The sequence below is a fragment of the Schistocerca gregaria genome, chromosome 2 (assembly GCF_023897955.1).
Source record: "Schistocerca gregaria isolate iqSchGreg1 chromosome 2, iqSchGreg1.2, whole genome shotgun sequence".
Classification (NCBI taxonomy): Eukaryota; Metazoa; Arthropoda; class Insecta; order Orthoptera; family Acrididae; genus Schistocerca; species Schistocerca gregaria.
In genome coordinates this window covers 169,344,973-169,489,151 of record NC_064921.1, presented here as the reverse complement: position 1 = coordinate 169,489,151, position 144,179 = coordinate 169,344,973, and the positions used below count along the sequence as shown (strand labels likewise).

Genomic DNA, 144,179 nt, shown 5'->3' with positions numbered 1-144,179 from the left:
AATCTGGGGAAAATGCAAATTTGGGTAAAATACAAATGTTGGTAAAACGCAAATGTGGGGAAAACGCAAATTTGGGGAAAACGCAAATGTGGGGAAAACGCAAATGTGGGGAGAACGCAAAAGTGGGGAAAACGCAAATGTGGGAAAACGCAAATGTGGGGAAAACGCAAATGTGGGGAAAACACAAATGTGGGGAAAACGCAAATGAGAGCAAAACACACATGTGGGAAAAACACACATATGGGGAAACACACAAGTGAGAAAAGTGCACCTTGGGGAAAAATGCAATTATGGGAGTACTACAAATATGGGAAAAAAACGCAAATATGGGAACAAGATGAAAATATGGGAAATCGACACAAATATGGGAAAAACGCAATTATGGGAAAAACGCAAATATGTGAATAACGTGAATATGGGGTTAACGCAAATATAGGAGGAGCGCAAATATAGGTGAAGCGAAAATATGGGAGAAGTGCAAATATGGGAGAAGTGCAAATATGGGAGAAGTGAGAACATGGGAGAAGCACAAACATGGGAAAAGTGCAAACATGGGAGAAGTGCAAACATGGGAGAAGTGCAAACATGGGAGAAGCACAAACATAGGAGAGAAGTGCAAACATGGCAGAAGTGCAAACATGGGAGAAGTGCTAATATGGGAGAAGCGTAAATATGGGAGAAGTGCAAATGTGGGAGAAGCGCATATTTGGGAGAAACGCAAGTGTGGGAAAAGCTCATGTGTGGGAGAAGTGCAAGTGTGGGAGAAGCGCAAGTGTAGGAACAACCCAAGTGTGGGAAAAAGGCAAGTGTAGGAACAACACAAGTGTGGGAAAAATGGAAGTGTGGGAAAAACGCAAGTGTGGGAAAAAAGCAAGTGTGGGAAAAACGCAAGTGTGGGAAGAACGCAAGTGTGGGAAGAAAGCAAATGTGGGAGGAACGCATGTGTGGGGAAAACGCAAGTGTGGGGAAAACGCAAGTGTGGAGAAAACGCAAATGTGGGGAAAACACAAATGTGGGGAAAACGCAAATGAGAGCAAAACACACATGCGGGAAGAACACACATATGGGGAAACACACAAGTGAGAAAAGTGCACCTAGGGGAAAAATGCAAATATGGGAAAAAACGCAAATATGGGAACAAGACGCAAATATGGGAAATCGACACAAATATGGGAAAACGCAATTATGGGAAAAACGCAAATATGGGAAAAACGCAAATATGGGGAAAACGCAAATATAGGAGGAACGCAAATATGTGGGAGAAGTGCAAATATGGGAGAAGTGCAAATATGGGAGAAGTGCAAATATGGGAGAAGTGCAAACATAGGAGAAGCACAAACATGGGAGAAGTGCAAACATGGGAGAAGTGCAAACATGGGAGAAGTGCAAATATGGGAGAAGCGCAAACATGGGAGTAGCGCAAATATGGGAGAAGTGCAAATATGAGAGAAGCACAAACATGGGAGAAGCGCAAACATAGGAGAAGCGCAAACATGGGAGAAGCACAAATATGGGAGAAGTGCAAATATGGGAGAAGTGCAAATATGGGAGAAGCACAAATATGGGAGAAGCGCAATTGTGGGAGAAGCGCAAATGTGGGAGAAGCGCAAATGTGGGAGTAGTGCATGTGTGGGAGAAGTGCAAGTGTGGGAGAAGCGCAAGTGTGGGAGAAGCGCAAGTTTGGGAGAAGCGCAAGTGTAGGAACAACACAAGTGTGGGAAAAACGCGAGTGTGGGAAAAACGCAAATGTGGGAAAAAAGCAAGTGTGGGAAGAACGCAAGTGTGGAAAGAACGCAAGTGTGGGAAGAACGCAAGTGTGGGGAAAACGCAAGTGTGGGGAACACGCAAATGTGGGGAAGACGCAAGTGTGGGGAAATCGTAATTGTGGGAAAAAAGCAAGTGTGGGAAAAACGCAAGTGTGGGAAGAACGCAAGTGTGGAAAGAACGCAAGTGTGGGAAGAACGCAAGTGTGGGAAGAACGCAAGTGTGGGAGGAACGTTTGTGTGGGGAAAACACAAGTGTGGGGAAAACGCAAGTGTGGGGAAAACGCAAATGTGGGGAAAACGCAAATGAGAGCAAAACACACATGCGGGAAGAACACACATATGGGGAAACACACAAGTGAGAAAAGTGCACCTAGGGGAAAAATGCAATTATGGGAGAACTACAAATATGGGAAAAAAACGCAAATATGGGAACAAGACGCAAATATGGGAAATCGACACAAATATGGGAAAACGCAATTATGGGAAAAACGCAAATATGGGAAAAACGCAAATATGGGGAAAACGCAAATATAGGAGGAACTCAAATATAGGAGAAGTGCAAATATGGGAGAAGTGCAAATATGGGAGAAGTGCAAATATGGGAGAAGTGCAAATATGGGAGAAGTGCGAACATAGGAGAAGCACAAACATGGGAGAAGTGTAAACATGGGAGAAGCACAAACATGGGAGAAGTGCAAATATGGGAGAAGCGCAAACATGGGAGAAGCGCAAATATGGGAGAAGTGCAATTGTGGGAGAAGTGCAAATATGGGAGAAGTGCAAATATGGGAGAAGCGCAAATATGGGAGAAGCACAATTGTGGGAGAAGCGCAAATGTGGGAGAAGCGCAAATGTGGGAGAAGTGCATGTGTGGGAGAAGTGCAAGTGTGGGAGAAGCGCAAGTGTGGGAGAAGCGCAAATGTGGGAGAAGTGCATGTGTGGGAGAAGTGCAAGTGTGGGAAGAACGCAAGTGTGGGGAAAACGCAAGTGTGGGGAAAACGCAAATGTGGGGAAGACGCAAGTGTGGGGAAATCGTAATTGTGGGAAAAAAGCAAGTGTGGGAAAAACGCAAGTGTGGGAAGAACGCAAGTGTGGAAAGAACGCAAGTGTGGGAAGAACGCAAGTGTGGGAAGAACGCAAGTGTGGGAGGAACGTTTGTGTGGGGAAAACACAAGTGTGGGGAAAACGCAAGTGTGGGGAAAACGCAAATGTGGGGAAAACGCAAGTGTGGGGAAATCGTAAATGTGGGAAAAACGGAAATGTTTGAAAAACGCAAATGAGGGAAAAACGCAAATGTGGGAAATACACAAATGTGGGGACAATGCAAATGTGGGAAAAACGCAAATGTGGGAAATACGCAAATGTGGGAAAAACGCTAATGTGGGAAAGGAAAAACGCAATTGTGGAAAAGGAAAAACGCAAATGTGGAAAAGGAAAAACGCAAATGTGGGAAAGAAATAACGCAAATGTGGGAAAGGCAAAACGCAAATTTGGAAAAATGCAAATGTGGGGAAAACTCAAATATGGGAAAAATGCAATTATGGGTAATACGCAAATATGAGTAAAATTCAAATATGGGAAAAACGCATATGTGGGAAAAATGAAAATATGGGCAAAAACGCAAATAAGGGGAAATACTCATAAATGGGAAAAAACGGAAATATGGGGAAAAACGCAAATGTGGGGAAAAACGCAAATATGGGGGAAAATGCAAGTGCGGGAGAAATGCAAATGCGAGAAAAACGCAAATATGGGAAAAATGCAAATATGGGTAAAATGCAAATATGGGTTAAAGGCAATATGGGAAGAGCGCATATATGGCAAAAACGCAAATATTGGGAAAAACGCAAATATTGGGAAAAACGCAAATATGGGATAATACACAAAAATGGGAAAAACGCAAATGTGGGGAACTTGCAAATCTGGGGAAAATGCAAATTTGGGTAAAATTCAGATGTGGGTAAAACGCAAATCTGGGTAAAATGCCAAAGTGGGTAAACCGTAAATGTGGGGAAACGCAGATGTGGGGAAAACGCAAATGTGGGGAAAACGCAAATGTGGGGAAAACGCAAATGAGAGCAAAACACACATGTGGGAAAAACACACATAAGGGGAAACACACATGTGAGAAAAGTGCACCTAGGGGGAAAACGCAATTATGGGAGAACTACAAATATGGGAAAAAAACGCAAATACGGGAACAAGACGCAAATATGGGAAATCGACACAAATACGGGAAAAACGCAATTATGCGAAAAACGCAAATATGAGAAAAACGCAAATATGGGGAAAACGCTAATATGGGATGAACGCAAACATAGGAGAAGCGCAAATATGGGAGAAGCGCAAGTATGGGAGAAGTGCAAATATGGGAGAAGTGCAAATATGGGAGAAGTGCAAACATGGGAGAAGTGCAAACATGGGAGAAGCACAAATATGGGGGAAGTGCATACCTGGGAGAAGCTCAAACATGGGAGAAGCGCAAATATGGGAAAAGTGCAAATATGGGAGAAGCGCAAACATGGGACAAGCGCAAACATAGGAGAAGTGCAAATATGGGAGAAGTGCAAATATGAGAGAAGTGCCAATATGGGAGAACCGCAAATATGAGAGAAGAGCAAATGTGGGAGAAGCGCAAATGTGGGAGAAGTGCAAGTGTGGGAGAAGCGCATGTGTGGGAGAAGTGCAAGTTGGGAGAAGCGCAAGTGTGGGAGAAGTGCAAGTGTGGGAGAAGTGCAAGTGTAGGAACAACCCAAGTGTGGGAAAAACGCAAATGTGGGAAAAACGCAAGTGTGGGAAAGAAACAAGTGTGGGAAAAACGCAAGTGTGGGAAGAACGCAAGTGTGGGAAGAACGCAAGTGTGGGAGGAACGCATGTGTGGGGAAAACGCCTATGTGGGGAAAACGCAAGTGTGGGGAAATCATAATTGTGGGAAAAACGCAAATGTTGGAAAAACACAAATGAGGGAAAAACGCAAATGTGGGAAAGAAACAAATGTGGAAAAAACGCAAATGTGGGAAATACGCTAATGTGTGAAAGGAAAAACGCAATTGTGGAAAAGAAAAAACGCAAATGTGGGAAAGGAAAAACACAAATGTGGGAAATGAAAAATGCAAATGTGGGAAAGGAAAAACGTAAATGTGGGAAAGGAAAAACACAAATGTGGGATAGGGAGAACGCAAATGTGGGAAAAACGCAAGTGTGGGAGTGGGAAAAACGCAAATATGAGAAAAACGAAATAAAGGGAAAAACTTAAACATGGAAAAACGCAAATATGGGGAAAAACGCAATAATGGGGAAAACCGCAAATATGGGGAAAAACGCAAATATTGGGGAAAACGCAAATATGGCGGAAAACGCAAATATGGGGAAAAACGTAAGTATGGGGAAAAACCCAAGTATGGGGAAAAAGCAAATATGGGGAAAAACGCAAATACGGGAAAAATGCAAATATGGGATAATGCAAATATGGGTAAAACGCAAATATGGGTAAAACGCAAATATAGGAAAAATGCATATATAAGAAAAACGCTAATATGGGGAAAACGCAAATATGGGAAAGACGCAAATACGGGAGAGACGCAAATACGGCAAAAACGAAGATATGGGAAAATCGCAAATAAGGGACAAACGCAAATATGGGATAAGAGAAATTCATGGCACAACTTGACAAGTGGAAAGAATCGCTTAGTAGGACATAGACTGAAGCATCAAGGGTACACGAAATATGGGAAAAACGCAAATATGGAAAAAAGGCAAATATGGGAAAAACGCATATATGAAAAAAGCCATATATGGGAAAAACTCAATTATGGGAAGAACGCAATATGGGAAGGACACAAATGTAGGAAAAACGCAACTATGGGAAAAACGCAAATATGGGAAAAACGAAAATATGGGGGAAAACGTAAATGTGGGGGAAAACGCAAATGCAGGAGAAATGCAAATGCAGGAAAAACGGAAATAAGGGAAAAACACAAATATGAGAAAAACGCAAATACGGAAAAATGCAAATATGGGTAAAACGCAAATACGGGTAAAACGCAAATATGGGGAAAAACGAAAATATGGGGAAAAACGCTAATATGGGATAAGAGAAATTCGAGGCACAACTTGACAAGTGGAAAGAATCGCATAGTAGGACATAGTCTGAAGCATCAAGGGTTTACGAAATATGGGAAAACGCAAATATGGGAAAAACACAAATATAGGTAGGCGCAAATATGGGAAAAACGCAAATATGGGAAAAACCAAATATTGGAAAAACGCAAATATGGGGGGAAAACGCAAATATGGGGCAAAACGCAAGTGCGGGAGAAATGCAAATGCGAGAAAAACACAAATATGCGAAAAACGCAAATACGGGAAAATGCAAATATGGGTAAAACGCAAATATGGGTAAAACACAAATATGGGAAAAACGCATATAATGGAGAAACGCAAATATGGGGAAAAACGCAAATATGGGAAAAACACAAATAAGGGGAAAAACGCAAATATGGGGAAAAACGCAAATATGGGGAAAAAACCAAATATGGGAAAAAATGTAAATATGGGTAAAACACAAATATGGGAGAAGCGCAGATATGGGAGAAGAGCAAGTATGGGAGAAGCGGAAATATGGAAGAAGCACAAATGTGGGAATAGCGCAAATATGGGAGAAGTGCAAATATAGGAGATGCGCAAACATGGGAGAAGCGTAAACATGGGAGAAGTGCAAACATGGGAGAAGCGCAAACATGGGAGAAGTGCAAACATGGGAGAAGCGCAAATGTGGGAGAAGCTCAAGTGTGGGTGAAGTGGAAGTGTGGGAGAAACACAAGTACAGGAACAATGCATGTGTGGGAAAAACGCAAGTGTGGGGAAAACGCAAGTGTGGGGAAAACGCAAGTGTGGGAAAAACGCAAGTGTGGGAAGAACGCAAGTGTGGGAAGAACTCAAGTGTGGGAAGAACGCAAGTGTGGGAGGAACGCAAATGTTGGAAAAACGCAGATGAGGGAAAAACGCAAATGTGGGAAATAAACAAATGTGGAAAAACGCAAATGTGGGAAAAACGCTAATGCGGGAAAGGAAAAACGCAATTGTGGAAAAGAAAAAACAGAAATGTGGGAAAGGAAAAACGTAAATGTGGGAAAGGAAAAACACAAATGTGGGATAGGGAAAACGCAAATGTGGGAAAGGGAGAACGCAAATGTGGCGAAATCGCAAATGTGGGAGGGGGGAAAAACGCAAATATGAGAAAAACGAATAAAGGGAAAAACTTAAATATGGAAAAACGCGAATATGGGGGAAAAACGCAATAATGGGGAAAAACGCAAATATGGGGAAAAACGCAAATATTGGGGAAAACGTAAATATGGGGGAAAACTCAAATATGGGGAAAAACGTAAGTATGGGGAAAAACCCAAGTATGGGGGAAAAAGCAAATATGGGGGAAAACGCAAATACAGGAAAAACGCAAATGTGGGAGAATGCAAATATCGGTAAAACGCAAATATGGGTAAAACGCAAATATGGGTAAAACGCAAATATGGGTAAAAAACTTAAATATGGAAAATCGCAAATATGGGGAAAAACGCAATAATGGGGAAAAACGCAAATATGGGGAAAAACGCAAATATTGGGGAAAACGCAAATATGGGGGAAAACTCAAATATGGGGAAAAACGTAAGTATGGGGAAAAACCCAAGTATGGGGGAAAAAGCAAATATGGGGAAAAACGCAAATACAGGAAAAACGCAAATATGGGAGAATGCAAATATGTGTAAAACGCAAATATGGGTAAAACGCAAATATGGGTAAAACGCAAATATTGGAAAAACGCATCTATAAGAAAAACGCTAATATGGCGAAAACGCAAATACGGGAAAGACGCAAATACGGGAGAGACGCAAATACGGCAAAAACGCAGATACGGGAAAATCGCAAATATGGGACAAACGCAAATATGGGATAAGAGAAATTCGTGGCACAACTTTGCAAGTGGAAAGAATCGCTTAGTAGGACATAGACTGAAGCATCAAGGGTTCACGAAATATGGGAAAAACGCAAATATGGAAAAAAGGCAAATATGGGAAAAACGCATATATGAAAAAAGCCATATATGGGAAAAACTCAAATATGGGGAAAACGCAAATATAGGTAGGCGCAAATATGGGATAAACGCAAATATGGGAAAAACCAAATATCGGAAAAACGCAAATATGGGGGAAAACGCAAATATGGGGCAAACACAAGTGCGGGAGAAATGCAAATGCGAGAAAAACACAAATATGCGAATAACGCAAATACGGGAAAATGCAAATATGGGTAAAACGCAAATATGGGTAAAACACAAATATGGGAAAAACGCATATATGGGAGAAACGCAAATATGGGGAAAAACGCAAATATGGGAAAAACACAAATAAGGGGAAAAACGCAAATATGGGGAAAAACGCCAATATGGGGAAAAAACCAAATATGGGGAAAAATGTAAATATGGGTAAAACGCAAATATGGGAGAAGCGCAGATATGGGAGAAGTGCAAGTATGGGAGAAGCGGAAATATGGGAGAAGCGCAAATATGGGAGAAGCGAAAACATAGGAGAAGCGCATACATGGGAGAAGCACAAATATGGAAGAAGTGAAAATATGGGAGAAGTGCAAATATGGGAGAAGAGCAAATATGGGAGAAGCGCAAACATAGGAGAAGCGCAAATGTGGGAGAAGCGCATGTGTGGGAGAAGCGCATATGTGGGAGAAGTGCAAGTGTGGGAGAAGCGCAAGTGTGGGAGAAGCGCAAGTGTGGGAGAAGAGCAAGTGTGGGAGAAGTGCAAGTGTGGGAAATACGCAAGTGTAGGAACAACCCAAGTGTGGGAAAAACGCAAGTGTGGGCAAAACGCAAGTGTGGGAAAAAGCAAGTGTGGGAAAAACGCAAGTGTGGGAAGAATGCAAGTGTGGAAAGAACGCAGGACTGGGAACAACGCAAGTGTGGGAAGAATGCAAGTGTGGGAGGAACGCATGTGTGGGGAAAACGTAAGTGTGGGGAAAACGCAAGTGTGGGGAAAACGCAAATGTGGGGAAAACGCAAGTATGGGGAAATCGTAATTGTGGGAAAAACGCAAATGTTGGAAAAACGCAAATGAGGGAAAAACAACGCAAATGTGGGAAAAACGCAAATGTGGGAAAGACGCAAATGTGGGAAAAACGCTAACGTGGAAAAGGAGAAACGCAAATGTGGGAAAGGAAAAACGCAAATGTGGGAAAGACGCTAATGTGGGAAAGGAAAAACGCAATTGTGGAAAAGGAGAAACGAAAATGTGGGAAAGGAAAAACGCAAATGTGGGAATGGAAATACACAAATGTGGGAAAGGAAAAACGCAAACATGGGAAAAACGCAAATGTGGTAAAAACGCAAATGTGGGAGTGGGAAAAACGCAAATGTGAGAAAAACGCAAATATTGGAAAAACGCAAATATATGGAAAAATGCAAATTTGGGGAAAACGCAAATTTGGGGAAAATGCAAATTTGGGGAAAACGCAAATATGGGAAAAATGCAAATATGGGAAAAACGAAAATATGGGAAAAATGCAAATATGAGAATAAACGCAAATATGGAAAAAACGCAAATATGGGAAAAACTCAATAATGGGGAAAAACGCAAATATGAGGAGAAACACAAATATTGGGGAAAACTCAAGTATGGGGAAAACGCAAATATGGGAAATATGCAAATATGGGGAAAAACTCAAATATGGGGAAAAACGCAAATACAGGGAAAAACGCGAATATGGGGAAAAACGCAAATACGGGAAAAACGCAAATGTGGGAAAAACACAAATATGGGGGAAATGCAAATGTGGGAAAATCGCAAATGTGGGAAAATCGCAAATGTGGGAAAATCGCAAATGAGGGAAATACGCAAATGTCTGTCTACCTGGATGTGGCTTTCTTTCCACCGGCGCCAACTAATGTGTCTCCACAATGACACAGTGGAACTCGGCCATCCAGAATTGCTTTAACCTAGATTCTGTAGAAAAAAACGCGCTTCCCTTGGCCCACCGGGGGCGCCGTGCTTTTACTGCAGTCGTTTAAACTGGCGCCCTTTATCTTTGAATGCATGTAAGGCTTACCATTATTACTTCCTTAGAGCACACAATCGAAATCATTTAGCTACTGCTCACCATTTCATCATGATGTATGAATTCCAACTGCAAGAAAGATCATATTCCCTAAGAACATGAAGTAGCATAAAACCAAATCAGAAGTGAGAGTGCCCTGCGAACTCACACATTTTACTTGGATACTTGTTCCTCAGGGTCACAACATCTTTGATGGAACATTTGTCTGCTGAATAGGGTGTATTACGTTCTAGAAGTGCAGCATCTACTTCCCCAGGAATGCTATCAGGGACTTCGTGTAGGTCCGAAAGTACGGCTTTAACGGCTTCAGCCTTTTTTATGACTTTTAACAATGGCTGCAACAGGCGTCGTGCCTCATCAACCTGCTGCCATTTTTCGTTTCTCTTTTTTTATTGTTATTTCATCTACCAGCGTCCAAGAAGAGCTTGGGGGGGGGGGGGAGGATGAGCTGTCAGCGGTACAGGCAACCCACCCTTTAGCCAATGGACAGTTAAAATAGTAAAGTAGGTGATAAGAAAAAGATAAAGGAGATATATACACAGAATTTAAAACTTTTTTAAAATGGAAGTTTTTGAGATATTCGATGGATGACTTTTTGCAGTGATGCTTAAAAACAATAATAATAGAAGGTAAAATACGATAAAACATTTTGTAAGTAGGCTGTTTAGGTTTTTATATTTGTAACGCCACGTAACGCTCTGTATGAAAATCAATGGCTGTGCTGTGTGCAGTCTGGGGCTAGTTTGCATTGTTGTCTGCCATTGTAGTGTTGGGCAGCTGGATGTTAACAGCGCGTAGCGTTGCGCAGTTGGAGGTGAGCCGCCAGCAGTGGTGGATGTGGGAAGAGAGATGGCGGAGTTATGAAATTTGTAAGAAAGGATGTCATGAACTGCTATATATATTATGACTTTTGATGATATTAACGTAAATACATTGTTTGTTCTCTATTAAAATCTTTCATTTGCTAACTATGCCTATCAGTAGCTAGTGCCTTCCGTAGTTTGAATCTTTTATTTAGCTGGCAGTAGTGGCGCTCGCTGTATTGCAGTAGTTCGAGTAACGAAGATTTTTGTGAGGTAAGTGGTTTGTGAAACGTATAGGTTATTGTTATTCAGGGCCATTTTTGTAGGGATTTTTGAAAGCCAGATTGCGTTGCGCTAAAAATATTGTGTGTCAGTTTAAACACAGTCTTGTATAATTTTTGTAAGGGGATGTTTCAATTTAAAACATGTTCTTGAAACACTCTTATATAAAAGAAGCACTTTCCTGTCAGTAGAAACTGAAAAGATCTGCCACTCAACAGGTCAGTTATTGGAGGGGAAAAGGTTGGCTGGCGAAGAGGGTAGAAATGTGGTGATATAAGGATGGAGGACTGGTGCATTGCAGCGATGGAGCAGGTGTGGCTGTTGGAATAGAAGAGGGGTGGCGTAGAGGGGGAACACTAATAGTTGTTGGGGAGAAGGGTTGGGGTTGAGGAAAGAAAGGCAGAAGGGAAATATAGGGGGTTAAGAAATGTGGGAAGGGGAAGGAGAAGAAGCCCTGATGAAGTGAATTGCATGGGATGGGCGTATAGCTGGTACGATGGGTAAAAGTCAGGACAGAGTTCATGACCTGGAATGGGGAGATGGTTTAATTTTCTCTGGGAGAATATGTGAAAGCTATCTGAGTGGAGGGCTGGTGAAATATGTTGGTAAAGCGCGGCATCGTATGGGGACTGGAAAGTATAGGGGGAAACGACAGGATTATTGGTGTCGAGTTTCTGAATGGTGTGGTTTGTTTGGAGGTGTTCAGTCTGAGTGAGGAGATGCGGGAAAGTAATGAGTTGGTAAAGCATCCTTGCGGTGGAAGGTAAGCGGATATGGAAATCGAGGCAGAGTGCACGGCACTCGATGATCTGAGGGGACTTGTAGGACTTAGGAGGATTCATTTTTCGTCTAATAACACAGAACGTTTAGGAGTTTTGTCGTAACTGCACGGCTAAGCATACAATAGTTTGTGTACAACATCTGTATTAATAAAGTGAACCATCCAAACAAATCACAGTACCTGCCTAACGTGTTGGTGATGGAAGCCGTAGTGTAACGAGCGCGTGGGGCACACAATACTCATTAAAGCCTGTACTATGCTAAGTGAGCGGGGTACACCTCATGAGACAGTATGTTCATATAGATATCGACCGCGTGTACCTGAATGGTGGCAAATCAGACTTACACCCACTCTGTAACAACAATGATCCGTCAAGTAAGTTCGAAATGCAATTACACGTCAGGATGCGCCAAAAATAACACTGAAGATGCTACCAATTTGATAATAATACGGTCGCCAGCCTAATTAGGCATTAACTGAGTTTCTTCCCTGTACAAGTTGGTGTATATTCATGCAAAACAACACGCAGTAACACTGCATAATATAGTAAAATTTTAGAACCAGAAAATCTATTGAACTGATAGTTTCACGTTCTGTAGTGATATGGAAAAACCATGCATACATAACACTACACTACAATATATACTACAAGACTTTATACTCTCTATTAATCTGATTAAAATCGAGCATAGGTTACCCTAGAAATATCACTTTCGTGCGGCATTTTGGATAAAGAGAAAACACTGATAAATTTTGACTTTTATATTGACTTTAACTTTTGCTGGTGAAACCAATGTGGAACACTTCAGAATGCAAATGAATAAAAGGCGGGGGGGGGGGGGGGGGGGAGGACCCAGAAACTGTTCATTTAAATACCTTTAGATCTGTCTCGAAATATTTAAACTTCATTACTATATCAATATTAAAGTTATCCTTCAACTTCGTTGGACCTTCGTTATTCATTTACTGGTTTATTAACAGAACAGTTCTTCAAACACCATTCTAACATAGCTAGGTCTGCAAGTAATTATTATTAACACAAAATTTAATTTTTCATTTCGGGACACTCGGACTGCACAACATTTGGAAAGGACCCTATCTACGTTAGTTGTGAGGATAATTAAATGATAGGAACGTTCTGGTAAAATTTAGGTTATTATTGAACAGTTCACTCTATGGTCCATACGAATACAGTACTAAAAGTTTCAACATGCTTGTAACGATGCTGCGGTTGGCGGGCGGGGAGATGGTGAGGCACAGAGCACACATACAACCACAGCTATGGCTCTTGACGTATCGACACTTTATTCTTCTTTGCGTCGTATTACTTTTCCATTTAGTGCCTATGGACTTTTGCTATGGTGTGTGGGCGTTGAACGGCATACCCGAGGCTCAGTGAAGCTACGTCTTCCAGGAGAGCCTCCTCGCACCAGAAGGTGTTGCTCACACCAATGCCAAACTCCAACTACTGCTTCTGAGCCCGTTGTGCCGTGCAGCGCCCGTGCGCCTTTTCCCGCGCTCGCCTGCCATCCACCTTTTACCGCTCCCTTACAGACAGAGTATTCACCCGAGGTTTTGCATTCTACATATCCTAACACATTGCCCACGTATGGACCAGAAGCACAGTTACAATTTTAAACATCTTACAACAGTCTCAACATTTGTTACATTTCAATTCTATTACAATATTGCTTGACATTTGACATAAACATTAATATTCACATTGAAACTTGTTTACAGTTTTCCTAACACAATGACAGAAACAAAAAAGAAATGAAGTCAGAACATCAATTCCACAAGTTTAACGAAAAATCAGGTGGAAAAAATACACTCCTGGAAATAGAAATAAGAACACCGTGAATTCATTGTCCCAGGAAGGGGAAACTTTATTGACACATTCCTGGGGTCAGATACATCACATGATCACACTGACAGAACCACAGGCACATAGACACAGGCAACAGAGCATGCACAATGTCGGCACTAGTACAGTGTATATCCACCTTTCGCAGCAATGCAGGCTACTATTCTCCCATGGAGACGATCGTAGAGATGCTGGATGTAGTCCTGAGGAACGGCTTGCCATGCCATTTCCACCTGGCGCCTCAGTTGGACCAGCGTTCGTGCTGGACGTGCAGACCGCATAAGACGACGCTTCATCCAGTCCCAAACATGCTCAATGGGGGACAGATCCGGAGATCTTGCTAGCCAGGGTAGTTGACTTACACCTTCTAGAGCACATTGGGTGGCACGGGATACATGAGGACGTGCATTGTCCTGTTGGAACAGCAAGTTCCCTTGCCGGTCTAGGAATGGTAGAACGATGGGTTCGATGACGGTCTGGATGTACCGTGCACTATTCAGTGTCCCCTCGACGATCACCAGAGGTGTACGGCCAGTGTAGGAGATCGCTTCCCACACCATGATGCCGGGTGTTGGCCCTGTGTGCCTCGGTCGTATGCTGTCCTGACTGTGGCGCTCACCTGCACGGCGCCAAACACGCATACGACCATCATTGACACCGAGGCAAAAGCGACTCTCATCGCTGAAGACGACACGTCTCCATTCGTCCCTCCATTCACGCCTGTCGCGACACCACTGGAGGCGGGCTGCACGATGTTGGGGCGTGAGCGGAAGACGGCCTAACGGTGTGCGGGACCGTAGCCCAGCTTCATGGAGACGGTTGCGAATGGTCCTCGCCGATACCCCAGGAGCAACAGTGTCCCTAATTTGCTGGGAAGTGGCGGTGCGGTCCCCTACGGCACTGCGTAGGATCCTACGGTCTTGGCGTGCATCCGTGCGTCGCTGTGGTCCGGACACAGGTCGACGGGCACGTGCACCTTCCGCCGACCACTGGCGACAACATCGATGTACTGTGGAGACCTCACGCCCCACGTGTTGAGCAATTCGGCGGTACGTCCACCCGGCCTCCCGCATGCGCACTATACGCCCTCGCTCAAAGTCCGTCAACTGCACATACGGTTCACGTCCACGCTGTCGCGGCATGCTACCAGTGTTAAAGACTGCGATGGAGCTCCGTATGCCACGGCAAACTGGCTGACACTGACGGCGGCGGTGCACAAGTGCTGCGCAGCTAGCGCCATTCGACGGCCAACACCGCGGTTCCTGGTGTGTCTGCTGTGCCGTGCGTGTGATCATTGCTTGTACAGCCCTCTCGCAGTGTCCGGAGCAAGTATGGTGGGTCTGACACACCGGTGTCAATGTGTTCTTTTTTCCATTTCCAGTAGTGTATTATTTATATGTACAATAGTACAACGTCGTTATTGTTACAGTAGTATCACGAATGTATGACCATACTCCTCTTTCCTTTTTGCCGTAAGGCATGAGGGACATGAAACTCTTTAAAGAATATCACTTTTTTTCACTAAATGGAAACACTCCTCCAGCTTTCTCAGTGACATTGCGTTCTTTATTGCTAGATTAAATATGGGTGCTGCACAACCTATACAGGATATGTATATACAGGGTGATTGCTTCTACCGTGTACAAACTGTACAGACTGATCGACGAGAAGATAGGGATTAAAAAAACGTCTTATGAATTTATGTCCGGTAATGCAAGGTTTCCAAGACAGAGACCATTTATTCAATCATACTTTGTTACAGAGACTGCAGTCTAATAAGCGCTGTACTGTGCAGCTACAGTTACAGTATGTGTTGAAAACTGTTTCTATGTGCCTCAAGGCATGCATGTACGCGCCGTAGCATGTTCTGTCTCACACGTTTACATCGGCCACGTTGCGTCCGAACAGTGTCAAAGACATCATGCATATTTTGCACGTTGTCAGTGGTCAGTGGCCAGTACTACGAATCTCTCCGCATCTATTTCACTAATAACTTAATTAGTTACGAAGAAAAATATTGTATCGCTTTCCTTACCTCACGAGATCACGTACTTTTATAGACTATTGTATTGGTGTTGTCACGATAAAGTTCATGACATTAATTCGTGATACATCAGTCCACCCATCAAAATCAATGCAAGACCACTGAACAACCAAACTTTTTCTTGTGACAAATGTCTTCACACGATGACATTCGGCAGGAAGTAAAGCCGTGCTAAGCAGGTGATGACTAGGAGGCGTATAGCCACTTCGTATTTTCTGAAATGCTTCCCGTCAATATTTTGAATTCAGCAGAGGTAGTGGAGCAGCTGAAGCATATATAGCCCTTTCAATGACTTCCCCAATGTCACCATCAGTTGCTTGATGGGTATCCTTTTGCACGGATGAAAAGGGTTCTGGTGAATATGTCATATGCTGTTCACTGAGAGAAGATCAGAAGGCACTGATGCTAGCGTAGATGAATACGCCGTCCTTGTTATTTCAATATTCTGCAGCCCATTATTTATTGACATATTTGTGTTTTTCTTTCTTTTTACTTGCTATGCATCATTCTAAGGTACTAAGGGCGAAGATCGCTTCTGATAAGATGTTCTTTTATTGATGACATCAGGGCATTATGATTTTTAGTTTTGCAGTATTTAAATGCTGCCGGTATCTTACATCAAAGTGGTTCCACACCTTTAATCGAGGACGCATTCCACTAACTAAACTGTCCTGTTTGATTGCACTAGATAGACCAGCGTAATGCCAAATGATGCGTGTCAGCATTATCTGGCTTTATACAGATCTGTAGGCTGTAACCCTGGTTCTAGGCGTTTGCGGATACAAGCAGTTAGTTACACTATGATAGCCCCTGATTCATATGCAGTACATGCTGCTGTATGGCATAGCAGGTTGCGTGGCAACTGGGATGAAAATACTGTTCCTGTCATTCATACAGGGTTTAAGCGGTTGAAAATAATACGTTCATCAATTCAACGATATTAAACTGTATTATTTAAATATCTGCCCTGGATGCAGATGATGTAAGTTAGTTGTGTTGCTTAGCTTAAGGCACAGGAAACTTTTTCGGGGCCAGTTTTACCCGTACGTGGCCCACCCTATGTACATATGATTGTTTCTTCCTGTTGCACTCACAGATGGGACATGGGTAGAGCAACCGCTCATAGGGCTATACACAAGCTGTTCTTTGCTTATCTTTATGTGTGCAGTCTTTACTCGATACATATGTAGCAGACTGAAAAATTTTCACGGTTTTTGCCCTGCAACAAGTTTCTTGAAGTTTTCAGTCTACTTTCTCGCGAGGTGAACGTTATCTTCCTTGGACTGCCTGCCACTTAAGATTCTTCACATTTCTGTTAGATTTTCCCACCAGCCAAATAAGCGTGTGACCATTCACACCGCTCTTTTGTTCATACCGTCGATATCCCGTGCTTTTAATCATACTTGATATTGGTCCTACACACTTGAGAATTAGAAAAGCATCGGACGTACAAGTGTTTTGTGGTCTTCTTTCAGTTAGTCACAGGCTTCCATTTGGCTCTCATTTCACAACGCTTTGCATTGTTTCTCCCACATACGTTTATGACATGACTGAATCTATTTGTGACTTATTAATTCTATAGTAAGAAGATTTGTAACACTAACATTCTGTGACGTGCATAGATTGGCAAGTTACCAGTCCTTGGCCCTGGATGATATTTTTCTGAGGTCTCACGGGATGTTACTGCAGTTTTTATCGGGGAGAATTTCCGCAGAGATAATTGAATCATATGCGAAAAGTCTGAGATCGCAGCTAATACTGTCTGCTCAGGCATTAATGTATGACGATAACAGGAACAGTTCTTCACGCTCCCCTAGCGCACGCCAGATAATATTTCTGTGTCCGTAGCTGACACTGAATCTAACCTTCTGCATTCAGCTTGCCAGGAAATTTTTATTTCAGTTGTAAAGTTGAATAGATATTTCATTTAGATGGTGTCAATGTGGTATTTAGTCGAAAATATTCCGAAGCACCAAAATAATCTGGGCTTCTTTTTTAGGCGTACGTAATGGTAAAGATTAAATACGAAAATAAATAGATGTTGAATAATTTCAGCGTCACATCGTTGGAAATTCTAAAATAACTGCATACCGATTATCAACGAAAGTCGACTGCGGCACCTACCTAAAAACTCTTTGACTTCAACAAAAAAGTATTTCAAGTGAATTTCAATTTTTTCTTATACATAAGACAGATGTGTGATAACGGCACAACATTACTGTTTGTTTGCTGATTTCATTCATAGTGTACAATCATTTTGAAATTGTATTTTAGGTCCCTGCAAGAAATCCGTATTTGAGGGACTGAAACCAGTTTAATACGTTACACTGTATTTTGCTACCATGATCTGAGGACCGATATGAACTGAAGAACATAATACGATAATAAGTTTCAAGGCGAACTAACACTGTTGACCAATTTCAAAATTGTACCATATATTAACAAAGAAAACTGTTGTGTAATATTAAAATTCGAATGAAACAATATTTTGCAAAGTAACATTCATCAGAAGATGCTGGAGGACAAAAAGCTGTGTTTTACACACGCAACTGTAACCCGAACGCATCAGCTAAATTAGAATTATTAAAATGCAAATCATAATATTAAATTCTCCACAACGGAAGAAATATTACAGTCTCACAAAATTTAAGACCAATGTGGGAATCAACACGAAAATTCCTCTAATATGAAACAATTTACATGCAAACTCTCAGTTGCCTCAAATTTCATAAAAATTTCAAGTATTTTATTTGCTATAGTGACGGATATGTGAAAAATAATGACGGACTCCTGTATAGTTGCAACCACATTCACATACTTTGAAACAAATATTCGATCAGATTTGATACGTAGCATAAAAACTCCTTAGTTAATATTAATATAAATTAAATAGCAGCAGAATTCAGACAGCTTAGTTCTATTAATAAATACATATTTATACTACATTTCTGAGATCACATCTCTTAAACTGATGGGGAGAGGGATGTCTTTAAATATGTATTTGCTGGACGCCAAACAACACTTCAGAATGAACTGATGTAATGGTAAGTCGCGTAGAACTGCAACAATCAATTTTTGTGTGTATATGTTGGCAACAATATATTGACATGCCCGATGTCAGTCGTGAACATCTTCTGTGAGTTCTTTAGGAAGTAGATTCCGAGCTAAGAAGGCAGTTTTGATTTATCGATATTTACGCTGCACATAGTTACGAAAACGAAACAGTGCAAGTGAATTTGAGGACCAGAGACCTGGAATAGACTGGAGAAATTAAATTCGTCACATGATGTTGATGAAATACACAAGATGGAATTGTGGCATGACTGGAAGAGGGATCAGACTTTTTTTTATCGACCGCAAAGTATAGGTAGAGTGCCGAGAGTGTGTTGGTTTCACACTCTCAGTGGCAGTCGCGGCCGGAATAGACGGTCTCCTGGTGAGCGAGGCAAATAACGCTACGGACTTCCCTGAAGAATAACTGACAAGGAAACCTCCCCATCGCACCCACCTCAGATTTAGTTATAAGTTCATGCTAACCACGGGACCACGACGCTCCTGAGTTCACACTATCCTTGATGTTGCCTATCTTGCGCATGGACTACTCAGTTTGTATATTTTGCTTTTTTTTTCATAGTTCCACACAACTTCGTCCTGTTTTCTCGATTGATCTGTGTTCCGTTTTTCAAGGCCTATCCACTGTTCCAACTTATAACTAAATCTGAAGGGGATGCGATGAGGAGGTTCCCTTCTGAGAAACGTTTATTGATGTATCTTTAGCAGTTTTCTGTAGTTCTTAATTTGGAGAGTGTGATATAACTTCATAATCGACTGTTGATTATCTAAGCAAGATCGATCATGGCACCTAACAACAAACTCTTCGACCTTACCAAAATTTACACACGGCCTCCCGCTAATTCCCTTCAGCTCCCGCAGTTAACCTACACAAAGATGAAAACAGCTTAGTGGTTCAAAGTTACGCAACTCAAGAGACAGACGGAAACAAATCACTACACGATCTCATATAGGCCTTTTCCTACCAGCCACGTGAGAGCACTGTAAGCTGCGCACGTGCCCGCGAATACTGGAAAACCTGCTCAGCACTCCGTGCCTGCTCGTGGGAAACGTACTTCCCCGCTCCTCCCTTACGGAAGTGATAATTTGTGGATCATGGTACATCACTAATGTCATTGGAACAGCGCAGTAGCTCAAGGGAGCTGCAAATTTCTACTCACTGCAGGGCTTTAACAGAGTTCTCGATTTTTAGAGTTAGCAACAACCCTGGAAATGTGCAAAGTGCTGTTCCCTGGCAGGAATTCATCCAAGTTGATTTCCAAAAAGTACCAGAAAACACCTATCCTCTAAGACGTAGACACTCGGCTTTAAAGCACCGTTGTAGAATATGAGCACTTTAGAGGGATCCGGGGAAGACCAAATCACTGGCACTAGCCTGGGAAAAGAACCCTTCCAACGGATGCTGGTTGCCGGATCTGGCGTCCTCAGCAGCCAATAGCGCCTGCAAAAGCTCATTCGACAAACTGTTAGTCAGCCTCTTAAAATACACTACTGGCCATTACAACTGCAACACCATGAAGATTGCGTGCTACAGACGTGAAATTTAACTGACAGGAAGAAGATACTGTGATATGCAAATGATTAGCCTTTCAGAGCATTCACACAAGGTGTTTTCAACCGATTTCTCATACACAAACAGCAGTTGACCGGCGTTGCCTGCTGAAACGCTTCTTGTAAGGAGGAAAAATGCGTACCAGCACATTTCCGACTTTGATGAAGGTCGGATTGTAGCCTATCGCGATTGCGGTTTATCGTATCGCGACATTGCTGCTCGCGTTGGTCGAGATCCAATGACTATTAGCAGAATATGGAATCGGTGGGTTCAGGAGAGTAATACGGAAACCCGTGCTGGATCTCAACGGCCTCGTATCACTAGCAGTCAAGATGACAGGCATCTTATCCGCATTGCTGTAACGGATCGTGCAGCCACGTCTCGATCCCTGAGTCAACAGATCGGGACGTTTGCAAGACAACCACCATCTGAACGAACAGTTTGACGACTTTTGCAGCAACATGGACTATCAGCTCGGAGACCATGGTCGCAGTTAACCTTGACGCTGCATCACAGATAGGAGCGCCTGCGATGGTGTACTCAACGACGGACCTGGGTGCACGAATGGCAAAACGCTTTTCCTTTTCGGATGAATCCAGGTTCTGTTTACAGCATCATGACGGTCACATCCGTGTTTGGCGACATCGCGGTGAACGCACATTTTAAGTATGTATTCGTCATCGCCTTACTGGCGTATCATCCGGAGTGATGGTATGGGGTGTCATTGGTTACACGTCTCGGTCACCTATTGTTCGCAATGACGGTACTTTGAACAGTGGACGTTACATTTCAGATGTGTTTTGATCCATGGCTCTAGCCTTCATTCGATTCCTGCGAATCCCTACATTTCAGCAGGATAATGCACGACCGCTTGTTGCAAGTCCTATTCAGGCCTTTCTGGATAGAGAAAATGTTCGACTGGTGCCATGGGCAGCACATTCTCCAGCTCTCTCATCAATTGAAAACGTCTGGTCAATGGTGGCCGAGCAACTAGTTCGTCACAATACGCCAATCACTACTCTTGATGAAATGTGGTATCGTGTTGAAGCTGCATGGGGAGCTGTACCTGTACACGTCATCCAAGCTCTGTTTGACTCAATGCCCAGGTGTATCAAGGCCGTTATACGGCCAGAGGTTATTGTTCTGGGTACTGATTTCTCAGGATCTATGCACCCAAATTGTGTGAAAATGTAATCACATGTCAGTTCTAATTTAATATATATGTCCAATGAGTACCCGTTTATCATCTGCATTTCTTATTTGTTTAGAAATTTTAATGGCCAGTAGTGTAGCTCACTGATCGTTTATGAGAGCTGTAGCCGGCATAGAATTGGTACCAGCCGCTCACGTAACCGCTCACTACTGACGTAAATCTTGATAGTGAAATGGTTTGTGTGTACCAGTTGGTTGTATGTAATCAGCGGCGTACGTAAGGTGAGTTGACATCGAGACTTTAAAGAATGCAGGAAAGAGCTATAGGTTTTGAACGTGACCGTGAACACACCGTGAACGACGTTGCCTGGCGTGGTAGCCAATCAGTGCGAATTGTTCAACGTGTCTACAAGGAATGGTGCAGCCATGTAATATGATGTAAGAGCAAGGTCTTAGGAACTTTGTCAGGGACCCATAGAAGATGTCAGGGAGTCTTTCTTACAGCAGATGAAACGCAGCATTCAGGACCTCCACAATTTAGTGGCTCTACCACATGTAATCCCCAATGACAGGATGGCACGCCTGAAGAAACTTGTGGTCTCTCTTCTTTGCTCAAATGAAGCCATTATGAAAGCGAGACACGATGTTATTCGGTACGAACGTGATATCTCTTGAGCATTACTTCCTTTTGTCCAGTGCACTTAGTAGGACAACTGCAAGCACAAAAAAACGGCGGAAATCGTCTATACTAACAATGATGATTGTTTGTCTTTGAGCACGTTAATTTCCAATACAACTTGACGGATTTCTATGGGTTTTTCACTGATAACTGCAGCTTAGCTTGGTTCAACGTACAGGCTATATTTCATAATATAGTATCACGGAAAACCTTATCGTGAATGTTATACTAATATTTTCTTGCCTGTCTTTTTGTCTGTCTGTTTGAAAAAGATAATCCCCAAGGCCATAAGATGAATTTTCGCGAGGTGTTCGGAGGTAACTAGAATACAGCTTTGCGCGCCGTATTGTCTATATTTCGTCAGTATCGGGTAAGGAAAAAGAACGTTATTCATACATAATATGAAAATGTGTATATGTATGTATATATGTACTACATCCCCTCCTAAACCACTGGACCAGTTTCAAACAAATTTGGTACACATATCAACTGCTGTATGGAAAGAATCGCTGGAGGGGGGGGGGAGGGGGGGCGGTAAGATCAGCCTATCAATCAAAAGGGGTGGAGATGAAGAATCAGTGTAGGCCACGATGCGCGAATATCAAGGATTTATTTATCTAGTACTTGAGAACGAGAGCAGGTGGTGACTTGCATCAAACTTTGCATATAATTTCAAAGCTTTACGAAACGTTTTCTCGCTGACATTCCACAAAATGATGAAAGGAGAAATCTTTATCATTTACTACGTTTCAGCCGTTCATTTTCGCATCAGACATGACGTTTTAGTTTGCTACTTCTTTGCTACTAACTGTATTTGCGGCACATTTTGCAGACAATTTTCACATACACCACTGAATGTATCTGCAAAATTATATGATTGTACGACACGTAGCACAGAATGTATGAGGTCATGAACACTGAGTTGCGTGAAAAGATGCCACATCACGCATGACGTTTAAATTTAATATTACTAACCCGCTGAAGAGCTTCCGATGAAATTTTGGTAACGATATAGCTTGAACCCTTAGGAAGAACAAGTCTACTTTAGAAAGTGTATAGTTCAAGTTATTTATTGATTTGAATAATATTACGGGAATTAAGGAAAAATATTCACTCTTTGATAAACCTATTTACTTTTTGACTTTTGAACTTTATCACCTTTGAGAAAATGAGTTCATTGGATGATACGTGCTACGAGATACGATTCAAAGTAATGAGTGTAATCCTTATCAATCTTCGGTCTGTTTAGTCCATACTTCGAAGGTATTTGTTGCGTAATGTACACGTTTCATAATGTATAGGTAATATAAGTGCTATCCAGCATTTCAGAACCAGAGCCCTTAGTCACTTGCAACAAACTGTACACATGATTTCAAATCTTTACGAAACTTTTTCAGACAAACTCCACAAATTAATGATAGGATCAAAGTTTATCGCTTACTACATTTCTATTGTTCTTGCAATAAAACTGTCGCATCAGGCATGACGTTTGAATTTATAACTTCATTGGTGTCAACTATATTCGCAACACATTTAGCAGACAGTATTCACATATGCCCCGAAATGTATCTACAAAAGTATATCAGTGTACGACACAGAGAAAGGGGGAAGAGGAGATGAACAGAGAAACGAAAAAAGATGTGGTGGACAGGAAGAGTGGTGAAGTGGAGATGGAGATAGAAAGAGCAGACGGACAGAAAGAGGGGGAGGAGGAGATGGATAAAGAGAGGAGGTAGCAGCACATAGACACAGAGAGAGACGGGAGAAGATGGACAGAGAGAAGGGGACGGAAGTGATGGACAGAGAGAAGGAGAAGAAGATGAACAAAGAGGGGGCAGAGGGGATCGACAGAAAGAGAGGGAAGGAAGAGATGGACAACTAGAATTGAAATAAACACATAGCCAGGTAATTCCCGGAATTCAGTTAGTTTTGAATAAGTTTAGCTCTCTCAACTGCCTTGCTGTCTATACAAAATCAGTCTTTCATGCAATATGCGTATCTTAGAACAGACATATTTTGTTCTGCGTTGCCAGAACGTATAGTTCTCTTCCTGAGGTGAGTACCTAATAATTAAGATCATCCAGACTGTTGGAGGCAGTGTACTTGATTGCTATATATAGAGCTGATAAATAGGATGTCAAATGACGAAAAGCAATGGGGACAGGCAAGCAGTATGTGCCCTGAGGGTGAATACAGAAATGCGTCTCAGTACTGGCAAGAACACATAGAACATATAGAAAATGTTGTGGGGAAGGCTAACCAAAGACTGCGTTTTATTGACAGGACACTTAGAAAATGTAACAGACGTACTAAGGAAACTGCCTACAGTACGCTTGTCCGTCCTCTTTTAGAATACTGCTGGGCGGTGTGGGATCCTTACCAGATAGGACTGACGGAGTGCATCGAAAAAGTTCAAAGAAAAGCAGCACGTTTTGTACTATATCGAAATATGGAAGGGAGTGTCACAGAAATGATACCGGATTTGGAAATCAGTAAAAGAAAGGCGACAGAATCTTCTCACGAAATTCCAATCACCAACTTTCTCCTCCGAAAGTGAAAATATTTTGTTGACATCAACCTACATAGGGAGGCTCACTCACCACGATAAAATAAGGGAAATAAGAGCTCGTACGGAAAGATATAGGTGTTCATTCTTTCCGCGCGCTGTACGAGATTGGAATAATAGAGTTGTGAAGGTGGTTCGATGAACCCTCTGCCAGGCACTTAAATTTGATTTTCAGAGTATCCATGTAGATGTAGATAGCCTTTTTTCATCTGGGAATAGCTTCCGATAGTGAAGATTGACAGCAGCTTCTCAAGAAACTGGAAGAAACAGATGATTAGTGTACTGATAGAAGGGGTGTTTGAAAGTTACATGCAGAAGTAAGCGCAGTCGTAAAATGTGAATAATACGCTTAATAGGTCAACAACAGAAGAGGAGAGGGGCAAGGATAGGGTTGCGAAACATCACTCGCAATATGTAACACTCTCATGCATAAAGCGTTAGTTGAAGAAAGGATAAGTTTGTAGCAACAATAGTTAAGATACAAGGTCAAGCAATAAATACGTCACCCACAGTTTCTCGGATAATATGAGAGCGGAAAATGAGAACCAATTTGGATTCAACATTATCATGATGCATTGTAAGGTTAAAATCGAAATTAAGCCACTCGTAAGCAAAGAAAATAGTCAAGTCGCACGTCGCTCATTACACAGGATGTTCAAAAGAGACGCAGCCTTATGGAAGAAAGTTTCGTTTCTCTTGCAGGCACGATCACTGTTTAATTTAGGTAGAGAAGACTACATATTACAAAAGAAAGTATTAATTGTCGTCTAATACATGAGATGTACTGGCTGTGCCGGGACTTTTGAGGCTGCCAACACAGGAAAGTGTTGTAAGGGTGCAGCGAAGAAGTCCACAATGAGACAGCTTTAAGACAAGTTCGGAGGACAGGAAAGTCAGCAACCAAACCAAAGCTCCGCTACTCTGGTCACAGGAAAGACAGTCGGGACCGACCGACTGCCATGTCATCCTCAGAAATGGCCTCATTTGGATGTGGTATGGAGGGGAATTGCCGGCTTTCTTGAAACCGGAGCCACTACTTCCCAACCAAGCAGCTCCTCGACCCTCTACACGCGGCCGAGTGCACCACGTTCCAGTCCTCCGACCGGGGAGAAATCCCTGGCAGAACCTGGAAGTGCACCACGCAGGTCTACCGCACGGCAGTCACTGAGCGACAGTGGCGGACAGGAAATGTAGCGCATGCAACGAAAATTGCTGACAACGGAGAAATTTGCAGGCGTGTAGTCTGCATGTTCTGTGTGTCTCATTAAGGCGTAACGCTCGTATCACAACAATTCTCGCAACTTCGGCTTCATTTTGACGTCATACACAATATCGACGACCACATGCTCGGCTATAGACTTTCGTTAGCATTCGAAACGGCCCTCTCACAAAATTTCAGGCGCCCGTACCGAGGATTTACAAAAACACGTTATTCTTGGAATGATTTATTATAATTATTGCTATAACAAAACGTCACGTAGTGATTTATCGACTGTTAATGGCGTCATATAAGACCCGCCAGGTTAGCCGAGAGCACTTCTGCCCTGCTTCCTGGACTCGGGTAGGCGCGCCGGCCCCGGATCTAATTTAAAAAAAAATGTTCAAATGTGTGTGAAATTTTGTGGGACTTAACTGCTAAGGTCATCAGTCCCTAAGCTTACACACTACTTAACCTAAATTATCCTAAGGACAAACACACACACCCATGCCCGAAGGAGGACTCAAACCTCCGCCGGGACCAGCCGCACAGTCCATGACAGCGGATCGAATCCGCCCAGCGGATGTGGTTTTTAGGCGGTTTTCCACATACTGCTAGGTGAATACCGGGCTGGGCCCCACATCACGCCTCAGTTACACAACACGCAGACATTTGTAACACTTCCGCACTATTTCATGGTTTACACTAGACGCAGACAGCTGGGGTGTACTGATTCCGTTCTGGGGGGTATGGGTTGGCGGGAGGAAGGGCATCCGGCCGCCCCCTTCAATTAACCTTGCCAAATCCGTTGTAACCACGGCGACCCTGCGAACATTGCGGACAACGGCGCAAGTGAAAGAACGAATGCCTTAATATAAGAATGCTCTCTTAGGAGTGAGTTATTATCGTAAACAATTCCCAAATTGTTTTATGATCTGCGATATGTCGTTTCAATATAATGCAGCACTGAAAATTTATAAGAAACATATCACCTTTACCATTAAATGGCACTTAAGAACGCATCGACTATTCAAGCCTTCAAGATAGAATATGATAACCAAGACCCAAGTTAAACATCTCATGATTAACGTCGTCTTCCTGGAATCGAAAGTTGTTGGTTAGCATCCCCTTACATGCAATTTTTTCCATGTTAACGTTGTTAAGAAGTTATGGTACTTTCTTATGAACGAAATACAAGTATGTTCTGCAATACTGGGTGTTATTTACATTCAGTCTAGTCTGAGAACGAAGTATGAAATAAATATTTAGCTATTTCCTAGGATGTGGTTAGGCAGGAACCTAACAGTTCACCTTAATTTTCTGCTAACCAAACGAGCAAGAATAGAATTCATATTCTTCCTTCACACAAATATTTGGCTTTTTATTTCCGAATATGTGCCGCCTTTCGTGTGTATGGTTAGGCAGAAACGTAAGAGAACAGTTGAAACTCTCATTCTTGCTTGCCACTAATATTTCGCTGTTTATTTAAGAATGTGTGGCGGTTTCCGAGGGTGTCGTTAGGCAAGAAGCTAAGAGTACAGCTTTAATTACCGCGACTGAAACGAGCAGGAATGAAATTCACATTTGGCTGTTTATTTCCGAATACACTACGGTCGCAGGTTCGAATCCTGCCTCGGGCATGAATGTGTGTGATGTCCTTAGGTTAGTTAGGTTTAAGCAACTCTAAGTTCTAGGGGACTGATGACCTCAGATGTTAAGTCCCATAGTGCTCAGAACATTTGAACGATGTAGCAAGTTCCGAGTGTGTGGTTAGGCACGAACCTAAGTAAACAGCTGAAACTGCTACGAGTGAATTGAGGAGCAATACTATTCATATTCTTCCTTGTCATAAAGTCGATAGCCGATGAGGCAATCGTCGATATGGCGAGTGACGTCTAAATGACGCCATGTTTGTGGGAATTGTGCCCCTCGTTAACTGAGTGCTACGCCTTATGTGGTCAGTCTGGCCTCTCTGTTGCTGGTGCCGACACGAAATTGCACAGATGTTAAAAGGTGCACCCACAGAGAATTCGTGATATTTAGCTGCTTGCTGGGGACAAGGGAAAAAATGTAGTTTTCTGTTGTGGTTCACATCAACTGTAATGCCTGACTGGAAAGAACCCGATGATTCCTTCTTGTCTGATGAATCACTGTTCCACCTTGATGATTATGACTGACACATTTGGACTGCAGAAAACCCGCATAAGCTGGACGGAGCCCTTGTGCATCCACAAAAAGTGGGTGTTTGTTGTGGACTATATCGTAGGCGAATATTCATCACTTATTTTCATGGCGCAGTGAACTGTGAGTGTTACGTACAAATGGTGAAAGAATTTGTAAACATATCCCAAGATCAGTTAGAGAACACGTGATTTCAGATCAGTGCTATGACTCATATAACCAACGACTCTGTGACTTCCTTGGATCAGTGTTTTCATGCACAAGTGACTGCAAAGGACCTATGGAAGGTCGTAGTGAGTTCCATGAATTGAGGCCACTTTCAACAACGTTAGTAACTTGCAACGAAGCGGGTCTCCATCTTTGTCAATCTTTCGAACTATTATTGTACATAATTGGAAGGAATGAATTCTTCTCTAGTACTAAGAACTTGTCAGGCGATTTCGAGGCGAGGTATAATTGAGGTGTACTGAGGAATCGTGATGAAATAAACAATTGTTTATCTTCCATTCATGCGCGTATTACAAATACAGCATACTCTATTCAAAGGAGGTATAGCACGGTATGTTCACTGCAGTTCTCACATGAATCTCTCAATAATCAATGTTTATTTTATCACATTTCCTTGTTATACCTCACCCCGAATGTACCACAATGAGTATCATTATTATTCCTCTCCGAGGAAGCATGATTCGTTGTAGCGATGCAGATGTTTGGTACAGGGCCGCTTCGAGAACGTTTCTCTACACAAGCGCCACATCATTGCGCTTCATCATTTTATTTCCCTCCGCTTTCTGCCCCCTCCCCTCTCTCTCTCTCTCTCTCTCTCTCTCTCTCTCTCTCTCTCTCTCTCTCTCTCTCTCACACACACACACACACACACACACACACACACACTCTCTCTCTCTTAGAGAGTAGTTGCCTTTCCGTGGCTTTTACTCATTTTTCTAATCTTACTGGGGTCATTTTATTCACATCGTAAATATAATAGTTCCCTTCTGTGGATTAATAGTAAAATTCATGCTTTTTAAAGTGCTGTGCCTGGATTCGTTTACTGGTCACATGATCAGTTTAAACCCACACGCTGATGACTGGAATGGTGTCAGATGAAAATAGTTGCTCCAAGCTGTGAGCCACATGAGATGTATTATTTTACGGTAAATAATATAACAAAACTTTTATTATTAGATACACACGGCGGATCACAGTTAATGGCGAAAATACTACGCGTGGAAGCAAAGCGTAACAGAATCAAAAATGGACCAATAAACAACACTTTGCAAATTACATAATTGATACAACCGTAAATGTATCATTACGAGCTGCTGCTAACTTCAGCATCAAATGTTACCCTAATTATCACACCGAGGGAGATGACGCACTGATTAGTACACTGGACTCCCATTCGGGAGGACGACGGTTCAAATCCGCCCACGACGAGCCCGATGTAGGTTTTTCGTGATTTTCCTAAACACTTCAAGCAAGTGCCGGAACGGTTCCTTTGAAAGGCCGCGGCCGACTTCCTTCCCCATCCTTCCCTAATCCAATGGGACCGATGACGTCATTGATTGATCCCCTTTCCAAATTAACCAACCAACTAATTAGTAAAAACGTAATAGGAATGTAAACTCTTTATTAAGTCCCGGTCAAATTGCGCTCATATTTACCCCTAGCCCCACCTAACTCTGCGCAACGTTGGAGAAAATGGCATTTGCGTGAAGGGGCACAAGCACAGTTTGCTACTGACTGAAAACGGCAGCGCTCGCGCTAAGACGTAACAAAATGGATAGGCAGAGCATAGCCTGTACCTTGACCACCAACGTCACCTGACTTTAGCCCTGTTGTCATTTCTGTCCGCGATCACCTCAAAGATGGAGTGTCCAGCACTCTTAATGGCTCTAAGCGCGATGGGACTTACCATCTGCGGTCATCAGTCCCCTAGACTCAGAACTACTTAAAACAAACTAAATAAGGACATCACACACATCCGTGCCCGAGGCAGGATTCGAACCTGCGACCGTAGCAGCAGCGCGGTTCCCGACTGAAGTGCCTAGAACCGCTCGGTCACAACGGCCGGCTTCCAGCACTCCCGCTGATATGGTTGAGGTAGTGCAGCAAAGAATTGTACAGCCTTGTCAGTATTCATTGAATGATCCAAGGTGTTTGAAAGAAATAATAGTCACGGCAGAGATGAGTGCGGTATTGTCTCTAAATATGAGCAGACGCGAATGCAACTGTACTGTGAATTGTAACATGTAACGAGCTAAAGTAGTGTTGTATTTCTTGTTAAGGTGCGCCTTGGGGAAATTTGAGTCCAATTAGATGATGACATATTCGAAAAGTCTACTTTTAAAATTCATTTGCACTAATTCGGACAATATTTCATACTGTGTCAGTGTCGGTTCATAACCACAGTTATGTCGCGAATGGCTAATCTGCGGACCCATGAATACTGAAAGATTTTTGCTACTGATATCATATACTTTCGCACGTGTCACTTTTCGCTTCTATAATAGGCCCTATATATTAATGATCCACTTCGCCACCTTTGGCGCCCGTTTCAGCTATGGGCACCGAGACTCATGCGTAGCTTGTAACTTAACGAACCGGGGGACTGATGACCTTAGCTGTTTAGTCCCCCTTAAACATCCCAACAACCACCACCACTTAACGAACCCTAGTTTGAAGCAAATTTAGAGAAAAAATTACGAAACTCGAACATAGGACTGGCAGACTTCAAGCCTGTCGTTTTTATTACGTTGAGCTAACGCCGTTGTTCAATGGCTGACATTTTTATATTGTATTCGACAGGTTGGTAAAACTTTGCAACTCCATTGATCGAGACTGTGTGACAAGGGAAATCTATTAGAGTAACTTTAGTTACATCCACGTGTCTATGACAAATGTGCGATAGATGAGCAAAATCGACGACACGCTGGATCTAAGCTCCCCTTGTTAGTTATTTTTCCATAATCTTGCTTTACATTTTGAACACCCTGTAACATTTAAACTGCACAGATGCACACTAATGCTGTCTACTCAAAGGGGAGTCTCTACCCAGTCGCCGGCCGTTGTGGCCAGGCGGTTCTAGTCGCTTCAGTCCGGAACTGCGCTGCTGCTACGGTCGCAGGTTCGAATCCTGCCTCGGGCATGGATGTGTGTGATGTACTTAGGTTAGGTGGGTTTAAGTAGTTCTAAGTCTAGGGGAGTGATGACCTTAGATGTTAAGTCTCATAGTGCTTAGAGCTATTTGAACCATTTCTACCCAGTCGGGGCTGCTGCGTCTCGTTTCCGGAAGATGAAGGCTATGTTGTGCTATGTTGTGTATGTAGTACTACTGGGCTGTGGCCGTCTGACTTCAGAATGCGCTAGGGGATTTCGTGAAGATGAGGAATTGTGGTTGTGAGTGTGTTTTCAATGTGTAAGCTTATCCTTGGTGTTTTGCGTGTGTGTTATTGGTCCCTAAAGCGGCGCCTAAGGGTTAATTTTGGGCGTTTGTGAGAAGCTTCTGGTGGTTCTCGTCCTAAATTTTGAATAAAATGTGGAGCGAAGTTTGTTGTTTCGTAAAATTTGGTGGATTTGTCCTGAAAAAGTGTTAATATGTTGGGCTGGCCTAAAAGGTATCTTATATATGTGTTGACATATACGCCGGCGCCTAAGATGACATGGAAAACTTTGTTCTGGAGACTCTGCAGCCTTCTTAGTGGTGTGTCTGACGTCATAGGCATCACTTCCAAGCCATACACGATGACCGGAAGTGTGAGCTGGCTCTAAAGGAGGAGTTTGCACTGAACTGTTACTCCGTCATCTTTCAGGAGGGGATACAACCTACAGAAAAGTGCGAAAAAATGTTCAAATGTGTGTGAAATCTTATGGGACTTAACTGCTAAGATCATCAGTCCCTAAGCTTACACACTACTTAACCTAAATTATCCTAAGGACAAACACACACACCCATGCCCGAGGGAGGACTCGAACCTCCGCCGGGACCAGCCGCACAGTCCATGACTGCAGCGCCATAGACCGCGCGGTTAATCCCGCGTGTCAGAAAAGGACGCAGCCTTTGTTTGCTGCACTGGTGAGATGCTTGTTCCACGTTAGGCGTCGATCAATCTCAAGGCCCAGGTATGCTACAGAACTGCTCCAAATCAATTTCCTGCTGTCAATGGCGAGTTGACGATCAGGGAGCTTGATTTTGGGGATAAAATACATCGTCTGGAACTTTGTGGGGTTGATCGTTATCTTCCATCGATGTTGCTGGAGATTGCGATGTATTTGGAAGAGGCTGCGACTACTTACGTAAATGGCGGTTTTCGGAAGAGGTGCAAGAAAGTGTAATCTTTTGCTCAGCTAATTCAGACGTCGCTCCTTGAAGTCGAAACTTATCAGTACCTGCTGCAGAATGAAGTGCCGTCCAGCTGACGAGGCACCAATAGGTATTACGTCACATATCTACGTCGCGAGTCATCGTGCACCGCCGCCTCGAAGAGAGTGGATCCGCGCATGCGCAGAAGGCCGCTCCGGCTTCGCTACAAGAGGCGGTCGCGCACGTGGGTTCTGCAGTCGCTGGTAACCCGGCACAGACAGGCGCCGCTGGGCACGCATTGCACTCTACTGACCACTGCAGCTCTGAGAAGCGTCCCGTTACTACGCTAGTTACAGGTTAGACATTGCGACTCACGGTTAATACACATAGTCTTAAGATGATGTACTTTTCTTTTTACAGCAGTTCCATTTTATCTCTTCTAATGGCTTTGTTTCTTTTTTTATTTAATTTATTTTTTATCTGCAATGTCTCTGCCTGTCTGACGGAACTGTGAGTTCCAGAAACTGTCAACAGCATATCGTCCTTTTTTTTTTAGCTTTTCTGTATTTCCCTTTACCGATCACGAAAACTGACAACGGCCGGGAGAGCTGTGTGCTGACCTCATGCCCCTCCGTACCCACATCTGGTGACGCCTAAGGGCTGAGGACGACACGGCGGCCGGTCGGTACCGTTGGGCATCCAAGATCTGTTCGGGAAGGTGTTTCTTTTTGTATTTCTCTTACATTAGATATTCCGTCTGTAGCCATCCCGTCAGAACCAACATCTCAAAATGGTTATTGAACTGCGAGGTAATTTAATGCGCAAGCCCTCGTGAGGGAACTTCACAATTTAAGCAATACGTTTTTATGGCCAGCCAAGTACCTTTATCGAATGCGTCACATCAAAGTGACACAGATACATGACACAGCTTTCAACATAGTCATCAAGCCTGTGTAAAGCAAGACAGAAGCCGCTGCATGGTCGTGGAAGCGTTCGTACGCTGCTGTGTGAACGTCCACGACGTAGGGAAAATTCTTCTTCCCCCCCCCCCCCCCCCCCCCGCCCTCACAACTCCGTCCCGCAGACACAGGTCTTTTTGTGGCCGGCCGGTGTGACCGAGCGGTTCTAGGCGTTTCAGTCTGGAGCCGAGCGCCCGCTACGGTCGAAGGTTCGAATCCTGCCTCGGGCATGGATGTGTGTGGTGTCCTTAGGTTGTTAGGTTTAAGCAGTTCTAGTTCTAGAGGACTGATGACCTCAAAAGTTTGGTCCCATAGTGCTCAGAGCCATTTGAATTTTTGGCTGTATTTCACATCGTCTGGATACGACATCGCATTTGGTCCACATACCGTCAAAACTTCACAGTGAATTTGCGTAAAATTTTAATTTTTTGCCCACAGAAACCATACCGTGTCGCCGACTACGATTTTGCAGTAAATGTTCTCTTGCCACGCCAGTTCATTCGCTTGTGAAGCGCCTGTTATCCGCGCCGGAGCAGAAATGTGTCTACGGGAAAAGCAGAAAACTTAATGTCTTCTGACAATTTGCCACTAGTGTTGCACGATGGTCTTAGCGTGTGACGACGTATGAATCTACATTCTGAATCCCCTACTTATAGCATATAGTACGCTATCGAGAAAGCTGTGAATCAGGCTAGTATTCGAAGATACAACTGTCGATAGCCACGAGATAGGTGGCCAGACTGCCGTCAACTGCTGCGTCAGTAGTTTGACTGCTGCCGGGATCCGTAAAAATGCCACGATGAGTCGCTTCCTGTTCTTATGCACCAACAATAGACTATAAAACGGTAATTTTGTGAGTGGGTAATAACGTGGAGAAAAGAAAAGATGGCATGATGCCGACTATTTGTCACCGAGTGCACATGCAAGTTCCTTTTCTAAAACTGAATTTTTCAGTTATCTTCTAAAAAAAATGAGTCACAACTTCAGAAAAACTGTAAGTCTTCTAGATTTAAGTGCTGTTTTATCAAGTGGGACGCCTTCGACCAGCAGAAACACTTACATTTTTAAAAAATTTCTTGGTGCTACCTCCATTGAGTTAATTACATTTTTCTAACGAATTCCCAATGTTTTTTGTCTCATAAATTAAATTTGTATGCGAGTCTGTTTAAAACCCCTTTACATCATAGATGACTTCTTCATTCTACAAATATTTGTTCCCACTGAACCGGTTTTCTGGTGTTGGGAAACAGAATAACGTGAACCTGGAGTGTAGATCTTCTTACATCTTTTTCAACTCAACATTGAAGTGGCACACAATATGCGCAGTAAAAGCTACACTCGAGGTCCGAAAAGACGGTGTTCATCACTTTTCCTGCCAGGTATCACTTGTGTTAACAGACTTCACCATCACCGACTGACGGTTGTAACCACGGTTTTGTGCCCAGAAAGTAAGGTGTATCCATACTTCGTGTGCAGTCACGTAACGGCACTGTAGGTCCCTTTGATTTTTATTGTTTTGGTCTTAGGTTCGAAGACTGATTTGATGAAGCTCTAGACGCCAATCTGTTCTGTGCAACTCTCTTCATGTCAGCATAATTTTCTTTTCTCCTCAATTCGATTCAGTATCTACCCATTAGTTTTTAGATCTATCCATCAGATCTTCAGCGTTCTTCATTACCACCACATTTCGAAAAGGTTGTATTCTCTTCTTGTGTGACCTGCTTATCGACTGTTTTTCACTTCTGTACCACGCTACACTCCAGACAATTGCCTTCAGAAAATATTACCCAAACTTAAAATTTAGAGCTGATGTAAAGAAATTTCCCTTTTTCAAAATTGCTTTTCTTGATACTGTAAAACATAATTGCAAAATATAAACTTTCACGGCCAGAAATGTCACAATTAATAAAATATTCGGGGCTATTATGCCGTGGTCGGATGGATTTCAAATTAAAACCCGATGTTTCACTTCCATCTGCGGACATTTTCGAGGTGGATCGTAGCTTCTTTGAGTGTCCGATTCACACACTGGCTCTCTTGATTTTGCGACCCTGCATTTTATATCGTCTATAGTTCGGCCACTGTCAGTTACGTCGTAATCTAATTCCCTCAGCATCGCCTGATTAATTTGACTACATTCCATTACCCTCATTTTACTTATGGTGGTGTTCATCTTATAACCTCTTTTCAAGACCCTTGCATTCGATTCAAGTTGTCTTCCAAGTCCGTTTTTGTTACCACTAACAAATTTACGTCATCAGTAAATCTTAAAATTTTAATTTTTTCCCCTGGACTTTAATTTGTATTACAAATTTCTGCTCTGATTCTTTCACAGCTTTCTGTGTGTACAGACTGAATGACATTAGGGGTAGGCATCGACCGCGTCTCTCTCCCGCCTCAGCCACTGCTGCCCTTTTACATCCTTCGACTCATTGCCACTGCAGTCTGGTTTCTGTAGAAGTTGTAAATAACATTTCGCGCTATGTATTTTATCCCTGCTGTCTTCAGAATATCAAACGGTGCATTCCATTCAGCATTGTCAAAACCTTTCTCTAACCACAACTGCTATGAGAGTAGTTTTGTCTTTGTTAATCTGTCTTCTAAGATAGTTCCAAAGGTCAATATTGCCTCGCGTGTTCCTTCATTTTTCTGGAATTCAAACTGAAATTCCGACGTGTAAGATTTTATCAGTTATTTTCATTCTTCTGTTAATATTCATGTCAGTATTTTGCAACCTCAGACTTATTAAACTGATGGTTCGATAATGTTCACACGTGTCAGCGTCAGTCTTTTTTTGAAAATGGAATTACTTCGTTCTCCTTGGAGTCTAAAGGTATTTGGCCTGTCGAATAGATACGGCGCACTAGGTGGAATAGTTTTGCCTTGGCTGGCTCTTCCAGCTCTCCGAATAATTCTGAAGGAATGTCGTCTACTCCGGGTGCTTGTTTTCGCCCCAAGTCTTTCAGTGTATTCTCGAATTTTAAGTCGTTCTGTGCACTGAGAATTCTTATTGCCGTATCATATCTTCATCATCCTTATGCACTTCCTCTTCTCCTTCTACAATACTGTCAACAGATGTGCTCTGATACTCATAGACACACACACACACACACACACACACACACACAAACACTTTTTTTTTTTTGCAACGTTTGATAACATTGTCCCAGAACGAAAACAGCAGCAATCTCTCGGCTTCGACCAAAGTTTCCGGAGGAATTCGCTTGGTCATCAGACGAATATCGGACGTGGAAGCCCTTCACAAATATTCGCAATTGGGAATCCCTCTGGAGGAGCCCAAGTCCGCCGGTATTTTTGGCTGAAGAGAACCGCAACTCCTCGATGTGCCGGATCTCAAACAGCCCGCTGTGCTACTTGACAAAGAAAAAAAAAAATGCTTCCCTAATATTGTTTTCAAATTTGATTCCATGTTTTTCTTTCGTTAGTAAGTCAGTCAGTGAGACACAGGCATATTGCGGAATCAGTTCACTGTAATAAATGACTGGATTTAACGGAAACAAGGACAATTGGAGAGAGAGTGTTTTCGTCGTCACAGAGAATACGTAGATAAGTACGGTGTCACGTGAATGCGGTGCCGTCTGATGTAACAGCTGGGCTATGGCTGTCGAGGTGTCTATTAAAATGGGTAGATGACATTAGGAAATAATTTATGTAGGGAATTTAGCGATCAGGGTAGTGAACGACATTAGCTCGTGGGTTACAGAAAACGAATTGACGTTTAACTGCAACGAAACGCGGTGCATTCATTTTCTCTCACGGAACTTCTGTAGAAGCGCAGTTACATTGTCTCGTGGTGATTAAAAGATCAGTGCAAGCGAACATTTTAAATTCTCAGGATTGAAAACAGATAAAAAGCTTTCTTGGAAGTATCTAATTCAGGTTCTTATGCAGAAACCATATACTGCTGTTACAAATTGTCTTCTTTTCGTTTTTTGCTAGTAACGTAACAAATACTTCACAAGGACACAATTTCTACAATCGCAACATGAGACTTCCTTAGATAATAAAAATGTTTCAAATGGCTCTAAGCACTAAGAGACTTAAGATCTGAGCTTATCAGTACCCTAGACGTAGAACTACTTAAACCTAACTAACCTAAGGACATCGCACACATCCATGCTCGAGGCAGGATTCGGGCCTGGGACCGTAGCAGCAGTGCGGTTCCCGACAAAAGCACCTAGAACCGCTAGGCCACAGCGGTCGGCTCTTAGATAATAGCTGTTTAAATAATTCGCTCGTTTATTTAAGTAATAGTCTCACCTATATTTCGTATTGAAGCAGATCATTCACAGTTATGGATTAACAGTACAGTCGGTAATTATAAATCGTACTAGAAGCTTGCTCTTTTCTTGCGTCTAAACAGCTCGGATAAAGCAGCAGAAGTGTCTCATTTTGTTCAGGAAGCAGATGATTGTGAAAATTATGCGTCCAGCGATTGATCTAATCGTTCTAAGAAAATTATAACCCATCCAAGTCTCATGGACTACCTTATGACCGAAACTACATGGTGCTATATTTACAGCAGGAATAATTTCCAGCCGGCCGGTGTGGCCGTGCGGTTCTAGGCGCTTCAGTCTGGAACCGTGTGACCGCTACGGTCGCAGGTTCGAATCCTTCCTCGGGCATGCATGTGTGTGATTTCCTTAGGTTAGTTAGGTTTAATTAGTTCTAAGTTCTAGGCGACTGATGACCTCAGAAGTTAAGTCGCTTAGTCCTCAAAACCATTTGAACCAATAATTTCCATTATCTCAGACGCTAAAATGCGAAAATGTTTACTTTACACAGATTCACTTTATACTCTAACCTGCACCCAACAAACGTGGCACCCTTGGTCGCAATTTTTGTTACTTGTAATCCCTGCACATTTAGTAGAATGGACAGCCTTTAAATTTGTGTGAGTTATAACTTAATGGAAATTTTAACGTATATACACTACTGGTCGTTAAAATTGCTACACCAGGAGAAATGCAGATGATAAACGGGTATTAATTGGGCAAATATAATGTACTAGAACTGACATGTGATTACATTTTTAACGCCATTTGGGTGCATAGATTCTGAGAAATCAGTACCCAGAACAACCACTTCTGGCCGTAATAACGGCCTGGTCATTGAGTCAAACAGAGCTTGGATGGCGTGTACACCAAGCAGTTTCGACACGAGACCACAGTTCATCAAGAGTACTGACTGGCGTATTGTGGCGAGCCAGTTGCCTCGGCCACTATTGACCAGACGTTTACAATTGGTGAGAGATCTGGAGAATGGTGCTGGCCAGGGCAGCAGTCGAACAATTTCTGTATCCAGAAAGGCCCGTACAGGACCTGCAACATACGGTCGTGCATTATCCAGCTGAAATGTAGGGTTTCGCAGGGATCGAATGAGGGGTAGAACCATGGGTCGTAGCAGATCTGAGATGTAACGTCCACTGTTCAAAGTGTCATTAATGCGAACAAGAGGTGATCGAGACGTGTAACCAATGGCACCCCATACCATCACGCCGTGTGATACGCCAGTATGATGAAGACGAATACACGCTTCCAATTTGCATTCACCGCGATGTCACCAAAGACGGATGCGACCATCATGATGCTGTAAACAGAAGCTGGATTCATCCGAAAAAATGACGTTTTGCCATTCGTGCACCCAGGTTCCTCGTTGAGTACACCATCGCAGGCGCTCCTGTCTGGATGCAGCGTCAAGGGTAACCGAGCTGATAGTCCATGCTGCTGCAAACGTCGTTGAACTGTTCGTGCATATGGTTGTTGTCTTGCAAACGTCTCCATCTGTTGACTCCGCAATCGAGACGTGGCTGCACGATCCGTTACAGCCATGCGAGTAAGATGGCTGTCATCTCGACTGCTAGTGATACGAGGCCGTTGGGATTCAGTACTGCGTTCCGTATTACCCTCCTGAACCCACGGATTCCTTATTCTGCTAACAGTCATTGGATCTCGACCAACGTGAGCAGCAATGTCGCGATACGATAAACCGCAATCGCGATAGGCTACAATCCGACCTTTATCAAAGTCGGAAACGTGATGGTACGCATTTCTCCTCCTTTCACGAGGCTTCACAACAACGATTGACCAGGGAACGCCGGCCAACTGCTGTTTGTGTATAAGAAATCGGTTGGAAATTTTCCTCATGTCAGCACGTTGTAGGTGTCGCCACCGGCGCCAGTGTTGTGTGAATGCTATGAAAAGCCAATCTTTTGCATATCACAGCTACTTCTTCCTGTCGCTTAAATTTCGCGTCTGTAGCACGTCTTCTTCGTAGTGTAGCAATTTTAATGCCCAGTAGTGTAGATGACTTGTGTTCAGTAACCATGAATCCTGACTTTTGGGAGAGGAAATCGCGTACCCTGTCGCTCAGCTGAGACAATTCTCCATAGGTACGCAGTCTGATTAGAGCTTTACCACAACAACTAATTACATTTTACCCAAAACAACGAACAACTGATGATTCCTTAACCCGTCTGCTTGCAAGTACATCGCAATTTCACCATATGTGGGTTGCAACTGCGTCGTTGCTGTCTCACCAATTTGTTCAAGCATTTAGTACCACTTAACTCCTATCTTACATATAGGCATGGTAGATCATGACAATCAACAACGACTTTCAGTTGCGTGCGCTAATAAGAAAAGTGAATTTATAAGAGGTGTCAACTTCTTCTCTGAGTCGCCGTTAGCCACACACTTTGACTTCATACAGGCTTCAGATTTTACAGTTACAAGTGATTCTGAAGTTTTCTCGGGCAGAATCAATCCTGGTAACGGCTGTTATCGCAACAACGTTGCATTATCAGTGCTAAGCATATCGCCATATCTACTTACATCGTCGTCTCATTGTCAAGGCCGCAGTGTTTTTGTGTAGTAATGTGCACCACTCATAATCTAAATCAAGGAATGTCATCGATAAGTCCTGAGAGAGACACTCTGTCCAAAGGCTGAATTGTGGGATGAACAGGCTCGTCTTGAGTCGTCTAGGCAGACATTTGGGATGAATTGGAAGAATCCTAAGGAAATGCAATCCGAAAACAAAGGAAGTAGGTTACAGTACACTTGTTTGCCCACTGCTTGAATACCGTTCAGCAGTGTGGGATCCGTACCAGATAGGGTTGATAGAAGAGATAGAGAAGATCCAAGGGAGAGCAGCGCGCTTACTTACAGAATCATTTAGTTATCGCCAAAGCGTTACGGAGATGATAGATAAACTCCAGTGGAAGACTCTGCAGGAGAGACACTCAGTAGCTCGGTAGGGGCTTTTGTTGAAGTTTCGAGAACATACCTTTACCGAGGAGTCAAGCAGTATATTGCTTCCCCCTACGTATATCTCGCGAAGAGACCATGAGGATAAAATCAGAGAGACTAGAGCCCACACAGAGGCATACCAGCAGTCCTTCTTTCCACAAAAAATACGAGACTGGAACAGAAGGGAGAACCGGTAGAGGCACTCAAGGTACCCTCCGCCACACACCGTCAGGTGGCTTGCGAAATGTCTTTGTAGATGTAGATTCTGTTGCATCGTAAACGAGGTAGCAGGCATCCCATAAGAGTACCACAGAAAGAAGTCGGAGACTGATAGATTGGTGTCTTAGAATTCAGAAACTCATGTATGTTGTGGGATCCGACCACCGCAAGATCCTAGAGCATACCCTAACCTCGGACAATTTGACACTCGTTAAGACAAAAATATCCCTCAAAGAATCAGCGCGGTTGCAGGAAAAACCGCTGTTGGGAAACATTTTGCTTTATGCATACATGGTATGATGCAAACAGTAGATGCTGGTGCATCGGTGGATTCTGTCTTCCTCTATTTTCGTAAGGCGAACGACAGTCTACCGAATTGTGAACTGGTAGTAAGCAAGGTACGACCTTACTACGTACGTTCAAAAACATGTGATTCTCTTGACGAATTTTTGAGAAGTAGCAAGTAGTGAGTTGTGCTGCGTGGCCCACATTCAACAGAAACGGGAAAAACTGGTGTGCCGCAAGGAATCGTAGTGCGACCACTTACGTTTCCAGTACGATGGGTAGTCTTAAAGCTTTGTGATCTTGAAAAGAAATTATATAACGGAACGAATTTTTTGGTTGTTTAGATGGATATGTCTGCGGTTCTGCTAAGCACAGAAATCCTCGCGGCACAGTATCGTAGGGTCCAAACAAAATGGTGCAATCCATTGAGAAAGGGGGAGAGGATATTTGGAACGAACAAAAAATCAGTCTTAATTCCGTCCATTGTTATGAATGTTGCTGTCGTGACTGTATTACTTCGGAAAACAAACCGTTTTCATAAATAAATCGTAATTTTTATTTCAGTACACGATGCACTTCGACTCCTGGGGCCTGATGTTCAGGTGCTTGATCAGTCCATTTTATTTTTTTAATAAATTTGCTACTGCTCCTGTTAAGAATACATAGGTATATTACAAGGTGGCACATTGTGACGACAGTTTTTAGAAATCTAAGACAAAACGATAAAGTAACTGTGTCCAGAAGTGGCTACATAGTTTTTAAGCTTCTCTGACACCCTTCCTTTCCCGCATGAAGTGGCACGATGACTGAGGCACAGGATTCGTACTGGACAGGTAACATCTAGCATCGTAACGCAGTGCTCACTTTCTTGCTCAATTTCCTCAACCCGTGCCCAGCTCTTCAAAGGTCTCCCATAGCGTCTCAGGTGAATGCTGTAAGATGCCGCTGCGATTACTTCCGACATGCTCATCCTGATGAACCAATTCTGCGTCCGTAATTTCTTCGATGGATTCAGGACATTAAGCCATTACGTTATTTGCTTTCCCTTCCTGGTTATTGCTAGAGCATTAATTTAAAAGACGTTTACTACTGGAAATAGGTACACTACTTGCCATTACAATTGCTACACCAAGAAGAAATACAAAGATAAACGGGTATTCATATATTATGCTAGAACTGGCATGTGATTACAATTTCACACAATTTGGGTGCATAGATCCTGAGAAATCAGTACCCAGAGCAACCACCTCTGGCCGTAATAACGGCCTTGATACGCCTGGGCATTGACTCAAACAGAGCTTGGATGGCGTGTACAGGTACAGCTGCCCATTCAGCTTCAACGCGATACCACAGTTCATCGAGAGTAGTCACTGGCGTATTGTGACGAGCTAGTTGCTCGGCCGCCATTGACCAGACGTTTTCTATTGGTGAGAGTTCTGGAGAATGTGCTGGCCAGGGCAGCAGTTAAACTTTTTCTGTATCTTGTGAAGTATTCTGCAACATGCGGTCGTGAATAATCCTGCTGAAATGCAGGATTTCGCAGGGATCGAATGAAGGGTAGAGCCACGGGTCGTAACACATCTGAAATGTAACGTCCACTATTCAAAGTGCCGTCAGTGCGAACAAGAGGTGACCGAGACGTGTAACCAATGACACCCCATACCATCACTCCGGATGATACGCCAGTAAGGCGATGACGAATACACGCTTAAAATGTGCGTTCACCGCGATGTCGCCAAACACTGATGTGACCGTCATGATGCTGTAAACAGAACCTGGATTCATCCGAAAAGAAAAAGCGTTTTGCCATTCGTGCACCCAGGTCCGTCGTTGAGTACACCATCGCAGGCGCTCCTATCTGTGATGCAGCGTCAAGGTTAACTGCGACCATGGTCTCCGAGCTGATAGTCCATGTTGCTGCAAAAGTCGTCAAACTGTTCGTTCAGATGATGGTTGTCCTGCAAACGTCCCTATCTGTTGACTCAGGGATCGAGACGTGGCTGCACGATCCGTTACAGGCATGTGAATAAGACGACTGTCATCTCGATTGCTAGTGATACGAGGCCGTTGAGATCCAGCACGGCGTTCCGTATTACCCTCCTGAATCCACGGATTCCTAACTGTCATTGGATCTCGACCAACGCCAGCAGCAATGTCGCGATACGATAAACCGCAATCGCGATACGCTACAATCCGACCTTTATCTGAGTCGGAAACGTGATGGAACGCATTTCTCCTCCTTACACGAGGCATCACAACAACGTTTCACCAGGCAACGCAGGTCAACTGCTATTTATGTATGGGAAATCGGTTGGAAACTTTTCCTGATGTCAGCACACTGTAGGTGTCGCCACCGGCGCCAATCTTGTGTCAACGCTCTGAAAAGCTAATCGTTTGCATATCGCAGTATCTTCTTCCTGTCGGTTAAATTTCATGTCTGTACCACGTCATCTTCGTGGTGTAGCAATTTTAATGGCCAGTAGTGTAGTATAAATGATTGGTATCAAATATTTTTTTAACTGCTAAGCGTTCGCAGGATCTGTCATTGACAAGTTGGGGAGAGGCATTGATCTCTATCACACAGACACGGGACCGTTCACTCTACTTCAGACCAAATGTCTCCGGCCGGTCTCTGGAGACAGCTGAGAAAGTTATCAGACTAAGGAGCAGATGTCGCTGGTGCCGACGTCAGCGACGATCTGCAGCCGAGTACAACCATTTGTCTCCGCTTACGTTAGACTGAGAACCCCACATTTTCCCTCGTTCGGACAAGGCCTTACGGCTGCCTCTCATTCGACCATTAGCCTGACACGACTTTTCTCGCGGAACTGTTCCAGACCTGGTCACGGCCCTCCTGCCTCCACCAGGTGGTCCTTCGGTGCCAGTCCGGCATGCTGGTTCTTTGTCTCGCCTGCAACACGAGACCACCCCTCATTCCACCACCGCCGAAATACACGGCGGCTGTTTCAAGCAGGTCGACACCTGCCAACGCAGTCACTGGCGAATAGCAACCGACTGCGCCATCACGATCACCCAGCGGCCGCAACTTTTAGTCTTATTTACTGGTGAGCCCTGCCCTTACAAACACAATAACATGTAGGCGAATTAAGATAAAAACCAGACAGTGTTTACCACAAAACAGAAACACTTGAGAAAGTAAACTACCCGAAATCGATGAACTCCAAGTTCTGTCTGCTGCAAGTCTCGCTGCTAGTAACTAGTACTAATGTCTCGGAATCTACAGCACTACTTTTTCGAAGAGCGTGACTCCACAGATGACCTAAATTTTTGTAACAAACTGTCTGTGCACTGCAGTGCTACTGCACGTACTTTCCTCTTACGAGTTCATTTGCAAGGGGTTCGATGCTCCTTGAAAAGATAAGTAATATAAATTACGAAAATAGTGTATGTGATGGAAAAATACTGGAAAAGAAGGAAGAGGGAGCCGATTTTCCAGACGCCTCAGAATTTCCTGCCGTCCCTGTACACACACTCCATCTAGGGCTTTCTTGCGCACAATTTTGTCTCATTCAGAAGAAAGTACAACATTTGTTGTGCGAACACTAGACGGAATTCGGATTTACACATGGATAACATTTGCTTACGGATTGTAGAGAAAGGTGTGTCCTACTGAGCAGGTTTCACTTTCAATAGGCTCCTAGCGCAAATGGAAAAAAAAGGAGTAATAAACGTCGAGTATTCAAATCTAAGTAGAAACCTTTTCCTGTAGAAAATTCCTATTCTGTATAGTAGCTGTTCTTAGTAGGATGTACCTGTTTTCTGTAATATTTTACATGTTTGCCATGTCTCATAAACTTTTCGTGTTTTATTCATTCTTTAGTTTTTCAGTTTTGGGTCGAATGGTTCAAATGGCTCTGAGCACTATGGGACTTAACATCTGATGTCATCAGTCCCCTAAAACTTAGAACTACTTAAACCTAAATAACCTGAGGACATCACACACATCCGTGCCCGAGGCAGGATTCGAACCTGCGACCGTAGCGGTCGCGTGGTTCCAGACTGAAGCGCCTAGAACCGCTCGGTCACCGCGGCCGGCTAGTGGCTTGTAGTCACTCGCATTTTTTCGTAATTTTCCACGCTATTGCTTGGTGTTAAAGTGATTCCTATTCTAATTTAATTGATTTCTGGATGGCTTTCGGCGATTTATTCTACGTATTTCAATGCATTCGTTTGTACATCTGGTACTTTCGAGTTGACGCCACTTCGGCGGCTTGCGTGTCAATGGGGATGAAATGATGATGCTAAGCACAACACAACACCCAGTCCCTGCGCGGAGAAAATCTCCGACCCAGCCGGGAATCGAACCCGGGCGTTAGGTATGTCATTCTGTCGCGCTGACCACTCAGCTACAAGGGGCGGACTCAATGTCACAAAATATGAGATGAGGATCATCTTCCATGATTTTCCTCGCAGTGTCAATTTTTTCTTGGGACTCTGCCGTTCCTGGGCGACCGGGAGGAAGTACATCTTCATGAGCCTCCTTTAGAAAATTCATGAAAGCATTTTCCAGCGTCGGCTCTAGAAGGAACGACTCCCCAAAAACACGCACCAGAGAAGATAGGCATTTTTCTACATTTAAATTGTTTTTGTATTCATAATATATTACTGCATGAAAATAGCAGATCCATCTTGCACAGTTTCTGACTCAGCACTGGCTGCGCCTTCGCTCACCTTTCGCAGCATGATTTGAAATCGAGCGGTGGGGGAACCACCACGCTTAATCCAAAATAGAAAAACAACGCTCTTCCAAACTGAAATAATCCCATTGTCGTCAAACTTCCGGTCTATGGGCTGCTTAAAACCTTCGGCACAGACCTCGTGCAGGTGGCCTTTTCACTGTGGTGTAGAAGTTGGTGCTGAATTCGTTCCCCGTTCTGCCTGACGACTAAGCCGTCCTCACACGGGACGTGTTTCTCATAGCGAGGCACGCCAGAAGTGGAGCCTGTCGTACTTGCTACACGCTCTGAAACGACCTGCTGCATCTCACGCAACACAACGTGCCCTCATCGTGATTTGCGACCTCAGCGCTTTCCAACGGCAGTTTCTGGCTGCATCTGGCGAACTAATCACATACTTGTTTTCGAAAATGGACGCGCTTAGAACAGTTGCCCAAACTCTGTTAGCGATCAGCGAAGAAGGGCGGAGAAAATCGTGAATAAGACTCTGCACTCGTTGATGGCCTGAAACGAAAATGTCTGGTAGAGGAATATTACATGTTTTCCACAACAATCTGAGATACATACCAGTAGAAGTAATTCGTTTACTCAACTGAATATCCATCAGATTTCCGGTCTTTAACTGACTGTCGTGAAAGTATAGAGTATAATGTCAGTTTGTGGATGCATAATAGCCTTGTTCTCGGCCTTGTATTGACTACCATCAATCTAAAGTAACAAACTTCATCACACAGGTCTCAAGATCGAGATTCTTTTCGTAATTTCATTCGAATGAGCGAGGAAATTTTTTCGAAGCTAATCACTGTCCCCGACGAAGATATTTACTGGAAAGATACAGACATGAACCAGTCTGTAAAACCAAGAGATATGTATATATCTTTTACACAGACTGTCATAATAGCAAAATCTTCCGATACGTAACTTGTGTTTACTTTGTGACATAAATTGGCAGTCACGTTCAGATTTCTAGCTACTGGAGAAACATTCCAATTGTTTCCGTAGCCAACAAGAATTGCAGGAAATACGTCATTCATAGTAAATAACATTGACTGTTGCGTTTAATTAATAAAAGCGTCCCAGAATATTTCAGTAAACGAAAGGTAAAAAAAAAATGTATTGAAACTGCTACACGCGAATTTTCTACCTTTCTCGTTGTTGTTTACGACGCTATCAACAACGATTCGGATACATCATGGCAGCAGTCCCTAAGTTATATGGTATACAAAGCCTACAGGCTGTAACGACGAGTATCATTGTTGGATGATTCATTCCAATTTCTTGTTTAACTCGCGACCTAAATATTTTGCTTCTTGTCTAATTTTTCTTTGTGTTGTATGTGGCCACATGGGATCAAGCAACGTTTTACGATAGTTTAACCATCCCAACAAGGTTTTCTCTCGTTCAAATGGTTATTTAATGCCATGTGCAACTTTTTCCACAGATCTAATATTTTTTGTGAATTTTCTGATTTAAGAGTAGTTTTCTATATTTTGGTGGGGTTACTGAACCGTGGCTTGTAATGCTTCAAATGGCTCTGAGCACTATGGGACTTAACATCTGAGGTCATCAGTCCCCTAGACCTTAAAACTACTTAAACCTAACTAACCTAAGGACATCACACACATCCATGCCCGAGGCATGGGAGCTCCTGTGAAGCTTGTTCCCATAGTTTTGTCTCTGATTGCCTGGATCTCCTTGCCCATTTCAGTTCTTTCCCTTTCCGTGCGGAATATGTGTCGTCTTTGATGTCGATTTTCTAGGAAAACAAATTGCACATAATAGTCGTTCTGACGAAATGGTCCACAATCTACCTACAGCCCAAACTTAGACCAGACTTAGTCCGAATTTAGACCATTACTACTACTCAGTTTTTGGGTTAGTTGCAAAACAACGAAAAATAATAGCTATAAAAGTAGAAAAATCTGGTAGCTAAGATTACCCTTAACATGACACACTAGAAAGAAGATTATTCGCACACACAAGAAATGTATCAAAAAATAATGAAAGTATACCTTTATTAAGATGGTCGAAATTGAGTTTATGTTGACTACAATCGCATGCGACGATGAACTGTCGCGGTGGCTTTATAGAACAGCTGACAAGGCCTAAAGGGCTGTTTTATATTGTTTCCGCTGAGTTGCCGTATCTCTCACAATCATTACCAAATACATATCTAGCCCAAATACAGACCCTAACCGAAATCTGGACCACCAAACCAAAATTCGCGCTCTCTGACGTCACAATGCAGTTCCTTGTATGCTAACAGTACATTAATGCCTGTAATAAAATTTCGTCCCGTCCGTATTTTCGTTAGAAAATGTACGTCAAAGAAAGACAATTTGGTAACACTGTACCTTGACTCAATACACTGCAACTGTGAGGGGTAGTTAGTGCAGTCGCTAGATCTTTGCGGTAGAATTCGCGAGTTTGTGAGTTGTATTCCGGGTATAGAAGTAAGTTTTTTTTATTTTCAAACTTTTATCAGCACAATAATGCTGCAACATACAGTGTGCCTTAAGCTTAAATATCGTATGACTGCAGCGTTTTTACCGTTGAAGGTAATAATTACTGGTCAGACCATGTCAGATATGTTGCTGTAAACTAATAATCAGTTAAAACCAAATTACCTATTGTAGGACAAATAGCCACAAAACTTACCAATGTAGTAATGTTAAAATGCATACTACATTCAGTGAGAGCGTCGAACTGTAATATTTCAATTTCATGTCTTTCACAACACGTACACAATCTGCAGGGCAAACGCTCAAACAAACCTGGCTGCATCTCCAAACATTTGGTGAGCCGCTGGATTACGCTTCTCTGAACGCTTCCCAACATAACTGCATCCTGAGTTGCAAGAGCAGCAGGAAAATGCGCTACCAATTCTTCCACATTTATCACCGGAGCATAACGAATGTAACAAAATATAATAATTAGGTGTCTGTGAAGCAGGCTACTAGACCTACTGGTGACACAATGTGCTAATGAAATTTTATGCACGTGAGAGTGGTAAGCATGATAATTGGTAGTACTCGACAGAACCAGCAGTGGTATGAAGAAGCAGGGTTCGAATGTAGTTGATTGAGTAATGCGAAACAATACACTTAGACAACGTGACTATGGGATTCGCATGGTAGCAGTAAACCTACCTAGAAATGATAATTAAATCAAGACCCTAAGCTGCCGACAGGCGTTGATGCACATTGAAAATGTGCACTTGAAAATGTGTGCCCCGACTGGGACTCGAATCCGGGATCTCCTGCTTACATGGCAGACACTCTATCCATCTCAGCCATCGAGGTCTTGATTTAATTACCATTTCATTCTAGAGAGCTGCACGGACCTGTCCGAAGGAACAGATACCATCTTCATAAAACTACCTAACATAACAGAACAGGGGTGGACCAAGCAGGAGAGGGATAGTCAGTTTCTCCCTTTTTTTTGCCTTGGAGGAAGGGGTATAACTGAACAAAACGGAACCAATGGGCCGGAAAGCAAGGAACACAGTAAACGTATAAAGAAAAATTACGTTTTTAAAAGCAGAATTTTAAAAAACGTTTGTGCTCTCGTTTCTGCATTGATATTAAATGATTACATGTGTTTTGAGTAAGCTCTGATGTAACTTCAGTATAACGATTAAGAACCCAGATGTCATATCACGCCCTCTAAAATTAAAATAAATAAATAAATAAATAAATGACTAGGAAAAATAACACCTAGACCTAGAATCGAGCTCTCGAACTCGAGTATTCTAACGTACAACGCTATCCGCTGCACAAAGTAGACGGCATAGTTGATTACAGTGTCGGAAAACCGCGCTTTCTTTGACGTCCGTTTTGTACCGAAAATGTGCATGAGATGAAATTTTGTCAGACATTTTCGTATTGTTAGTAGGCAAGGAATCGCGCTGCACCGTCAGTGTTCAAGCTGTATATTTCACATACCGTAAGCGGAAGGATGCATACTAGGATCATATAACAGCGTCGAAGACAAGTAATTTACCCTCCTTCATCAATGATAAGAAAAAAGAAGGAAGGAGTACCCCGAAGAAGAACTGACGGGAACCGTTAAGAATTTCTTTGACGTAACAAGCTATACTTGCCAAGAGGTCTGTTTGTCAGTGAACGTTTGTTATCGATTATTGGCTGAATCCCTTGAAGCGAATGATAAGATAGTGGACAGTCAGATTACTGTGTCAGTATCGCAAACTAACAACGTACCGCCCACAAAGTTACACAGACGTGGACGATATAGTGGAGCTGTAATTCGTATTTCGTTACAGTAAAAAGTTCGGTTCGTAAAAATTGTTTTCCAGAAGCGAGTAAGGCATAGTTTTACTAAAATTGCTACCCTCACATTGAGACGAAAACTAACTTCAAAAAAGAGCATCAGGAAATAAGGCGCTTATGGCACACAACTGCGAGTCGTAATGTTTCAGACAGCAGCTTAGTGCTCAGGGAATTGTGATAAATCTCCTCGAACGTACTCAGCGCGATTAAATTATTAAATTTATTCTCCTCATCGAGATTCTTGTTCATTTCCGTTAGTATTGGAATGATCATAATGTCTGCGAAATAGTAATTCCTGGACTACAAGCTCACTGGTATTTTTTATAAACTTGGCGTTTTCCAGAGAAATTTCGTCATACTTTCAATAACTTTTGGAAGCTATAGATCTTGCCTGAACGCAATATGTGATCATAAAATGGAGAGCTCACAATAGTTGTATCTGCGGAATCACGTTTCCAGTTTTACTGCTACAGCAGTTGCAATAATGTAATTACCAGTAACCCACCGCCCACCTCCGAGTCCTTAAATAATCAGTCTCTCGTGACTAAAACAGCTTAAAACTTCTGATTACTTTACAAAAGTGACAATGTGTTTAATATTTGACGTTAAGGATGAAAAATTTGCATAGTTGAATATGCATAACCAGAATTATGTTGTTTTTGTTAGTTTGATTACTTACTGTAGCTATAATCTGGGTAATTTACGCTGCATTTTAAGAAAAGCTAACTATTCATGTATCAAAATGTCTGTGAAGTCATATCTCCTGAACTATGTGTAGACAATGGTATGTTTCTGCGGGTACATTCCGTTGTGTATTTGGGAACTGTCTGCAAAATGTGTTGCGAGCAGGATTATTAGTAAAGAAGTAACAAATTAAAACTTCTTGCCTGATTCCGAAGTTTTACTGCATGAACAGCGAAAATCCACTAAGAGATATTTGATCTCTCATTATTTTGGGAGAGGTAGCAGCGAAATATTTTTGAAGTCATGTGTATGGTTTGTCGGAAGTCGGTAAGGACTCTCATTCTAAAATCCTGGATGAATATAGTCATTGTAATTTACGCTTCATTAATTATCCTAGCTCAAACCATAACACAGTTTCTAAGTTCAGCACTTGACTTATTGTGTTAAACTTTTAACGTAAGGTTATATAGTCTTTATGAATAGGTTATGACAACATTTAAAATTTTCAAATTTCAGTCAATAACTACATGAAATACTGAAAATCAAATGTTTTTTACCCGTGGTAAATCCTTCGATAGGCGACCTACAACAAAGATTGGTGAACGGATGATCGTTTCAGCCATATAGTAACACAGGTTACAGACCGGTTCAGGGAGACGGGAAATGTTGCATGGAAGAGAAAAGGGAGGATGCTTAGAGATCCACAAACTCTTGACTACAGTAAGTAGGTAAAAGTGGGTGTAGGTTTCAGCAGTTCGACATAGATGAGGACAGATTAGCGTGGAGATCTGCATTAAACCAGTCGACGTACTCAAGACCACAGCAGTATACATCGAGTTAGAGTAAGGTAAGTCTCTCATCACTCCAAAGATCGGTTTGAACATCACAGTGGTGTATAAGGCATGGTCCCGTTGGAGCTTGTTTGCGAACCTTTCCTCCGGCCTTTAAGCCGGTATTACACTATCAAATTTCTCTGTCAAAGATTTGATCAAAGATGTGATCAAATTTTCCGTCAAATATGTTTAACAAAGATCTTTGAGGTAGCGCTAGAAGGGGTATTACATTGTCATCATATTTTTCGTCAAAGTTCAAGATGGCTGACAACAACAAATTGTTATTAACCGCAGCAGTTGCATGTGCCACAGTTGCACTGTGTGCACAAGCGGAAGAGAAGCGAGGAAAAAAAGGAGACATGCCTGGGTGAAGCGCTGGGTTTTACGACAAACGATAAAAGCATTTTCTGGGCGCTACAGTCTGGAACCGAGCGACCGCTATGGTCGCAGATTCAAATCCTGCCTCGGGCATGGATGTGTGTGATGTCCTTAGGTTAGTTAGGTTTAATTAGTTCTAAGTTCTAGGCGACTGATGACCTCAGAAGTTAAGTCGCATAGTGCTCAGAGCCAGTTGATAAAAGCATTCAACAAAACTTGTGACATGAGCTTGTAGTGGAGGACGTCAAGTCTTACATTAATTAGTTAAGAATGGATGAGCATACATTTCTGTATGTGCTCAGTGAAGTGTATCCTCATATCACAATGCACAATATTCACTTAAGAACTGCTACATCTGCAGAAGACCGGTCCACTGTAACACTCCGATTCCTTGCTACAGGAGATGGTTAGGTTAGGTCAGGTCTCCAATCTTTGTAAAGCGTGCCTCACGTTGTAAAGCGCCTCATCAGCTTCATACATCTCTATTAATTTTGCAGTTGTTGGCACACGCCAATTGCACCCTCCATGTGGTAACATGCCACATTGCAGTGAACAGAAGACAAGCGACGTCTTTGATCAAATCTACAACGAGGCCGTAGATTTGATCAAATATTGGACGACATTTTACAAATTTCCCTGTTACACCATCAAATATCTTTGACAAAGATATTGGGCAAAGATATTTGACAAAGAACTTTGATAGTGTAATACTGGCCTTAACTACCTTACCGAGCTAGTTAAACGAGGACCTACAGCTTAAGGTGTCCTGCGAACCATGTGCAAGTAGGCATTTTTCATGCGTACAAACATCGCCAGAGAAGATAAAAATGATGAATTATATATAAAAACTCTAGAACTGGCTGGTAATCGACTACGACACTTTCCGATTCACAGTGTGGCAATTATCCACTGTGCCACCGTGCGATACAAGGAAGTTGTTTGCAACAGTCCTCGGATGCCGCAGGCAGACCGCAGCACGGTGTACAGAGCGTGAAGATGACGCCGGCGGACGAAGTGGCCATTGAGCTTGTTGGCGCGCTGCTGGGAGCAGATGCCGGAGGTCAAGGTCGCGCGCAACACGCGTCTGCGGAGCGCCCCGAGACCCGGAGGCGCGCCGGCAGCGGCGCTTTCCTCGGCTTCCCAGCGGGCATAGTCGGCGACGCGTGGCCCGGGACTGGATGGGCCGCGTCACCAGGTCCCACAACACAGAACACCTGCTCCTTCTGGACTCCATTGCAGCCTTGCTGTTCCGAAGCGAACTACAGAAGTAATCAAATTACTGTCACTGTTCAGAGCTTCAGGAAAGACTTAAGGCAAAAGAGGGGCAGTTCCGACATTGCTCCCGATAATACACACATCAAAAGAAGTTTTACATCACCTCGGTTCCCAGAACTCCTGAAGACAGACGTTGACTGTGAATATTGTATCACAGACTGAGTTCCTTTGACTGTTCAGAGATGTCACTAAACCCGCCCAAAGATGCAAACAACCATGCACGAGCAGCGCCTATTAGACGGAGGGGGTTCGACAGCCGATCGCTTCCAGTCACTCCATCAGGAAGAAGGTACACGGCTCGTGTTGTCTGTAGTTCAGCCATGCCTAGGCGGTCAATACCGCGGTTAGATCGCGTCCGCATTGTTATTTTGTGCCAGGAAGGGCTCTCAACAAAGGAAGTGTCGAGGCGTCACGGAGTGAAACAAAGCGATGTTGTTCGGACGTGGAGGAGATACAGAGAGAAAGAAACTGTCGACTAAATGCCTCACTCAGGCCGCCAAAGGGCTACTACTACAGTGGATGACCGTTTCCTACGGATTATGGCTCGGAGGAAGCCTGATAGCAACGCCACCATGTTGAATGATGCTTTTGGCGCAGCCACAGGACGTCGTGTTACGACTCAAACTGCGCACAATAGGCTGCGTGATGCTCAACTTCACTCCCAATGCCCATGGCAAGGTCCATCTTTGCAACGACGACACCATGCAGCGCGGTACAGATGGGCCCAACAACATGCAGAATGAACCGATCAGGATTGGCATACGCTCTCTTCATCGATGAGTGTCGCATATTCCTTCAACCAGACAATCGTCGGGCACGTGTTTAGAGGCAACCCAGTCAGGCAGAATGCCTTAGACACTGTGCAGCGAGTGCAGCAAGGTGGAGGTATCCTGATGTTTTCGGGTGGCATTATGTGGGGCCGACGTACGCCGCCGGTGGTCATGGAAGTCGCCATAATGTCTGTATGATACGTGAATGCCACTCTCCTACCGGTAGTGCAACCATATCGGCAGCATATTGGCGAGGCATTCGTCTTCATGGACGACAATTCGCGCCCCGATCCTTCACATCTTGCGAATGACTTCCTTCAGGATAACGACATCGCTCGACTAGAGTGGGCAGCATGTTCTACAGACATGAACTCTATCGAACATGCCTGGGATAGATTGAAAAGTGCTGTTTACGGACGACGTGACCCATCAACCACTCTGAGGAATCTACGCCGACTCGCCGTTGAGGAGTGGCTTGGTGAACTTGTAGATAATATGCCACATCGAATACAGGCACGCATCACTGCAAGAGGGCGTGCTACTGGGTATTAGAGATACTGGTGTGTTCAGCAATCTGGACCACCACCTCTGAAGGTCTCGTTGTATGGGGGTACAACATTCAATATGTGGTTATCATGAGCAATAAAAAGGGCGGAGGTGATGTTTATGTTGATCTCTATTCCCATTTTGTGTACAGGTTCCGGAACTTTCGGAACCGAGGTGATACAATACTTTTTTTGTGTGTTAGTTGCAAGACACAAGATTAATGAAGACACGTTAATACGACTTTTTGACGTGCTAAAAGTATTCAACAGTGTGAAACGGTTCAAAAATTTGGAAGTCTCAGAAAAATAAGTGTAAGCTATAGGGAAAATCGAGTAATGTATAATATGTAACAGAACCAAGAAAGCAACACTAAGAATGGGAGACCAGGAGCAAAGTGTTCGTATAAGAAAAGGATGTAAGTCAGGAACGCAGTCTTTGGCCCGTGTGGTTGAAACTCTAAATGGAACAAGCAATGACGGAAATAAAAGATAGGAGCAGGAACGGGAGTAACATTAATGGAAAAAGAATATCAGTGATATGATTCGATGATGAAATTGCTATCCTCAGCGAAGGCAAGGAAGACCTACGGAAGGAAAGAAGATTAGGGTTTAACGTCAGATGGACATCGGTGTCATTAGAGACGGAGCACAAGCTCGGATTGTTTCAAGGATGGGGAAAGAAATCGGCCATGTCCTTAATGAAAGAGCCATCGCAACATTTTCCTGGAGCGATTTAGGGAAACCACGGAATACCTAAATCTGAATGGCTGGATTCCTATTTGAACCGCTATCCTCCCGAATGCGAGCCGAGTGTGCTAACCACTAGCCGGCCGCTATGGCCGGGCGGTTCTAGGTGCTTCTGTCGGGAACCACGCGGCAGGTTCGAATCCTGCCTCGAGCATGGGTGTGTGTGACGTCCTTAGGTTAGTTAGGTTTAAGTAGCTGTAAGTCTAGGGGACTGATGACCTCAGATGTTAAGTGCCCTAGTGATTAGAGCCATTTTGCTAACCAGTGCGTCACCTCGTTCGGAAGGTTACAGTGAATATTAAATGGAAGGAACAGTGTATTGGGAAGATAATATAGATTCAGAGTAAACCGAAGACACACGAAAGTAATGAGAAACATCAGGCATGAGATCACGACACAGACTACGTCTAGCCATTCTGCTATCTAGGAAGCAAAATGAACTACGATGGGCAAAGCTAGGCGATAAAAAGCTGACCAACATAGCCAAATAGGACATTCCTGACCTAAGCAGTTCTGAGAGTAGAACATTCATGGAAGTGAATCATGGACTGCGGGAACTGGAAAAAAAGAGGCTCTGAGTGTTTGAGATGTGGTGTTGCAAAAGGATGTTGAACATTATGGAAGTGAATTATGGACTGCGGGGAAATTGGGAAAAAGAGACTCTAAGCATTTGAGATGTGGTGTTACAGAAGGATGTTGAAAATCAGGTGCACTGAATAGATGAGAATTAAGGAGAGTCTTCGCAGAATCGGCGAGGAAAAAAATATGTGGAAAACATTGACTGGGAAGAAGAAAAGGATGATGTAACAAGTGATACGACATCAAGGAATAACTTCCCTGGTACTAGAAGGAGCTCTGGAGGGCAAAAATTGTACGGGAAGACAGCGATTGCAATATATTCGACAAATAACTGGGGAGGTAGGGTGCAAGTGCTACTCTGAGATGAAGAGGTTGGCACAGGAGAAGATGTCTTGGCGGGCCGCGTCGACCTAGTGAAAGGACTGATAACTGAAGTGTTCAGTGAGGTGACAACAGTCATCGGATACCTCATTTTACCCGGCGTAGTACAGCAACTGGACGTGGCATGGACTCAACAATTTGTTGGTAGTCCCCTGTAGAGATGTTGAGCCACGCTGCCTGCATAGCCGTCCGTAATTAGGAAAATGTTGACTGTGGAGGATTTTGTGCACGAACTGACCTCTCGATTACGTCCTATTTCGAGCGGTCGGGGTGGCCAGATGATTCGCTCGAACTGTCGAAGATGCTCTTCAACCGTGAACAATTGTGGCCCGGGGACATGGCGCATTGTCCTCCACAAAAATTCCATCCTTGTTTCGGGACATGAAGTAGATGAATAGTGCAAATGGTGTCAGTTGTTTCAGCTGGACCAGAGGACCCAGTTCATTCAAATTAATCACAGCCCACACCATTATGGAGCCACCACCAGCTTACACAGTGGCTTGTTGACAACTTGGGTCCATGGCGTCGTGGGGTCTGCGCTATACTCTAACCCTACCATCAGATGCTACCAACTGAAATCGTGACTTATCTGACCAGGAAATGGTTTTGCAGTCGTTTAGAGTCCAACCCATATCGTCAGGAGCGAAGGCGAGACGCTGCAGGCTATGTCGTTCAGTTAGCACAGGCACTCGCTTCTGTCGTCTGCTGCCATAGCAGATTGATTACAGATTTCGCCACACTGTCCTAACGGATACGTCCGTCGTACGCTACACATTGATTACTGCTATTATTTAACGCAGTGCAGCTTGTTTGTTAGCATCGACAGGTCTACGCAAACACCGCTGCTATTGGTCGTTGAGTGAAAACCATCGGCCACTGCGTTGTCCATGGTAAGAGATAATGCCTCAGATTTGGTATTCTCGGTACACTTTTGACGCTAGGGATCTCGGAATATTGAATTCCCTAACGATGTCCGAAATCGAATGCCCCATGCTAACCTTATAACACTAATCACCTGAATATAAATGACAGATCTGCGAATGCACTGCCCTTTTATATCTTGTGTACGCACGTATGTGAATGAAGCCATCCCATGACTTTCTTCACCTCAGTGTAAGTTAATGTAGGCAAGGACGTGTCCACCGAGAGGCAACAGAGGTGCTGTCCACCTCTCCTTTTCCCGCCTGTCGTCGCCGGATATCCGTTGTATTTGCACGAATAGTTCCAACTCTAGCCTGGAAATGACGTAGCAGTGAAGTAGAACGCTTCATTTGCTTTAAAAGATTAAAGATTTGTCTGCCTTCACACGAAATAATAAAAACAGGAAGAAAATTATAGTAACAGTAATAGAAACTTAACAAGAATCCAGCTCTTCAGCCTGGAACCGCGCGACCGCTTCGGTCGCAGGTTCGAATCGTGCCTCGCCCATGGATGTGTGTGATGTCCTTAGGTTAGTTAAGTTTAAGTAGTTCTAAGTTCTAGGGGACTGGTGACCTCAGATGTTGAGTCCCATAGTGTTCAGAGCCATTTGAACCATTTTTGATCCCCGATTACAACACGATTTTTGAGCAAATTTTCAAAAAATTAGAATCAGTAGGAGAATGCTGGTGACTTTTTGTAGTATTCAACCACTTATCACTCTTCGATAAAAGCGGCGAACGGTGAATGGACTACCTATTCTCTTATTTGCCTGTTTAATTTAATATTTTTATTCTGTGTATATTGAAAGAGAGAGTTAAAATTTTTCCTTGTTCGTTCGATTTCCAAGTTTATTACAGGAAATAATTGGAATAAAAAACCGAAAATTTGTTATTTCATAAATCTGTTATTTTGAGCGGTTTTAACACTCGGGTTAAATTGGCGTGGAAAGAAACCGATGTAACCGAAAATCTGTTGTTTCAGCGATAACCGCCATCCGTAGCGACCAGATGCCTACAGTAGGTTCACCCTGTTGCTTTCCTCTAGACTTACAAGGACTTTGTGGCACTTTGCAACGATCTTTGACGGTTTTTCAGGAACTGATAGAAATTTCAGAGCTGCTTGACAATCTGAGTGAACGTAGATGTTACGATCCTGGTAAGACGTACGTAGATTCCCCTCCGCGCATACTTTGACAGCGATTATCTCTGCCCAGAATACCATGGCCAGCTTCCTTGGAGAGATTTTCTCTAGTCAGAGCTGTGTCCCGTATGCATCGGCCGCAACACCTTCGTCTGTTCTCGATCCGTCAGTCGATCGACTTTCTCTGGAAATGTATAGTATTTTGCAAACTACGCAGATATTTCTATTAATTTTACTATATGAACATAAACTATCAATCTGTAGACCCAAAACGTAACTTTAATAGCAAAATATGACCATTGAATGGTTCTAAGCCCAATACCTATGGTAATGCTAATGACTGTCCTGCGATGTCTACTACGGGCTACTGTTCTTTGGAGAATATCTGCTAAAGTTGCTACGTATCGCTGCAAAATTAATGCGACTTTTGGCCTTCTTAATCATTACTGCTGAATACGATGTGGAATGCCGACGGATCGTTGGACTCGTTCTGCAGGATGACATAGCGACACTCACAGACGAACCCTTCACGACGTGCTCAAGTGTTTGTTTGGCTGAAGGCCTCCTGCGGTGACATCACTCCCACGAATTAGTCGGGGAAACAAACTGTTGTGCAATAGGGAAACGTTCCTCACTTATACTGCTCAAATACTGTCTCCTGCGATGCACGTGGGAACAGCTCGGGGAGTGAACTGCAGCTGCCTGTCGTGACAATGTCAAAATGAGCCAGTAGCTGACGCAGTCTATCTGTCGGTATCCTCCTCTCATACGTACAGTATTCGGCAATCGCTGAAGTCCAAACTGATTTTACATAACAGAAGGTGCTGTATATTGACATTCCTTACTTCACACCTTCTGTTACTCGGGGTATTGTAGCCGGAAACGTATATCCTTCGACATCAGAGCACATAGTCAACAGTGCTGTAGACACTGGCAAACCGTTGGGTGGCTCTTGTGTCACTGTCTAACATTCATGGTGGTGTCTGTTTGTTCTATATCGTGTCTCCCTACCACTTTCGCGCAACGACGCTCTGAGCGTGTTTTTTAGGGAATTGACTAGTTTGTATCTGGAACCTGTTGCTGGTAAGGAGACGCCAGACCACACATGACATGTAGAATTCAGAAGAGTTCAGTGAGACTAGCGATGATACAACCAAATACTAAATTATCTCAGCGTCAGCTCCACTGCACTCCCTGTAAAAGAATCTTAATACTAACTAAATTTAGTGGAAGGGGTTCAAGGCTTTCCTATTTTTAGTTAGCTGGTAAAATAACGTCGAAAAAGCAGTTACGTTTACCAATGGAAATTTTATTCTACTCGCAAAACTTGTTTATAAATTGCACTATTGATAAAAGGAAGTGTTTTAATACAAGATGGTAGAAACTAACTGCGTTCAACAAAAACGTGAACGAATATTCCCTGAATGGGTTTCCAAGTTTTACAATGGATCGAAGGATGACCTATGTCATATCACTTCTATAATCTAGATTTAAATTAAGTTTCACAAAAGAGGAAACTATCAAAATGGTCTACAGTGACCCTCAATTATCTTTAATTACTTATCTAACTTGTCGTAAATTACAGTGGCTGATGTGGCTTCTCAATAACTATATATCAGAAAAATCATCGCGTTTCAGACTTTTATTTCAAGTGGCAAATGTGAACACCATGAGCTTTAATTGACGATCGACACTAGTATTAAGCAAAAAGGGGGTGTAACAGATGAGACTTCTGCAGTTCTGAGTGAAGCCTTTTGCGCTCAAAAATGCGGCATCGCGTGCGTTCATTACCTTGTCGGTGTTTGTCAGGGGGGCGGCGGCCGGCGCAGCTCCGTCCAGCTCGCCCCCTCGGAAGCAACGTTCCTCCTAACTTCTCCTTACTACCATTTACCGAAGTTGGTTTAAAAAAAAACCATCTGGCTATGTTTTCATCTGACCAATCAGGGTCTCAATGTTAACCTTACGCTCCGCCTACAAAAATTCTGTCTATCCAATGAGAAGCGTTATACTTTTCGTGGTGGGGCAATGTTTTTAACGTTTGCAACGTAACAGAGACGCGAAAAAGTCTCACGCTAAAACTCGCAGCTGGTGTGGTCCTTTTAGCGTTATCGTAAGATCTATACTGTTCTTCTTGAGGGCTCTATCTTTTAACATGGGCTGGGGGGTGGTCCTAACGTAAGAGAGACGCGAAAAAGTCTCACGCTAAAACTTGCGGGTGGTGTGGCCCTTTTTGTGTTATCGTAAGATCTGTACTGTTTTTCTGGAGGGCTGTAGCTTTTAACATGGGCTGGGGGGGGGGGGGGGGGGGGGTGGTCCTTGACGTAACAGAGACGCGAAAAAGTCTCACGCTAAAACGTGCGGGTGGTGTGGTCTTAGCGGTAGGCTGGCGACGTGGGTGTCCAGTCCGTCCCTTATCGTAGGGCCTTCTAGCTTAACACGGTTCTGCTCTCGGCTTCTCTTCTCGTTTCTCCCCTCGGAACTGCGTCTGTCTCACGGTGAGAAGATATGACAGGCATTTAGGCATTCTTGTGTTAGTCTGTGATATTCCATTTGCTCACTCGTTACTCGTATTACTTTGGTTAATTTAATGTCACGATTTATTCGGAGCTATGTGACATACTACTGGATTTGCTTATCATGTCAGGGTTTTCATGGAAGGTGTTAGATTTGCCTGACACCTTACAGCTGGACCAACGTTACGGTCAGTCCGTCTCTACAACGTGAATGGGTTGTTCATTCCGTTTTAGTTCTCACCCAGTTGTTGTAGCTGATTCTTACACACACACACACCTCCACACACACACACACACACACACACACACACACACACACACACACTTACTATAGTAATACTCGAGGACAACGCTGTTCAGTTCTCTGTCTGGTAACGAAAGTGACATTTTAAGTTGGCTATTTAACTAGACAAAACTATGTCGAGCCGTGTGCTCCAGTGGTAAAGTGCAGAACGTGGAATTGGATCCTATTCGGACCACGGAGTATTTGTGTCTCCCTTTCGTCTAGCCTTGACATCTCAAATACGTTAAGATTCGCCAGCAGCAACACGTGCTTCCAATCGATGCTAAAATGTAGTGATCCTATCGCCGCTAACATTATTGGGGTGGCCAAAGCGACGTCCAAGACTTGTACATGGCCGTAGAGCCACACGTCATTATTATTATCTTCTTTCCTGTCTCAGACGTTATGTCTGGTTAAAAATGGAAAGTGACGCGGACCTTGATCAAGCGTGACTTCCTTTTAACTGTACGGTATATGTTCCATTTCATTTAGGAACTTTCGGGTAATTGAACATGTATCAATAATTACCGATTTCTGTAGTTGTATATATACGTTTGGATGTAGCTGTATTGCGTTGATGTACTGGTGGATATTGTGTGGTATGACTCCTGTAGTTGATAGTATAATTGGTATAATGTCAACTTTATCCTGATACCACATGTCCTTGACTTCCTCAGCCAGTTGGATGTATTTTTCAATTTGTTCTCCTGTGTTCTTCTGTATATTTGTTGTATTGGGTATGGATATTTCGATTTGTTATGTTAATTTCTTCTTTTTATTGGTAAGTATCATGTCAGGTTTGTTATGTGGTGTTGTTTTATCTGTTATAATGGTTCTGTTCCAGTATAATTTGTATTCATCATTTTCCAGTACATTTTGTGGTGCGTACTTGTATGTGGGAACGTGTTGTTTTATTAGTTTATGGTGTATGGCAAGTTGTTGATGTATTATTTTTGCTACATTGTCATGTCTTTTGGCGTATTCTGTATTTGCTAGTATTGTACATCCGCTTGTGATGTGATCTACTGTTTCTATTTGTTGTTTGCAAAGTCTGCATTTATCTGTTGTGGTATTGGAATCTTTAATAATATGCTTGCTGTAATATCTGGTGTTGATTGTTTGATCCTGTATTGCAATCATGAATCCTTCCGTCTCACTGTATATATTGCCTTTTCTTAGCCCGTGTTGGATGCGTCTTGTGACTGTTAGATGATACGGGTGCTTGCCATGTAGTGTTTTCTTTTTCCAATTTACTTTCTTCGTGTCTGTTGATGTTATGTGATCCAAAGGATTGTAGAAGTGGTTATGAAATTGCAATGGTGTAGCCGATGTATTTATGTGAGTGATAGCTTTGTGTGTTTTCTGGTTTCTGCTCGTTCTATAATAATAATAATTATTATTATTATTATAATTATTATTATTATAGATGCAGCTGCACTGTACTGAAGGTAAGTAAAACTAAACACAAGGGCGTGTGGCGAAGTAGAATTACTTAAGGTGATGCGGAGGAAATTAGATTAGGAAATGAGTCATGGAAAGTAGCAGGCAAGTTTTCTATTTATGAAGCAAATGTTGAACAGAAGTAAAGAGAAATATGGGTCCCAGATTAGTGGGAGTTTTGATACCTAACGCATTCGTGGGTGATTAGACTTGCTGAAGATTCTGCCAGTATATCTCAGTCCTTCATCTACCATCTCTACGATTAGCTTTGTCCCAGTTTAAATCGCTCCGATCGCATGCTCTCAGTGCTTGTTTGGAAATGTAATCATGGCCAATGTCAATTAATTTCCACATTGAAGAAGCGCTAGAGGAAACCAAGGAGAAGTCTGGAAAGGAAATTAAAGTAAAGAAGAAGAAATGAAAGCCGGCCGCTGTGGCCGAGCGGTTCCAGGCGCTTCATTCCGGAACCACGCTCCTGCTACGGTCGTAGATTCGAATCCTGCCTCGGGCATGGATGTGTGTGATGTCCTTACGTTAGTTATGTTTAAGTAGTTCTGAGTTCTAGGTGACTGGGCCCGAATCTCGTGGTCGTGCGGTAGTGTTCTCTCTTCCCACGCCCGGGTTCCCGGGTTCAAATCCCGGCGGGGTCTGGGATTTTCTCTGCCTCGTGATGGCTGGGTGTTGTGTGATGTGCTTAGGTTAGTTCGGTTTAAGTAGTTACAAGTTCTAGAGGACTGATGACCATAGATGTTAAGTCTCATAGTGCTCAGAGCCATTTGAACCATTTCTAGGGGACTGATGACCTCAGCTGTTAAATTCCATAGTGCTTAGAGCCATTTGAATCAGGAAATGACACGCTAAAACTGTCCTGTCGCTAGGTTTTGCTATTTGGGCAAAAAATAACTGACGGATAGGCAAAACAGAGAAGATATAAAATACAGACTAGCTATAGCAACGATAGTGTTTCTGAAAAACAGAAATCTGTTAATAGCGAATCCAAATTTATGCGTTAGGAAGCCTTTTCTGGAGCTATTTGTATGGAGTGTAACCTTATACATAAATGAAACGTGGACGATGTACAGTTCAGACAAGAAGAAAATATAGAGTTCTTCAACGATGTGCTTCAGAAGATCGCTGAAAACTAGTTTTGTAGAATAAACAGTGAATGAGGAGGTATCGAGTCGAATTAGCGAAAAAAAATGGAACAACTTGACTAAAGCAAGAAATTAGTTGGCAGGACACATTCTGAGGCATCAACGATTCCTGAGTTTGATAGTTGGGATGAAGTATGGGAGGTAAAAATTATAGAAAGAGACCAAGACTTGAAAACAGTAAGCAGTGTCCGATGGATGAAGCTTGCAGTAGTTATTCAGGCATAAGGAGGCTTGAACAGGATAGACTAGGATGGAGAGCTGCATCAAAATAGTCTTTGGAATACAGTGCGCAACAAAATCAACAACAACAACAACTTCAGAATTTCAAAGAGTGTTTTGCATTTACGGCGAGAGAAGAAGTCGTAGGTCCAGTCGAGGATTGACCACCAGACACTGAGATTTGTTGTTTGGGAATGGTCGACTGAAACACTGAACCACAGGTTTGGAAACGTTTTCAAATAGCTGCCACCACTTAGGCGCCGCCACCAAGGCCGCATGACGTTCTGAAGTTAGTGGGAGTGTTCCCACTCCTAGAAGAGCATTGGAGCGTAGGTGTTCCCTAAGTGATGTTGACGCGACGTCAGTTTAGCGGCCAAACATTACGTGATGTTAGCGGAGAGCCTTCTGCTTGGGCACAGAAACGCGCTACGATGACTTGCTGGTTGTCCACGGACAGTGTCAACACCCGTCGCCTGCATCTTCTAGTCGGTAAATGTGACACTTAAAATATTGACAGAAACACTTTCGCGGTCGGTTTTTGGGTCCAGATCTTTCGTAAGAATTTGAAACCCGAATACAAGAAGCCTTCCCAAATTAGATGACATACCAACATTCTTTCAAACGAAACTTGAAAAATGGTCAACATAAGTTAACCCTCAGATGCGTATGTGACTTCATACAGGTCGATGAATTCTTCTCGGGTTACCAGCCGAGTGGTGGCGACGTCTTGAGGCAACGTTTCAATCAGTTTCGTACCCATCATCTCCATGACAAGACGACGTCACCACTCGGCTGGTAACCCGAGAAGAATTCATCAGTGGAATACGCCGAGAAAGACAGAAATCGCATATCCATACAGGATGTTTCAGATAACATACAAAATAATGCGTGAAAGGAATATAGCTTCCTCGATACGTTGTTTGAAGCTGTTTGTGATTGCGGTTCGGTGGCTGAACACGATTCTTTACATATCCAAGCAAAAAGAAATTTACTGGTGCCAAGTTGGTTGATCGTGTGGGCCAGTCCTGAAAATCATGATGTTCTAGCCATTTTCTGGGAAACCTGTTGTTCGGTTTCTAACAATACCACCACTTGCAAAGTAGGTTAGAAATCAGATTAATAATGTTGCTCAAGCAGCATATGTTCGCTTTATCGGGCAACAACAAAGTTATTGACTGTCGATGGTATCGTCAGAATTGAAATAATGAAGTCACTATAAAAAAGTCATTAATTTTGGCACTTATTTTGAATGGAATCCCACATAGAAATCGTCGAAGTTGTTACGGCTCATCTTGTTGATTCTAGGGTGATTCCACCTTGACTGCTAGAAGGTCCAGCTCTGTATTTTAGTAATATTTGCAGACCTAACAAATGCGTTTGTCAGGAACTTCTTAATGATCAAACAATCCTAGATCAGAACAATGGTATGGTAGAAATAATGTTTGACTTGGTGTTCACGATCCACGTTTTTATTAAACTTCTTGTAAATTCACGTATACTTCTTCTTAATTGTTACATCATCAAGAAAACAGTTTTGTATCAATCTTCATATATTTAATTTCCACTTTAACCAAAAACAAGACGTAACTGTTCTTTTACAAAGCGAAATAACAACTTAACCTCTGCAAAGTGAAACAAAGACTGCCCTGTGCGCATTCGCCCCAAAACGGTTACAAGTAAATCAAAGATTATGACAGTCTCAGAGAATTGAATACACACAAGAACTATATCACTGTAATATATCGATACATCGGAGTACCTATACATTAATAAAACCAATTGTGCATATTGTCACAAAAATATGTCTGTTACTTCGCAGAAAAGTAGTACGATATTACTGGTATCGAGAACTGTGGTTGGAGTGCCGTAATGGTCACGTAAATGAAGAACCGTTACAAGTTGTTCATCAACATCATGCGCAGAGTGGGCTGTGTGACTATCGTGCTGCAGCTGCATACGCTCACTAATATATAGATTGACATTTTCAAGGAGAGCACCTAAAATTCCGCTGTTCCCTCTAAGGACTGCAGACGAATGCCCGAATTGTTCTGCCCGCTAGGTCAGCGTGTTTTAACTTTTATTGCATTGTCCTATGCCAGCATCTTCTTTTCTTCTACTGACTTTGATGTTTAATAACGGAATTAATTAATAAGAAGGCTACTTAACAGTTATTTATTTACCGTATGTCAGTACAGACACATAAGAAACAAACAGACAAATCACTAATATAACAAACGTTAATAATTGCATACCAACATTACTAATATAACTAAGTTTACGGATTACAAACAAACATCAAGTCTATTAATATAATCTATCGAATCTGGAGTTAAGAGCAGGAAGTCGTCGGGGCTCCCATTATAGGCTCTTCTGGAACACTCTTCAACAATGTGGCTGATGGTCTGACTTTCTCCGCAGCCACACTCAGGGGATGGTATTTTACCCCATTTATACAGGGAGTAAGCACATCTGCCATGACGAGTTCTAATCCTATTTAGAGTGGACCACGTTTTGTGTTCTAGGTCAAAACCAGGTGGCTTTTGTGTGATGCAAGACATGTTACGATTTTGCCATGCGTTCCATTTTTCAGACCATGCGTTTGTGATACTGAAACCTTCTTGTACACAGTTCCTTGCTGTTCTTGTTGCCGGGTTCCTAGATAGAAGCCTATTAGTGTTTGCAGCCTCATTGTCTTGGTGGATTGGCAGGCTTCGATTTCCCATGATGTTTTTGTATTCACGTACAAGGGCGTCAGTACGTCGCACGTGTGGCGGCGGGATGTGGCTTAATATTGGGAGCCATTGCGTTGGAGTGGGTTTAATTACTCCAGAAATCATCCTTAGAGTGTTATGCAACTGGACATCCACCTTTTTTACATGTGGGCTGTTTAGCCAAATCGGAGCACAGTATTCGGCAGCCGAGAATACAATTGCTAAAGCAGAGGTGCGGAGAGTAGAGGCCGTTGCTCCCCAGGTAGTACCACAGAGCTTTTGAATAATGTTGTTTCTTGTCTTTAATTTTTCGGCAGTCTTTGTTAGGTGCTATTTAAAAGATAGTGTTCTGTTCAGCGTCATGCCCAAGTACTTCGGAGTTTTATTATGCCTGACAACGGTGTTTTCAGATCGAATGTTGAGTTCCTTTCCAGCGAGTTGTTGTTGAAGCAACTAACCTCTGTTTTGAAAGCATTTCGTTGAAGTGTCCACTTACGGAAATATTCGCCCATTATCGTTAAGTCTTTCGTTAGGATATCCTCAGATGCTTCAATTGTGCTACAGCTTGTAGCGAGGGCCCAATCGTCAGCATACCCGAAATTTCTTGATTGTGTTTCGGGGAGGTCTGCAACATAGAGGCTAAACAGCAGCGGTGCAAGCACTGATACTACTTAACAGTAATTCTCGTACATCAACATCCCGTTTTTTTTGGAAGGACAGACTTCAGGGTCAGGGAACATGACACACAAACCAATACGTCGATGAAAAAAGAAAAAAAAGGATGCTGACTTGGAGACAGGGGTCGCTGTTGACATTTCAGTTGAGCAAATCAGATGACTCACACACGCCTGTTTGTACCTTATGCTGAGGGCGGACATGAATAGTTGACCAAGGTGCCATATGATAAAGCTTCGTTGTTCACTTTATCTCGACATGGTAATGCAAAGGCTTAATCAGAGATTTTGGCCTTGGCGCCCAATGATAATCCGGCGTTGTTCATGTTATCTCGACGGCGTAACGCAAAAGCTTAATCTGTCATATTCTTCCTGTACCCATGAACAGCCCAGAGCATTCTTCGTTTTATTTGCTCATCTTTACACTTCACTGTGAGGCTACAGTAAGATGTTCATATACTATGAGAATGTTCATTGGTGCCTTTAGATCTTTCCACACATACCGAGGCAGAGACAAGATTAATGCAACGTCACTTTCACTGTTCAGAGTCATCCTATTTGAATTAATTTCAGACGGTTGTGGTACAACTGTCTTTCACAAGGTTAGGTGTAGAAGGTGATTATTTACTAGGTATTTGAATTTTATAATTATAAGAGTTGGATAAAAGAATTATATGTGGGAAACGTAATGTGACGCACATTCAAGTGCTAACAAATGTCAGTTTTAAAGAATGATATTCAGTCTTTTCAGTCAGATAAACGTAGCGAATATTGTCTGGTTGCTTAAGAAACCACCATAAGCATTAAGTGCTCTTACTGCACCCAGTTGGCGTCTGCAATAGCAGACATACAAGTGTACGCAAAGTTTTGAGTATCACCTTGGAAAGGAAAAGGAAGGCAAAATAGGTCAGTGTTCCGTCGACGGCTACATCATCAGAGACGGCGACCGAGCTAGGTATGAGGAGCACGTTTCGTTAGAGGTTCACTCAGTAAGCCCGATAATATCACAGAGACGCTTATACACCTCCAGTGGCAGACGCTTCAAAGAAGACATTCTGTATCACGATTTACTTTTGTTTTAAAATTCCGAAGCGTACGTCCCTAGAAGAGTAAATCTCTAAATTGCTTTCTCCTATGTATAGCTCACCAAAAGACATGAAGTAAAATGTGAGAGATTCGAGCTAACACGAAGGGTCATCAACAATTGTTCATCCAACACGTTAATCGGCAGTGGAACAAGAGAGAAGGGGTGGGAGTTGTAACGTTTGGTAACGCTTGGCATATTTAAAGGTGATGAATCACTAGCTGTTTAAAAAAACTGCCTTTTCCTTCAGGTTGCAACGATTTTTCAACCATTCGACTTCATTTTAGTTACAATACTGACTCATACAACATCCGCATTGTGAAAGGGAAAATTATGGATTACGGGAAATTGCGTCCATGCAGACAGCTTCTAACAACCCTACCACAACAAAGGTCAAAATTTAATAATGATTGTGGTGTTACTCACGCTGCTAAATACTGCATTTTCTGGCAACAACAAAGTTATTATGTGGCAGGTGTCATTAGAGCACGGTTAATAAAGTCATTTCTTGTAATAATAAATAAACTAGGCTCTCATATTTTCGTATTTCACACGCTGGTCTCGTTGTAAAATCATGGCTCAATCGTCGAAAATGTAGGTGGTGATGATTCCAAACTCGGATGCAAAGAGGCCTAGGTTTTTATTATGCGATATTCAAAAGTTGTATAGATGTGTTTCACAAACCATTCTTGAAGATTAAACCTTTGAAAGTTAGCACAATGGTGATGTAAAAAAATAATCAGCACTCCGAATTTAAGTTACACTTCATTTTTATTGCTTTTGTTGCAATATCGCCTAACACACAAAACATCACTACACAGTGCAAAACATACTTGAAAACATCTTCCTCACTGTTAAAGTTCACATTTTATAAGCTGACTACAATATGCCTCTTTCCAACATGACGTCCAAGACTTGACTTTTTCAAGGTGTAACTCTCTAACAACTGCTTACGCGCCCAAAAATCAAGAATTACAAGTATGTCAAAGATCATAGTGACAAAAGAAATAATACACATAAGAATAATATCATTGCAGTATAAACATATTGATGTATCAAAGTACCTCTACATTAATGAAATCAAATCTGAATGTTGTCTCAGAAATATGTCAACTACTTTACAGAAACACAGTGGAATATTGCTGGTATCGAGAGGTTCAGGTGAGCTGCCGTAATGGTTACGTAATTCAAGTACCATTACAAGCTTTCTTTGTTCCAGCTACGCAGTGGTCATTACCAGAGTGCGGAAATCTCTCTGCCCTTTGTAACAGTCTGGGACAGCAACTGCCCCTATTTTCATTCTCTTTTCAGCGTTACCGCTTTTCCTCAAATTTAGTTGTGGTAGCTGAAACTGACTCGTTGCGAAGTGAAACTTGATACTTTCGTACCACTACTCTGAACGCAATGCTATGGTCAGCAACGCTGAAAGACAACTCTCGAATTCATGGAAGAAGCTGAGTCCACATATACTTTCATGAGACGAAAAATAAAAGCTTTCTTATTACTTTTACTACTGAGACATTAATGAAATAAATTAATAGTAATATTCCAGTGCCAAGTTACAAAAGTGGCAAAGTTAATCGAGTATAATGAAATTAAGTCATTTACTTCCATTGATTGAAACTGTATTGCTCATATTTCTCTGCAATCGGAGAGTTCATTTACTTGCCATGTCTTCACAGCACTGATTTCGGCATGTTGATGAGAGGCAGCTCCCTACCTGCTCTGATATCATTCACTGGTGACTTTTTTAGCAGAAGGTTTGCAGCGGGGCAAGGTCAGTAATTTGCAATAACTTAGCGAGATAATAAATCACTGGTTCATATTTATTTTATGAATGACATATTCCCGGTAAATGTGGTAGCTTATGTAAATGCAGTTTTGAACCATCGCTGCTGGTAGTAAAATGTTATTGCAGCAAGTCTTTAAAGCTGCAGGGATATTCCTTATGCGATGCAGCAAATAACATCTATCTTCACTTTCGAAACGAGTGCCATCTAATCCTAGCGAAATAAGCTTTACGAGCAGAATCAACCCATAATTCTGGAGTAAGTCCGTAAAATGGCAGCGGACGAAGCACCTCTGATGTTCGGGTGTTGTAAGCTGGTAGAGACACACGTGACGTCATTATGATGTGTATACGCTGTATCGAAGACGACAAAGGCTGCGTGTCGACCTTTTTGGTGGTTCGAGAAGCTAAGTTGCGGTAGCTATTTATGCTAACGAATTAAAGGAGCAGCTCATTGCGTCATTTGGTATATTCAATCAAATATGGGAAGTTATTGACGTCTGTATTTTCACTGAAAATGTGAAACTGGCAACTTCTGGAATAAAAGAACTCACAGTACGTTTTGTCAATGGTAAATTTGGGAGTCACGGTGGCTCAGCCAGTGGAACAAAGCTAGGCAGTGACAGAAGTCCCGTCTTCGGAGCTGCTTGGGTGCCAACATTTTTTTGAATGCGAAAATTGCCGCCAAGTATCAGCGTTCATCGTGGAAAGAAGTCCACGTTAAAGTCGACGCAAACAGGGAATGACCTTCACAAATGAAGACTAAAAATTAAAGTCTGAAATATCTAACGGCAAAGCCTATCCTCCATCATCTTGGGGTTGAAGCTCTTTTTTCCCGTGTTTGCTGTAACAATACATATGATTTTGGATAGGGTCTGCCTAAGGCAAAACACAATTTTGTGTTTTAACCCAAACATGTTTCACTGCAGTGCAGCATCTACAGTAGCTGTAGAAACATAATACATCAGAAAACCACACCATGTGGTAAAAATCCATAAAATAAGAGCCCACTGAACATGCCGCAACTGCCGCGAAACATGTTTGGGTTAAAGAACAAAATTGCGTTTTGCTAGAGGCGTACCGTATCCAAAATCATACATATCCTCCATTTTGTCAACCAGTTACAAGTATCATTGAAGAACTGCTTCATTGTGTCTGAAGTTTGCCAAGTACGGATAGTTTATTAGGAAGGATTATTGAATCTGACCTCCACAGACACTTTCGAGGTTTCCAATCTCACCTGGGAGAGAGACTGGTGCCAGTCTAACTTACTTGCCGTGAGACGTCAGGGGAGTCATTAGTCACATCTAATTCTACATTTAACTTATCATTTCGTTTTTGTTACATGATAGGTGCAGTATTTTTGCTGAAAATAGGTTACCAAACAGCTTTTTTCTCAAAATGGTTCAAATGGCTCTGAGCACTCTGGGACTTAACTTCTGAGGTCACCAGCCCCCTAGAACTTACAACTATTTAAACCTAACTAACCTATGGACATCACACACATCCATGCCCGAGGCAGGATTCGAACCTGCGACTGTAGCGGTCGCGCGGCTCCAAACTGTACCGCCTAGAACCGCTTTGCCACACGGCCAGCTCTTTTTTCTCAAATACCAGTTTCAGGTAAATGTACACAGCTGACAATATTTGCAAATGATTCTTAATATCAGTAAAATGCAAAGTTTTCTTTATATTACTCATTCGGCACTCAACACATTTTAAAAATTGCTTGAGTGCTTTCATTGCAGTTGTCAAATGATGACGAATACTGGATTGAACAATTCTGTCTTCAATTAAAATGGGATGACGATATTAAAGTACCTGGAAAAATAATCTCATGGCATGCTATGTCCTCCTAAATCTATTTCGTGTGTCAAGGCAGACTGCTTTCGTTAAACACATTGTCATTAGTCATGCCCTAAGATTTTAAGATTGTGATGAGTAATGTTAACAAAACTTCGCTGTCATATGATATGTCTAACTGGTTCGCTTTAAAAAATAAATAAATGAAAATAGGCCGTTAGAAGTTGCGAACACGGTACTTCTTTTACGATTAACCTTCATGCAAACTTACTGAGACACTGTGACGCACATAGGTTGAGTCCCAGATTTACCATTTACAAAGCGTATTGTGAGCTCTTTTTCTCCAAGAGTGTACAGAGTTACATTTTCAAAGGAAAGGAAGACATCAGTAACTTCCAAAATTGCAGCGAATGCACCAATTGGGTATACAGTGAGCTGGTCCTTTAATTCGTCTGCAAAAATGGCTATCGCAGTTCAGATTCTCGAACAATTACAAAAGTCGATAACAGCTTCTGCCGTCTTCGATACTGCGTGTACACGTCATAATGACGTCACGCGTGACTTGAACAGCGTGCAATAAGACTCACTTCCGATGTTTCTTCGCCAGACCGCGCCGAACAACTCCTGCTGTCTGCTCCTGCCGACCGACACTCGCCAACACACAGTTGCAACCCATCGTGTGTGCCGACCTGTTACTTGCTTCAGTGTCACGAAGAACACAGGCTCGAGTCTCTTCCATCACTCGCAGCGTCCACCGAGAAACGTTCTCATTGGTCGTCTTTCATCCTTTTTATTTGTGTTACATCCTTACGTGGTTCAGAGTGGTACAAAAAAATAGTAGTTAATTTCTTTATCGAAAATAAAACATCACAGTCTGATTTATTTGTAAATATAACGGTATAGGAGTTTATATGATAACATACAAGATTTCTGACTTGGAAGAGCAGTGTCTTGAAAGGAAGATTTAAGACGAACACCAACAAAAGCGATTGGGGAGAAGACCAGTTTGTGGCACAACTTGACCAGAAGAAGGGATCAGTTGGTAGGACATGTTCTGAGGCATCAAGGGATCACCAATTTAGTATTGGAGGGCAGCGTGGAGGGTATAAATTGAGGGAGACCAAGAGATGAATACACTTCGCAGATTCAGAAGGATATAGGCTGCAGTACGTACTGGGAGATGAAGCTGCTTGCACAGGATAGAGTAGCATGGAAAGCTGCATCAAACCAGTCTCAGGATTGAAGACCACAACAACAACAATAACAAAATTTCTATTTGAACTTGTCTCTCAGGTTTTCCGCCAATGACAGGCTTCGTGACTGGTCTTAATGACGATCACCCCACTTTGTATTTGATTCCTGCGTAAACGATTCTAAGGCGTCCATATTTGTATCTTTCAACAGCACAGTGCCATATTGATAACGTTGGAGAAAAAATATTATGCCAAAATATAATAGAACCATTATAAATGCACAATGGTATACAAAGTTTTCTCCAGCACACATCATAAGGTGGCCCGCGGAATATAGCTATAGATGCAGAAGCAGACGAAGGAAACCTAGCCACGAAGCCAAATCGCGTACGCGTGAGACGTCTACATGGTACTTTTAATTTTACACATATTTGTATCCTTCAAAGTGCTGTGCCGTATGTGATAAACTATGCATTGGATTGCATCTCAAGCGACGATAGGTAGAGAGTTCTTTATTAAATCAGAGAAGGATGCTGACAGCGTCTTTTCTATGCTTTTCCAGTGCAACATTTTCCCCTCATGCCGGCCGCTGTGCCCGAGCGGTTCTAGGTGCTTCAGTCCGGAAACGCGCTGCTGCTACGGTCGCAGGTTCGAAGCCTACCTTGGACATGGATGTGTGTGATGTCAAGTTAGTTAGGTTTAAGTAGTTGTAAGTCGAGACCTCAGATGTTAAGTCCCGTAGTGCTCACAGCCATTTGAACCATTTCCCCTCGTTTTCACATAACAGTCTAGTCTGAAATGGAATAGAACTTCAAATCTCAGGGAGCTGCATTTATTTCTGCGCATGACACTAGCTTATCATTCATACGGTACACTTACAGAAGTTTTGTCGAAGAACTTAGGTACTGTTATTAGCATGGGGAGTTTCTCGGTCTCACATCAAATCAAAAACTCGAAATATTGTTTTACATCTTTGTTGTGGGTTCTCATATTTGTGATCTCATCGTTGCTGTACGTATTCGACCTTTTTAAGACTTTAGGAAGTCACATAAGTCCTTTCTCTTGCATCAGTATTATAAAAAAAAATAGATTTGAGACTAAGTCGTTAAAGTATTATTGGGATGCTTTCCTGCAAAGAGCACGGCCGGTTTCCTTTCCCACCCATCTTCAAACCAAGCTTGTGCTCCGTCTCGAATGACCTCAACGTCGACGGTTCGTTGCCCCTAATCTTCCGTTTTTGTTTTACAAAATGAAGTTTTCCTTTACATTCGCTCTCAAAAGTAGCATAAATTACTGTCGAAAACAAAGAACGGATGAAAGCATAATGTTTGATGTCCTTGTCAAAGCAAGGTCATTTGCAACCTAGCGAGGTAGGTTGCACGAACGAGAATGGACTACGGGAAAACGGGGTCGTAGTTGGTGGAATAATCCCGGCATTTTCTTAATATTGTCCAGGAAAAATCAAAAGAAACATAACCTGAATTGTTGGATGAGGTTTATAACCCTGTCCCAGTGTCTCAAATCTGGCCACCTTTCTCTGTGACCTTTCTTGGGAAGGACAATAGTAATTAGAAACATACAGACATACCCAAGTGTTTCGTTTTCCCTTCACAAACTGCCATTTGCTGCGCTCCAAATGGAATGTTTCCCACAGTGACGACACGCGTCTTTCTTTTTGGAAATGGGAGTACGATTTCTTGGCAGAGCTTCTAAGCAATCGCTGTTACATCTTTCAAAGTTTTGTTGCTCCTAATAGTTACACGTGTTTGGGGCGTGGTTAGACCATAGGAGGCGTTTCAGGTTTGCTACAGATAAGCTAAACATAGACGATAAAACGAAGAAAACGGATATATTACAATGGAATTACATCTCATTGGACTTTTAAGCGATGTCCTACATTAGGTAAAATAATGAACAAGGATTTACGAAGAGAATTAAAAATGTCCAGTGAAACATTATTTGGTTGTAGAAGGCGTTAGGCAGACCATTTCTCCGTACTTCGCCGAACAGAATCCCTGAAAAGGAGTGGCCGTATCGTGGTATGGATAGAAGACACTCTAGATGAACAACAGAATAGGCATCTAATTCCAGTGGTAGATTCTACAACGTCCATAGTTACACAGGCCACGTAATAATTATTTGAAAGACATTTTCAACAAGGATTGTGTATTGATCAGCAACGTCTTTTATGATATAGAAGTGGGTTTATTGTCTATAGCGAACATCCACATACCTAATGATACTTTCTTATCGTGTGACTGTGGGCAGCATTAGATACTCGATGTAGTCATTCTGTTCCTGTACTTACATTCAATAATAGTGATCGGAATTACAGCTGATAGTGCCGTGAGCTTATCTGCCACCCGTGTGTAGCCATTCATCTCTGCATCCGACAATAAATGAGGGACTCTGGGCACAGGAAAATGAATCAGAGGGATTGCGCCACTTTTAACACAGCTGCATGATCACAGCCTTCCGCTGGGAGAAAGCGCACACTGCACATCGTAATGTGCTGGTCACAGCCACATCCTGCTGTGAAGTGACCGGTTTAGAGCAAGTCCTTCTGCTGTCCAAGGGTATGTGGCCGGGAAGCCCCGCTTTTGTTTGAGGACCATAGACTATTACACTGACCTCTGTACGTTGACTGCTGAACTTGGAAAAATGTCTGAGCATACGATCATAGACTATGGAATGAACAGCTCTTTGATAAAGTCAGGCAGACAGAAAGTAGTTTCACTTATTCGTGGGAAACATATATGAGTCTGACGTCAGTCTTGTGTACGGACCGTCGGCTCCAGTTCGCTTTGAACTAGTGACAGTGTTCCCGCTGCCAACACAACAGTGGCAGCTCTACGGCCATTGTCGGACCCCACTGCGAGGCTGCTACCGCTATGCATAGCATTGTGCCTGCCGGGTCTCAAGTACTGAACTGTTCCGAGGGCAAAAATTTCGTCCTGTCCAAGAAAAACTTTAATTCGGTCCTAATTAACACAGATTTTTGGTGTGCTTAGAGATATTATTCAAAACTATATGATACATCTATATCCATACTCTGCAAACGATTGTGAAGCGTAAGGTGGAGGATATTTGCCGTAGTATCAGTTATTGGGGCACTTTCCCGATCCATTCACCCAAGGTGTGCGGGAAGACTCGTTGCTTTTATGAGCCTGCTCAGCTACAATTAGTCTAACCTTGTCTTCGCTATCCTTAAGCGATACGTAGAGAGTTGTAATACAGCGTGATTGTGATTAAAATCCCAGTTTCAAAATGTTCAAATGTGTGTGAAACGTTATGGGACTTAACTACTAAGGTCGTCACTCCCTAAGCTTACACACTACTTAACCTAAATCATCCTAAGGACAAACACACACACCCATGCCCGAGGGAGGACTCGAACCTCCGCCGGGACCAGCCGCACAGTCGATGACTGCAGCGCCCAAGACCGCACGGCTAATCCCACGCGGCCCAGTTTCAAAACACTGTACAAGAAGAGCCACTGCTCAGAATGAGGACAAGTGTGAAACACAATGTTATCGAAGAAGGGATAACCGTTATGGAAAAAAATAGCTAAAAAGTTGCCAATAGTTGGCAGTGTAAGTGGCAGAATATGCAATACAGGAGGATCATTCAATTACTAATGCCCCACATTTCTTTTACAAATCCACTAATGTACATAGACAAACGTCCTTGTTGGCGCTTCACATTTGATGTCTATTCCGTGCGCCGGCGAAGCTTCGAACCGTTCTGGCATATGGCAGAGCCGTAATACAGCGCCAAAATGGCGTCTATATACGACTCACGTTACAAGCAGCGTGCTATTATTGAATTCTTGTGTGCAGAAAAAGAAACCGTGGTGAACATCCATTAACGCTTGTGTGCAGCGTACGGCGATGCTGCAGTTGATAGGAGTACGGTTGGGGGACGTGTAAACGAAGTTACAGCCTCAGGAAATGCAGAAACAGAGCTCCACGATCAGCCACGCTCGGGACGTCCTGTCACAGCCGCTGCTCCAGACATGCTAAATCGTGCGGATGCCATTATTCATTGCAACCGGCGCATCAGAATTCAACAACTGGCTGCATAGTTGCAGGTCAGCATTGGAAATGCGTCTGCAGTTTTGAGACTCTCGGATATTTAAAGGTGTGTTCACGACGGGTTCCACGATGCTCACTGCGGACCACAAGATTCAAAGAAAGGCCATTTCATCTGGATTGTTGGAGCGTTTTGAGACCGACGGAGAGGCCTTTCTGTCGCGGATCGTTACGGGGGACGAACGCTGGGTGTGAAAGTAGGCTGTTTAGGTTTTTTTACTGGTAACGCCGCCTCCACATAGCGCTCTGTATAAAAATCACTGGCTGTGCCGCGTGCAGTCTGTGGCTGGTTTGCATTGTTGTCTGCCATTGTAGTGTTGGGCAGCGGCAGCTGGATGCTAACAGCGCGTAGCGTTGCGCAGTTGGAGGTGAGCCGCCAGCAGTGATGGACGTGGGGAGAGAGATGGCGGAGTTTTGTAATTTGTAAGACTGGATGTCATGAACTATCATATATATTTTGACTATTAAGGTAAATACACTGTTTGTTCTCTATTAAAATCTTTCATTTGCTAACTATACCTGTCAGTAGTTAGTGCCTTCGTAGTTAGAATCTTTTATTTAGCTGGCAGTAGTGGTGCTCGCTGTATTGCAGTAGTTCGAGTAACGAAGATTTTTTGTGAGGTAAGTGATTTGTGAAAGGTATAGGTTAATGTTAGTCAGGGCCATTCTTTTGTAGGGATTATTGAAAGTCAGATTGCGTTGCGCTAAAAACTATTGTGTGTCAGTTTAAGCACAGTCTTGTACAATTTTTCTAAGGGGACGTTTCAGGTGCAACACTTTGCGCCGGAAAGAAAAAGGCAGTCCGTGGAGTGGCATCATCCTAATTCTCCACAAAAGAAGAAATTCAAGACAATCCCTCTGCCGAAAAAGTCATGGTGACTCTTCTCGGAATGTGAAGGCGTCATTCTCTTGGATGTGATGACTAGAGGGTCAACCATCAATTCAGAGGCATGAACACAAGAACAGTTTCCGACGTGTTCAATCGGACACGAATCCAGGAGAAATCTTGTTCCAACATGATAATGCACGCCCACACACAAGTATGAGAAACCGGGAACACATCCTCCAATTTTGTTCGACATCATTGTCTCATCCACCCCACAGTCCAGACTTGGCACCCTCGAACTTCCATCTCTTTGACCCGCTTAAAGATTCTCTACGGGGAACACACTTTGAAGATGGTTGAAATGGCTCTGAGCACTATGGGACTCAACATCTTAGGTCATAAGTTCCCTAGAACTTAGAACTACTTAAACCTAACTAACCTAAGGACATCACACACACCTATGCCCGAGGCAGGATTCGAACCTGCGACCGTAGCAGTCCCGCGGTTCCGGACTGCAGCGCCAGAACCGCACGGCCACCGCGGCCGGCCTTTGAAGATGACGGGAGTGTCAGTTACGCAGTGAAAACATGGCTACGCCTACAGGACAAGAACTTTTACCAGCAGGGAATACATGCTCTTCCACAACGTTGGCGAGAATGTGATGGAGACTAGGTAGAAAAATAGGACATGGACAAGATATGTTGATGTGTATTGTCACCAAATTCTGACCCTTAACAATAAATATGTTCTGAGAAATAAAAAATGTGGGGCAGTACTTATTGAACGACCCTCGTAAAAGACGTGGGTTACACGGCTGCTCCTCAGTCTGCGTCTGAGACGCTCGACATGACTCATTGCAGGATGGCGCGCTGCTAGTAAAGCTCTTTACAAGAACGATGACTATGCACCAGAAGCTTTGCAGACGTTCTTAGCACTCAATGACATGAAAAATGATAATGATCCGATGTCTGCCAAGTGTATGGAAAAAATGATTCCAAAATTCCAAATGACAAATTCTTTTGAAGTCCAATGTGGCAGATGGGGGAAAGCAACTGGTCCGAGTCTGCCAAATATGTGCTTACAGCATTGCAGGACGGAGGTTGAGGGATGTTGCCCAAACACGCAGTGCACTGGGAATTGCTCAAACTTTGGACATGCTTCTGAGCATGGTGCATAAAATTCCACGAAACTTTCTGCATTGCTCTCCAATCAAAATTACCGATGTTCAGGAGTTGCTTCGTGCTGATCTGCCCGTAAGCAAACGTTTGCTCTAGAATTTTTTGCTCGCATGGAGGTGGACAATCAGAGTCAAATGAAATGGCTGTTGCAGAGGCATTTTGGAAATTCTGGATTCATCAACCGTCATTTCCCTGCAGCCTAGCGATCCAGATCGACCAATTTCAGTCCACGTCATTTTCGGCTGAGGCGTTATCTCAAAGGTGCTGTGTTCAGTGCTCCGATAACGAACGTAGCTAATTTGAACGTACGCTTTGCGCAACGCATTCTGAACGTGAACCCCGATACACTCAGATCTGTTGTGGAACATGCTGTTTCTCGATTTTAACTTGTGGCAGAAAACAATGGACAGCAATTGAACATTTCTTGAGCTTGTCTCACAATAGTTAAAAACCGAATTCATACTTCCTTTCTATGCAATTTTTGGTCTCAGGACAGTTAAAAATCGATTTCATTGTTGCCTTTTATGTGGTGTTTGGCCGCAGGAAAATTGAATATCGATTTTCCCATCCTATGTTCTAGAACTGTGGAATCCCAAATTCGTGTGATCATACACATGTTGGTTTATTGTGCTACTTACATCACACTCATCATAGCGTGATTCATCTGTTATTTGTAGCCGAATCTATTTACGTTGTGACGGTTATAGCGCCATCTACAGCGAAATCTTTCATTAACTTTCATTTTTGTTTCTAGAACGTTTCCCCCTTCTTCGATTGTGATGCACTCAATTTTCTTTTCTTTTTCTTTTTTTGCAGCCTTTTGGAATTGGTACCTTAGTTATAGTCACCCTTTATATTGGTAGATTTATCACCGACAGTCGCTTCTTGATTGTGCTAAGCAGACTTTGCGTCAGTTGCAAGCGGTTGCCGGTTCCGCAGTTCTTTCGGCGTCTTTGTGCCACTTTCCCGTGGGTCAAACAAACCTGTGACAGTACGTACTGCCCTTCCTAGTATACGTTCCATATCCCCTCTTAGTTCTGTATGAAACGGATCCCACGCACTTGAGCAAAATTTTTTGTTGGTTAGCATGAGTGTTTTCTAAGCAGTCCCGTTCTTCCAGATAATCGACGGCTGCCAGCTGCTTTCCCTATGACTAAGTCTTCGTGGCCATTCCATTACGTATCCCCACAAACTGCATTTGCATCAGTAGAGCGATTCCAAGTGTGGCTCACTGATACTGTAATCATGGGATGCTACATTTTTTTTTTTCGTTTCGTGAAGTGCACAGTGTTATATTTCCGAAAATTTAAAGCAAGTTGCCATTATTGGCACCACTAAGAAATCTGATCAAGATCTGACTGAATAGTTCTGCCGCTTTTCGACACAGTACTTCACTGTACTTGAATGTATGGTCTACGCAAAAGTCTTAGTTTACTATTAATAATGTCTGCAAAGTCATGAAATACAAGATGAACAACAAGGGCCCCAGCACACTTCCACGGGTCATGTTTGAAGTTAATTCCACAAAATCTGACGACTCTACATCCAGGACAACAGTTCCTACCAAGAAATCCACAATCTAATCACAAATTTGGATTAGTATCCCATACTCTTGTATTTTTGATAATAAGCGTATGTGTAGTCTTGGGTCAAATGCTTTTCGGAAGTCAAGAAATATTGTCTTGATCCATGGGTTTCAGGATGTCATGTGAGAAAAGCACGAGTGAATTTCGCGATTATTTAGTGATTTTTATTGAAGGCACAGAATTAAAATTCATACTTGTTAACAAAATGGTTCTGAGCACTATGGGACTTAACTTCTGAGGTCACCAGTCCCCTAGAACTTAGAACCACTTAAACCTAACTAACCTCAGGACAACACACACACATGCAACGCCGGTCAACTGCAGTCTGTGTATGAGAAATCGGTTGGAAACTTTCCTCATGTCAGCACGTTGTAGGTGTCGCCAACCTTGTGTGAATGCTCTGCAAAGCTAATCATTTGCGTATCACAGCATCTTCTTCCTGTCGGTTAAATTTCGCGTCTGTAGCACTTCATCTTCATGGTGTAGCAATTTTAATGGCCAGTTGTGTATCTATAACATATTCAAGGTTGTTCGAGATAGGAATCATAGGAATTTACAGTAAAAATTTCACCCGTCTGGTGCACACAGCCGTCTCGGGCTCGGCCTGGACCGAAGAACCATTTTTTTGGGGTATTTATTGATAAGGCATACTGATTTTTGAAAAAGGGTGGATGGAACTTCTAGGTAAATGCCTAGAGAATATACCGTTGTAATTTGAGCGACCTTCTGCGGTTAGTTATTTAGATATTTGGTGCCGAAGTAGAAAAAAGGGTGAAAATCGCTTTTTTAAAGTGTTTTCTCAGGAACCGCCCATGAACTAAATGGTACCTTCATAAGACCCTAGATATATAATTCATCCTTAGCCCAAGGGCTATCCTAAACACCAGAACCTACCTTTCTATCACCGACAAAACCCGAGGTATGAATCACGGAAAAATCCCGTTTTTATGTGCGGCTTATCGAAACATGGCAACTCCATTTTTCGTGGACTGACATGTAATGCAGTAGACTACTTCGAAAAGCTTCGTTGGCAAGTGGGTATTTTGATAATCAGCGCAGGAAAAGCTATTTCCGTCCGCAAACAAATTTCCGGCATACGACATCATTTGTTTGAAGCTGTTTCCGAGATGGCTAATGTGTTCGCTTCAAATATACTAACGTAACTCTAACTAAAAGTTAAAACTAAGAACAGACATTCTTAGAGACAGTAATGAATAAAAATTATGATCTCTGCCCACCACGAGGCTGAATGCCCCCTGGTGGCGTTGCGGGCACGTGACGCCGTAAGGGAAGTGTATCAGCAGAGCAGAGAACGCTGGCTAAGCATTCCAGTGAGGCTGCGGGCAGCACATGGCGAATTCTACTGACGCAACGCCGATTGTTATGGCCCTGTGACTGGGAACGGCAACTCGGAAACAGCGAAGCTCGGCGGCCGTTCGCGTGCTACTGTCGTGAAGATCTTTGCGAAGTGATTATAGAACGGTAAAACCAATAATAGAGGAGCCGTTTATTGTGATCTGAGGCATGCCTGCTCAGGATAGCCGGCGATCTGTGGCAGATCTGATGGCGGGGTACAATGCTGTTGCAAGTACAAGCGTTTCGGAGCACACCGTTCAACGGACACTGTTGAACATGATGCTCAGCACGCGGCGATCACTACTTTTTATCATGTTGACCCAACAACATCGTCAATCACGACTGCAGCGGTCACGGGACCATCGAGACTGGACCGTCAATCAATGAGAATGTGTCACCTGATCGGGTAAACCAGGTTTCTGATTACGCCAGGTCGATGGTCACGTCCGGACTTGCAGCCATCGAGACGAATGGCTGCTCGAATTACGCAACGCGGTACGGACGCAGATTGATGGCGCCAGTGTCATGCTACGGTGGACATTGCATGAGGCCTTTGGCAGTAATCGAAAGTACTGTGAAATCTATGGACGGCATGAATATTACTTCGGGCCATCTGCGTCCCTCCATGGTTGATATCTACGGCGATGGCGACGGCATCTGCCAACGAAATAATTCTCCATGCCATAAGGCCAGAAAATTTCCATAGAGGTTTGAGGAGTACGATAGTCACCCGATGGAACACCTCTGGCGCACTATTGGACTCCAGATACGCACCCACAAACCACCGGGGAACTGTGTGACTCGTCTCCGAATATCTATCAAGGACGTGTGGAATACATGACAGACAGAACTGCTGCCGTACTGCTTTCCAAACTTTAACTAGCACACTATTAAGCACATGGTCATAGTGTTATGACTCATCATTGTATAACACACGTGGGATCTACATCTACATCTACATTTATACTCCGCAAGCCACTCAACGGTGCGTGGCGGAGGGCACTTTACGTGCCACTGTCACTACCTCCCTTTCCTGTTCCAATCGCATATGCTTCGCGGGAAGAACGACTGCCGGAAAGCCTCCGTGTGCGCTCGAATCTCTCTAATCTTACATTCGTGATCTCCTCGGGAGGTATAAGTAGGGGGATGCAATGTGTTAGATACCTCATCCAGAAACGCACCCTCTCGAAACCTGGACAGCAAGCTAGACCGCGATGCAGAGCGCCTCTCTTGCAGAGTCTGCCACTTGAGTTTGCTAAACATCTCCGTAACGCTATCACGGTTACCGCTCTTCTTCTTCTAACTGTCTTAACATGATTTTTATAACAGGTAGAGACTGAAGCAATTTTGTATGGACGTGGTAAGCGGAGCGCTGTGGCAGATGCCTGCAGGCAACACTTCACGCTACTTTAGACTTCAAACGCCTGTTACGAACTGTATTCAGACTGTAGGATATGAATTCCCGTGGGCGATGATGTCATTAGACATGGAACATCCACTTGGGTTGGGGAAAGATGGGGAGAGACATCGGCGGTGGCCTGTACAGAGACATCAATCCGGTATTTGTATCAAGCGGTTTATGGGGAAACCACAGAAAGATAAAATCTAGGTAGTCGGTCGGAGATTTGAACCGCTGTCCTCCGGAAACAAAGACCCGTACCTTAACCAGGCCTTACCTTACCTCGCCAGACCTCACCTGGCCTCCCAGCCTTTCTTCAACCATTATCCACGAGTGCAATCGGATATTTTCTAGTACCAACACCCTGCAACCACCCTCTTCCCGATCACCAACTTTAGCGCCTTCAGAAAACTCTTTGGACAGTTCTATTTTTAAAATTATGGAAAGTGAATGATATTTAGTTTTTGTGGGTGTTTTATCAAGCTACGAACTAGCGAGTCAGTGAGACAATTGGTACTGCTTATATCAAACAACCTTTTTTGTATTTAAGTTGTTCTCAGTCAAGCCCCAAATTCATTCACTTACTTCTTTTATTTTCATTGCTATCTTAGTCAAAAATCTACTTTCTCATGTATAAATCTTGAATGGACAGTTTTTTCCCACGTGTTGCGCTCTGGAAGTTTGTATGTTTGTGTGTGTGTGTGTGTGTGTGTGTGTGTGTGTGTGCGCGCGCGTGTGTCTGTGTGTGTGTGTACCTACGACTTATCGTTGAGGTACACCAGACGGTCTTTACGCTGTTGGCGTTGTCCGCGATTAATAATGACGCACTGCCTACTGCCTGATACGAAGTCTTCAAATCAGTCGCATTGACTGTTATGTCCTAATCAAACAAAACAAACTCTAAGACAAATAAAAAGACGCATCATGAAGGAATTGTCGGAATGGGACGGAAATCGTTAGGTACGATGTACATATATTTACAAACAAATAAGTACAGTTTCAGAAAATATAGATGATTTATTCAAGAGAAAGAGCTTCACAAATTGAACAAGTCACTAACGCTTGGGTCCAGCTCGGGCCATTTAGTAAGCAGTTATTCGGCTTGGCGTTTTCCATATAGTGCCTAAGGAGTTTATTTTCTCCTAACCTCTTCTCAGCACCTCCCTCTAGTTTCTCTCCGACTCCTTCCAGGCTTCTTTCTTCATTATTTATTGGATTCCACATCTCTGCCACGTAGAAACCTATGCTTTGCATAGAGTAATAGCCACTGTTTTCCTCCGATTTTTGTTCATTTGCTCGTATAGGAATGTCATCTTTGTAGAACACATTCTTGGCTACCGCCGTTCTCGAGCTTATGTCTGTGTCATATTTTGACTCTTCCGCTATAATACTTACATAGTATTTAACTTTACAGCCTACTGTAGTTTTTGTCCGTCTATTGTTACTTTGGCTTTCTCTCCTTTTCCTCACAGTACTATGCTTTCGCCTTTTTCTTTTTTATTTTCATTCCTATTTCTTCTCGTTCGTTTCTGATTTAGGTCTTGGACCATTTCATGAAGCAACTTCTTCGATTCCGCTAACGCAACCATGTCGTCAGCCTATTACTTTCCACCCATCTGCCTACTACACACTCTCCTCCTTTCCATCGACGCTCGTACTTCCATAGCCGAATTCGTTAACGCACTCCAGTGCGACGCTCTCGATTTGGAGGTAAATCGATTCGAATCCTGGTGCTGGGTGAAATTTTCGCTGCTAGTATGTGGCCTGTTAGGTGAGAAGAGGCGGTGGCATAAAGTTTCTGATTAGCAGTCTTCGCACCAGTGTCCTGGATTCTCTTTGCAGTGACTTACGAAGTGAAAGACATGTGACACTGTTGGTAGTGATCTGTGTTTCAGATGGATACGTTAAGATCGGCGGTCCCCTTGATAATGAGAGGAGTAGATTATGGGCCGGCACCGGGTTTCAGCCGCTCCCTTTTGCCATCATCATATAACACAAATGTGACACTACATTATACACTCATGCATAACACTCACTGAGCGAGGTGGCGCAGCAGTTAGCACGTCGGACTTGCATTCAGGAAGACGACGGTTCAAACCCGCGTCTGGCAATCCTTATTTAGGTTTTCCGTGATTTCTCTAAATCGCTTCAGGCAAATATCGAGATGGTTCCTTTGAAAGGGCACGGCCGACTTCCTTCCCTAATCCGCTAGGGCGCTCACCAGCGCTCTACAAATACACAAATACACATATGACACAACTCACACACGCCCGTAAGGAAAGCTGGGCACTGAGCACGGAAGAAGAACGCCTTTTTCGACACGTGGCTGAACCCAGCCTGTTTGATATCCTAGTCAATAATTCCATTGGACATTTGAATTGTACATCCATGCCGGCCGCAGTGGCCGAGCGGTTCTAGGCGCCAGAGTCTGAAACCACGCGACCGTTGCGGTCGCAGGTTCGAATCCTGCCTCGGGCATTGATGTGTGTGATGTCTTTAGGTTAGTTAGGTTTAAGTAGTTCTAAGTCTAGGGGACTGATGACCTCAGATGTGCTTGGAGCCATTTGAACCATTTTTTTTGTACATCCATGCACCCTCCTATGATGTGTTCCTGGTCCTGGTGAGGAAAGAATTTCCTCCACTAGTGTTTGGTCAGTAAGAGGAGGCGAAGGGTTGGCGAAAATTTTCTGATCATCAAAGACTCTGTGCCAGTACCATGGATTAAATTCCAAACCTTTTTATAGTGTCTCGTGAAATATGGAGATGTAACATTCGTGATGGTGATCTGTCGCAAGGGGAAGTTAATTCCGGCGGTCCCCTTGGAACTATTGGAGAGAAGTATGCTATGAGTCAGCATCAGGTTCATCTTCTCCTTTCTGTCATCACGAGCCGGCCGAGGTGGCCGAGCGGTTCTAGGCGCTACAGTCTAGAACCGCGCGACCGCTACAGTCGCTGGGGCGAATCCTGCCTCGGGCATGGATGTGTGTGATGTCCTTAGGTTAGTTAGGTTTAAGTAGTTCTAAGTTCTAGGGCACTGATGACCTTAGACGTTAAGTCCCATAGTGCTCAGAGTCATTTGAACCATTTTTTGTCATCACTACACAATACAAAACTGACACCACTATATGCATATGCACCCATCACCGTCACCTATACTCGATGTACACACTATCGTACACCGCGTGGAAAGAAAACCCATCCCAGTTATGTGGTTGGATGGCCCATCAGAGTCTCCAACCCGAAATCGTCATATAAATTCTTCATCTTCTTTTCTTATTTCTCCGTATTTGTCCCGTAGTACAGTGGGATCAGCCCTTAGGGCTTTGTCTCCGATTGCTGAGATCTTGTGCTTGGTTAGGATGGAGACCCAATACTGAGGACTGCATGGAGAGCATCCAGCCAACGTTGCCTCATCTCCCAATAGGTCTTTCACCATCGACTATCAATGAAAACCTTGCTTGTTGATTTGCTCGAAGTCTGTGACACCGAAGACAACTTTCCCTCATATTCTCAGTGCTAAGTACCACTCTGCACCAAGTGCGTATTCTATCATTGGCTCCATGATCATGAAGTGTCAGGTCAGATCCAGCGAAGCATTATGGTTGCTATCACCGCAAGTCGTAGCTTCTTTTGCTGCAGCCCAACATTCTCCACCACACAGGCGTCAGGACGGATTTCATAGGGTGTATTTAGGATTTCAGTTGGTCTGATATCTTCGTATCACAAATCACGCCATTCACTGTCCTACATCTAAGCCGTGCATTGCTAACGCAGTTTGTAACGTCGTGAACGAGTGAGCGAATTTTGAACCAAAGTACTTGAGGATATTTGTCTTTGGCAAATCTGTACCGTCTTTCTTGGTAATGGCCGTATTAGCTGCACCTGTTGACAGTCATTCAGGCGTCTTTATACTGACGTTTCTTTGAGGGTAATTACTGTCTTCAGCAACCAAAAGAACATGATCAGCAGTGTCCCAGCTGCAAGAGAATATCTCTGGTGACCGTGTCCATTATTATGATGAAGGGTCGGGGAGAAAGAAGCATGCTACTCTTTGTTTGATTTTAAGACGTCGTGTGTGTCCATTTCAGGTGCAGACAGCGTACGTTATCAGGATGGGAGCGCTGCTGAGTTTCCTGTGGGGCGGCGGCAAGGCGACGCCCGCGCTGCCGGAGGTCCCCGACCCCGTGACGGGGCTGACGCCGCGGGAGAAGGACTTCGTCGTCACCACGTGGGGCTCTGTCAAGAAGGACATCACCAACAATGGCGTCCAGCTCTTCCTCAGGTCAGCCCACCCTGCATAAGTTGTGACTATTCAAGGCATTCACTGATCAGGAAATACTGGTATCACTGAACGACATTTTCACTCTGCAGCGGAGTGTTCGATGATATGAAACTTCCTGGCAGATTAAAACTGTGTGCCGGACAAGGACTCGAACTCGGGACCTTTGCCTTTCGCGGGCAAGTGCTCTACCAACTAAGCCAACCAAGCATGACTCACGCCCCGTCGTCACAGCTTCATTTCTGCCAGTATCTCGTCTCCTACCTTCCAAGCTTTACAGAAGCTCTCCAGCGAACCTGGCCGAACTAGCACTCCTGAAAGAAAGGATATTGCGGAGACATGGCTTAGCCACAGCCTGGGGGATGTTTCCAGAACGATATTTTCACTCTATAGCAAAGTGTGCGCTGATATGAAACTTCCTGGCAGAATAAAACTGTGTGCCGGACCGAGACTCGAGTTCGAGTCTCGGTCCGGCATACAGTTTTAATCTGCCAGGAAGTTTCATTGGTATCACTCCTTTTAACCCTTCCACGACCCCTGGTATATAACCACTCGAAGCGCCGTAGATGGTGTAGAACTGGTACTAGGCAGTAGTGTGACCCTCCACTGCTGGCGTAAGCCGAAGCACTCAAATGGTGTGTAACGTAAGGTGGCTTGGTTTTTAAAACTGCAAGGTAAGCCTTCCAGGCGTCGCAATAATATCAAGGCGCCCTCCAAAATAATGACTGGGGAAATTTGTGGGTATTAACTGAGACTCAAATCACAGTTTCTTTGATTTATTCCGATAAACTTATTGAAAAAACGACTGGAAAACAGTGGCAACATTAATAGAATAAAGCCTTGGCATATCTGACATAGAGTTTGCGGGGAAAGATGATAATAATCGCTCAGCCGAATTAATTGTAGTTGTGAAGCTCCCAGTGATTGTTGTGGCGTTAATTGAAAAAAAAATGATACTGACAGTACATAAGGAAATACCGGGTGACCAAAAAGTCAGTGCAAATTTGAAAACTTAATAAACCAGGGAATAATGTAGATAGAGAGGTAAAAATTTACAGACATGCTTGGAATGACATGGGGTTTTATTAGAACCAAAAAACAAAAACAAAATTCACAAAATGTCCGACAGATGGCGGTGGACAGCAAAACGTCAGTGACTGCTACCGTGACGGGTGAGAGGTACGCCGATATGTTACAGAATCGCATCATCCCCAGCCTGGCTGATAACCACCTGCTGGAACGTACGATGTTTATGCAGGATGGCGCTCCACCCCATATTGATAGACGCGTGAAAGATCTCTTGCGCGCGTCGTTTGGTGATGATCGTGGGCTCAGCGGCCACTTTCGTCATGCTTGGCCTCTCAGGTCCCCAGACCTCAGTCAGTGCGATTATTGGCTTTGGGGTTACCTGAAGTCGCAAGTGTATCGTGATCGACCGACATCTCTAGGGATGCTGAAAGACAACATCCGACGCCAATGCCTCACCATAGCTCCGGACATGCTTTACAGTGCTGTTCACAACATTGTTCCTCGGCTACAGCTATTGTTGAGGAATGATGGTGGACATATTGAGCATTTCCTGTAAAGAACATCATCTGTGTTTTGTCTTACTTTGTTATGCTAATTATTGCTATTCTGATCAGATGAAGCGCCATTTATCGGACATTTTTTGAACTTTTGTATTTTTTTGGTTCTAATAAAACCCCCTTGTCATTCGAAGCATGTCTCTCAATTTGTACCTCTCTAGCTACATTAAACCGTGATTTATTTAGTTTCAAATTTATACCGACTTTTTGATCACCCAGTACATTGCATCAGTGCTTGAGATGAAAGGAGACTTCATTGGCGTTAAAATACAAGCATTCAGAGTGAAGCCTGAAGTAAATGAATTAGTGTGAAATGACTTCAATACCCCTACACATCATGTTGTGGTTGTGACTCGATCTCGCCACAGTATCGCAGGCGTAGCCTGAAGTGGCTGCAGAATCAATCACTGAAGGAACGGACGGCCCTCCCCAGCTTCTAAGTGCAGATCAGCTCGAAATTTTTCTAAGTCAGCTCAGGTGGCATGGCAGGCCGTCAGAGTTGACGTTGGCTCTCAGGGTGGAAGTCTCGAGGCGGAGGCCCCTGAAGATCGAGAGAGAGAGATGATTCCTGATCGAAAATTTACTACTAGGAAACTTCACACTGCCGTGTTTTGTCTCTCTTACTAAATTCTGACTGTTTGGGCTCTGGATCTTCTGAGCACTGACTCATACATATTCTCCTTAGAAAATAATAGCCCCTTCCTCCAGAACGTTAACCAACAGCATTTGTTTTACCACCTTCCACTGACAAAGTTCGCTTCGCTCTTTCTCTCTGTATCTCTCTGTGACCAATGAGGCGGTCTTCGTTGAAACCGTCCTATTTCTCTTTCTGAATTCTAGTTTATTTACGTTTGCCAATGCTGGCGTTTCTTACATTGTGTCAACATTTGTAGTTTGCAGACTCAGTACAATCAGCTGTGTCTCACATTTCCACACGCCCACAACTGCAGAACCCCAACATGTCTTTGAGATGTTTATCTCTGATGTCCAGCGCTTTCTAAGAAACAGTTAACCATCTACATTTGGGTACAATAGTGCCTTCTGCTAAGAAAAAAAAATTAACCTTCTCACTCCACTCTCAGCTTGTAAAACTTTTATCCGGGAGTTTTCACGACTGAAGTTCCTAGCTTTGTTTATTCATAGCGAACGTGGACGGCGCGAAGTGGCACAACAAAAGCACGGCTGATGACCGATGGGCAATGGATCCTCTCCTCTCCCTCCGCAAGCCTTCTGTGAGTTGGCTCTAGGGATAGTGGCTGACTCTATTGTCCCTGGCAATCTGAGTGCTTCTTCAACAGTTCAGAATGCTTTCAATGTTCTTTCTCTTCTACAAACCATGCAAATTCGAATCAAGAGTAAATGAAGAGTAGGGCTGGATTAGTCAATTACCAACAACCACAACCACTAGTACCGCTGTTTATTGCATTTCTCGACCTCAATTCAGTATTGCTATCAAATGGTTCTTTCATTATGAATTTGCATACGTAATTGACCGTTTCCAGAAGAAGAGTTGCGTAACGGTATTTGCCAGTCGATCATAGTAAATGAGGGATGACATAGATACGTCATAATAATAATAATAATAATTGACATGTTCCACATCCACGATGATCTCCTCAACACGGATCTATGGAACGAAAAACTAATCTAATCTAATCTGATATAATGGCAGGAAAGAGCTATAGTGTTTGGAAGTGCCCATCTATACACCATGATCGAAATTGCCCGATTTTTTGGTGTGTCAACGCAGACTGTCCAATGCGTGTACAAAGAGTGGTACACCACACGCAACCATGTCACGTGCCATAAGAGCAGTAGTCGAAGAAAGACCCTAACCGAGACCGACCAGGGATGAGTGTCACATTTGTCATGTACAGCCGCTTTCAATCAGACAGGAATTGTTGCTGTCAGTGAATTTTCACCAGTTTCCGAGCGACCATTGCGAAGGGAACTGCATACAGTTGACATATGGAGTAGGGAACTTGGCAAAAGCCTATTGCCCACAAAGGCGCGCACATAAAACTGGACAGCAGCTGACTGCAGGCCATACTGTGGTCCGACGAGTCGCAATTTTCCATCTTTTCAAATTCTTGGCAGGAGTGCACTGAGAACCCAATGAAGACTTAACGTACAGTGCGTGGAGGGTGTAGTTCAAGCCAGAGGTGGATCTGTGATGTTGCGGCGGTATTTTCGGGTCACGACTTAGGCCGGCTCATTCAAGTTACCCTGAACATGAACCAGTATTTATCATTTTTGGTGACAACGTGTTACTCTCTTCTTCTCTGCTGGGCCTGCAGCTTGCATAAGGTCATAATGTGACAGCTTCTTTATACTTTTGACACAATTAGCTGAAAATTGTTTATTTCTTGTTGATTACACAAGCTTATAACAAGCTTTTTGCAGCATAGGTACCATCGCCAAGTGTTCCTGTTGACATCACATTTATATATCGTTTTATTCTACATCTACGTGATTTTATGTTGTCTTATACTATGCAGGACGTCCATAAATCATCTTGGAACGTAATTCTTTGTATTTGCTATGTTGTTAATATAGATTAAGAATTTACCTTCTATACTTGTAAAATGACAGATTCTTCCAGTGCTGCTTCATATTTACACCCTGAATCACTGAATCATACCTTAGGTAGTCAGGGATATTTCTTGCCAGAGATATTGTGCAATATGTAGATGTGCGATCTTAATGTTGCCTTTTGTGTTTTGTTTATCGTGTTTTCATATCTTTTCTTTTCTCTTATGTCAATAAACTTTGAGAAACGTATCTGCGATGGTACCTGCTATGGAGTTTCCCATTGGTACCCCACCTTTCTGTGTCTGTACTTTCTGATAAAATTCAAAATAATTTTGTGATAGCGCGAGCTGTAGTAATTTTATGAGTACGTAAGTGTCAACAGTGGCTGCCTTTCTATATCAGAGGAGGCTGTCTTTTAGAATTTCAGTTGTCTCAGCTACTGGTATGTTTGTATACAAATTTGTTGTATCGAAATTATTATTATCGTGATTAATATACTGTAGATATTCTCGCCTTCCAGTATGAGATCAGCTGAGTTCACAGGGCTGCACCCATTCGTTCCTGTATTGACGGCCCTCACTCTGTGTTCGTGTCCTCTAGTTGTGACTTGGGCGTGTATGACCCCAGCTATTTTTGCGCCCTAAAACAAAACAAAACAAAACAAACCCTCAGACATCCTACCACATCTCCAGTGGCCCGCTAAATAACTCTATCTTAATACCGTAAAAAAACAGCTTGAGCCCATCTGTAACACCAAGTGAATCGTAGCAGTCAACATCCCCACAATTTGGGAGATTTACATAATCTAGTCACCAATAAGTGACGTCTGCTGGGTGTGGCATACCTGAATATAGTTGCGGACTCTTCCTCGCTGCAATGAGGACATTATCAACGGCAGTGGCAGGTATACTCAGTTTTAGCGCGGTATTTCTTGGCAATGTCCCATTAATACATCTGCACCCCAGTGTACAAAGTTATAGGGACGTCCTTGTTTTCTGGGGTGCTGCTATCTGTTATGGAGTTTAAGAAATACTTGGAACCAACAGAACATTGTGTCCGCATAATGCATAGATTTTCACTTTGTTGTAGTAGTTATATATCAATTGCACTGTGTAGATGCACTCTTCGCTGTTTTCTTTGGTTTCTGCCAGAGATATGGTCAATTTCAAGATGTGGACATGATTTCGTTTCTTGTAACTTTGTTCGGTACGAAGATGTGACCAGCAGTACGTCTCCTTAAAACATGTCACGATGTACAATTTATGTAAACATGACATTATTAAAAACGTTACACAAAACTAGCCCTGACTTTCCTGTACTACTACACAGTACAGATATGCGGGGTACGTAACTCGTCCACTTGCTGGAGCTGCCAGTTCATTCAGTTTTGGGTAATTCTGAGCAAGGCGACTCCCTTTCTCTCCCGTGTGAATCTTGTTGATTTCAAGGCACAGTCTTGAGGTAAAAGAAGAGCTCCTGGTCTCTCCAGGTTTCAAAGCCAATGTGGCTTCAAAGCTAACAGAGCCTGGCGATTTCCGCTTTAACCACAGCACGTACAAACACTTCATCCTGCAAAGGATGGGCAGATTTCTCTAAAGAATTGATTGCACACTCTGTTTGAGACAGCAACAGCTTGTTAAATCAGATCTAGTTCCGAAAATCTTCTCCCGTCGTTGTCAGCATCTCTTTGAGATCAGATCCTCGTCTGAGAGCTGGATTAGCAGACAAATGTCGGATTGTGACTGATGACATGTGTGAGGCATTGCAGTATGTACCTTTCCTTTCGTGAGTGCTGGTTAATTGACAGAAAACTGATTGACGGCTTTAGTAACAACGTCATCATTTGTTTTTCTCTGGTTCATGAAAGTGTTAATGGTTTCGTTTGTTGATGTAAGAGACGAATCATCTGTCTCTGGCAAGAAAAAGGGCGTATCAATTGTCGATTTATTGATTCTGTTATGGTGATTTTTACCACGTTCGAAGATGATTTCTTAGGTAAGTGCCATATCGAGGGTGTTTCAAAATTACTTTTACAAACTTTTGGAAGAGGTTCCTTACATAAAACAAGAAACAAATGTGTAGTAAACACGGGTCCGAAATGCACTAAGATCTATGACCACTTATTCATGTTCTGTGTTGTAAAACAATCTGTTCTAGTGCATGTTCTTTGATTTCCGTATTTTGAGATGTGGTAGTGTGGGCCAAAACGCGAAAAAAAATCCAGAAAACATGGACTCTAAAAGCCAATCTTATGAGCTATGAGCACTTCTTCAATAGAAGTGATGTGTTTCACAGTAGAAATGGTGAACAGATGCACATATCTCTCAAGGTAGGGCCTGTGTCTATTAGAATACATGTTTACTACACATTTTTTCTTGTCTTGGTCTAAGGAACTTGTTCCCAGAGATTGTAAAAGTATTTCTGAAACACTCTCTATATATATCTATTAATAAATTATTTCTCTGGATGATAATAATTTGTAAAATAATTAATATTTTGCCTGAGAGGATTCATCTGACTACAATAATTATCAGCATCTAGCTATATTTTACGGAAGTCAGTGCAAATGTTAACACTGGAAACCTATGGGAGGACGTAGGGCAGTTGTTATTTTGTACGGCCCCCATGACGGTGTCCCTGCTTCTTTCACAGGTTTTTCGACAAGCTGCCCTCTGCGCAAAAGAGGTTCTCCAGCTTCGCGGATATGCCGCGCAACGAGCTGGCCACGTCCAAGAGGCTGAAGGCGCACGCCAACAGCGTCATGTACTCCATAGACTCCATCGTCTGCAACCTGGATGACCCTGAAGTGCTGGAAGAGATGTTACTGAAGATCGGGAACAATCACGGCCGGCGCAAGGTTCCAGAAGACGAGTTCAAGGTTAGCATCCTATTCTCAACGTGGAGTTTGTATTGCTGGATTAATAATGACGATTCTAGACAGTTCTCTGTTAGTGTTATACCACTGGAAATACTGCATGTGTAGGGGAGCGTACTTCTGGTACTGCTATCATTATTACTCTCTAAGCCTCCGTATGAACTCACAGTCATTTAGCGAGACGTCTGTGGAAAGAAAAATGGTTCAAATGGCTCCAAGCACTATGCGACTTAACATCTAAGGTCATCAGCCCCCTAGACTTAGAACTACATAAACCTAACTAACATAATGACATCACACACACCCATGCCCGAGGCAGGATTCGAACCTGCGACCGTAGCAGCAGCGTAGTTCCGGACTGAAGCGCCTAGAACCGCTCGGCCACAGCAGCCGGCAAATCACGGAAAACCTAAATCAAAATGACCGGACGCGCGTTTGACCCGTCGTCCTACCGGATGCGAGTCCAGTGTGCTAACCACTGCACCAACTCGCTCGGTTTTTATTATGTACTCATTAAATGTATAAATAGTTGATTTAGTAGAGTGGCCCTTTTGAAGTCAAAAATGTGTTTGGCTGTTTATCCTATTACTACTCATGTGTTTGACAAAAAAATTGAATATAAATATTAGCTTTTTCCTACCAAACTACGTGCTCGCACATAAACCACACAACTGCCTACAAAAATCGAAATAAGAAAACTGCTCAAAACTCTCTACACAAGCACTGGAAAAGCTTTTGTGGATGTTTTGAGGTTTTCCATACTAAGAAAATGAATTTGTGTGTCAGTACGTTTCACCAAATTACATAAAAAACAAGTGACACTGTCAGAGAGCACCTTCACCCCAGGTTGCGTCCGACTTGCCCGCTATATCCGTGAGTTCTGCCACCCAACTCTCTAAAATATTTCATCACTCAGGTCAGGTCCAAGAGCAGAGTGCGGGTATTCGCACTGGCCATCCCCTTCTCCCACTAACAGTACTCCTATAGAAAGTACTGCCTCCTGTTAGGACTACTCGAAATATTGGCATTACTGCTGGCAGAATTTTTGAGGTCGACAGAAAGTCAAGGAAAAACCTCTCACACTTAATCGAGCCTGAAAGATTACAACGTTCATAGTAAGTTGTGAGTATCCCCTATAACTCATTCAACGTTGATTTATAAAAACCAACCAATCCTTTATAGTCTGGCAGTTAGAACCACACTACAATGGGTCGCTGAAATTCCATCGGACGCTCGTCGACTGTTGTCGCTAGCGGCGTAAAGTGATATTTCCGCGGCATAGCCACATATTGGGTCACACTTAAAAGTAAATAAAATCCCCGCTCAAAATAAAATCTAAATTTGATGACTGCTTCCACAAACTCTTGTCTCAAGAGGCTCGGAAATGGTAAGTTACATGATTACCTGAGAGACTGATGCAGATATTTCATGCAATTTATCTTTCAAGTCACAAATAGTCGCGATTTTCAAACTACATTCCTAGACGTACCACATAAAGTATAGCATTTCTCTTCATCCTATCCTTTAAGAAAAGATCATAATCACTTCTGAGATAAAACAGTGTAATTATGAGCCCGTCTATACAATAATGGTGAGTTGCTTAGCCTAACTTAGAGCTGTATGTCTCTGTAGCGGTAAAATGCTGACTCCGCTTCCTACAGGCTCCAAATATTCTACATGTCTACGTAAACACTTTAGTATGCAACAAACACACAAAATCCACAATTTTAATTTCTAAGTGCAACACAAAAGGATTCTTCCCCAGTATCACCGTTAGAGACTCCATTCCTACGTCTTTGGTGGCCACTTGCACTGACACTGTTGTGTTATTCACAGGTTCTGAAGGATGTGTTGATGCAGCTGCTGAGGGATGCTTTGGACATTCACAAGAGCCCCGTAGGGGAGCAGGCCTGGAGCAAGGCCATTGACGTCATGTACAAGGGCATCTTCAAAGGCATGGCAGAGACCAGAGACAAGTGATAGCTGCGCCCTGGAAGGTGTTCGTCCTAATATTCTTCAGCAGCTGTCTACCAACTGGTATCACTGTCAGACCGATGGCAGCTCTACTGCACATGGTGCACATACTGTACAAATTGAAAGCTTTAATCTAGTGTGCTGTGTTAGATTGTAGTCAGAAAACAGTGGCTACACTCAGCTACATCATCAAAGGTGATAAAGCAGGATATTCAGCATGATTCATTTAGAGTGCTGAAAACTCTGTCCTACGAATTGTCGGTGTTCACACTGAAATCAACAGGTATTATTTTTTTAAAAGAAAATGTAACCATGATAAACAAGTAACTGGAAGGAGGATAGCTTATAAGAAACAAATTGATTCAGTTCATTCATTCTGTATGTGTAGGGAAGTCTGGCGAAAAGACATAGGCAAACAGATAAATATGTGGTAAATACAAGTCTACCATCATAAAAATACATTTGGGTAAAGGAGACCCTAGTGACACAAGAAAATGTATTCACAGACGCACTGAAATTGTTTTATTTTTATGATGTAATCACAAATGATGAAATAAAAATCTTTTGAAACAATAACAGTAAGCATTTTGTTGTAACAAAATTCAGTATCTCATATCAGATGGTATTGATGAACTGTCTGCTATAGATTACGCACCTATCTAAAGTAATCGTTTCTTTCTGTGTCTTATACATTTATCTTTAAGTTTGCTATAATGTGTTAGGTTATTAATAACATTTTCCGAAATGTGGACTTTTTCATATCTTATTTGAACAAAAATGGAAAAGTAACCAGCTAACTTTATATATTACTGTCCTCTTTCTTCTATCTTCTTTCTGTCTATCTCGCTGTCTATTCTGTATGTATATAAATTGAAGTCCCCTGCTCACTTTTGTGTGGGTGTTTGGGCTAATATCAGAAACTACTGTAGTGATTTCGATTTGGTTTTCACTAATAGGTTGACTTATTTACTAGGAAGGTTTGTTTGTATAATTTATAAATATTTTGTACAAATTAGTTGATTTAAACTGAATTAGACTCCTGCTGCAGTGAAAACGATGCCATTGCCATCTAGCAGCTAGCAGTGAATGTCAGAATGTAGGAGCATTGCTCCGTGCAGCACTATCAACCATCACCAAAGTCATAAGCCAGAGTGTGCGAACGCTCCTCTTACATTGATGTACCAGCGACGGGAGGAATGTGTTCGGCGTGATGTAGTCAGAGTGATGCGACTTAATGTATTCAGATATTACTCCTATGGTCACATCGAAATTATGCATAAGATTGGAAAACGAATGTTCACTGGCGATAAAGGACCGCAGGCCTTTTACATCCTCATAAACACTGGTCCATTCATGAACTTTTTAAAGAAGTAAGCAGTCATGGGCGAGATCTTCTCGACACCTTAGAAATAGAGAATGGGATGGGAGTCAGAATTTCTTGCAGATGAATACAGAAAATTTCGAAAAATTGCTACAGATGGTGTGGGGACGCATCAAAAAACAAAAACTTTCTGCTTTCATCAGAGTAATGGTCCCAATTTGCACTTATAATTCTCTACACACACTTAGAACAACAGGCAGTGAGTTACTTAACTTCCAAGCATTTTATGCAGTCACTTGAGTATGATTGAATAGTGAAAAAATATTCGAATCCGGAATCTATGACTTTTACTTTTCTCTGCAAAAAGTAAAAAATTATGCAAGGGATGCTAATTTGGTAGGTTTACATTCAAAACGTTCTTTTTAGTAGAGAAGCATATGATTCAACTTTCAGCTTTCTCCTTCCCTTCATTCAAACCTAGATACGCACAAGCTTCTTTGCATTGTAAGGTGGAAATGTATGCCATGACGAGCCCCTGACAAATAATTGCAGCATTGAGACTCAGCAATGAACATTACATACTGAGGTTTACAGGAGAAGTACTATAACGTGCGACACATCTAGATTAAGTGCATTATTCTTGAAGGATTAAAACATGCTACATGCTGTGATGTACCAGCGTGTGCAACTGATTATGTTACAAAAACCGTTGATGACAGCATAGACCTGTCTAAAACGGTTATACTAGTAAACATAATAATAAAAAGAACTGCTAGCGATATTGGCTACCCTGAGTCTTGTGACGTTCAGACTGCTCCCAAACTGAAGCAATGTTAAGCATATACAGATGAGGTGTACTTTCTCTTTTTTTTATTTCGTTTTATTGGTAGCCTTTAAACACAATATTGTCCCACTAGCCTACGGTACATGACATGCTGCAAATTGATACATATGTCGAGTATCACACACATACACACACACACACACATATATATATACACACACACACACATACACACACCACCACCACCACCACCATCACCACACACATGATCCACATGGAACACATTGGCTATAAACATATTAATTAAATCATATAACGAGCAAACTGGCCGAACTAAGATCAATTAAAGACCCTGCCAAACGTATCTGTCTGTATAGGGATTTTGATACGGTTTCTAATAACAAATAAGATGATTCAAGGAGAAAATTTGTTTATATAATGTATTACCGCTATGTCAGACAAGTCATCGAGCCATTGATACCTAGTGCTACCTGTGCACCTGTGCAATGTTGGGGTGACTCGATAATGCAGTTACATGTTTTATATTTCTGTTTCACTCTCTCCCTCGTCTTCGCACAGGCATGCTCTCTCTCTCGTTCACACACACATACAGATACACATAACAAAAAAAAGTCTTTTGAGCGTATCAAAGACATGTTCACATGAGGATGAGGAATTCTAAAGACTCTTAGTATCTCATGGAATCGCAGGTTTCAAGATTTCATTATAACATATTGCATATCTTGTTTTTCCTTAATAAATTTTTCAGATGAAATACTAACAGAAAATTCTGAGCCTATCAAAGATATGTTCACCTAATGACGAGGAGGTCTGAAAACATTTAGTAGTTTGCAGAACCACAGATTTCATTGAATCACATTGTGTATTCACATTTATTTTCAATAATTTAAATAATGCAGTGCAGTTTGATATGTATCACAGACTTGTTGATCTAAGAAATGTATGAGATGGTATCATTTAGACCCAAAATTTCAGCTTCTTATTGTAAATTAAATTTTAGATTTATTTAGGGTGCTCCATTTGCAAATTTGACTTCAAATCTCATGTGATAACATACTAAAGGTTTCACAGATCTCTCAGTAGTGATAAACCACTAATGAACATTGATAACAACAAACCTATATTACTCACACAAGGTGATGATTGGCATCCTGAAGTTAAATGTACATCTCCAACAAAATCTGGTACTTATGACTTTGTGTCCAATACATCAAATGGAACCTTGCAGCCTACCAAGGTGAAGCAGTTGCTTGTATGACTAGTGCATGTTACAAAATTGGAAACAGCATGTATTTAAATCTCATTGTCCTCATACTAGAGACAATATGTTACCGCAACTTGTAATATTGTATGCTATTATGGTCTTCAATCCAAACACTAGTTTCATGATGGTCTTATTGCTCATCTATCTGTGCAAGTCTCTTCATCTCTGCATAACTTCTGAAAGCCACAGCTTTCCACCTTGATTACTGTAGTCAACATTTGGTCTCCCTCTACATTATTTACACCAAAATATCACTCTGTTATCATATTCATGATTCCTTGATACTCAGCATGTATCCTGTAAACTGATCCCATCTTTTGGTCAAGCTGAGTACATTTCCTTTTTGACTTTGGTCTTACATTGCATGAAGATGCAATAATGTAATTTTCTGTCCACAAAATTTTTATGCTTTGTATAGTTGACCATTAGGAATACAGCATGGTACAATTGTTCCTATTTATTCCCTATTCACGTTTGTTGAGACTATAGCACATTTTCTTCCTTATTGCCAGTCCTTTATGTGTAATAATTTGCTTATAAAGTGACTGTCAATTCTTATTGTTAGTTTATTGGTTCCATGTTCTGTATGGTACACCTTATAAAAATGTAAAACATGTCTCTTGCTCAGAACTGCAGTAATGTTTTTCCAGTATTTGTATGGGCAGTGACACCAACAAGTTTATTTCTGAAATCACTTCTATTATCTGTTTATATGTTTAATCCCTCAGATAGATGATGATATGTTATACTAAGCAAAGATAAGTGAATTTAAACATTGAATAATATCTACAAGAAATTATATGATGTATACTACAAGTTATTATATATAGATGCATCAAAATATTAAAGACCTTAGTGCTTATTCATTTACTTTTTGACATTTGCTGTTCATTTAGAATACCAGGCACAAATGTATGTACCATCTTTATATTAACTACATGCTTATCCATTTTATGATATTTTACCAGATTATTTTCTTTTATTTCTCATTTTTTGTCTTTGTATATTTTCCAGTAACTTGTTTAAGAGTTTTATCACTGACAAAACTAAATGTTGATTGCTTATCAAGATGAAAGGTCAGTTACACTTAAGAAGAACAAGAATGTAAGTGATATTAAACTAGGTGAAAATCAGAGCTTTCTTGTTTTCCATTTTAAGAGAAGTATTGATACCTAAAATTCTGAAATAGCTGCCTTATTAGTCTGTTTCACTATTCTCTAGTGTTTCCTTATCTTGTAACTTGTTATTTTACTTCTTTTTGTGATTCATGGTCTTTTTGGAGTCAAAATATACCACAGTTTTTTGTTTAGTCCAAAAATCTGCTTTTGTAAGTGGTGTATGAAGATGCAATAATCTAATTTTCTGGCCACAAAATTTTTATGTGTTGTATGATGACCATTAGGAATACAGCATGATACAACTGTTCCAATTTACTTCCTTTTGACATTTGTTGAGACTGCAGCACATTTTCTTCCTTACTGGAAGTCCTTGATGTGTAATAATTTGCTTATAAAGTGACTGTCAATTCTCATTGTTAGTTTATTGATTCCATGTTCTGTATTGTACACTTTACAAAAATGTAAAACATGTCTCTTGCTCACAACTGTAGTAATGTTTTTCCAGTATTTGTATGGGCAGTGACACCTATAAGTTTATTTCTGAAATCTTGCTAAAGGTGTTGAAAGCATGATATTTCTTCCTCATAGTCATGTCAAGGTAGATTGTGAGTGACAGTGTCTCAAGGAGACTTGCAGCCATCATTCAAATCTAACTGAAATACTTAACTTCGTTTTCTGAGCTATAACTTTAAACTGAAAGAGGATAGGATTTGATTCTCTTTACCGTGAAATTCCACAGTTCATTTAACCAGAAACATGTTCACATGCGTTGCACCTTGCATGACTTATTTAGCAGAGGTTTATTTAACAATGATTCTGGCAGAAGCTGCGTCATTTCTTTCAGACCAACATGCATCAAAGGGTTCCATTGCAGCTAATCTGACAGAGCAGAGCTGAGCTCCATTACCTGGGTTGCGCAGGTAAGGATTATCGTTAGGGCTGTGAAAAACTTTGTTGGGCGGGTTTCAGGTTCAGCGAACTTTTACACATCTCTACATACATTCATATTAGTATCAGTAAGCACGCATGGTGGTTCTGTTGCTCAGTCTATATCTTGATTGTTGAGAAGTTATCAATCACGGGTGCTACTACAAACTTTTATTACATTCAGAATAGTGGCTTTACAAAAATTCTTTACCATTCTACATTCAGAGTACTGCACAGGCGTGTGTTCATATTGAGTCGTCTGTACATTCTACATCCATGTATATAGGCTACACAGCTTAAAGATTACACAGTAATTGCAACTACATCTTTCCATTCTAAATTTGGAAAACATTACACAACTAGAAATTTAAATCGTAAACGATACACATATGTCGCGATATACAGTCTAAACTGCAATTGCAGTGAGATTTATTATTACTCTTGAAGAATCGGGTTTGCCAAGATCGCTAACAATTCAACAAGTCTTTGTATTACTGTGGATGGTTTCGACAGATCTACGCTGTCGACATCGGATCTGAAAGGCTAAGAAAAAAAAAAAAAAAAAAAACAAAGAAAAGAAAAGGAAGAAAATCCAAGTGAGGGTAGCTCAAACATATACTATTTCATGTACTACTGCCTACACTGATTCAACATTGGAATGCACCTTGTAATATTATTAGATGCACATGCTTGAAGGTCATACAGTGATGCTGCTTCAAATTGTAATAAAAATGACTATGAATATCAATATGTTACAAAAAATAACACATTATTAAAGCATACAATTTGTTGTGCTGATGTTCCAACGTACACATATCACCTGACACCACAATGGCAACTTAGGTAGCATAATATTTCCACAGATAAGTAAGTATACAGTTGTTTACACTGCTTCAGTCTCATTAAAGTAATTAAGACAATTTATGTGTCAGTTAAAATCACAGATTAAAAATTACACTATATGTTGAAGATATACAATGTACATTTTTTAAAGTAAAATTTGCAATGAAATATACTTTCTTCCCATTACATGTAAACTTATAATAGCCATTATTTTAAAAAAAAAAGATTACAATAAACCCAGTTCACATTATTCTTCAACACAGAGCCATATCTAAAGTCCTGACATAAAAGGGTCATCAAGGTAACAATATGCAAGACAAATATAGGGCATAGCCACGGACCATAAGATATCACTCCCTGAAATACTTTCATGTTCGAGTAATTGTTTTATACGCGCCATATAAAATGAACTAAACTAAGTCGTAAGTGCAAGTGATGCGGTGCTCTTGGTCTAATTACAGCGCGTTTATTACATAATTACTGGTTAACGTATCAATATAACCGCATAGCGGATGACTGATAAATATTGTGAAACTCGTGGTATAGTTCCCGAGCTTTTCATGCGAACATACGCACCCCCTTACGACAAAATTTGACGTGAATTGTGTAATTAAAAGCTTGTGTATGATGAAGTGCTCATGGTTTATATCTTCTAGTTTTAGTTTAAGCAGGTACAATGTACATCCGGAAACCAGACGCGTTTTGTTGCCAAATGCCGACGTTAATCAGATAATAACTTCTTAAGACATAAATCAAATTTCTGTATGTAAATGATGCGGTGCTCGGTGTTTTCTACAGTACCCTAGATTTTATTCAAGGAAATACAACAATAAATAAATCATGGTAGTCATACCGCGAAGAGGTAAAGGTCACATTAAAAAGGTGTAGTACTAACGGCAATATTTCATGCATCATAACATCTTGATCTGTGAATGAAAAATCTGCATGTAACAGATGCGATTCTCGATTTTTATGCTTATTGCAGAACTTGAGATTGAGTTCAAGTAGGCTCAACAGGAAATGCATCATAGTAGACAGACGAGTTACAGTGCACAATTCTTTTTTTTTTTTTCTCAATTACATTCTTCATCGTTACAACTTACTTGCACGATGTGTAGTTCTTTAGTGGATACAGGAGCGAGGAACAGATGCTGTTCATGAACAAAGAATCCAGATGTTAATTTACATCTAATATCAAACAGTAAAAATAATAAATAACTTTGTTGCAGTAGTTGCAGCGTCAGTCGCTAACAGTAGCTTTGAATCTTGAAACATACACAGATACCGCAGATTTACAAATCAGTCAGTCTTCAGTACAATAAGTATTCAGTAAATCACGAGCCCTGGACACTTAGACAGTCTGTAAATGTTATTCACTTGCAAACACACAATAAAGGGTTCGGTACATGAATGTTCGAACTTCTGTACTCTCCAGCTGCAGCGCCAGAGGGCATTCCATTGGCAGCGCGGAGAATTTTCTGAGACGCATGAAGTGAATGGAGCCTCAGTTACTGTTCAGTTCAGTCCTCCTGCAAAGAAAAGGAGTTTAATTCAATTAAAATCACGGTACCCATCGCAGTTTCGTGTTGTTAGGTAATAATGAGTACACTGATAGTAGTCACGGGCCTGTGAATCAACTTGCGCATTAAAATTGAAGCGGGAGCGTGTGGGTATCGCCGCTTACATACCATTCGTGCAGTGAGCCGACTTTGCTGTCATACCCACGCACTTTGTTCAGGATGTAGGCTGTGGTGATGGTGTGGTAACGATAACTGATAAGTAGACTTGCCAAAAAAGTAAATGAACAAAGGACATAAATGGATCGCAATGTCCATTAACCGGCGAACGCGATAATTGTCTTTGCATAACAGTTCCACGTAAATTAAAACTGAAGAAACTGCAAAAAGGTGGGAATTTAAGGAAATGGAACCTGGATAAACTGAAAGAACCAGAGGTTGTAGAGAGTTTCAGGGAGAGCATTAGGGAACGATTGACAAGAATGGGGGAAAGAAATACAGTAGAAGAAGAATGCGTAGCTTTAAGAGATGAAATAGTGAAGGCAGCAGAGGATCAAGTAGGAAAAAGACGAGGGCTAGTAGAAATCCATGGGTAACAGAAGATATATTGAATTTAATTGACGAAAGGAGAAAATATAAAAATGCAGTAAATGAAAAAGGAATACAAACGCCTCAAAAATGAGATCGACAGGAAGTGGAAAAAGGCTAAGCAGGGATGTCCAGAGGACAAATGTAAGGATGCAGAGGCATATATCACTAGGGGTGAGATAGATACTGCCTACAGGAAAATTAAAGAGACCCTTGGAGAAAAGAGAACTACTTGTACGAATGTCAAGAGCTCAGACGGAAACCCAGTTCTAAACAAAGAAGGGAAAGCAGAAAGGTGGAAGGAGTATATAAAGAGTCTATCCAAAGGCGATATTCTTGAGGACAATATTATGGAAACGGAAGAGAATGTAGATAAAGATGGAATGGGAGATATGATACTGCATGAAGAGGTTGACAGAGCACTGAAGACCTAAGTCGAAATAAGGAATAGGCAACATTCCATTAGAACCACTGATAGCCTTAGGTGGCCAGCCCTAGCAAAACTCTACCATCTGGTGAACAAGATGTATGAGACAGGTGAAGTACCCTCAGACTTCAAGAAGAATATAAAAATTCCAGTCTCAAAGAAAGCAGGTGTTGACAGTTGTGAAAATTACCGAACTGTTAGTTTAATCAGTCAAAATAATAACACGAATTCTTTACAGACGAATGGAAAAAGTGCTAGAAGCAGACCTCTAGGTAGATCAGTTTGGATTCCGTTGAAATGTTGGGACACGTGAGGCAATACCGACCCTACGACTTATCTTAGAAGATACACTAAGGAAAGGCAAACTTACATTTCTAGCGTTTGTAGACTTACAGAAAGCTTTTGACACTGTTGACTGGAATACTCTCTTTCAAATTCTGAAGGTGGCAGGGGTAAAATACAGGGAGCGAAAGGCTATTTACAATTTGTACAGAAACCAGATGGCAATTATAAGGGTCGAGGGGCATGAAAGGGAAGAGGTGGTTGGGAACGGAGTGAGACAGGGTTGTAGTCTCTCCCCAACGTTATTCAATCTGTATATTGAGCAAGCAGTAAAGGAAACAAAAGAAAAGTTCGGAGTAGGAATTGAAATCCATGGAGAAGAAATAAAAACTTTGAGGTTAGCCGATGACATTGTAATTATGTCAGAGACAGCAAAGGAGCTGGAAGAGCAGTTGAACGGAGTGGATAGTGTCTTGAAAGGAGGATATAAAATGAACATCAACAAAAGCAAAACGAGTATAATGGAATGTAGTCGGAGTTAGTGGGCTGATGCTCAGGGTATTAGATTAGGAAATGAGACGCTTAAAGTAGTAAATGAGTTTTGCTATTTCGGGAGCAAAATAACTAATGATGGTCGAAGTAGAGAGGATATAAAAGGTAGACTGGCAATGACAAGGAAAGCGTTTCTGAAGAAGAGAAATTTGTTAACTTCGAGTATTGATTTAAGTGTCAGGAATGGTTTCTGAAAGTATTTGTATGGAGTGTAGCCATGTATGGAAGTGAAACATGGACGATAAATAATTTAGACAAGAAGAGATTGGAGCTTTCGAAATGTGGTGCTACAGGAGAATGCTGAAGATTAGATGGGTAGATCACATAACTAATTAGGAGGTATTGAACAGAATTGAGGAGAAGAGAAATCTGTGGCACAACTTGACTAGAAGAAGGGATCGGTTGGTAGGACATGTTCTGAGGCATCAAGGGGTCACCAATTTAGCATTGGAGGACAGCGTAGAGGGTAAAAAGGGTAGAGGGAGACCAAGAGATGAATACACCAAGCAGATTCAGAAGGATGTAGGTTGCAGTAGGTACTGGGAGATGAAGAAACTTGTACAGGACAGAGCAGCATGGAGAGGAGCATCAAACCAGTCTCTGGACTGAGTATCACAACAACAAAAACAGTTCCACTCGGCCACCGATCCCGGATGATGTACACTCGTCGGTGACGAGCGCGAGCGTGGGAGAACAGTGGACGCGTGTCCAAATTGAAACGAACCTTTTCCTCGCGATCGCAGAGCGCCGTGTGTTTTGCGGACGCGACTAAGCGAAAGCGGAAATGAACACGAAGCGCCCAACAAACTTCCGTACGCGTCTGTGGAGAGCTCGCGTTTACCTCGATTGCTGTGGTCCGCGAATTGAAGTTATAGACTCTCGAAATACGCCTCTGGCCTGTGCGGCTTCTCAGTTCGCACTGCCGTTGCTTTTTTGCTGACCCGCGCACGTGGGCGCGACACGTTTCCATAGTTTTGCCTGTCGTTATGTATGAATGCCAGCGGATATCTGACGCAGGTAATTGGTCCGGCCACGAGCGGCTCAGATCCGCTCACGCATTTTTGCGGCACAGCTGCCACAAAATCAATTTTCCCCAGCAAACTCAAACCGCCGACTTGCCTGAGTAGAGGACTATCGAATTGTGGGGGGTAGAGCAGTTTTCATATTCAGCAATCAAATAATCCAGATAATCCAAAAGATTGCGGATATCTGTTGGAGTCTGGATCCATTAACTTCAAATTGCAGCGACGACGGCGAGTTGAGATACTAGTGGCGGCCGCGTTCAAAGGCCTGGCGCCACCACAGGCTCAGCAAATCCAGAAGCACGAGCTGCCCCTCCAGCCGTAAGGAGCAGGAACCACTTGCATTGCCACCCCAAGTCATGTTGACGCCTCACTGCTGTGCTGCACACGAGGTTGCGGAACTGTGGGGAGGCGCTCTTCCCGCTCCATTTCGTTGCAGTTCTTGGTCGGGTTCCCTGTGTTGTTAGCAATGCTGCGGAAGTTGCCGCCATTTTATTGTACATGTGTTGGCTTCCATCACTTTAGAAGTAATCATGTACACATTCAACCAACTTCTTTCAAGATGTTTCACTGTAGAAAACTCTTCGAAACTTTCTCATAACTAAGATGCAAATATGCTGTTTACACCGCAAGCATACGGCATTAAGGTGCTAAGCATTACCGTGTTGCTCCTGTCTATATATTCGTATTATGTAACTCATCCTGTCTAACTAGTTGCTTTCGTGATTATCAACTGCTGAAATTCATTTCATTTTTTATGATTATCACTCTCATCCGAGGTAACGGTCTTGTCGCAGTGGATACAACGGTTCCCGTGAGATCACCGAAGTTAAGCGCTGTCGGGCGTGGCCCGCACTTGGATGGGTGACGATCCGGGTCGCCATGCGCTGCTGCTATTTTTCAGGGTACACTCAGTCTCGTGATGCCAATTGAGGAGCTACTACACCGAATAGTAGCGGCTCCGGTCAAAGAAAACCATCATAACGACCGGGTGAGTGGTGTGCTGACCACACCCCCTGCTATCCGCATCCTCACCTGAGGATGACACGGCGGTCGGGTGGTCCCGATGGGCCACTTGTGGCCTCAAGACGCAGTGCTACTCTCATCGGAGGAGTTATCTTCCTTTCTCTTTTAATTTACATTGTTTTTCATTTGTGTTTATATTGTCTTACAACAAGACGGCTTCTTTCCATATAGGCCGTAACTGAAGGTTCGCTAAATTTCATTCTTTGTTATAACACTATCTCGCATTTACGTGTTTTTGACATGAGTAATATCTTTGATAATTTACTGTCTTTTACTGGTCTGTAGATTCCTCCCTTTCCCCTTCAATAATTCAGTGATTTATCCAAGCAATAAAATCTCCTGCTGTTGATGTTCAAGACTGATGCCTCCACGGCGCAGCGAACAGAAGATTAGCTGGTGAGATTGTTTTTACCTTCTGATAGAGAAATAGCGACACGCAGTATGCCTCATTACCATCCCGTAAACCTAGAGCCCCAAGTCAAATCTAACGCCAGGGTGTGCACAATGACGTAGTGAACATGTCGACTATAACACCATGTTCTTAGTATTATTACGAAACAAAATTAAATAGTAAAAATTGATTAAGGATAATTTACTCCTTCACGGAAAGAAAGATTTGAAATCGCAACTATGATTCTCGATAAGAGATTAATAAGATAAACATTTGTCGCAATGAGAACGAAACGGGTAATGTAAAAGACATTCTACAGCTGTAATGGATACCAAGACACAAAGAACCAAAAAACAACGTGTGTATCGTAAAATAACTACATCCAGTATCGTAAAATGTTCATCGTCTATTTACCTCAAGAGGAAGTCAACGAAAATATGTCAATGAAGAAAGCAAAAAGAAATTAATTTCAAAACACGCAGCAAGCGTAAATTCACATCAGCATTTACAGTCACGTCTCGTCAAAGCAGGCGTCTTGTATTGCAGATTTCTTCTGACCCGGCAGCACAAGACCTGTTACTTGGACTTGTGGATACTGCATCGCTTCGGTCCAGACAGACATGCCCACCTTCTCTGACAACTGCGCACTGAGTCCGCTCGTTACTACGCAACTGCTATGCGCGGCAATTGTTATTTAACAATATCAGCCAGCGCATTCAATTAATACCTACAGTTGCCTAGCAATGGCCGTTGTGTAGGCATCACCACTGAAGTTTAAGGCGCTAATCATCTTGCATTGCAGAAATGTCGGAATGTTCATCGTTCGCCAGCACACTACGCTAGCCGGTCACCACAGCGTATTGTTTTGCCTAAACAAGTAGCACTAAGTTGTTGCTCGTACCCAGGGTTTAATGGCACTAAGTTGGTGTCAAGAGGATTGGTGATATAGTGACGAAGAGCTAGTGGTTGCTGTGACATCACATCCTGGTGAGTATTCTGAATTTAATTTTCTTATAGCGACATTTTCGTTGCTTTAGAGAGATACCTCCAGTTCTGTTTGGGAGGGAAAGGTAATACCTGACCAGTTTACTTGTCTTTCTTATCTGCGATGAATAAATTTATAACTTGATTCTGTTAGGTCGCTTTCTTATCTGTTTGTTCGGTATAAATTTTGTAGTTGATTCTAAAGTAACTTCCACATGAGGTAGAGACTTGAAACTTTTAACATGGCTCAGAATTGGATGGTAATGCAATATTAATTCGCTTTCTTCTCTGGTGGGCGGCAGAGGATTCTTTGTTCACTTTGCCTACAACTATCATTTCCCGATAAGCTTAAGATTTGAAACTTTCAGCATAGCTCGGGACTGGATGACTGTGAATGTGAAGTAAAATATTCATCGCTAGATCCCATTCTTTCCAAATGATTGGTTCTCCGGTGCATTGATTACTATAACTTTAGGTGAATCATACTGAAAACACTTCAAACTATTAAACCAGTATTACTGTAACAGTGAGATGACAATGCAAAGTCACACAAAGACAAGAAACTAATAAATTTGAGTAAAGGTATAAGATAACGAGAAAATAAAAACACTGACCAGACTTTCGAACATTCAGAGCGAACTGAAACAACTCAAAACCATAGCAGTCAAGGGTTTTTACTTACAAACACATCACTTCAACTGTCAACACATACGCGTCTTTGCTTCCAGCAGAAAATACGTGGTGCTAACTATGCAATGGCTCTGCTAATTACTACTTACATCAGTTCAGTGGTTTCCAAACTTTTTGGGTTCACGGCTCTCTTGAATTGAACAAAAACATCCACGGCTCCTTTCGCACATGACATCCATTTGGAAAGGGTATAAAAAATTTAAATTTCGAAAAAAATGAGTAAGAGTAGTTATTTATTTATTAATGTTTTAATAACACACTTTAATCAGCTGTCAGTGTTATTACATCTTATTCTCACAACGAAATCAGTGGGGCGGGTGAGCTTGCTTCTTCATATTCTGATCTTAAATGCTCGGCACAAAATTGGGAACTGCGACCCGATCTCTCTGTCCATATTCATTCGTGATCGGTATTTCATGTTGATGTGAAACATCTGCTTCACGTAAGTAGAATGTTACAAAAGGTATCAAAACTCGCAGAGTGATGACGACTAAATGAACTTCGATAAACTCGCAGAGTGATGACGACGAAATGAACTTCGATTTCAAAGTGGAGTCTGAAGAAAGGTCAATCAATTCCTGTTGTTCTTGATGGAAGTTCTGTATTGAAAGGCTCTTTGATCCAGCTGTGTTGATTAACTTCTTCTGAAAAGTACCGCAAAAAGTAGTCACTGAGTTCACTTAAACGATCCACCAACATAGACGTCAATATTCTTGACTCAGTCAAGATTCACTGTCTTCTAAAAGTGTTTGAAGAGCAGGGAGAATGTAACGTCTGTCTTCATTAGCCAACTTTTTCTACCAAAATAGTAGTTTCTGAAAACTGAAATTATGTCTTAACAGTTGGAGAATGTTTTACTCATTACTTGAATTGCAATGAACTGAGTTTTCGAAACGTCGCAAAAAAATATCAACATCAAAACAAAGACACTGTCAACGGACTTCTCGGAACGCAAATATTTACACCGAATAAGGTAAAAAAATTTTCGTTTCTGAGCTCATAAACACTTTTTGGAAACTAGTCGTGTGTTTGCTATCTTAGGACCCTTAACTGATATGCGAGTTAGTGCGCAGAATCACGATGTTTTGCAGATCACACCCAAGTAGTTTTACATTGAATCTGCGTAAGGTGTGTAACATGATGATATAATGACCCTGATATAAATTCTATGTGGGATGGCTAGCCTCTCATATAATTCATTCATTAAATTAATTCATCAAAGTTTCCCTCCAGAAATGATGATGGGAAAGAATTCTGGTTAGTGTTACTGCTTAACAGACAAATGCCATCCTAAAAATTTACAATTACATATTTTTTTAATGGAGCACAAAATTTATCACGAATTTGTACAAAAAACACCTATTACAAACGACACCGCATGGAATATAATGTACCAACTGAGCTACCCAAGCAAGACTCACGCTCAGTTGGTAGAGCTCTTGCGCGCGAAAGGCAAAGGTCTCGAGTTCGAGTCTCGGTCCAGCACACAGTTTTAATCTGCCAGGAAGTTTCATATCAGCGCACACTCCTCTGCAGAGTGAAAATCTCATTGTGAAATGACAGTATGTTTATTCGGTTCTCCTGGCTGAACGATTTCTTGAACAGTGACTGCATTCGCATAAGACATACAACGCCAGTTCAAGGCCTCACGGTGTGAGGTGCTATTGGGTACAACCACAAATGACAGTTGGTGGATGTCCAGGGCACTGTGACCAATGTCACTTACCTGAATGGCACCCTGCGCCCCTCAGCCATACCCTTTCTGCACAACACGACAGTAAACCATTTTTCAACAAGACAATGCACGACCACATGATGCTGCATAAACACATGCGTTGTTGGTGTCACAAGATGACAGCCTTTTGCGCTGGCCCGCCAGATCACCAGACCTGCCGCAAATCGAAAATGTGTGGGATATGGTGAAACGATGGGTGCAGCGCTGTGCCCCAATGCCAACCACCACACATGAACTTTGGAACCAGGTGAATGCAGCATGGACGGTTATACCCGAGGACACCGTTGGCGCCTTATACGCGTCGATGCCATCACACCTGGAACAAGTTATCAGGGCCTATGGTGGACCTTGTGCCTAGTAGGTAAGGGGACATATGCTGACCTATGTGACTGTAATGCTAATCATTTCTGCAGAAATTCACTCTGTCGTGTAAATATGAACGTCCTATCTCTAGTCGTTCAAGGTGTTCTGTTTTTTTTTCTGAACATGTGTGTATTATGTGTTTGATTTTCTGGATACAAAATGCAAAGAACGTTCCCCCACTTATTGGTGAATGGAAATACGCAGATGACCGTATTTTCTTCACCATTAAACCACATGTACCAGTAATCACGCATACTACAAGTGTTGCTGGGTATGGTTGTGATCTGTCTGTAGTACCAAAAACTTAAAAAGTTTCTACTTTCCGCATTTCATTATCTGGGTGTATAACTCCTATAGCTTCTGGAATTCTATGAGAGGTACTGAACTGTACGCACTGAGTATTCTCAAAATTTAATATGAAACCATTTCCTTTGAACCTTCTCTCGATGTTTTCATATATTTCACTAGCTGCCTTTCAGTAAGACCACTGGTGCGAAATTTTAATTCCTAAACCTGTACCATTTGTAGAAGCGACAAAATTTGCACTTTCCAATAATAGATGTGGCAGATTACGAGGCTTGAAACTTAAATAGTGGCAACTATTTATTCACAACCGATACAAAAGAGTTACATGTTTGCACTTGTTACTGTCCTTCAGAGTAGTCACCAGTGTTGTGTCGAACCCGTTGCCAGTGATGTGGAAGGCGTAGTATACGTTTAGCAGAGCCCGTTCTGTGGATGGTGCTAATGGAGCGATCTAAAGTTATGGTGATTCTCGTGTACGAATATGATGGTGTTATCCTAACGCATTATGTTCCTCCACTGCAGACCGTCAATGTCGTTTTTGGAATATCACCTTCGACGAGCTTTGCGAAAGAAGCGGCGACACTTTCTGAACAACACACCCATCATTTTGCACGTCAATGCGCGGACGCATACAGCACAAGCTGCGGCTGCTTTGTTCGCTCGATGGGACTGGGTAGTACTGTACCATCCACCATACTGCCCGGACTTACGTCCTTGTGACTTTGATTTGATTCCGAAGATGAAGGAACCACTTCGTGGCATTCGCTTCAGAACTGTTCCAGAGATTCGACAGGCAGTAGACCGCTCCATTCGCACCATCAACAGAACAGGCTCTGCTAACGGTATACCACGCTTACCACATCGCTGGCAACGATTTCTACACAACACTGGTGACTAGTTTGAAGGACAGTAACAGGCACAAAGATGTAACTCTTTTCTATCGATTTTGAATAAATAGTTGCCACTATTTAAGTTCCAGGCCTCGTATTTATGTGTATCATAGATAGCAGAGGAGCCATTATAAATGACTCTTTTTACAACCGCAATCTGAGAGGTTAAACGTAAAAACAAATAGAAAATGGTCTTGTAAATAACCAAATTCTACTAAATATCAAATTACTTTTTGATGGTATGTATGTATGAAAATGTTAAGTCTGGAACCGCGCGACAGCCACGGTCGCAGGGTCGAATCCTACCTCGGGAATGGTTGTGTGTGATGTCCTTAGATTAGTTAGGTTTATGTAGTTCTAAGTTGTAAGGAACTGATGACCTCAGCAACTAAGTTCAAAAATGGTTCAAATGGCTCTGAGCACTATGGGACTTAACTTCTGAGGTCATCAGTCCCCTAGAAATTATAACTATTTATACCTAACTAACCCAAGGACATCACACAAATCCATGCCCGTGGCAGGATTCGAACCTGCGACCGTAGCGGTCGCGCGGTTCCAGATTGTAGAGCCTAGAACCGCTCGGCCACTCCGGCCGGCTAGCAGTTCAGTCTGACTGTACTCAGAGCCATTTGAACCATTTGAAAATGTTATTATTAACATCGGGTGCGATAGGCCCCTGTTGGGTCGTGTAAAGCTTTATGATTTAGTTTTATGAGGTTCCATGCAATTCTCATTTCTTCTTCGTGAATTCTCTTTATTTCTTCAGCCCACTTTGTTCATGCTTTTGTCGCAATATCGTCCTACGGCAGCATTTCCCAGCTGTCAATTTTCTACCTGTACGAAATTCTGTCCAAGACTTCCATGAAATTTGTATGGGCTCTTTGTAGTTGTACTTCGATTCGTTTAATCCAGATCATAGTTTTCAGTTGAAAAATGCCCACGCCAAATTTTTTTTATTAATTGATTGATTGATTGGATTTAATTTTAATTCTGAACTTCACCAGTTTTGTAGTGATGGATACACCTTTCGCCATATCAAATGGATTTGGTGGAGCTATTGTGCTTACAATCAGGAGTAGGCAGTGCCTCTACATTAGTAAATTTCACACTTGCAATGTCTTCTCAAGTCAGCAATAAAAAATGACTAATCAGGAAGCGAATTTCGTTGAAGGAGATTTAAAACAACATTTCTTAAGCAAGGACAGGTCATTAATCATAGGAAGTAGAAAGGAGCGGAAGACTGCTTGCATGCGAAAAGACTGGTGAAAAGGGCATCTATCAAAAGGGGATACTCTCCCCTCGAAATTCAGCTGGCATTTAATAAGCCAGATTCACCTTAACCTTATGCTTCCTAGTGCAGTTTGGCCGGCCTTTGTGACCGAGCGGTTCTAGGCGCTTCAGTCCGGAAGCACGCGGCTACTACGGTCGCAGGTTCGAATCTTGCCTCGGGCATGGATGTGTATGATGTTCTTAGGTTAGTTACTTTTACGTAGTTCTAAGTCTAGGGGAGTGATGACCTCAGATGTTAAGTCCCATAGTGCTTAGAGCCATTTGAACCATTTTGAACCTAGTGTAGTTTGATTTCTTAATAAATTCTATGCACAACATTCTGTCAGCAAAGGACTGTATCATCCAATAAACGATACATGTCTGCTTTCGTGAATGTATTAAAATCGAGCACTTGCTACAGCAGTGGAGCGAAAACAATTTAAGTTCACAAACAATTCCTACGAATAGCGTGCGGCTGTCGTCAGACCTGACTTGAGACCATTCATTCTGCTCAAGAAAATGTGCTGAGCACAATCACGAAATCCTAAGAACGGTGACTAAAGAAAAAAAATCTAGTCGCCATTCCGAAAACTAAGTTGAAAACATAAAAATTTGCACTTGCGAAATTTAGCTACGTAACTCACATGATAATTGAATTTAATTACTGCGCGGATTACTAACATTATGAAACGGAAACAACTAACCGCATTGCCAGACAAAATATTTTATCCTAAGTGCGCTCGGGAACAGCAAGTGTTACTCGCAACGTCATGAGACCCCAACTTGCTGTCATCGCCTGCTTTCTAAAACCTCTGACACTCTGCTCTTGCGCAACCCCCCCGCAGTGCCAAACCCTTAGTCCAAGTGGGTCCGAGCTAAATCTGCCAGTGCCTTCTATTCAGTCTCTCACGAGTTTACCAAACAAAATTTCGAAAGACAGTTCAGTGGAAAATTCCACAGTCCGTACGTTCTTCTGACTGAATACAATATAACTTCTGCACAATTTCAGTGCAGTAAAGTGTTCATTGTAAATGTGTGTGTGTGTGTGTGTGTGTGTGTTTGTGTGTGTGTGTGTGTAAGTACAATCTAACTTCTCCACCATTCAGTCGAGTAAATAAGTATTATATTAGTTGTATCACATGTTTATTACCTTATAAATAAAAAAAACTTTTTTTATTTTAAATTCACTGCATTAGTGTTCGTAAACTGACTCTTTCATATAATGTTCATTAAAAAATGACGAACATTCCACTCGGGACCTGTGGAATGGTGCATTAGCTTATTTGTCATGTGTTGCTGTGGTTTTTGTGACATGTTCCACATCCTGGAGGACCTAGTCAGTACAGATCAATTGGAATGAAAGTAAATCTAATCTAATCTAAAAAGAGCTGGACACGCTGTCTCTAGACTGTTCAGACCACGAGTCAGCTTTGAAAGTTAAAATTCAACAGATGTTCTCATGCTTCTGCAACAAGAGCCGAAAAAAGTGTACTGCCTCTACAATCCCACACGCACTTCTAGTAAACCACACATTCATACATCACGGAGGTAACTCCGATTAGCTTATGGATAAAGAGAAATATAGGATGCTGATACAGGATAAAATGAAACAAAGTCAATAAAGTCGGCTCCCCACACAAACCTTCTCCCAGACATGGTTACATGATAAGCAAATAGCAGAATATGCGTTTGCTATACAAGGTGAAGCCATGTTAATAATTCCTGAGAGGTGTCTGAGACAGACGTCGTCCACAGTCATCTGCTGTAGGGTCGGATAATTCTTCTATTGGAACGAACTAACATATCAGAATTGGGTTTCGGACGGGACTTGAACCAGGGACCTTTGCCTTTTACAGACAAGTGCTCTGCCAACCGCGCTACCCTAATACGACTCACTATCCGTTCTCACAGGTTTACCTCCGCCAGTAACTCACCAGCTGTTTTACGAACTTCATAGAAGTCGACCTGCGAAACTAGCAGGACCAGTAATCCTGAACGAAATTTTTCTCTCGTTTTTCTTCTGTATTCATCGTCTACCCTGTTCTGTATATATCGTTATATATTTGTTTGATAAAGCAATGAGGAATTTATGCAAGACGTGTGAGTGTTAAAGGTTTACAGACGTTCGAGAAACCACAGACTACGAGTAGTAAAGCAGTCCAAAGTCAAAATAGAGGTAGAGCTAGATAGCATCAAATTTAGCGGGCGAGAAACGAAAAACGTAGATTAACAGCATTTATTTTAGAACTGGAATTGTTGTTGTTGTTGTTGTTGTTGTGGTCTTCAGTCCTGAAACTGGTTTGATGCAACTCTCCATGCTACTCTATCCTGTGCAAGCTTCTTTATCTCCCAGTACCTACTGCAACCTACATCCTTCTGAATCTGCTTAGTGTAGTCATCTCTTGGTCTCCCTCTACGATTTTTACCCTCCACGCTGCCCTCCAATACTAAATTGGTGATCCCTTGATGCCTCAGAACATGTCCTACCAACTGATCCCTTCTTCTGGTCAAGTTGTGCCACAAACTGGTCTTCTCCCCAATCCGATTCAATACTTCCTCATTAGTTATGTGATCTACCCATCTAATCTTCAGCATTCTTCTGTAGCACCACATTTCGAAAGCTTCTATTCTCTTCTTGTCTAACCTATTTATCGTCCATGTTTCACTTCCATACATGGCTACACTCCATACAAATACTTTCAGAAACGACTTCCTGACACTTAAATCTATACTCGACGTTAACAAACTTCTCTTCTTCAGAAACGCTTTCCTTGCCATTGCCAGTCTACATTTTATATTTTCTCTACTTCGACCATCATCAGTTATTTTGCTCCCAAATAGCAAAACTCCTTCACTACTTTTAGTGTCTCACTTCCTAATCTAATTCCCTCAGCATCACCCAACTTAATTCGACTACATTCCATTATCCTCGTTTTGCTTTTGTTGATGGTCATCTTATATCCTCCTTTCAAGACACTGTCCATTCCGTTCAACTGCTCTTCCAAGTCCTTTGCTGTCTCTGACAGCATTACGATGTCATCGGCGAACCTCAAAGTTTTTATTTCTTCTCCATGGATTTTAATACCTACTCCGAATTTTTCTTTTGTTTCCTTCACTGCTTGCTCAATTTACAGAATGAATAACATTGGGGAGAGGCTACAACCCTGTCTAACTCCCTTCCCAACCACTGCATCCCTTTCATGCCCCTCAACTCTTACAACTGCCATTTGGTTTATATTCAAATTGTAAATAGCCTTTCGCTCCCTACATTGTTCCCCTGCCACCTTCAGAATTTGAAAGAGAGTATTCCAGTCAACATTGTCAAAAGCTTTCTCTAAGTCTACAAATGCTATGGAATTGTATCAGATCAAATTAATCAACAAGTCCAAGATCACATAAAATGAAAATATAGCAACATAGACGAAATGAACAATTATTTAAGAAGGTATTTAAGCAGAATTCGATGGACGTTTCTAGTTGAGAGAGTAAAAAGAACAGAAAACCTCAACGTAACAATTAAAGAGAAGACTTATTTATAGTAGATTGTGACATGCAGATGTTAGAATTAGCAACAGTAACTAAAACCACATGAAAATGCCTCGAGAAGATATGAGATCATAGAATAAAAATTTGATGAAGAAACAACTGAAAACAAGAAGATATGAAGAAAATCAGACAGAAGACTTTAGACTTGGTTAACTAAAATGACAAATGGCACGGTCACGAAAACGTGTCCATGCATTCTAAGACAGCTTTTAATGAGATGAATAAGAAATACAAAGAGCTCAAATTGAAAATAATAACATTCTGGAAGGATTCCCAAGTGAGATGTATAACCCATTCGAGTTACGAAGAGTACAACTTCCATTAGACATTAGGAAGACAGTGGAAAATCCGTAACAAAAAGAGGGATCCTTAGCAGCTCTTGAGAAATTTTTCATGTTGCTCAGTTGGGAAAACTAAAAAAGAAAACCTGTGAACCAAATGCGATTTGCTGATGACGCTGTACAATTTGCCTTTCGGAAAGCCTAACTAATTGAAAAATATGCAGGTATAAGTAGGCCTGAAAATAATTTATAACAAGACTAAACAATGTAAAAAGAACTCGACAGAAAGAAAATGGTATCAATTAAATATCGTCATAGAGTAAGTTGGCTAGTTTTTGTATCTAGGGGATATGAAGACAACAACTAGATGGGCATCAAAATAAATACACAAAAGAGTGAAATAATCTGAAATCATTTTGCTAAATTAAGTAGATATTTCGAAATTAGCCTTTCGATGTGTCTGAAACGTTGAGTTTACAATTAGTGGGTCTGACTCGTGTTAGTGAGACGTCAGTAAAAGCCCCCTATTCTTCATACAATCGAAGTGACAAGTATAAAACGTCATATCGTTCAGTGTGATATAATTTCGCACGTATATTCCACGTCATATGCGCATATTTCCTGCAAAACATATTGCGAATAGGTTTAGTAGAACGGAAGTAATAAATTGAAAACTCTTGCCTGATGCTGAAGTTTACTGCATGAACACCAAAAATTAACTTGTTTTGCTTCCATTAATTTGTGGAAGGGGGAAGGGAGGGAGGCTGTCAACGAGAAAGAGTTTCTAAAAGGTTTGAATTATACGCCAAGTCTGTTGGAAGTCCCTAAGAGCTCTTACTCTCAAATACTCAAACGTAGTTTGGGTAATTCACACACTGTGAGTTACGCTGTCTCAAATCATATGAACAATTTTTAACTGTAATACTTGAATTATTGTGTAAAACCTACAACGTAAAATTATATCTTTTATTGAGTAGATTATAACAGCATCTGAAAGTTTTCTGTTCGGTCAATAATTAAATGAAGTACTGAAAATCAAATTTTTGTTGCTCTTGAAAGCCTAGGCAACCTACAGTTAGGACTGTATATCTATCGTTCAACGCGCGTTCTGGAGTGTTTAAACCTTTCAGTAATACAGACAGACTTATAATGCGATAACTGTACAAAAACTAAGGTTTGATCAGCGATCGATGGAGAGATCAGTGTGGGGGTTATTAGGAGAGGTACTAAAACAGACTCGATTTCTGAATGGTCCAAGGAAGTACACTGTTGAGTTACAAGAGGTAAGAAAACGCTGAGGCGACGACATATTGCAGAACTGTGCATGTCATTATACAAACATGTAGAAGTAGTACGAATGGGTGTGGCTGAAAACCTTAATGTAAGAAGCTGACTGGAATATTTTCTCCAGCAGTTGGTATCAAATAATTGATAATGATGAACATATGATAAGCTAGTCTCGAAATTAAGATACCCACGCTTTTCCTCTCGCGAATTTCCACAATAATAAAATAATGCAGAATTTAAGGAAAAAGCGCACACAATAGCACTTAATCACAACTGAAGTGTATTTTTCGGGAAGAATATAGTTCAGTGTTGTAACTACCATGTACAACAGTTTGCTTTATTAACCAACTACAGTATATGTAATCAGGTCACAATTTGCAAACTATCTACAAATTATGTCACAAAGTTTAAATATTTCACACTTTCTATCTGTTCATCACATGATACTGTAGTACTCCCAGAAAGAAAGCTCGTGTTGAAAGCCTACAGTCGTATTGAAAAATATTACAAAACATTCAATTGAAATTTTGAAGTAAGTTTTAACCTGATTTTAAACAATTTCAAGGCATGGTTCCCTTATATGCAAAATGAATCGTAAGTTCTAACAATAATGATAGTATTTTCATAAGCAAACAGTCTCTTTAATTTAAAAGTTTCTCAAACAAACGTATTAATGGGTTACATTAATGCATGACTGTGTAATGAGTTTCATCTTGATGCCAAATGAGCAAGACAATGTATTTGCCATCTGTGACAAACGTTCAGAATAAGAAGGTTCAACTTGTAACAGACAATGACGAAATTTGTGGTGAGGAGATTGATGTGATCATGGAGTCCCTCCGAACTGCATGATTCAGCATACCCCGTCTCGGCAACTTACCTGGTAGCTGTAAATGCTACACAAGAGACTACAGGAAACAACATGCTTGTAACATTTAACCATTGCCAATGACGTAATGACGACTTAGTCAGTAAATTCCACTTTCCAGCTACTCTGTAGTACTATATATTTGACAGCCACGCTGGTATATTTGCTTTAAAAAGTAATGTTTACAGTATCATAAAAAAGAAAAATATACCAAATACGGATATGTGGTCATTATATTGTACTCCCCTATTCTCAGTACATACAATTATTTTAAAAGCTCGATGCTTCGAATATCAAAGAAATAAAACAAATTGTTGCAGTTTTGAAATCATAAATTACACAATTAATTTTCCATTGACAAGACTGGCACAGGAAATCCCCTTAGTGTAATCAGTAAATTAAATGAATAGAACTTTATTTAGTAGAAATCTATCATACACCGCAAACCAAAATCTCCAAAATCAAGTAAAAGAAATGAATAAATAACGTTATGTTTTGGTGCGTACTCCATGTACATCACGGATTAGCATCAGTATATTGATACAGAAGCAGACATCTTGATAACGGTAGATATTATTCACTCCCATGTATAAAATTTCCGTCACCTAACGATGACTTATTTGAACAGACCTTCTAACTTCATTTACGCAGATTCAAATGAAAACGTATTAATTGAAAATTCTTATAATTCGATATGTCCACAATACACCCATTAATCTTTATTTTTTATCTGGACCAAAGAAAACGAAACATAACCAGAACAACTGAAAGCATTATGAATTGGAAGTATGACACCTTTCGAGACTCAAAACAATCGGAGGTTTACAGGATATTTGTAAGTTGGCTGTTTAGATTTTCTTATTGGTAACGCCACGTAGCGCTCTGTATGAAAATCACTGGCTGGGCTGTGTGCAGTCTGTGGCTGGGTGGCATTGTTGTAATACTCGCCATTGTAGCGTTGAGCAGCTGGCTGCTAACAGCGCGTAGTGTTGCACAGTTGGAGGTGAGCCGCCAGCAGTGGTGGACGTGGGCAGAGAGATGGCGGAGTTTTGAAATTTGCAAGAATTGGTGTCATGAACTGATATATATATTATGACTATTAAGGTAAATACATTGTTTGTTCTCTATTAAAATCTTTCATTTGCTAACTGTGCCTATCAGTAGTTAGTGACTTCCGTAGTTTGAATCTTTTATTTAGCTGGCAGTAGTGGCTCTTGCTGTATTGCAGTAGTTCGAGAAACGAGGATTTTTGTGAGGTAAGTGATTTGTGAAACATATAGGTTAATGTTAGTCAGGGCCATTCTCTTGTAGGTATTATTGAAACTCAGATTGCATTGCGCTAATATATATATATAGTGTGTCAGTTTAAGCACAGTCTTGTATAAATTGTTCTAAGGGGAAGTTTCATATTAAACTGAAATAACTGAGAATCAAAATAGCACAATTAGTTTTTGAATTATAATGCTTTATTTCAAAAACAAAAAACAATCAGAAAACTTACATAGAAATTTTTTCTGCAAAACTCAGGTGTTCATAGTAGCTCTTCATATGACTACATTCAACTGATCTGTCCAGATTTCCTTCATTGTTTTGACAATATATGCGTTTAAATGAGTATGTTTCGAGATGTAAACAACTTTTGATAATTATTCTCATACAATTTTGAACAAAAAAATTAAATTTGTTGATAGATGATCAGCAAGTGATTTTCCTAACTAATCTAAAAAAAGATGCATATGTTTTAACGCCCTGTGTAATATTTCCTTAAAAAAAACAGGGACATTAATTTTTTAATACTGGGAATAAGAATCTGACTGCACTGAAGTTTCTGAACGGATTTTTTCCGACCTTAAAGTTGTTTTCAAAAAGTATTTACATGATAACTGAAACATTTACAAAATTTACTGGGGACATAAAAGGGACAGCATATATCAGTGTATTTGAATCAATGCTTGAGCATTGATTCTTTGAAGAATTGTTTCCAGCTGCAGTGTAAACATCTCGCAATGCATTTAAGTACAAATAAATAAATGGAACAAACTGCTGTGAAGCTGTTTTATTTGTATTGCTCTCAAAGTAATTCATGGGATTAACAAGGCAACTGATACTCATCTTACATAAATTGTCGAAAATAAATTACTCATTCCCTTTTCAGGTTTTACATACTAAAGCAATAGTACTACTGATATATGCTAAAATCAGTTGTATTAATATTCGTTGCTCCAATTCAATGGAAGATATTAAAAATGAATCGATGGAACTACTAACAGCAACGAAGAACGTCAACTTTTTATGAAGTAATACAACTAGTTTCTACACCTAAATTGGAGACAAGAGAGGAATACAGTGTAATAGTTGCTATAGTTCTTATCTCACTACCTCCTTGAGTAAATTAGGACACAGTGGTTTGACTGCTAAATGCTGTCGTCTATGAATATCCAAGATTAAATACATACACTGTTCTAGATAAATTTGTTATTTATAAACACAAACGGACTTGATGTACACAGATGATATGGAGAAGGAATGGTTCAATATTCTATCGAAGAGAAGGTCGTTACATACGGAACACAAATAGAGGTTGGTGAGGTATAGGTAAGGATATCGTCCGTGTCCTTTTCGTAGGAACTCTCTCTTCATTTGCCTTAATGGATTTAAGAAAACCAGAAAAAAACTGAATCTGGGTGGCTGTCTCCAAAACGCAAGTCTAATTTCTTGACTGAATTCCGACTTCGCACTGCAAAAATCTCCCAACACTAGCTAAACAAACCTAACGATGATGTGTGTCACAAAATGCAAAATTTGTGAAGCTGGAAAGCTCCAATTTACTACTCATCTGTCATTAATGGTGTGCTTTCAGGTATTCGGTCGAGTCGTCGTTTCCATTTTATGTAAAATATTTCGAAGACAAATGCAGTCGTCTTCTTCAGGTACTGCGAGCTTTGCTGGTACGTGTATCGCTTTCTGGACTACAACCAGATTGTGAACTATTGTTGTTGTCGCGTCGCTATTTATGGCCGAGTTCAATTACCAACGTCTCGCAACACGTTCTTTGATACCCCTTTGTTTTTCGGAGCTCGCACTGATATTTGTTGAAACGCACATTATCTCAGCATTTCCCAGCTCTGGTGGATGTGACGCCCGGCGAGATCTTAATAAAATGAGTCCCGGCCCCAAGCCTTGTTTAAATTGAAATATGCACTCGGTGTTTAGATTTTCCGACATCGTTATTTCTACAGACTGAGTAATTACGCTGTAAGTACACTACGATACTGGTCTCCTCGTATGTCATTGAATGATTGTAGTCATTGAATGATTGTATTGGAGACAGTGCTCCGCGACAGTTATTTGCTTCGTTGTTTCAGTCGGGTGTGCCCCATGTTTTTTGCACCTCTCCTCAACTGTCCTAACAGTCTACCACAGGGAATACATGCCACTTTCGTGTGGGATAACGATTCCAGGAAAACCTAATAAACTGGAACGCATGTTTCAATTTAATCCTTTGGTGCATATATCCATTGCAGTGCACAGCTGTTAATGATCGCATATTTGACGTTTCCAATCAATCTTGAGGCCGCAAATGTACGAAGCCCACTCCAGTGGATATTCTTCACTGGTGTTGCTCCGTGCGTGCAGTTGCAACCTCAAGAGTGACTGAAAATGCCAAATAAGCGACGATTAACAGTTGTACACTGCACTGGAAATGTATACCACAGTTAAATTATAACCTCTGTTCCAATCTACTAAGTTTTCCTGGAATCGTTACTGCATGCGAATGTGGAATGTATTCTCTGTGACAGAGTATTAGGACAGTTGAGAAGAGAGGCCAAAAAAAAAAAAAAAAAAAAAAAAAAAAAAACTGGAGCAACGAAGCAAATAACTGTAGCTGAGCCCAGCCTCAAATGCAACCACGAAACTAAATGCGAGGAATCCAGTGCCCTGGTGTTTCTTGGGCAGCGTAATTAATGAGTGTATCAAAACAAAGACGTTGGAAAACCGAATCAAGCGGGGAGGAGATTTCAATCTAAGCGAAGCTCAGAGTCGTGGGCTCAGTTTATTAACGAAAGAATATCAAATTAAGTGCTGGGGGGGGGGGGGGAGGAGGGCGGAGGCGTCGGTAATTGAACTTAGTCATAAATAGCGACACAAGAATAACAACAGTTCACAATCTGCTTGTAATCCAGGCAGCGAATACACATAACAGCACAACTGCAGCGCATGAAGAGGAAATACCGCCTCGATAGCTCTCCGTTTGCACGGCAGCTTGCTGACCAAAGGGCTCCGGGACTGGATGTTGTGCTGTCCTTACATTCCTACATCGTAACTGACAAAAAAATCGTCTTCAATATCCTATCGTATCGTGTTTCCATTACTGAGACGGCCGAATGGACGCGACCCGAAAGCCAACAAAGTGAAGGGGGGAAAAATACGGCATAGTCTGTTGTCGAAATGAAGTGCACAAAATGGAATCAGTTATTCGGATGGGCAATCGGAAGTACAACATTACTAAATCATGCCGAGAAAACCTGAGGTACCACAAAATTGGTCTAAAGCTACTGCACCATTCGTTGACTCACTGGTGGTGTCTGCATCCAGAAAAACACCGCAGTGGGAAGGAAGATGGGGCCGTGCCGCTAGCCACACCGACCCGCGTCGTGTGGCAGGGCGCACACTCGGCTGCTGCAGCTGCGGCCGCACCTGAGCGGAGTCGGCTGCTAGCGCTCGGCCGGCAGCGAGCGCGTCGAGTCCATGTTGGGCACCTGCAGGTAGTCCCAATCCAGCTCCTGCTCAGGGTCCATCTCCTTGTAGGGCGAGCGCACGAAGCAGCCTCTGAAGGCGCCCAGTAGGTTGCGCAAGCCCCCGCGCAGGCCCCAAATCTTACCCACCACCCATCGCCGAGGTTTCCCGTGATGTTCCTCCATCGCCCGCGGCTACCCTTGATGCTGTGCTCCGCCAACGACGACAGCCGACTCTAACTGTCAAACTAGTCACTTCCTCGCTGACCGTCTGTATACCTTCCTTCGACCCAGACAGCAACGATATTGCATCATCCAGGCACCACTCGAATAGCTGGTCAGGCCAGACAAAGTTTCTACTTTTCTATTGTTTACAGTTCCGCCCCTAAAGTCGTCTGAGTTTGCTCCAGTACCTTCGCGACGTCCAGACTCTCACATGCACGGTTCTGGTTCCAACGATTTGCACCTCTCCAGCATCTTCGTGCATCCCTGTTTATGCACCGTTTGTTATTACTCCTGCACTTCTTTCATGAAAATTTAAAAGCACTCACAGTTTTGGAATGAGCCTCCGTGTCACAAATCACCTTGCACTCTCATTTGCGCCGTGTCGCCCTCGTACCGTCGGCACACTCACTGTCCACTACTAGCACATACGCCCTGGCAACCTCGAGCGCGCAGTATCGCTGACGTATCTGTACTAACAGCACTGAGCGAGCCGGGCGTCTATGCTCGTTTCTTAGAGCGCGGCCGCTAATCTTGTTTTAGCCTTTGTGACGCACCGGAGGTCGTCTGTCTTCTTAGCGGAACGGCTCGAGTCTTGCGGAAAGTTTTATGAGGGGTGGCACCATCTAGGGAGCGATAACGGATTATTGGCTCGAAGGGTATGGCGATCCTAGGGGAAAAGGTGCTCCTGTCAGAGAACTAGAAGAAACCTGAAACTCCCTGGCAGACTAAAACCGTGTGCCGGAGCGAGACTGGAACTCGGGATCTTTCCCTTTCGCGGGCAAGGACTCTACCAATTGAGCTACCCAAGTACGACTCACGCCCCGTCCCCACAGCTTTACTTCTGCCAGTATCTCGTCTCCTACCTTCCAAACTTTTCCAGAAGCTCTCCTGCGAACCTTGCAGAACTAGCACTCCTGAAAGAAAGGGTATTGCGGAGACATGGCTTAGCCACACACAGTTTTAATCTGCCAGGAAGTTTCATATCAGCGCACACTCATCTGCAGAGTGAAAATATCACTCTGGAAACATACCCCAGGCTGTAGCTAAGCCATGTCTCTGCAATATCCTTTCTTTCAGGATTGCTAGCTCTCCAAGGTTCGCAGGAGAGCTTCTGTAACGTTTGGAAGGTAGGAGACGAGATACTGGCAGAAGTAAAGCTATGACGACGGGGCGTGAGTCGTGCTTGGGTAGCTCAGTTGGTAGAGCACTTGCCCGCGAAAGGCAAAGGTCCCGAGTTCGAGTCTCGGTCCGGCACACAGTTTTAATCTGCCAGGAAGTTTCAAATCAGCGCAGACTCCGCTGCAGAGTGAAAATCTCATTCTAGAAGCAACCTGTCGTCCGTACCACAGATTAGTTTGTACAGAGTGTTTCAGAATGACATTATAAAAATTTTAGGACAGCTTTCTTACACCAAAACGAGAAAAAATGTCCATAAACATGGGCTCTTAAGTTCATACCTCGAGAACTATGGACGCTTGTTCATCATCGTTATTCTGAAACTTACACTGACCAGCCAGAACATTATCGCCAACGACTTTCTATCGGTATAAACACCTACAGGTGATAGGAGCGTCACCTTGCGAGGAATGGTGTAAGAAACCTGTCTCCGAACTTTAAAACGTCATTCTGTAACACGCTCCATTACAAAAGATACTTCACAGCTGAAGATATGAACTGCGACTTCCTATACTTCTGAACTGCGTTCGATATTGTAGTATACACAGGATGACCTACACAGAACGCCGAGATGCAGAACAAGCGCTACAGTAAAACTGTATAAAATAATGAAACGACTTAAGTGTCAAATTGAAGAAGAAAAAACCGAACAAGTGGGAGTAGAACTCACGCTCCCAGGGTTCCGTACAAACTTAATTATGTAAGTACATTAGCAGAGAAACCCGGGGTTACCGAGATATTTATTTATAGCAGGGTCTGGCCTTCTTCTTAATGTTAATGACGTCATATCTCTTGAACTACGTGTCGTACACTGGCATAATTTTATGGTACATTCATCGTCGTATACCGACACTGTCTGAAAAATGTGTTGCTAATAGAGTTAGTAGCAAGGAAGTAACAGATTTAAACTTCCTTCACAATGTGGCAGTTTTCACGCATGTCACTGTTTATGACGTCATATCTCCTGAAATATGCTTCGTACAATGATATCATACTGTTGACATATTCAACGGCAGACGTTAATACTTTATGAGAAATTTATTGCAAGTACTGTTAGTAGCAAAGAAGTAATAAATTTAAACGTCATTCATGATTCGGCACTTTTTCACGCATCTCATTTTTATTACAACATATCTCCTGAACTAAATAGCGTAGAATGTTATAATTGTGCACTTACATTCAGTGGTATAAGTGCATAATGTCTGTAAAATGTGTCGCGAATACAATTAGTAGTAAATAAGCAATGAGAAGCAATAAGTTATAACGTCATGCCTCATGCAGTATTCTTACTGCATGGGCAGCAGAAAGGTAATAAACGATAAATGTTTTTCCTTTTATCATTTTGTAGGGGTTATCAGCGAGAAAAAAATTTCATACTTTTAAATTGCTGAAAGTCCCTAAGTGTTGTCATTTTCAAATAAGAATGACTATAATCTGGGGATTCACGCGTCGCTGGCTACTCTTCTTTTTCACCACCACACCTACCCCTTTGACATGTTGGTGGTTCTAACCCCCAAAGCGATTGTAGCCCTACAATAAGGTATACGAGTACAACGCTTGATTGAAATCGGTCCAGTGGTTTAGGAGGAGAAGTGGAACATACACGCCGGCCGCTCTGACAGAGCGGTTCTAGACTCTCCAGTCCGGAGCAGCGCAGCTGCTACGGTCGCAGGCTCGAATCCTTCCTCGGGTATGGATGTGTGTGATGTCCTTAGGTTAGTTAGGTTTAAGTAGTTCTAAGTCTAGTGGACAGATGACCTCAAATGTTAAGTCCCATAACGCTCAGAGCCATTTGAACCATTTTTGCAACACACACACACACACACACACACACGCGATGATGTCTCTCTATTGAACGTCACTTAGGCGACTTGCGTATTCCTAACAGTTATCCAACCGATGAAAGGGAACCTATAGTTTAACGTGGAATCCAAAGCACGTGCTGTTTCTAGTGTCTCCTCACATCATTGAGATGTGAAGTCTGAAAATTGTCGTCATACTTCGAAATGCGTTCATCAACCATCTGTAGAACTATATAGAAATCTTCTGTAGCCATTCGCAAGACTTCCCTGAATCCCATTCAAGAAGACTGTGCCCATGTCTTTAAAAGACTTCAATCTCTTTCCCGCCATTGGACACACATTTACCAGTCTTCTATGTAATTTGAATGTGTCCAAACAAATAATATCCCCATTAAATGGCTCTGAGCACTATGGGACTTAACATCTGTGGTCAGCAGTCCCCTGGAACTCAGAACTACTTAAACCTAACTAACCTAAGGACATCACACACATGCATGCCCGAGGCAGGATTCGAACCTGCGACCGTAGCGGTCACGCGGTTCCAGACTGAAGCGCCTAGAACCGCACGGCCACACCGGCCGGCAATATCCCCATTACCTTAATTCTTCATAGTGCAGCCGATTTGCTACGAAATATTTGTAAATTTTATCCAAAAACCTTCCTCGTAAATCAGTCAACTGCTAATCAAAACCGTATCAGAATCACTGCAGTAGTTCCTAGGATTAGGCCCGAGATATAAACAGAAAAGCGCAGGGAACTTTATAAGTGTGTAGAGAGAGGAGACTTAGTGAAATATTTATTATTTTATCACTGCCACAGGACTACGACTTACATTTTACGTTTGATTTTTCTAATGGCAAAAATATTTTTATGTGATATAATAAAAAATTAATAAATTTCGCTTTTTTTCCATTTAGTTCTGCTGTAAAATCTTGCTTCATGCCAAATTTCATGATTCTAGGTCAATAGGAAGTGCCCTGTTTATGTCCAACCAGGATCTCCCGCATTACGCCCTAACAGTGTAAGCTCTCCAAAACTCCAGACGCTGCACGCTGTATCATCCGCTATCCGTTAATCCACTTGCTGGAAGCCTAACTGTATTCCAGCAAGGGTTCCCATACCGTTGTCCATCAGCAAAGAAATATTGTAGCGCTGTTAGGGCGATCGCTCGCGTAAAGCGGGAAATCCGGGTTCGACTCCCGGCCCGGTAGAAATTTTCATCTGTCGCCTTTGACTTTGCTCAGTTCCCCACTATACATAAGTGCCGGATATTCTACTCATTATTTATTAAATACAGCTGCTGCTCGAATCAATAGTATATGTTCTTTCCAATAAGCATGTACGAAAGAACAGACACTGTGTTTATATTACTTATTTTATCTTCAGTGGGACAGTCTTTCAGTAGAGCTTGATCGAGATCCCGGTATTCTTTTTGGAACAACCTGTGCAGTATTGTGTGATAACCCCCCACCCACTATTCTTTAAAAATCAGCTTAAGTCGTTTGATTAGTTTATAAACGACTTAGTGTGTTAAACATTTGCCGTTAAGCATGCAAAACCTTTATGGAATGAAGTTTTGTCGCATAACTAACGAACGTTTAATAAGCCATAAAGTGTTTCCCTCTCATTATTTTGTGGAACGTTAAGGGAGAAAGGGTTAGAAAAAGGTCTGAAATTATGTTGAAGTCACTAAGTACTCTCATTCTGAACTACTGGATGAAAATAACTGACAAATTTGCCGGCTGTGACTTATGTTGCCTCACAGCAAATACGCAGTTTCTAACTTTAATACTTTACGTATTGTATTAAACTTTTAATGTAAGATTATACGTCTTAATGAGTAAATTAAGACAGAATTTTCAATTGTAAAATTTTGTCAATAAACATGCGAAATTCCGAAAGCTAAATTTTGATGTCCCTGGAACCGGTTACGTAGAGACCCGCAACTAGACCTAGGTGACCGGATGACCGTTTCAATTATTCAGTATTACAAATATACGAGAATACGGAATATCTTTTTAAATATATGATTCTGACCGACTATTTTTAATGCTAAAACACAATACGTTTCACGTGACAGTGAATTGTCAACACAAATAAGTATCGTAGGATCTCTAATGTTCTCAGTATACATAAAAGATTTTTCGGCTAGAGTCAGCAGAACTTCCAGTATATCCTCTGACCTAGTTGTTGGCCGAAAGAAAGCGTCGGCATTGGGCAACCTTAGGAAAACGCAGAAAAACAGAAAATATTTCCAGCTGGCATAGCGAGTGACAGCTCTTTTTAAATGTGAGTAAATAAAACATGCTACCAACGATACAAACGGAAAGGATTTCTCATTGTCGGATTATAAGGTGAGTGATGTACTTATTGAGCTTTTTACATTTTTATTTTTTAATATTTCCAAAATCTGGCATCCCTTGCAGCCTTATCCCTGGCCGGTAATGAAAATTTCTGAGCACGGTTAGCCCTGCAACTTACCACAGTGTAAATGTGGACCCTTGGAAACGGAATGTGATGGGAGCAATAGTTTTTCGCAAGTGGCAGAACTATCGCAAGTGCAGCTAGAGGCTCTTCTGAAGTATTTCACAGTGATTTAGATTTAAATATTGACTACAAACGCTTTACTACAAACTTTCACACTGTATTAAGCCGTGAGTCTTGGACTCAACTTGTATAGGACACATGTACTTGCCACTTGTAACCTATAATACATGAAGGGACCTATTAATCAGATGGAGAAATTGAATCCGGTGACGCCGTATCTGTAGCCACAGATCTTCGTCACGTAGCCTTATCTGTATTTCTGTGAAAATCTTAAGAAAGAAAATAACAAGTGCGGTGAAGCAAGAAGATCATGCAGCTTAAGTGAATAGGGCACGTGTCTATAAAAATGGTTCAAATGGATCTAAGCACTATGGGACTTAACATCTGAGGTCATCGGTCCCCTAGCCTTAGAACTACATAAACCTAACTAATCTAAGGACATCACACACATCCATGCCCGAGGCAGGATTCGAACCTGCGACCGTAGCAGCCACGTGGTTCCGGACTGAAGCGCCTAGAACCTTTTGGCTACAGCGGCCGGCTGTTTCTATAAAGCAACTGTAAATATCTGTTTGAATAGGTGAGGGACACATGGTGTGAATCACAGGCGAAGGCAAGTGTGTAAAGTAATGAAACCACGAACGCCAAAAACACTGAAGAAGAATTATAATGATCGAAATGAAACTACAAGATGAATTACCTGTCATGGGCGAACACCATTAATCATATCTAAGGAGTTCAAATTCCAACTCTACATCTCCACACAAGGGAGAATCAAAATAAATTCAGTAAGTTCAATATCTTGATTTTACGAGCGAGGGAGACACATTAAAAACCACTCGTATCCACAGATTTCTGAAATAGAATCGCGAGCTGGCGACCACGTTCTCTGGTGAAACTGAATGGCCCAAAAATGTCATTAAGCTCCCACAGTAATTCAAATGAAAATGCAACTCGAGAATTGAGTTAGATTTTTCACAGCTTTTAAATAATGAGTAAATTCCAGCAACGAACGTGAAAAGCGAATTCACTAAGCAAGCTGCTACCTCGCCAGTTCTTGTGATACATCAGCTTGAATGCACCACATCCACTCTATGAAGAACTAGCAAAGAGTAAGATATGTTCTCAGTTACACAATTGAAATTTTGGTGGCCTGCCATGCCAACTGATTGGCCGTCACTGGTCAAAGCTTTGCGTGCGACTCGGTATACAGGGTGTTACAAAAAGGTACGGCCAAACTTTCAGATGTTACGTGGACATGTGTCCGGAAACGCTTAATTTCCATGTTAGAGCTCATTTTAGTTTCGTCAGTATGTACTGTACTTCCTCGATTCATCGCCAGTTGGCCCAATTGAAGGAAGGTGATGTTGACTTCGGTGCTTGTGTTGACATGCGACTCATTGCTCTACAGTTCTAGCATCAAGCACATCAGTACGTAGCAGAAACAGGTTAGTATTCATCACGAACGTGGTTTTGCAGTCAGTGCAATGTTTACAAATGCGGAGTTGGCAGATGCCCATTTGATGGATGGATTAGCACGGGGCAATAGCCGTGGGGCGGTACGTTTGTATCGAGACAGATTTCCAGAACAAAGATGTCTCGACAGGAAGACGTTCGAAGCAATTGATCGGCGTCTTAGGGAGCACGAACATTCCAGCCTATGACTCGCGACTGGGGAAGGCCTAGAACGACGAGGAGACCTGCAATGGACGAGGCAATTCTTCGTGCAGTTGACGATAACCCTAATGTCAGCGTCAGAGAAGTTGCTGCTGTACAAGGTAACGTTGACCACGTCACTGTATGGAGAGTGCTACGGGAAAACCAGTTGTTTCCGTACCATTTACAGCGTGTGCAGGCACTATCAGCATCTGATTGGCCTCCACGGGTACACTTCTGCGAATGGTTCATCCAACAATGTGTCAATCCTCATTTCAGTGCAAATGTTCTCTTTACGGATGAGGCTTCATTCCAACGTGATCAACATGTGTGGGCTGACGAGAATCCGAACGCAATTTTGCAATCACGTCATTATCACAGATTTTCTGTGAACGTTTGGACAGACGTTGTTGGTGATGTCTTGATTGGGCCCCATGTTCTTCCACCTACGCTCAAAGGAGCACGTTATCACGATTTCATACGGGATACTCTACCTGTGCTGCTAGAAGATGTGCCTTTACAAGTGCGACACAACATGTGGTTCATGCACGACGGAGCTCCTGCACATTTCAGTCTAAGTGTTCGTACGCTTCTCAACAACAGATTCGGTGACCCATGGATTGGTAGAGGCGGACCAATTGCATGGCCTCCACGCTCTCCTGACCTCAACCCTCTTGACTTTCATTTATGGGGGCATTTGAAAGGTCTTGTCTACGCAACCCCGGTAGCAAATGTAGAGACTCTTCGTGCTCGTATTGTGGACGGCTGTGATACAACACGCCATTCTCCAAGGCTGCATCAGCGCATCAGGGATTCCATGCGAGGGAGGGTGGATGCATGTATCTTCGCTAACGGAGGACATTTTGAACATTTCCTGTAACAAAGTGTTTGAAGTCATGCTGGTAAGTTCTGTTGCTGTGTGTTTCCATTCCATGATTAATGTGATTTGAAGAGAAGTAATAAAATGAGCTCTAACGTGGATAGTAAGCGTTTCCGGACACACGGCCACATAACATATTTTCTTTCTTTGTGTATGAGGAATGTTTCCTGAAAGTTTGGCCGTACCTTTTTGTAACACCCTGTATTCCACGCGGTGCTTTTCAAAGACAGGCATCGCTAGCAGACGAATTAGCATCATCTGATATTCTCTGGGGGAACAAGCGAGTGGGGTGCGGCGTGCGATTGTACACAATATGAGACAAAGGACACGACAGCAGCTGTTTTTCAATCTAGGGTTCTGGAATAGGATGAACATGTGAAGTTAGCATTAGGCAAGGTGAACGGAAGACGTAAATTTGTTTGACAGGGTTGTGGAGAAGTGCGGTGCATCCGTAAGGTAGATCGCATGCAGGACGCTGGTGCGACCAAATGCAGAATAATGCTGTAGCTGTTAGAGACCTTCTCAAGCAGGCAATACAGCAGGCATAGAAAGCCTTCAGAGAGGCAATGTCACACTTGCACTGGTCATTACAGGCGATGCGAAAGTGTCATGGGGAGGCTCAGGGACTTAAGTAGGGATCTTTGAGAGAAAGGCGATAATGTTTCCTCGAGATCATCTTTGGTACCGGTGAGTTCATATTACTGCGTTTAAGTGCAGCTGCTTAGAAACGCAAGTCCGAGATTCGATTTTCAGTGTAGTGTGAAGTCTTGGAATGTGTAACATTATGTGAGTGCCTTATCATTTTAAATCATTCACTAATCGAGCAGTCGCTCGGCAACAGCTAGAGTTAGCAAATAATGTTGCGAGACTGTAAAAGGTGAACGACCTGTGACGTAACTTGTTTATTGTCGAAGCGCCGCCAGAGATGCAGTGAGCTAATGACTTTGAAAACCGTGGCGCGAATAACGGACAAAAGAAGAACACTTTTACACCTTTTTTTTATGTACGAGATATTCTCGATGAACAGTTACTTATTTTCTCTTGTCTCTTGTAACTTGTGTCGGACACGCATGTCTTGCCGTCGTATTATTATTGTTAAAAATAATATTATTTTAGTGTAAAGTGAAATCCAATACTAAAAGTGCAATACTGCATAGCAGCAGATTTATTGTGCAAATTGTATGTGAAAACGTCAAAGGAATTATTTTCATTACGAGAAGAGAAGTGCCAGTCAAAACGGCATCCATGTTAAATCCTTCATTGCAGTGTAAGTTAATCTATTAATTGCCATAAATTCAGAGTTAAATGGAACTGGTGTATGGACTATTTATTTAGTATAGAATCTATGTCTCACTCCTTCATGAAGTTATTTAATTTTCTTTATGTTTCCGCCAAATAGAGAGTTCACAGCACGAATTCTTTCGTCGAAATCGGACATAAGTTGCATGCAGCGAAATATTTTCACCGTGCCATATTTTACTGGTAAATACATGATAAACTACGGTCCCTTAAGAAATTCATGTTGAGCTATCGAAAAATAATTATATTTTGATTAGGCATTTACTCTCCTCTGGAATGCAACTTCCGACTGATCAGACGACCCAACAGGAAACAGCCGCACACGTTCGGCGTTCGGAAATATATTTCCACCGCTGATTATAGCTATATGTTATAGCACAAAAGTAAACATATTGTTATAATTAGCGACTACGAACGGGGATATTTATATCTGTATGTTTATGTATACGCATTACGTGAACATATCGTTATAATTGGCGCCCGAACAGGGGCGCGAATTAAAAATTTAAAAAAATAAAAACCTCAAAGGAATAATAATTTATATAAGATACGCATTGTGGAAATATTCATAAATAATTGTAGCTAATCTTGTGCTTTTTATTTGTTACATGGCATCAAACACCATCCAATAAAATTTGTATTGAGCGAAAGAAACGAGATATTCGGAGAAAATTACGAAATGGGCCCACTTAGTCTTGTGAGACCAAAGAGAAGATGCCTGAAAAAATGAGTTAAGCCTTCACACAAAATGTGGAAATTGGCATTAAATCTAAAGATATGCTTCATGTTCAGATACACCACCCTCAATTTGGTGAAATTTAGATAATCGTTATTCAAAAAACACTGTGCGAATTTTGTTGGCTCAATCATCAATGTCACGTAGGAAACATGGGTACCGCACAAGCACTCTAAGAAGAGCCTCCGCGAGGTGGGTAATGGGAGTAACTGTACGGTACAGTCCCATTAATGTGACCACCGACTATGTTCGACGTCAGTGTGCAATAGCCACTCACAGACAGCACGTGAACGATCGTTCATCGAACGTTGCTGTATGGACCTCCGAAGAAGGCGCCTGGTTCATGAACCCATTTTGACTGCTGTTCATCGATGACGAAGGCTGGAATTTGTAGTCCATGACTGCAACTGGATGCACTGAATGGCGACAGGTGGCCTTTTCAGATGACTCACGTTTTATGCTCCACCGCAGAGACAGTCGTTGGGGTGTGTGGGGTGAAACGTTTGAAAGCAAACATGGAGGGAGCGTTATGGTGTGCGTAATGTTTTCGTGGCACTACCTGCGTGATCTCGTCACTCTGGAAACCGCAATGGATCAACACCAGTACGCATATAGCCTTAGGGACCATGTTCACCCCGCTACATATAGATCACGTTGGCATCTACCACCAGGACAACATAAAGTGCCACAGAGCACGCTGTGTTCTTTGAGAAGCACCAGAATGACTTTATGTACTTCCCTGGTCACGAAACTCGCAGGATTTAAACCCAATCGAGAATCTGTGTGACAACCTCTATCAGGCATTTCGCGCCATGGATCCTCAGCCAGGCGGCCGGAGTGGCCGAGTGGTTCTAGGCCCTTCAGTCTGGAACCGCGTGACCGCCACGGTCGCAGGTTCGAATCCTGCCTCAGGCATGGCTGTGTGTGATGTCCTTAGGTTAGTTAGGTTTAAGTAGTTCTAAGTTCTAGGGGACTGATGACCTCAGATGTTAAGTCCCATAGTGCTCAGAGCCGTTTGAACCATTTTGATCCTCAGCCATGCAACCTAGAGCCGTTGGTCACGGCATTGGAGTCGATGCCTTCCATAACCTTACTGACTCTCTTCCTGCACATCTCGCAGCGATCCGCGAGCAAAAGGTCGTCATTGATGCTTTTGTCACGTGGTCACCTTAATGTGACTGGACAGCACATATCAATATAAATCTAATGACATTCGCATGGATTGCCTACGTTAGCAGAAAACAGTATGATTAAAGTATCTAACAAGTCTTTAAATAAGATGGTTTCGAAACCCAGTCAATCAAGACATTACAGTGTTAGCACTCGGCGTGTCACTTCTGTTTTTATAGGCGTAGTTGCAGTAAACTCTGTGTTGTCCGCCGTCTTAAAGTGGCGGGGACAAGACCTCAGTCAACGTCGCTAGATGTCATTCTATTTCTATTTATTCTGTAAGTCCCATCAGCCACCCACTGAATGTCTTGTTAGAGTGTGGGTATGGTGGAAGACAGGGGAGATCAGTGGGGGAAGGGGAAATATAGACAGTAGTTTTCTGCACGCTCCATTGACGCTTGGAGCAGAACAGGAAGTCACCAATAGAGGTCTGATGTACGCCATCTTCACACCTACATCTACCTCATTACCCTGCAATCCACACTTAAGTGGTTGACAGTAGATACGGAGAACCAGTTTCAGACTGTTTTTGGGCCGTATCAATTTAGAATAGCTTCTTGAATGAAATCCTAACGCTTTCGTAGCGAGCTGTTATTTCTCTGATTACTCGATGTGAGACACATAATATGTGACGAAAAGTATTCGGATATCCCTATATAATGTTCCGGGAAAATCAGGAATACAGAAATACAAGTCGCTGAGGAATGAAATAAATAGAAAGTGCAGGGAAGCTAAGACGAAATGGCTGCAGGAAAAATGTGAAGACATCGAAAAAGATATGATTGTCGGAAGTACAGACTCAGCATACAGGAAACTCAAAACAACCTTTGGTGACATTAAAAGCAACGGTGGTAACATTAAGAGTGCAACGGGAATTCCACTGTTAAATGCAGAGGAGAGAGCAGATAGGTGGAAAGAATACATTGAAAGCCTCTACGAGGGTGAAGATTTGTCTGATGTGATAGATGAAGAAACAGGAGTCGATTTCGAAGAGATAGGGGATCCAGTATTAGAATCGGAATTTAAAAGAGCTTTGGAGGACTTACGGTCAAATAAGGCAGAAGGGATAGATAACATTCCATCAGAATTTCTAAAATCATTAGGGGAAGTGGCAACAAAACGACTATTCACGTTGGTGTGTAGAATATATGAGTCTGGCGACGTACCATATGACTTTCGGAAAACCATCATCCACACAATTCCCAAGATGGCAAGAGCTGACAAGTGCGAGAATTATCGCACAATCAGCTTAACAGCTCATGCATCGAATCTGCTTACAAGAATAATATACAGAAGAATGGAAAAGAAAATTGAGAATGCGCTAGGTGACGATCAGTTTGGCTTTAGGAAAAGTAAAGGGACAAGAGAGGCAATTCTGACGTTACGGCTAATAATGGAAGCAAGGCTAAAGAAAAATGAAGACATGTTCATAGGATTTGTCGACCTGGAAAAAGCGTTCGACAATATAAAATGGTGCAAGCTGTTCAAGATACCGAAAAAAGTAGGGGTAAGCTATAGAGAGAGACGGGTCATATACAATATGTACAACAACCAAGAGGGATTAATAAGAGTGGACGATCAAGAACGAAGTGCTCGTATTAAGAAGGGTGTAAGACAGGGCTGTAGCCTTTCGCCCCTACTCTTCAATCTGTACATCGAGGAAGCAATGATGGAAATAAAAGAAAGGTTCAGGAGTGGAATTAAAATACAAAGTGAAAGGCTATCTATGATACAATTCGCTGATGACATTGCTATCCTGAGTGAAAGTGAAGAAGAATTAAATGATCTGCTGAACGGAATGAACAGTCTAATGAGTGCACAGTACGGTTTGAGAGTAAATCGGAGAAAGACGAAGGTAATGAGAAGTAGTAGAAATCAGAACAGCGAGAAACTTAACATCAGGATTGATGGTCACGAAGTCAATGAAGTTAAGAAATTCTGCTACCTAGGCAATAAAATAACCAATGACGGACGGAGCAAGGAAGAAATCAAAAACAGACTCGCTATGGCAAAAAAGGCATTTCTGGCCAAGAGAAGTCTACTAATATCAAATACCGGCCTTAATTTGAGGAAGAAACTTCTGAGGATGTACGTCTGCAGTACAGCATTGTATGGTAGTGAAACATGGACTGTGGGAAAACCGGAACAGAAGAGAATCGAAGCATTTGAGATGTGGTGGTATAGACGAATGTTGAAAATTAGGTGGACTGATAAGGTAAGGAATGAGGAGGTTCTACGCAGAATCGGAGAGGAAAGGAATATGTGGAAAACACTGATAAGGAGAAGGGACAGGATGATAGGACATCTGCTAAGACATGAGGGAATGACTTCCATGGTACTAGAGGGAACTGTAGAGGGCAAAAACTGTAGAGGAAAACAGAGATTGGAATACGTCAAGCAAATAATTGAGGACGTAGGTTGCAAGTGCTACTCTGAGATGAAGAGGTTAGCACAGGAAAGGAATTCGTGGCGGGCCGCATCAAACCATTCAGTAGACTGATGATAAAAAAAAAAGACTACTATATATCACAAGAAGCGGACCTGTCAACATAAAAGGAGGCTGGGGAGACCTGTATTGTTAGTAGAGAAGTGTTAACAGCAGAATGAGTTGGTCAAGAGAGCACAGTGTCTTCGAATGCGAACTAGTCACTGGATGCCATCTGAATAACGGATCTGTCAGGGAAACTTCAACAGTCCTAAAACTGTCCAAGTGGACTGTTGGTTATGCGATTATGTGTAGTGTAAACGCCAACAACCACGGGTAAACCAAGATCAATCAGACTTGATGTACTGATGGACACAGACCACACAGCATTGTGGAGAGTGGTTTAAAAATAGCATGAACTCAGTGGAAGGAATCTCTGTAGTCAAGATAAGCGACGCTTGAGGTGGTGTAAACAGCGGCGCCACTGGACATTGAATGACTGGAAACGAGTTATTTGGAGTGGTGAATCACTTTATACCGTGTGGTAATCAGACAGAAGAGTTAAGGGTTTGGCGAACACTTGGTGAACGTTGCCTGCCGCTACGTGTAGTGCCAAAAGTAAAATACAGAGTAGGTGGTGATAACGTGTGGAGGTATTTTCCGTGGTTAAGGTGCGATCCTCATATCGCGCTTAAGAAAACGCTAAATGTTGAAGAATATCGAAATATTTACCAGCATTGTGTACTGCGTATAATAGAGAAATAGTTCAGAGACTATGATCGTTTACATCAGCATGACAATGCACCCTGTCACAAAGTAGCATCTGTGATGCAATGATTTGAGAAAAATAACATTCCTTGAATGGACTGGCCTGTTCAGAGTGCCGACTGCAAACCAATGGAACATCTCTGGAATGAGTTAAAACGTCGACTTCGATCCAGATCCCAGCGTACGTACCTAGTCCCGTTCCGGCTCTTGAGGAAGAATGGGCTGTCATTTCCACGCAGACATTCACACACCTCACTGTAAATGTCCCCAGCAGAGTTCAACCATGAACTGGTTTTTGGATATTTTGGATTAGATATTGTAGTGGCAGTCAATGAAATATTTTGGTAATCGGAGGAGAAAGTTGGTAAAATGATTTCACCACAACGATAGACGCCATGATTTAATGATTGCTATCGCAACTCGCTTATCGTATCTGTGACACTCTTTATACTATTTCGCGATAATCCAAAACGAGCTGCCCTTCTTTGAACCTTTTCGATGTCCTCCGTGAATCCTGTCTGGTAACGATCCCATATCATGTAGCGATAGTGCAGAAGACGCCAGACAAGTCTAACGTAGGTAGTCTCTATAGCGCACTTGTCGCTTCTTTAATGTATTCTGTCAATAAAACGCAATCTTCGGGTCGCGTTTCTTACAACACTTTCTGTGTGATGGTTTCAAGTTTGTAATTGGAATACCGCAATCTTCGGGTCGCGTTTCTTACAACACTTTCTGTGTGATGGTTTCAAGTTTGTAATTGGAATACCTAAGCATTTAGTTGAATCTACAACCCTTAAATTTGTGTTACTTTACCGTGTAACCGGAATTTGATGAAATTTTTTAGTTCTCACGTGGAAGACCTCACTCTTTTTATTGTTTGTGGTCAAGTGACACTTCTCGCACCAAAGTGTAGAGAGATGGGATGAGTCACTTCCACAATGGCAGAATTGAGTTGAGCAGGGTATTCGTAATCAGGATGATGACCGATGATTGCTCTAGGCAACAGTATTGAGCTGTGTCGCCTGGTATCGAATTCTCTTCCAGGCAACTCCCTCTGCTTGGTTTCTCCTCTGGTCCGATGGCGCTGCCGTCTCGCCGCGGCCGGTGGGACGAATTTTCGCGGCGTGTGAGTCTCGTTTGGATAGCACTGGGGCTCCGAGGATTAAAAGACTGACGACACATTTCAAGAACAAAGAAAATGTTACTTAATTTATTTCCCAATGTCAAGAAAAAGCCCCTGAAGGCAGGAACTCCCAGTCTAGCGCCTGTGCTATTGAAAGCAGGTTTGGTGGCCGTATGGGTTGGATAAATTGGAGGCTAGAGGGCAAAAAGGAGTTATGAGTCGGAAAGGTAGGTTTCCGGGTTGACCTCCACGTTCGGCACATAGTTTTAGATTGTCAAAGATCTTTAAATAGACTGTAATTCACTTAGGGTAACATAACTTTGTCTTAATCCACAATCGCTGTATTGTGTAAATGCACAATCTGAAAGTGAAATTGGTTTCCTCTTCATTCGTTGCAGACAAGGAAAACCTGCAATGACACGATAGCGTGGGGAAACACCAGTGACGCACTCTTTTAATACGTCAGTTAGGTTAGCCGCCGACCTTTCATTTTTCCACCATATGAAGCAATGAACTGCAGTCTCAAGCGACAGCTACGTTAACCACTGAACCACTTTACAAATTCGAGTTTTCGTCCGCTGTCCAATGCTTCCCTACTAGCGAACAGTCTGCAGACAGTAAAGCACGGAATTTTTCAAGAGACGCCCCTGAACAGATCCCATCATCAAACGTTGATGAGTTGCGCTCACTCCTACAAAGGTTTCGGAATTAGTAGTCACTTTACAATAGGTGGCGCGCGAATCGTTTCAGCAATGGTGCTGTGTTGTGGGCATACCCGTCAAGATTTCTCAGTTAGTACATCCATTTTGTAATAGGTGGCGCGCGAGTCGTTTCAAGAAATTGCTTGGATTTGATACAGTTCAACGGCAGTCTGTGTGTTTTTAGTGTGTGATAGCGCACGGATGACATAATTGAACTGAAGCAAATACTAACAGCGAAATTTTAGTTCGTGTTGACAACAAATGATGTCGACTGTGAAATTCATGTTGCCGCTCGATATCGTATAACAGGTATCGCACGCACTTTCTTTTCTTTTGCCCCCTAACATGGCACATAATTATACAGATCTGTGGCTCAGTGCATTTGCTTTATCAGCGGCCAAAACCGAAGATGCCTAAGCCGTCAGATTGAACATTTAAACCGAAATACCAGGCGAAGGGACAGCATATTAGTCTGTCGATACTGAACGAATCAAGACGAAGTTGTCAATTACGCAACTGAATTCTTGAATTCACTTGAACTGTCAGGCACACCGCAGTACGTTTTAACACTTAAAATTGTCGTGCCTATCATTGTTTGAACATAAATCTACCATGACTTTTAAACTATACCAGGCTTTCAGTGAAAAAGATAATGAACAGTATCATCGAAGTTACATTTTTTAATGGAATATTTTACTGGAGAAGATATACTGTTGCCATGCATCCCAATGATTTGATAGATTTGCCACTCGAATTCACACATTTGTAGTTTCCGTTGCGATTCGCATTTCCATCGATCACCAACAAAGCAAAGGGACAATCGCTATTGCCGACCGCTACGGTCGCAAGTTCGAATCCTGCTTCGGGCATGGATGTGTGTCATGTCCTTAGGTTAGGTTTAAGTAGTTCTAGGTTCTAGGGGACTGATGACCTCAGAAGTTAAGCTCCATAGTGCTCAGAGCCATTTGAACCATTTGAACAATCGCTATTAAGTATGTGAACTAAATTTGGCGCTCAAACGGATAGCTATATGTAACCTGCTCACACGTCGGAAAACCTGATTTTTTCGTGCACGCACCAGACGGAAAAAAACCAACAAATATTGTGTATCCAAAAGCACTTCAACAAACGGAATTTAAACATAAACATTTTTTTTCTCTTTGAGTGGCGTTGCAACGCATGCCGGATAACTGGTAGGTACTCTCTATCGGCTCCAGTCCCTCCATCATCGAGTTGCACTAGTTCTAGTTGAGCGTTCAATCAAACAATGTTTTTGTATTCATTACAGAGTACAATTTTTTAAAAAATTGGTACTTGAAATATGAAATTTTAGAACAGGTTACCAGAAAGACAGCTGAATATTAAGTATCCAATAAACATATAAAATTTTTCAGTACACAGCATCTTGCAGCTCTCAAATATTGTAAACAAGACATTTTAAATGTTTAACATCAGAGCTGCTAATTATTTATTGACTGACTAGTTTCGGGCTTTACCCATTTTCACAAGCCACGTGTTTTGTATTTGGGATAAATGTGGACAGTTCTGTTTATATCATCACACTTAAATGTAGCTCAGATCGGCGTTTTAAGGAAGTCTTACACCTTACTCTAGTAGGAGCATAATAGGTATTTTCTTAATTGTGATACTTTCATTATCCAGCATGACCCGACCCACGAGACTACGATGCTTTATACGCAGTGGAGAGTGACACACTGTGTTTTGCGGTGTGAACATACTCTCCATTG

General features: G+C 42.2%; 1 protein-coding gene across 1 annotated transcript; it reads left to right on the top strand.

The window, feature by feature from the left end:
* Positions 1-32,618: 32,618 nt before the first annotated feature.
* LOC126336607 (uncharacterized) lies at positions 32,619-101,806 on the top strand. The gene is made up of 4 exons (XM_050000473.1): positions 32,619-32,723; positions 87,728-87,921; positions 94,689-94,914; positions 96,748-101,806. Exons 2-4 carry the CDS (start codon positions 87,752-87,754, stop codon positions 96,889-96,891), a joined length of 540 nt encoding a protein of 179 aa, XP_049856430.1. The 5' UTR covers positions 32,619-32,723; positions 87,728-87,751; the 3' UTR covers positions 96,892-101,806.
* The last annotated feature ends 42,373 nt before the right edge of the window (positions 101,807-144,179 follow it).

Bases quoted from the DNA above. Each gene is read 5' to 3' on its own strand.
- LOC126336607 (XM_050000473.1), top strand. From the start codon at position 87,752: ATGGGAGCGCTGCTGAGTTTCCTGTGGGGCGGCGGCAAGGCGACGCCC. The intron at 87,922-94,688 runs GTCAGCCCACCC...CTTCTTTCACAG, and splicing joins GGCGTCCAGCTCTTCCTCAG to GTTTTTCGACAAGCTGCCCT. The intron at 94,915-96,747 runs GTTAGCATCCTA...TGTTATTCACAG, and splicing joins TTCCAGAAGACGAGTTCAAG to GTTCTGAAGGATGTGTTGAT.